Source organism: Azolla caroliniana, unplaced genomic scaffold (assembly GCF_043228905.1).
Source record: "Azolla caroliniana isolate FFs.n. ecotype wild unplaced genomic scaffold, voAzoCaro1.0.p SCAF_17, whole genome shotgun sequence".
NCBI classification, from domain to species: domain Eukaryota; kingdom Viridiplantae; phylum Streptophyta; class Polypodiopsida; order Salviniales; family Salviniaceae; genus Azolla; species Azolla caroliniana.
The window spans coordinates 635892-780070 of NW_028230452.1; the positions used below are offsets into that span (position 1 = coordinate 635892).

The 144179-nt window shown below is 36.9% G+C and overlaps 10 protein-coding genes and 1 non-coding gene across 13 annotated transcripts; 5 read left to right on the forward strand and 6 right to left on the reverse strand.

Annotated features, from left to right (window-relative positions):
• Positions 1–872: 872 nt before the first annotated feature.
• On the reverse strand, positions 873–95152 carry PKL (chromatin remodeling factor CHD3 (PICKLE)). Its single transcript, XM_087333023.1, has 33 exons — positions 95137–95152; positions 14382–14769; positions 12384–12506; positions 12125–12277; positions 11603–11740; positions 11368–11516; positions 11100–11273; positions 10169–10410; positions 9975–10070; positions 9734–9873; positions 9427–9654; positions 9190–9297; positions 9057–9107; positions 8879–8978; positions 8634–8776; positions 8435–8538; positions 8173–8311; positions 7526–7695; positions 7344–7410; positions 6442–6567; positions 6251–6360; positions 6070–6148; positions 5293–5481; positions 4531–4690; positions 4322–4436; positions 3589–3663; positions 3449–3510; positions 3289–3365; positions 3067–3194; positions 2625–2982; positions 2138–2258; positions 1774–1847; positions 873–1688 (listed from the first exon to the last, which is right to left on the reverse strand). The coding sequence occupies exons 2-33, from the start codon at positions 14427–14429 to the stop codon at positions 1209–1211; spliced, it is 4527 nt and encodes a 1508-aa protein (XP_087189149.1). The 5' UTR covers positions 14430–14769; positions 95137–95152; the 3' UTR covers positions 873–1208.
• Positions 20227–24821, reverse strand: LOC147852624 (putative ADP-ribosylation factor GTPase-activating protein AGD8). Its single transcript, XM_087333332.1, has 7 exons — positions 24485–24821; positions 23587–23705; positions 22685–23129; positions 22282–22533; positions 21832–21957; positions 21624–21737; positions 20227–20574 (listed from the first exon to the last, which is right to left on the reverse strand). The coding sequence occupies exons 1-7, from the start codon at positions 24551–24553 to the stop codon at positions 20467–20469; spliced, it is 1233 nt and encodes a 410-aa protein (XP_087189458.1). The 5' UTR covers positions 24554–24821; the 3' UTR covers positions 20227–20466.
• On the forward strand, positions 34654–36759 carry LOC147852625 (pentatricopeptide repeat-containing protein At3g57430, chloroplastic-like). The gene has a single exon (XM_087333269.1). The coding sequence runs from the start codon at positions 34654–34656 to the stop codon at positions 36757–36759; it is 2106 nt and encodes a 701-aa protein (XP_087189395.1).
• Positions 39442–45777, forward strand: SUA (suppressor of abi3-5). 2 transcript variants are annotated; one of them, XM_087333330.1, is made up of 15 exons: positions 39442–39531; positions 40537–40699; positions 40931–40974; positions 41099–41927; positions 42001–42072; positions 42151–42243; positions 42316–42395; positions 42930–43065; positions 43154–43333; positions 43427–43495; positions 43576–43746; positions 43830–43989; positions 44077–44895; positions 44986–45182; positions 45375–45777. In XM_087333330.1, exons 2-15 carry the CDS (start codon positions 40640–40642, stop codon positions 45558–45560), a joined length of 3096 nt encoding a protein of 1031 aa, XP_087189456.1. In that variant the 5' UTR covers positions 39442–39531; positions 40537–40639; the 3' UTR covers positions 45561–45777. The 2 variants fall into 2 exon arrangements, with proteins under 2 accessions (XP_087189456.1, XP_087189457.1); XM_087333331.1 differs by lacking the exon at positions 39442–39531 and having other exon boundaries at positions 40543–40697.
• On the forward strand, positions 59786–59857 carry TRNAG-UCC (transfer RNA glycine (anticodon UCC)). The gene has a single exon. It is a non-coding gene; the product is annotated as a tRNA-Gly (tRNA).
• Positions 62858–83188, forward strand: CTC1 (conserved telomere maintenance component 1). Of its 2 annotated transcripts, XM_087333054.1 has the most exons (21): positions 62858–63079; positions 63613–64201; positions 64538–64987; positions 65057–65127; positions 65423–65541; positions 66384–66458; positions 66539–66629; positions 71115–71177; positions 71282–71359; positions 71877–72059; positions 72212–72316; positions 75647–75955; positions 76037–76375; positions 76455–76571; positions 79663–80013; positions 80088–80179; positions 80263–80479; positions 81047–81161; positions 81903–82207; positions 82292–82687; positions 82874–83188. In XM_087333054.1, the coding sequence occupies exons 1-20, from the start codon at positions 62915–62917 to the stop codon at positions 82463–82465; spliced, it is 4008 nt and encodes a 1335-aa protein (XP_087189180.1). In that variant the 5' UTR covers positions 62858–62914; the 3' UTR covers positions 82466–82687; positions 82874–83188. The 2 variants fall into 2 exon arrangements, with proteins under 2 accessions (XP_087189180.1, XP_087189179.1); XM_087333053.1 differs by having other exon boundaries at positions 64538–65127; positions 66551–66629.
• On the reverse strand, positions 85459–90437 carry VIP3 (Transducin/WD40 repeat-like superfamily protein). Its single transcript, XM_087333646.1, has 2 exons — positions 90047–90437; positions 85459–86226 (listed from the first exon to the last, which is right to left on the reverse strand). Exons 1-2 carry the CDS (start codon positions 90398–90400, stop codon positions 85597–85599), a joined length of 984 nt encoding a protein of 327 aa, XP_087189772.1. The 5' UTR covers positions 90401–90437; the 3' UTR covers positions 85459–85596.
• On the reverse strand, positions 91906–97867 carry LOC147852630 (uncharacterized). The gene is made up of 8 exons (XM_087333024.1): positions 97443–97867; positions 96514–96574; positions 96173–96423; positions 94068–94269; positions 93745–93873; positions 93279–93376; positions 92940–93049; positions 91906–92603 (listed from the first exon to the last, which is right to left on the reverse strand). Exons 1-8 carry the CDS (start codon positions 97800–97802, stop codon positions 92537–92539), a joined length of 1278 nt encoding a protein of 425 aa, XP_087189150.1. The 5' UTR covers positions 97803–97867; the 3' UTR covers positions 91906–92536.
• Positions 97868–104258: 6391 nt separating this feature from the next.
• Positions 104259–106627, reverse strand: LOC147852631 (uncharacterized). Its single transcript, XM_087333643.1, has 2 exons — positions 106461–106627; positions 104259–106228 (listed from the first exon to the last, which is right to left on the reverse strand). Exons 1-2 carry the CDS (start codon positions 106506–106508, stop codon positions 104390–104392), a joined length of 1887 nt encoding a protein of 628 aa, XP_087189769.1. The 5' UTR covers positions 106509–106627; the 3' UTR covers positions 104259–104389.
• A 14762-nt stretch (positions 106628–121389) lies between these two features.
• On the reverse strand, positions 121390–124797 carry LOC147852632 (uncharacterized). The gene is made up of 5 exons (XM_087333573.1): positions 124660–124797; positions 123349–123541; positions 122584–122790; positions 122188–122385; positions 121390–121914 (listed from the first exon to the last, which is right to left on the reverse strand). The coding sequence occupies exons 1-5, from the start codon at positions 124740–124742 to the stop codon at positions 121786–121788; spliced, it is 810 nt and encodes a 269-aa protein (XP_087189699.1). The 5' UTR covers positions 124743–124797; the 3' UTR covers positions 121390–121785.
• Positions 124798–129782: 4985 nt separating this feature from the next.
• Positions 129783–132563, forward strand: LOC147852633 (uncharacterized). The gene is made up of 5 exons (XM_087333710.1): positions 129783–129939; positions 130031–130099; positions 130634–130782; positions 131746–131856; positions 132116–132563. Exons 1-5 carry the CDS (start codon positions 129846–129848, stop codon positions 132341–132343), a joined length of 651 nt encoding a protein of 216 aa, XP_087189836.1. The 5' UTR covers positions 129783–129845; the 3' UTR covers positions 132344–132563.
• Positions 132564–144179: the final 11616 nt, after the last annotated feature.

Genomic DNA, 144179 nt, shown 5'->3' on the forward strand with positions numbered 1-144179 from the left:
ATGTTGCACAACCAACTTTTGTGCTAATAAGTCCATACGTATTGAACAATACATGAAGGAAATTCCTATCCATAAAAATCTCTTTGTCCATCTGTGAATGTCTCTTTATTACCTTCCAATTATGCTTTCTATTTTATATCAAAATTTTCCTCTTCTTCACTGAAATTTGAAGGCATCTTTATATTATGTACTTGTACACATCTTCTTGCTGTACACAAGCCTCTTCCACAACATCCAACCATATACCTCTTTGTCAAAATAAAGTAAAGAAAAATGGAATCACTTTTCATAAGCAGGTAAACGTAACAAAATCATATAAGACATTTAAAACCCAAGAATATGTAGATGTATTCACCTTGATTCTAAATCCAAATGTACGAACCCAAGTGAAGTAGTTGTTCCACAAGTGAAGGTTGAATTGTAACCAAGGCGTGTAGAAGTTTCCACCTTGTGAGAACTCCGTGGGGCAATTAACAAAGCACATGTTTTGCATATCTAGAATGTATCCTACATTCCTCCTACTTCAGATTTTTCATGACGCTAGCCTGGATTCATTATTCTTTCTTTCTGACATAAAATCAGGAATTGCGTACAGCAGGTATTGATTTGTGCATACCGCTGATGTTAATGACAAATCATTTACAATGCAAAACTCTCTTAATTTGCACATCTCAAAACTCAAACAGGATGCTATGTTGTTCATTCACCAGCAGTATATGTTCATCTTTACTTTACAATGCTTAATTTACTCTTCAATGTCCATATTATCATTGCACAAAGTTACGAAACAAAATTTATTCAATTTCAGCATGCTTTCAAAACATACATTATCCATCATATAAACATAACCGCCTGTACAATACATATACTGATTGACACAGCAAAATCGGTACCTCTAATATTAGACTGAACAAGGGAAGGCTAACCTTCAAAAAGGTTGCTAATGAAATCTTGCAAGTTACAACAAAGCAGCAAATCTTTTTTGACAATGCTGAATCGGGGGTCAGGGAAGAAAGGTATACAAAGAGATGTTACCATCTCCATGGCTGGTAAGAGAAATACCCTATACATTCATTCATCTTGTGTAGACAGACCTTAAAAGATCCTTTGTTATACCTGGATCATTACAATAATTCGATGTAAATGAACGGCCACAATTTGTTTGACCTAACATCATTAATGAGGGAAGGAATGTACTTAACAAAACATTAGTCATCTAATACAACCACAGGCGATGTCCACCTTGAAGCACCACTGTTATTTTTTGCCCCTATTGTGGAATCTGGCCCCCCGTTGAAGCCCGCATTAGAGTTTGTCAAATTATTTGTATTCTCTTTCATACTATCCAAATTCGCATGTTGTCGATATGATGATTCATGTTTGTGTGAACTTGGGAATGTAGCTTGTGGACCCTCACCATCTGAATCCAGTTCTACTTCAATATCCTCGTCATTACCATCAGATAGGACATCCACATCCTCTCCAGTAATACAACCAAATATACTTGGATCAGCAATCCCCTTCTCAGATGATAACCCCGATGGATGCAAGGCTACTAATGCTTTTCGCATGTCGATACAAAGACCATCTATCTGCCTAGAGCTTTTCCTCAAGCGGACTCCTGCGGCTTTGTTCCCCATATATGTCTCACCTGCCTCTGCTTCATGCTCATTCACGACTTTGCATATCTGAAGGAAAGTTGTTGCATCACATCATATATTGTATCACATCCTATCATACTGCACATGAAGTATAGAAAACCAGGACGCATACCTCATTAAAGATTCGAGCAACCTCGAGACGCCTGGGTTCATTGTCATAAGCATGAGCAGATATTTCTTCTGGTGCTGGGAACAAAAAACGACTATGTCAGATCCTATTATTCTGATGTGAAAGTAGTCATTTGGATTGCTCTTCCTTCCAATGAATCAATTCATTGACACAAGTAGGGTGCTCCTATAATTATACCCATGTGAATTGGTTTGTAACAAACAAGAAAAAGTCTTTTAACTGCAGCTAATAACCCGTTGAAGAGCTTATTGATGTTGTAAATATCAATACAACCAATAATACCAAATTTATTTTAATTTCATCTAAACATGCAATTACTGAAAAAAAAAAAAAACATTTCGAATACCTAGAGGAAGGAGAGCAGGAGATTGATGCCGATGAATGTCCGTCTGTACATCATTCCCCACATCTTGGGCATCAGCAATGCTCCCATCCTCAACATTTTCCTCTTCTACTTTTTGCTCTTCCTACAACAAATTTAGCAAACTCCAATCATGCAAATAAAATTTTTAACTAGAAATACTTACCAATAAGATATACATCTGGCAAACATTTTATAATAATACATAAGGCATACAGAAGTTAATAATGTAGTCACCACACCTCCAACAGAAAATACAGATATACACCCACAAATACATAAAACATAATCTCTGGCATAACATAAGATCTTATATGTATCAATTTTTGAGAAGGAACCTTTCATTAAAAGGATGCTTAATTGTTGTGCAACCATATTAGTATCCTCCAAATACAGAAATAACACATGGATCATTACGGCTTCCATAAAGGATATTGGATGGTTTTGGAAATATATCAACTGTAATGCCTACCATTGCCTCCTGGTGATATTCAGCATTTAACGCCTTCTCCAGTAGCACTACCCGCTTCTTCACAAACTCAACCATTCTCTTATGTATCCGTTGATCCTCCAGTCTATCTGCAGTAGACGAGCCTATCCCTCCATCTTCTTGGCCACCTGCTTGCACTGAGCTTGTAACTAACACTTGCACAGTATCTTCTTCTTTAGGTATCAAGGGATTCTCATGTATAGGCCCCTTGGTTGGTGATCTGGAGCCATCCAGCACCAAACCACTTGTAGGATAAGGCAATTGCAACTCCTTACAAATGGCACTCTTTAGATCTAATTGACTGTCGTCTATTATCTCTTGCCAACGCCCATAGCCATGCCTGCATGAAAAAAGAAAGCCCAAAACAGATAAGAGAGTTGGACACTTTCAAAGGAAAGTAGGTTTACCTGACACAACATCATACTTGAGAATGGCTTGCAGAAGTTTCCAATCTTGTGCTTCTTTCCAAAATCGAACATTGGTCAATCCAGGAAGTCTCTTGTAGACATCATCGGAGAAAAGAGTAGTGGAACCCTCCTTGTAATCTTTTACCTGATCATAAAGTACTATCCATTAGATATCACTTCATTGTCACATTAAATGGTTACAAAGGCCAAAATCTGGGGCTTAGAAAACGTGAAAACACCTTATCTTGAATAAGATGCAATATTGCCAAACGAACAAGAACATCCTGAATACGAAGCCCCTCCTTTGGAACACCGTCTATTATACATAGAAGGATTCAAGTAAGACAACTTTCCCAATGTTAGCTAGACATGAGTGCAATAAGCAACCGTTAACAGAACCTGAGAATGTTGGGGAATCTGATATATCCTCTGCAATGTGTGTTAAGAAAAGAGTACCATACCTGATCAACAAAAAATTAATAAACATCCACCAAGGAGAACTAGAAGCATAAAGAAATAACAAAAGGCATGGGACAAACTCTTTGATTTCTTCTGCTGTCTTGGGTTTCATCCGAGGAAGAAATTCACTCCAGCTGAAATCACCGAGCCCAAACCTGAATACAAGAAAATATCATGATTTCTGAATCTTTAGTCTCACAACAATGATATATGCTTCATTTGATACTTTCTAACCTTCATATCATATTATTTAAGCTTTCCTTCAAATATATACAAACTACAATGGCAAGAATCCAAACAATATCTAAGCCTGAAGCATTGCTGCACAAAAGTGTTTAGCAAAATAGGTTTGCATGCCCGAGCAGGCCAAATAAAAATGCATCATGCAAGGAAAACGAATGGTGAAAGGCTTCTGCATCATAAGTGTGCATTTGTATATATGTGGGGCTGAAAGCAGTATCAAAAAGCAATATGCATATGGTTCCAATTTATCTTTTCCCTTGATACATGGACCTCTCCATTCTGGATCGACCTATCCGAGAGATCTTTCGAAGACAAAAGTTATAATATATCTAACTTGAGAATCTCACATGTGCCGAAAACCAGATTCCCTTGCCTCTTTTTATCTTATTTACCTTTATATTTACTGAGTAATATTTATTTTATTTTGATTTGTTGTTCTCAAAGACAACACAACACATAAGATGTAATCTCTTGTTTGGTCTTATAGGCCATTTTGGCGTCTTAAAAGACAGTAATATATCTTTCTTTCTTTCTTTGCTGCAAAAGCACAAATAAATTTAACACCATTACCTCATCAAGATTTGCACAAATGCTGCTCTCTGCTTTCGGTTGAAGCCTAAAATTTTCAGTGATTTTCCTTCACCCTGAATCAAAGGCGGTGGACCAGGTGGCTCTAACGTTTCCACTGGCACAGAAACTCAAATCATCATAATGTTCAGAATGATCTAATGAAATAAATCAATTAATTATTTTCTATGACCCAAATCACAAATTTATACCCTTAGGTTTCTTCTTCATTTTTCTTTCTGAACCATCCCCACTTTCTTTCATAGCAATGCCAGTTTCTATTCCAATAATATCTGCTCCAGCCTCCTCGTCTTCATCATCTGAACTAACACTTGCCATGCCAGCCAGGTCATCCTCTATCAATGGAACAACCTAAAATCAGAAGTCAGTTTCTGAGAGCCTGCAGAGAGAAACTGTTTCATACTACTATTTATTTTTTTTAAGATTCCAATAGTCAGAAAACGTAATTACTTTACAACTTTTCCGTAAGTGTGACATAGAAATGCCACATAAGAAAGATACCTATGCAATTGCAAGGACTCGTGACAGAAGAAACTGTTTCACACTACGAGTATTATTTTAGTAAGCTTCCAACAATATGAGGAACTAATTATTTCATGACTTTCCTTGAAGTGTGTGTAACTAGGAAATGCCACTGACATAATATACCAATGCAATAGAAAGGACTCATGACGGAAGAAACTGTTTCATTCTACCAGTATTATTTATTTAAGCGTCCAACAATCTGAAGTCCTAATTATTTAATGACTTTTCTAGAAGTGTGATTTTCTTAAAAGAAATTGATTGGCCTCAATAATAATAAGAATATCATCCAAAGGAAATGTAAGAACCTGGACGCGAGAGAGGAGTGTCAGAAATGCCAAATGCAGAAGATACCAATGTAATAGCAAGAAGTCATATAAACTGAAACCACAGTCAAATGCAATATACCAAATAAGCACCAAATAACAGACCTGTTTACGGGCTCGCTTCCCTTTACCAAGCTCAGCTGCTGCATCCCGTTGTTGCTGCTCTTCGTATCTTTGTTTCAAAAGTTCATCCCAATATTTAGCTTTGGCATCAGGATCCAAGTCTTCAGCATCTTTATCTCCTTCTGCCTGCTTCAATGTTTCTTCCTCACCTACATACTCAAAATTTGCTACCTGCACAGAATCTATAGAAATTAAAATACCATGGCACATATACCTAGTAACCCACACATACTTAGAACATATACCAAGCCAAATTTTCTTAGTAGAAATTTCTGTATTAACCAAACTGCAATTTATCTCCAATTTATCTGAAGTACAATTTATCTCCATAACAGGTCTGAGGTACTTAAGAGTGAAGTCAGTTCCTATAATAGCAGTAGGAGAATAGTAAATACCCACAAAGACAAAGACTAATATTAAAATATATAATGCTCAATATCATGTGCATACCCATTTACCCATTGAGATGTCTTGAATAATTGATCATGTTGTTATATATTATGAGCATGTGATGCTAACAGAAAATGTTTATTCCACCCATGCAAATACATACACTATAGTCATCCTTTGGTATACCAAGAAAAACAACACCATTGGACACAAGTATGTGCATAACATGCACTATGAATGGAGTTATCCCAGTCGACTTCCAAACATATCCTCCTATTGTTTCCAATTGGAGTTGGAGAATCGCTAAAAATGCATGTAGCAAATACCAATAAAAAGTACCACCCATCATATATATGCCAGATCAACTACCTTGAAAGCTTTGAGTAAGTCATTGTCTTCTTCATCTGGGGCCACTTCGTCATCACCAATTCGAGACCTATCAAGAAGCCTGCAGCATCAATCCAACAACTTCAGAGACCAGCAAAAACACTCTAAAGTCTTCTAGAAATCATCTTCTGTATCTAAACTATTCAGCTTGAAACAAATTAACCTGTCAATGGCAGCATCATCATAATGAATTTGTTGTGATTTCTTGTTCTCATCATTCTCATCTGCAAAGAGCTCCATTGCTCCATATCTTAAGATATCATCAAGCTCTTCCTAGACAATCAGATTTTTTCAACCTTAAACAACCTAAAAAAGGTGAAATCTGCATTATTTTCCAAAATAAATTCACATTACCTGATTCAGGACTTGCTGGTTTTTCAAACGGCCTACTACTAAATGCTCAAGCACCATTTTCTTTTTTGTCATCTGCATCATTCTCTCTTCAATAGACCCCCTTGTTACCAATCGGTAAATCATCACCTGCATGCGGCAATAAACATTTTGAGCTCCTATATGCAAAATATGACCATTTGTAGCAACTATTGGAGATTGCAAATTGTAATGTGGGCAGTACAGCAACAGAGTCCTTACTTGCAATGTCACAAAGGATATAATTACACATACCGTAATATAAGATTTATAAATGATACTGGCCCCAGGATAGGGAACTGATTCCCCCATTAAGGAAACACTTTCCAAATCATGTATTCTAGGCTAAAAGAGAACTCGATTCTAAGTATATTGCTGGGAAAAAAAGCTTCTGATGTACACAATAACATATATAATGCAAATGTATTGTACACCAATGGGGTTTTTTCACAACAGTGGTTTATATTAACGATCTTGTGAACTGATCCTTAGGTAGAACGAAAAGTATACAGTTGCTACCATGCAGGCAGGAGCGCGCATAAGAAAGCAATGCAGAGCTGTGTACTACCATTTACTATAACAAAAGTGGTTTATATTAACGATCTTGTGAACTGATCCTTAGGTAGAAAGAAAAGTATGCAGTTGTTACCATTCAGGCAGGAGCGTGCATAAGAAAGCAATGCAGAGCTGTGTACTACCACTTACTATAACAATATGTTGATGAGAACAATTTATTTCCTATGAAACTTTTATTTGCTCTACATAGAGTACAACTGAACGCAAAATATTTGCAGCCAGAAAGAAATAATGCATTGCAAAAGAATGCGGCATTCCACTTTTAATAAATAAATCATTTAACTAGCAAAATTGAATCATTAGAGCCCAACCTTATTTGTTTGTCCAAGTCGATGTGCTCGTGCCATTGCCTGAAGGTCAGCATGTGGATTCCAGTCGCTGCATGAAATAGCAAACTCAAAATATGTAAGTACAAATAATGATGCATGCTGCAAAGAAGAAACAAGCATAATGATACTGTGAGAAGCAGATAAAAGAATATCAAGTGGAAAACCTGTCATATATAATAACAGTGTCTGCAGTTGCCAAGTTAATCCCAAGGCCTCCAGCTCGTGTCGAAAGCAGAAAACAAAACCGTTTTGAGTTTGGGGCATTAAAACGGTCTATCCGAATTTGTCGCTCTGCTCCACTAATATTTCCATCAATACGCTCATAGCTCCATTTCTGCAATACATCAACTATGAATATGTTTCTAAATTACAACACATAAGTAATTCCACTGCCAAACTATTATGTATTACACTATAAGACGTATTCAATATTAAACCAAGAAGAAAGGCTGAAAGCTGTCAAAATGCAACTAAACATGCTATCTCAAAATCACGACTCATCAGTATAATGATCTTACTAATAAAAATATAGAAAGAACACCATATTTACATCCAAGGAATGCTCTAAAAATATGGGAACGATGTGAATGCACCAAAATTATAAAATCCACTTCCAGGATGAAGTTTTAGCTCTAATCAGCGCTGGCATTTGCATATTGCATGCAAGCCTTGCTTTATATGAAGATGATACTGACATTCTCTATGTGTCCAATTCAAGCCATCCAAAAAGTAACATGTGTTCCATCAAAAAAATTGTAGATCAAAGTGCAACAAGAAAATTTATGATTTATGGAAGGAAAAGAAAATGTACCTTTAGAACCAACCAATCTTCTAATATATCCAACATCATCTTGAATTGAGAATAAATAAGTACCCTGTGTCCTTCAGCCTTTAGCTTCACCATCATTTTATCTGTCAGTAAAAGCTTGCCAGAGGCTTCCAAAAGCTGCCTGTACAAAATCATTATGTGTACCATATTATTGTAACTTTACAGAGTCATGTGAATATACATGTGGAATAGCATCAGATTAGAACAATCTGTAAGTCAACTGACTGCAAGCAAGTAAACCAACCTGTAAGTATCTTTAGATTTTCTTGTCTCTTCCTCTACCCCTGGAAGCAAGTATGGATGTCCACATAGTTTGCGAAGTTCCATGACAACATTATTCAGAGAAATCTGACATAAAAGGATAAAGGAATGTAAAAATAAGCATTAGCCAAAAACAAAAACGTAAAAAACAGCGAAACAAAAAGCATGCTGTTCAGAATTACCTGTGGACCCCCCTTACGAGATAAGATTTGATAGTTTCTTGTGAGTATAGCTTTGTAATACTCTTTTTGAAGAGGACTAAGTTCTACTCGCAATATCAACTCCTTTTTCGGAGGCAAGTCCTTCATGACATCCTTCTTTACCCCTGTATCCACAGTGCCAGTTGAATTTTGTTAGGCTAGTATTGCTTGATTACCTATAACCTTCAACCAGCATCTTATAATCCATGAACAGTTGATGTACTCACTTCTCAAAAGATGAGGAGCCAGCATCTTATGCAACCGTCCAACTTGCTCTTCTTGGCTAAGGTCTTTGAACTGCTCTTGAAAATCCTCTAAATTTGAAAACTGACAGAAATACCTTATTAACAATTGTTACAATTGATGCATGATCCACCTTGACGTTGAGAATTAATTTTCACTAACCTTTCCATTATCAAGGAAGTGCATCAACATGAAAAGTTCATCCAAGTTATTCTGCAGGTTTAGAAGAAAGTAGGTATGAAAAAACTAAGATGCCGCACCATTGTTAGGAAATGACTTTGCATCATCAACACACCTGCAATGGAGTGCCGGTAAGTAGGACCCGGTGTCGAGTAGAGTACTGACGCAAAGTCTGAAAAAGCTTTGAATCTTTGTTTTTTAATCGATGCCCTTCATCAACTATCTGCAACAAAGCAACCAGAAGCAATAAACTAATTGATTCAACTAAATTAACAGAATACCTTCAAGGAAAAACGTCTGCTGCATTTAACAATGGAGAGGAAGAACTTCTATCGTGCTTCAAACATATTACCAGACATTCCCATTTGATTGCCTTCAAAATGGTGCTGTCTAGATTTATCATTTCATATGATGTTAGGAGGACATCAAACTTTATTCTTTCTTGTTTGCTTTGTTTGACGGGAATAGGCTTCTTTTTCTGTTTTTTCTTCTTCTGGGGTTTTTTCTCTTTATCTTTTGGGACATAAAACTCAAGCTCCCTTATAAGTGCTCGAGATTGAGATGATCCAACATACATAACCTGCAATAAAGCATGGCAGAATTGATACAGTTCCAAATAGACTAATGAGACTCTGGGAAATATATAGCCCAAAACTTACCACGTTTATATGGGGAGTCCAAGTTGAAAATTCACGTTCCCAATTCCGCAAGGTGGAGAGTGGGGCAACCACTAAATGAGGCGATGTGACACCATCTTCCATTAGAGAGGCTAAAAATGATATACTCTGAATTGTCTTTCCTGTTTGTAGGTGAATGGCAAACAGTTATAAAAGTTGGAGCAAATATGGAGTGATGTATTTGCTTTAACAGTGGCTTTAGATATATAAAGCAAACACATACCAAGACCCATTTCATCTGCAAGAATGACATGCTGGCCTTGCTGCCATGCAAAACGTAGGAAGTTCAACCCTTCCAGCTGATACGGATGCAGAACCCCTAAAATATTATCAAATATTGTGAGCAGCTTATGAAATAAAGAGAGTGGATTGAGTACAAATAATGGAGGACAGCGACTGCCTGAAAATGACACAAACCTCCAATCAAGCATTTTGGAGTTTCCTCAAATGCCTTGAATTCTTTACGCTTTTTCTGAACTTCCCGATCATTCCCAGGTCCCTTCCTCTTTTTTGGAGTGATGGCACGCCTTGATTTGAGTTTATCATACCTCTCTATCTGAACATCAAACATTGAGATGTCTTCCTCCACCTCCCAGGATGTGTCTTCATAGCCAAGTTCTTTCCATTTAACAAGGTATTCTCTTACGTTGCCAGTCTGCCTGCAATGCAGATACTCAGAAACCAAATTACAATATATGAAGGATTATTTGTATAGTTTATACATAGATCACAGAAACTAAACAAGATTTGCAATTAGTTGGCCTGTTGTCACAATTCAATTAAGCCAATGTCAAAGTTAGTAAAGTATGCCAGCCTATTGAGAGATGAATGTATCTGTCATGGAATGTACAAGAGAACCTAAATAACTGAAATTGAATGGATCTCAATTCCTGCATAACCCACTTGCAATCATTTCTCGTAAATGTATGCTTCCATATCCAATCTGTGATTGCAGGACTTCTCACTCTAAACAGGTAGCACCTATTTATGGGCAAACATGAGATCTGGAATATCAACGAGTAGAGAAGATCTGGAATATCAACGAGTAGAGAAGATCTGAAATGGCTGAAACTAGGTGCCACATTCAATACATAAGAGTAAGAGATAGAAGCTTGCTATGTATGCAATGTGATCCATACCAATGAGAATTTGAAGCAATAAAACACTGTTATGAGAAAATTTAGCAAGCCAATAGTTAGTTAGTAACTAGCAATCACAGCACACACGTTCTACTTGAAAGCAAAATTTCAATTTATGACTACCCAGATATTTCCCAAATGTGTCTACCAATCTATAAAACTTAAGAAAGTGGATGGAAACATTCAGATAAACATTTGCTTATGGTTACCTAGAATCCAGCACTTTCTCTACAGTTGTCCACTCTGGCCTGATTGGTGCCCAATCATCTTCCAGAGCATTATTCAAACCTTTTATAGATTCCAGTTGGCGACGAAAATTGTTCAATTTCATCTTTAGACCTGAATACATTTTCACAGCCCTTTCCAATTCCGCCTCAGAAACCCTGACAAACATCAGTTGCAATTTGATTTTTTCATGTATTGTCCTGCACACTCATACAAGGCATTCAGATTTGTTGGATTGAAAAGTCAGATTACCATGAGCAATGCAGATATGATCTTGATTTCCACTTCACGAGATATTGTTTGGTTAGTGACTCAGATGAGGTGTTTTCTTCCTTATCCATTTTCTCTGGTGGTCGCATTTGACAATCTAGGAATTTTTCTATTTCAGATAATGGATCAACCTTCAAGAAGAAATAGACAAAGGAAGGTGAATTTCATGATCTTATTACTTCATCATGATACCACATCTAAAAGGTATACAGCTTACACATTGTGGACAGCTCCACTTGCCCCTCAGAGCAATCTTCAAAGGTGGCCTTAAGCATCCAGGATGATATGCTTCAGAACAAGTGGTACAAAACATTAACTTTTCCCCTTCTCCACATATTGAGCAAGAATCTGCTTTCTGATATAGCAAGGACAATGTGTTACACTTGGTATCCAGTACTCTGTAGAAAAAAAACGTGAAAATACTACGATAAACTTCCTGTGAGCCTTTCTTATCCCTTCAAGGTTCCACTACTTTGAGATATTCTAGCGAATATACTTTTGTGGAGCGTATGGATGTACCGCTGATTTCAGCATGTACTCTTTGTTATCTACCTTTATGAATGTAGATGTTCTGTTTCTTTTTTGACAAGTCTTTAAGTATGTGTATCTATCGATAAATTTATTTATTTTTAGAATAAAAATTGATTTTGTCCCCACCTTTCCCTAATTTTCAGTGAGACATTTACTATATATTCATTTCCAGAATGGAAACATTTCATGGAACTTGTGCATATAGTACCTGTTTTTTCTTCTTTGTCTTGCTTGAAGATTGCTCAATGTCTCTTTCTTTTCCACCATCAGACTCCCAATCCATGTCCTCATCTGCATCTTCAGCATAAGAGGGTTTCCTAACTGGTCGTTGCCGAAGCCTTTCTGGCTTCTCACTAGGCTCCTGAGGAAATTTAAATATATGGCACAAACAAACAATGTCTTTGTAAAAGCACATAACATCACAATTTTATAATTTATCCTATCTCTGTAACTCTTGAATTTCTTACTTCTGTCGGTGACTCATCTTCGATATCATCAGCTTCCATCTCATCTTTATCCATGTCATCGTTGCTTATTGACCCACCTTCCACTGGGCTTTCCATATTACTGTTTGAATTCCCAGCCAAACCCTGTAGTGATCCAATTAATAAAAATCGTAATCTAGCCAAAACTATGGTATATTTATTGAGGCATAAAATCCCTTACATATATACTACATCAGAAGTTTCAACTCTAGAGTTAAAACCCCCCTAGTGCCCTCTCTCAACAGATTTTTAAGATGCAGAGCATTCCGTCAATTTTTCAATTTTTAATGTTTAATTGTTACTATTCTCTCTCCCTCACTTCAGAGACCTCTCCATTCTGGATCGACCCATGCTAATGATCTTTCAAAGACAAAAATTACAATATATCTGACTTGAGAATCTTACATGTACCGATAACAAGAATCTTTAGTCCTTTTTATCTTATTTTCTTTGTTTTACTTCGTAGCTTTTATATTGATGTATTGCTCTCAAAGACGAAACAATACTTAAGATGTAATCACTTGTTTGGTCTTATAGGCCATTTTGGCCTCTTAAAAGACGTTAATATATGTATGTATGTATGTATGTATGTATGTGTCTGTGTCTGTCTGTGTCTGTGTCTGTGTCTGTGTCTGTGTCTGTGTCTGTGTCTGTGTCTGTGTCTGTGTCTGTGTCTGTGTCTGTGTCTGTGTCTGTGTCTGTGTCTGTGTCTGTGTGTGTGTGTGTATGTGTATGTGTATGTGTATGTGTATGTGTATGTGTATGTGTATGTGTATGTGTATGTGTATGTGTATGTGTATGTGTTTCCCCACGTTTCACCTTGATAATGAGCATGAAATGTGGGGAAAGATTCTAAAAGAATGAAAAAAAATCCACAATCACAGGGATGAAATAAGAACTCTGATGAAAGTAAATATCCCTTTATACCATCTATTTTTACTTAAGTCTTATTTAAAACAGTTCAATGTTGTGCATGCAGAGAGGGTATATAAAATTACAAGAAAAATAATAATAAAAGAAAATATCTAATTCTACCTGATCTATGTTTACAGAAGGAATTACAAGAATGGCATGCATAATGAGGATATAGAGAGATGCATTTTGGGTACTTCAAAACCTCTGAATTCAGAGATCATATGAAGAGTGTGTGGACGAGTTATCTCTAAAGCATTGACAATAACCATCAAAAAAGGTGCAATGATAAAACCAAATTCTCTTTTGAATAACACTATTAGCTTGTCTTAGGTGGAAATGCTGGAGTAATCCAATGTAGAACCCTGGATTTCTCTTAAATTAGCATCATTGTGTTATCTAGGATGAAAACGCAATAGAAACAGCATGAGATACATGGGATTGAATGACAAAACGGTGTCTGAGACAAATGCATCACTTCATGGGGAGTAATACACATGCAGACAAAAAAAAGGAATATCAGACCAATTTAAGATGGAGCTACTACACAAACTACGTGAATTACATGTTTATGAAAAATAAAACCACAGCAAGAAAAAGATAATTGGAACCACAATTTCTCTTCAATTTAAGCAAAAAATGGGAGAAAGAAAATGTGATTGAGACCAATCTGGTAGGAAACTGCTCGTGTAAGAACAATATTCATGTGAAAAGAAATGAAATAGTGAACAATTACGAAATGGAAATACAGAATCTGTGATGTACACAGAATTCAACAACAAAAATGAGCAAAAAGAAAATGATTGAAGTAAAGACAAACAATATATCATCAATCTATTCTCTTGGAAAATCGATCATGGAAAGAAAGGGAATGTTGAGCAAATTTTCACAATAAAAATTAAAAAGAGGAAATATGCTACAAAATTTAGATCGACAAAAAGTACATCCAAATGCTACCAAGCTTCACTGCAACAACGATCATGTGTACAATATCACATTTACCAAAAATTAAGGATGAATTCATTTTTACAAAAAATACAAATTAGAATAAGCAGAAATGGGACATACCCCTGCATCTCCATCTGTCGAACGTTTTGATTCAGACATTGTTGACATATATTACCCTTTGATGAGAAGACCTTCCGAGCAAGAAGAAGAAGAAAAATAAGCAAGCTTCCAGTTTCTGGATATAAATGAATTCTGAGAGAAAGATTTCCCAATAAATCTTGTTCGAATTCAGGACCGATCCAGGGCTTAGAACCGACTTCCAGAAGAGAAGAAAGAAGCTCGGCAATGAGTAGAGAGGCTTAAATCTGGGATTAGGGTTTTGTGTTGGTCCGTTGGGTTCTTGGAGGAAAAACAGAGTGATGCGATGGATCCGACCGAGTACAGTAGAAGAAGAGGAAGAGTAGGATGAATCTCTCGATTCTCTCTCTCTCTCTCTCTCTCTCTCTCTCTCTCTGTCTGTCTTTTGTCTCTCTGACTGTGTGTGTGTGTTCTTCCGTCTGCTCAAAATAAAGAGTTCCCTCCTCTGCCCCTGCCCTGTCCTGTTCTCTTCTCTCTCCTTCTCTTCTCTTCTCTTCTCTCTCTTTCTCTCCTCACTTGCATACTTGGCCTGCCTTAGTAATAATATATGTATGTATGTACATATACATATATGTATGTATGTATATACATATACATATATGTATGTATATGTATAGCCACCACACATGCTATTACATACATACATACTCCTGTGTCTGGGTGTCTCTTTCTTTTTGCCATAATTTTTAGGGTTTTTTCCCTTTTATTTTCTACCCTTTTTCTAATTTCTCTTTATTTTCACCTTTTTCCCCTGCTGTATGTATTTTTTTTTCTGCTCTAATCATTTCACTAATTACATGGGTTCTCATTTTTCAACCATATCCTTTCATTTCTCAAGCACGGTTATATTTTGGATCTTTTAATCATTTTGCCGCGAATCGTATCTCTTATTGTTGTTTTTCTTGGCCTCTATCTATGATGTCCTAACCTTTGTTTAATCAAGTCTTGTTAATTGTGTTACTAACTAATCAGGGTTATTTTTACACCCATCATTGTCCTTTCGTTTTTTCGTCTTGTTAATCATGTTACCAATTAGATTCCATATATTCTCACGCTTGGATCAATTGTGTAGAACATCATATCCTTCGATTTCTTGAGTTTTGCTTGCTTATCATGTTTGTATTCGCATCAATGCAATAATACAGTAGTTGTATCCTTAACACGCTTTTTAAAGTGCACGATGATTGTTGTGTTATGACGTAATAAAATTGTGGTGATTCTAACGTAATTTGAAAGTTCGTGATCGATTTTGAAAACACGGTCAATATGATTGTTGAGTAAACAACCTACTTCTACTACAATAATTGTGATGTTGGGCTCAACATTTTGATCAATAAAATCATCAATTTTGACATTAACATGACAAAAAAGTGCTCAGTTGATAAATTATCGCAATTGTTAATGTGATTTGAACATGTATGTATCATTCATTCTTACTAGATGTGAGTTATTGAATTCACCTTCAAAAACAACATACATACATACATTTTACGAGATTATTTGTGCCACCAACAAACAACATTTAGGTAGTATTTTTGGCAGAAGCAATCGTACCAATTACCATCACTAGCATGCACATAAGCATGCCTTAAAGAGGTAAGGCCCCTCCATTATGTAAGATTCAATATGGTAGAGGTGAGACCCCCCATAAGGTAAGATTTGATACTATGGAAGACAATATCTCTCCATTAGTAGGATCATATACCTATATTTAATCACAAAACTCGAACATAAGCATGCTGGAAACAAGAGTACATCAACCCAAACGCTCACAAGTCAAGACTTATCAACTTGCTAGAGCTCTTCCCATGTGTCACGTGACATAGGAGAGAAGTAAACACAATCATACATTGGATGTGGAAAATGTGAATGTTCAATAGAGAGCAATTCTTCGTGTAGCCAAATATATAACAAAGCAAGCCTCCATAAGAACAAGTATATGTGTTGTTCTCATAACAAATATGTCACGACATTCGATTTTTAATAGATGTCCATTGGCCTCAATCTTCACTCATTGCGCAATAAAAAACTCGAGGATGGAATTGAATGCACATGGTTAGAATGACATATGCAAGTTGACTAATTTAGAACGCATAATATAAACGCACGGCACAACACTTGAGACATGGTTTGAATAACAATGTATGAATGCCAGAATGAAAGACATCCATGAAGATTGGATCCGATACGTACATGTGTTTGTACTAACCAATATTTAGAAATTTTTAAAGTGTAGAAATTATAACCATCATCATCATCATCCATGTTGACAATATTGCAAGTTCAAAAGCCCTCACACACATACAAGTATAAAAGAAAAACTTCCCAAACACCCAATATTGACTACTATTACCCATAAAGTACCGAGTGGCTTCCAAATTCCTACCCCAATGGATATTTGTAGATTTTACTAGTTGTGAAGAATGACAATGTCAAGCATAAATTTGAATGTTATTGTACATCCTCGTTTAATTATAATATTATAAAAGTTTATGTATAAGCGATACACTGCAACTAGTCATCAAAAGACTAATAAACATGTGGCACGTCCAAGACAAACAATCATGGAGAATGCACCATATAAAGAGCAACATGTGCAATGCAATCCCATAATTGACCACAATTCAAACATTCCAAAAAAACTAGTCATTGCGACAGTCCACAAAGAATGAATTAGTAATACATTTATGTCAATAATCATCTTGTTACAACTCAAATAAGGACACATTGGAGTTCTACGTTAGCCACATGTAGTCTCGTGATATGGGACGAGGGATTACATACCCCCTGGGTTATCAAATTTTTATGTATTGGTGGTTGTATTGTTATTACTTATTATATTGAAATGACATGTCGCATGGGCGTGACTAGCACCAATGTTGAGAACGAATGCCATTTGTATACATATTGTTTGCGTGTTAGTAATTACAAAGGACTTTATCAAGACAGTGGAACCACCAACCTTCGTGTGTCTAGATTAATTCTAATAATTTTTTTTCATGTACAACTCAAAGCTAACGTTATGTAGCTAACTTACATGAATTCATTCCCAAGGGTCGTCGTGTATCCACGCACATTCTTATTGGTACAAAAATGTTGATATGGAAGTGAAATGAACGGTATTAAACAATTTATATGTACTTTTGAGACTCAAACATGCGTGACAAAGCGCTCCACATAAACCACTCACTATTTTTAAGCACTTAATTCATGTAATCTTCTATGAAAGGCATATTAAAGATTGTACAACATATCCATTAAAAATGGAAGATAAATAGTATAATTTTCTATTTGATTCTCAAATCTCATAATAATAATCTATTAGCTTTACTAACATCTTGCAAGAGTAGAGGACAATCATAACTTTTAAATAAGCGACTATTGTAAGCTACCAATGAAAAGCTCTGTAATTCGTATAAGCAATTTTCATAACGAATATTTCTAATGCTTACATACTATACTAGTTTAAATCAACAATATGTTTCTCACACATTTTGTCAAACAAAAATCCATTTGTATTGTATTATTCTCTACTTATACACAACCTCATGTAAGACTAATATTGGTATTTTGAAATTATATGTCACACATCATATCATGCACACACATTGTTCAAAAATTCACAAACTAAGCTCGACACCCCTCTCATGATATTGTTCACCTGAATATCCATAGTAACAACATCATAATAGTCAACATGTAACATACACATCCAACTACTCTCACAAACTAAGCTTGAACCCTCGAAATTTGTCATGAGAATTTCCATAATAGCAAGAAGATTGTAATCAAGAGGTTACATTATACATACACATATGTCCACATATATGTACACACACATGTAGAATACAAACTACATGGGATTAATATAATTGATTTGCATTAATATTTATACTTATCCCAAAGGTCGACCTTTTTTCTAACAAAAATTGAGACAACTTGGAGATATTAAAGAGAATACACATTCTCAGTAATAAATCAAGTTAAGTATTTGTAATCATGTTCTTGACACATGAGTTATTTATCATCATTGAGGAATATTTACAACTATAAGAAAATATCATAAACAAAATTGAATGGATTGTATCACTTTCACACAACTTACCCAATTTTCATTTATTGTATAAATATACACCCTGATTCCATTTATCATATAAATTTCATTTATTGTTTATAGATATATTTCTTAGTATCCTAATGTTGTTTCTTTTGGCCATGAGCTGAAGGGCATACAAAATATTGGTTGTGAGAATCTGAGCATACACGTGACCATACATATATACATTTGATAATCACCTCTAAGATCAAGGTGTTGAAATTCCAAAGTATTACATTGTTGTTTGTTTGTAGCCGAGGGATAGTCATGACATAGATTGACATATTCGCATTCGTAAGGCCTCCCCCATGAATGCATACAAATACAAATACAAATAGATGTAAAAGTATTCGTTAAAAAAAAACAAGAAATAGATTGAGTAGTTTAGGAATAATTCTTTGGAAACAATGGTGTAGACAAGTCTTTTCCAATCAAACGATGCATCAAGCAATGTTATTGCAAGAGATATGGAGTGAAGTTGTAGCCACTCTAAAGAGCCAATATGATGGCCTCACAGGTGGATCCAAGGGAGTCAAAAGACAAGGATTAGCCTTCATCCAACAATGGTTGTCCTCTCCCTTTCTTGAGTCATGACTTAGAGGGCCTCCACATAAGATGCAACTATCGTGCCCCTACTGGGATTTGTATATAACATTCTCATCAGTAAATTTTATAATTAATGGAAAGAGTTTGTTTTTGGAAGAAGAAGAAGATGATGATGATGATGAGAGGCTTTTGCGTACGCAAAACCAAGCTATTGATTGAAATGATGAAGTTCATACGGATATAATTGATGAGCTTGAAGATATGGACGATGAAGATGATAGCGCATACTCTTAAATTTAGAAGTGTTACTTAGAAGTTAGAAATTAGAATATAATGGTTCTTAAACTCTTTAATTAAAACTTTTCTTATGTTGATGTGATTTTGAAGACCTTTCATATTTCTATTAATGAGTGATTGTTCTTTTTTCATTGAATTAATTTATCTTTATTTTGTAAATTTATTTTGCAAGATGAATGGTTTTATAATATTCTTGGGCCCATTTCTTATTCTGGAATATTGTGAATATCAAGCATGTGTTAATTATCACTATACATGTTTCAATTCTGTTCACATTAATTTCCCTTCTTGAGCCTATACATTCGTTCAATTTCTAAGGTCTAGTGAGGACCTTGTAAGAACTTCCATAGTCTTTTTAACTTACGTTGCTGGGGAGTTGATGAGAAAGAAAATTACTTTTTTGAGTAGTTTGTTAGTGGTCCCAAAACCCATCTATTCATGCATGTGTATTATAAGTTAGGAGCTCATGGGTCAATAGTGAAGATTTAGTATGAGTCTAACCCCTTTCCCACATTATTCACTGAGTTGTTTCTTATTCATAGTTCACAACTTAATTTTTTATGTTTGTTAAAACAAAATGGCTCACATGCTAGAGTTTGCCCCATAACAGTTAACATATTGTCGTGCAAAAATTGAGCTGCTTCATTTATCTTAATACCAGATGATGCAGTTGACTTGAGTTCTCTGAATTTGCATGCAAAAGTCCTTGCACGAAATGAGATGTTCCCACCTTTCCAAATCAAAACATCTAGTAGTACCCTTGGACCATATGGTATTTTGTGTACAACATAACAAAATTAGTTAGTAAATACATCCATCTATGCATAGATCTCGAACCATGATTATTGGCAAGAATTGATGTCTAATGATGTTTGTAGAGGTTGTGGGTGAAGTGCAAAAAATAGTAACAATACTTAATGCCAACTTGGGAAATTGTACAAAAGAATAATGAAGAGTACCCCATTTACAATAAAGAAATCTGTAGTATTACAATTACAAATCCATTCCTCCAAGGGGTTAAGAAAATGACTCTCTCAATCTCTCTCTGGGCATAGTTTATGTTTGGAAGTGAAGAATTAAATCATATACTAAGCAAAGAACTCACTGCTTGGTATTCAAACTTAAACCCTAACCCATTCTATCTTGTAAGTCTGAAATAAAGATTGATGCAAATGATGTGAGTTTTCTTCCTGTTTCACCAGCCATTTCTCTCAGGTTGATTATATCTTGCGATGCCTGCACATCAAATTATGTGGTTTAACAAGAGAGATTACAAATATAGTACATTGTGCAATACCTTTTACAAATATAGTACATTGTTCTCGAACATGGTTGAAGTCCATGAATTCGCTATGGTAGAAACTTTTCATATAAATTTTCTATCACAGAACATCTTCATATAATTTTCCTATAGTAGATCCTCTTCATATAAATTCTCTACAGTCAAACCTTTATTGTTCGTTCGAATCATTCTCTCTACTTGGATGATCTAACTCTGATAAGCAACCATATGACCCTGACAGTTGGCAGCTGCTGGGTTATGGGAGTGATTTCAAGAACAGGATGATTGCATGAATCATTTCATCGAGACTAGAGTTAGGAAAAATCAGGATCCTACAATCTATAAAGCTGTTGTTTTGAATATTTGGTGTAAGATGACTTCAGAGAATTCATGCGAGGTAAGGCAATATGAGTGGAATGCTAATATCAAATTTGCATCACCACCTCCGAGAATATATTATTTGATTTGAGAATCAAACATTTGGAGATTTTGATACCAATATGTGCGTACCTCATTGCTGGTTGGATTCCAACTATTATACTACAAGCATTGTCTGGAAAGGAATAATTAAGTCTTGAGTCATGAACCAAAAGGATCCTACGGGTACAATCTACAAGGTCAAAGATATAGATTCTCTACAAGAAGTAGAAGGTATTGCCTACTAGCTCTTCAGTCATTGCGGGTGGCCTAGATCAACTATATTGGAACAGACATCAGGATCACATCGGTAATCTTTAACACCTTATTTCTTGACAATCCAGGTATATGCTTGTCTGCATTCATCTGATATGTCAAGTCCAATCTGTCATCGTTACATATTTCAAACTATGGAGTGCACTTGTATTTCATGCTTAATCAGTGCATGTTCTGCTTGCTCATTCTTCACATATGTTTTGTCAAACTCCTGCTACAACACTTGCAATATATACACACAAATACTCAGAGTACATCAAATCACCATATTTAAATATAGCTACAATTTTTCATTAGAAATAATAGATACCTGAAGTGAAATTTTGCTCATCAATTCATTTGCAGTCACGTCAAAAGGTGTGCCATCGAAGTCTACATCCTCTCCGTTGTTGAAGTAATCAGAACTGGATATTGCGCTTGAATTCTAGAGGGGCACGTGTTGTGTTGTGAATACATACTAAACTATATGAAACAAGTCTGAAATTTAAACTTTGGACAGAACAAAAACAAAAACATACTGCGAACTTTTGGAGACGAGCTTTGCTATCTGGATCTTCAGCCTTGCTGTTATCACCAAAGAACTGAGAAGATGAGATAGCTTTTGCATTTGCAAACTTGGTGCGTGCTTCATTGCTCTCTTCCACCTGAAAACAAGACGGACCTTAAACATCCTCATACAATAAAGGTAAAAACTCTGAAATACCCTTGCTTTTTCATTATCCCTCAAATACCCTTGCTTTTTCATTATTCCCCAAATGACCTTCATCAACCTCTCAAAAGAGGGAAGGGAGGATCTGACCATATACTTGCTCAAGCATACGAGAGAGAGATAAAAGCAATAGAGTTAACCATGGATTGGGTCGACAAGAACCATTTGGATAGAAATAAGAAAAACTCGGATATTTCAAATTTTTTACCCTCATTAAAATGGTCGAGCTACTGAAAAAGGAATTTAGTCAAACCAGAACCTTTGCAGAACCATTGACAGGCTGCTTTTTGAGGCTAGACAAACCTCCAAACTCAGAAAAGAAATCTGTGGCCGTTGAAGGGGCTGAAATATGTCCATTGGAACCAGAAGTAGTGTTTACAGAGGTTGGAGAAAGCAAATCTTCAGTGTATGTAAAACGAGAGCCTTGAGGGGGCTGGATTGATCCATTACTTTGTGATACCACTTTGGGAGGGGATTCCAAGGGTTTCTGGTTATATAAATTCTCATTGGGCTACAATGCCATAAAGAACCAATTAGAACTTTAAGCTAGCTAAAATTGACAGCATATCATATATGCCACTTACAATATGCAAAAATAATAGTAATAACAACTGAGGGCTAGCTAAAATTAAAATAAAATGCAAGACATCGTGGAAACAAACCTTTGATGTGAGCTTCTTCACACCTAAAGAACCTGCCTTGGTCGCTGTAACCTTCTTGGCACCGAGCGAAACAGGCCTCCTGCCTGTATTACTAGAAGGATGAGAGGCTACTGGTATAGTGAGAACCTCTGGCTCAGGTTTGCCTTTATCTTGGCTTTCAGATTGTATTTGTTCAATAAAATCATCATTTGAAAGACTATCATGAGAAATTGTCATTGTAGACTGTATATTTTTGGGAGGATTAATATTCCCATTCATCCCTGATTGATAAACCTCTCTTGCAAGCAATTGACGATAAAGTTCAGCTGCTCTTGATGTATATTTAGCCTCAGACTTTCCTCCATCTGTCCATCCATGTTGCTTAAAAAATGTTAGAGCTCTCGCATTTCCACCATAGCTCATGGTTTTCAATTGATCTGGAGTCCAACTATCCAAGTTTGTGGATCTGGTTATTCACACACATGCAAGATAAAATTGAGGAAAAGAATGCCACATAACGTCACAATGTTTTAGAATAAACATGACTCTAGAACGAGAAAATTTCCAAGTAACATTCACTTTTTTCTTTATTTCCATAAATATTTTTGAGTGCTCATTAATTTCCCAAATGCTATTGACTGACGCCAAAAAAGTAAGTATATGTGCTATATTATCAATTATATAGTTAATTTAATAGGTTTTCCCAATCATTATACTATTTGAGAAATTATAAGGTCAATTCATTGGTTTTATCTCATTTATATGCGCTATCAAGAATCGTATAGCAACCACATTCTCTTTTTCTCTCTTTTGGGGACTAACCAAGAGCGTTTTGATCAATAGCAAAAAAGCAGGGCCATTTACAGAAATAAAGAATAACATGAGAGTATTTCGAAGTTTTCCCCTTCTACAAATTACATTACCTCACAAAGCTAATGTGGACACCAAGACTGCGATGAAAAGCAGAGCAATCGAGACAGATAAAAATCCCATAAGTAACCGAAGCCCAAGATGGATTCTTGGCAGTGCAGTCGAAACACACCTACAAGGAACATTGTTTTAGCAAATTTAGGAAACTGCACATACTTAAAGATGTGAAAGTAGATGAGGAAGAAACTAGACATCATGATTTCAAACCTAAAGTTACATGTAACAGATTTTCACCAAAAGCTTAAGCATAAAGTATGACTCTGGTTTGCATTCAACGAAAACTAATTTCGCAAGCTGGAAGATTACATGATCTGAATCTAAACTTACATGCAAGCTTTTCTGCAAAAGTGCTTAATGACATTGTCTAGCACACAAATTACAAGATATAAGGATAACATAAAAAATGTCAGCTGTATGGCATATTTCAGATTGGCATTCACAATGCCGAGAATTTGCAAGCAGCAAGATTAAATTATCTGGATCTTGCCCTAGAAATGACAACTCTTTTGCAAACGCTTTCTAGCTAATTTAGTATGATTCCACGAGACAGAATCATAAAAAGGGGGGAGAGAGAGAGAGAGAGAGAGAGAGATAATGAGTGTATTGACAACTGAGGATCGCATAATCGTACCAAAGAGAAGCTTTGCAATGTAGTAAACAAGATAGAACAAGAATGCCTTTAATGACAAAACCTCAGACGGAAGATTGTGTAATATAAGCAAAAAATAGCTTTACAATTCAGTTAATGAGATAGAGACAGAGAACCACTTCTCTTAGTTTAACCAAAACGTTGCAGACAGAAGGTCAGGTAAACATGGCAAAGAGAAGCACCGGGGAGAAAAGAGAGAGAGAGAGAGAGAGAGAGAGTGTGTGTGTGTGTGTGTGTACTACCTTGTTTTCAGCCTTGGTTTTTAGTTTTCTGAAGACCAGGTTCTTGTCTTGATATTCGTCCACGGCCATGGTATCAACTATGGCTCTGATTCTGGAGGGGGAGGTCGACGATAACGATGAGTGATGAAGAACAAGCAGATTTACGGAAGTAGCACAAGATCTGTTTCTTCTTTTTTCTTCTCGATGATATTATTTTGCAGAATGAGCAGATCTGTTTATGCTTCCCCTCCTTTCGTTCTTTTGTGCTTCTTCTTCTTCTTCTTCGTCCTCCCCCTTAATCTTCCATAACTTCGTTCTTTGATCTTCAGCTTCTTCTTCTTCTTAAACTTCAGCTTCTTCTTCTTCTTCTTCTTCTTCTTCTTCTTAATCTTCCATAACTTCGTTCTTTGATCTTCTTCTTCCTTCTTTTTAGGTCACTTCACTTCGTTACTTGCTTTCCTTCTTTTTAGGTCACTTCACTTCGTTACTTGCTTTCCTTCTACAGCGTCCTCCGCTACTACTACTGCTACTGCTACTGCAGCTGCTGTGTTAGGGTTACAGGAGCAGAAGGAAAGGGATGGATAGATGGAGTAAGAGAGCAGAAAGAAAGGCGACGGGCAGGGAAAATAAGAGGAATTACAAGGAATTACTGTCGGAATTGCTTTCTTCTGTTCGTTTCTTTCTTCTCTTTCTTTTGGACGAACGGATGGACGGATGGACGGGCAGGCTTTCTTCTCTTTCTTTTGGACGGACGGATGGACGGATGGACGGGCAGGCTTTCTTCTCTTTCTTTTGGACGGACGGACGGACGGGCAGGCTGACGGGCGGATTAGCCGGCCCCGATTGTCGAGGAAATAAAAGGGAAGAAAACCCGGGGCGATCAGCCTCCCTCCGTAAGACCCCAATGAGTGACGACCGCTTTCTTTGTACATACGACCATATATGTATATGTATATATATATATCCAGTAACATCTTATGCTATAGTTACTCGTAGTTATGAATGATTAACGAGTAGTCAAGTGGCACCCCCGCACATTGCACAACAATCTCTTCCATACACAGACACGGCATCCCTTGAACTCCATTGTTCGACGCACCCTTGTAAAACTCGTCCTTCCTTGTTCGTGATATGGGCTCCTTTTTTTTGGGGGGTGGGGGGGGGGGGGGGGTTACTCTCTTTTCCGATTCGATGGTTTCGTTTCACAATGTTACAAAAGCTCCCTTTGTCGCCATGGAGGTTGTTAGCATGTAGCACGTGCAAGTTCTCTTTAACTCAAAAACGCATCACAAACAAACCCATGCCACTACAATATGAGAATGAATGATTACTTAGAAATTTATGGCAAGTATGTATAATACAACTTCATAATATTGTAAAATGTATTCTAGATATAAAATACACTTTTTTCCAACGACTATGGAAAAAAACACAACATGTTGAGTTATCCAATTGAATCTATAAGCTCGAAGCAACATTGCAATCTTTCTATCAATGAACTTCAACACCACAAAATTTCCCCCATAAATCCATCCATGAGTTTTCTATGAAAAATCAATGGTACTCGATTGTCATTTTAAGATATCCCAGCACAAATGGATTCCTATGCATATGCACCGTATCCAACAAATGCAACTCAAGTTGGGTTATTTAGAACCTTATTAGCAAGAACAACACTAACATGGCTTTCACTGTTTGTTAATGAATGAGTCTTGTTTACTCAAAGATTTTGAAGGTCTAAGGAGTTTCAAATGAGGTTTGGAGATAAGGATAACGCAAAAAAGCATCAATCGACAAGATTTGAAGGTTGCAATAAGGAGATTGCATGCCTTTGGTTTGCACAATATATATTCACCTTCTAACGTGTAATATTCCCTAGGATAAAACGTCATTAATGGATCAAATTCACCACGAGCTATTGAACAATGTCAATGGAATTACTTATTAGATTTCACGAAGGTCCAAATTCATTATGAACGCCATTAATCAAGTATTATAATGTGACAATTGACTTCGTGAATGGGGCTTTGGGCATTAATAGCTGGTACATCCCGAATTAGAGTCCATCTATGTTTTTGTGACATCACCGCCGCCCCCAATACATTCATGAAATACAAATTCCTAACTTTATCCTTATGGATGGTCTGAGATTGACAGAGATCAAGATACATGTGGTAATCAATTCTCTACATCGACTAAAAAATCAAAGAAGTGCCAGTGATAAGTTTGATTGTAGTTATTTTACTAGTTTTAAAAATCTTAGTCCCCATTGTAGTTTTATGAATCATGGCCCATAAGATTTCAATGGTTTTCTCTATGAAGGTTCTGCATCAAGGGACAAAAAGAGGAAATATGTAAACCTTACCATCAATCAAGTATCAAGAGTTCAAATATGTTTTCAACAATGGGAAGGTTAGAACAATCCTAAGCATTATTTGTAGTATGCATACATTGCTTGTCATCTAAGAGTCTCCTGGTTTGCGTGAGCGGGACCACTAAACCTTCTTCAATTTCATATGGGCAATGAGTGGAAGGTTGTATTTCCACTCATCACATAGTGGACATTTTTAGGACATACAAATGCCTTTGGTCTCTCAACATGATACATGGTTTGTTTTTTTGTTTTTTTCTTAGACTCAAAACTTTTATGGCTAATCATTGTTTATTAATATTCGTGATTACACTAATTAATGTCCATGTGAATGAAGGAGGAGAATATATACATATATGTGATGTTTTCTACATGGTTATCTTTTCTACTTTTAAAGCACGTGGTTTGCCCATGTTCCACACTTTCATTTCACAACTATGCTTATTTTCCCACTTATTAGAATGTCAAATAAAGAAATATTACTACTAGCAACTCCCCAGAGTTTTTTATTCTTTTTCAAATAAGATAAAATCTCTAAAGCAATATTTCCCACCAATAAACTTGATGGGAAATTGGAATAATAAATCTTCTACTGCTCTCCCACTAAGGAACTTTATTGGTAAAATTTGGTTGCATATTCACAAATAAGTGCACATTGTAAAGGCGATCTCACCTCAACAACTTTTTTCATCATGAACTTTCATGGTTGCGTTGCTTGAATGATTTGCCTTTCGTAGCAATAGTGGGAAAACCACAATGTTCAAACAATAGTATACCTAGTGTTCAGGGAACCCAATCTTAATCAAACCCTTGTGATGTATGTATGTGTCCATTTAATGGATTCAAGGGGAAAATATGTAACGATTTGTCAGGATTGGAACCGGCCACAACCGGTTGCTCGTACGTATGTTTGGGTGCAAAAACAAAAATGACAGTGCACCAACAACAAGAAACAAAAAATTCAAAGACACAAAAAACACCAGATGTTTTACGTGGAAAACCCGAAAGGGAAAAACCATGGGGGTTCACAAACCCCAAGAAACAAATCACTATAAGATACTGAGAGGGGTACAAGGAGACTCAGTGGCAACAACCTCGAGCTCGTCTTCGTCTAATTGATGGCGACAAAGTTACTACTCTCACTCTTTCTCTCTCTCTCCACTATTGTCTAGTTATAGAGGCAACTACTCACTGCAACTTGATACAACTATAATGATTATCACCACTTATCCAACCACTTGCCCTAAGTCTATATATACACATACAACATTTATGGCTATTTACAAATACAGCCTCTGAATCGGCTATTAAATCGATTTTCGGTTTTTGATTTTGGCCTCGGCCGATGCCCAATGATTCCATCCTATTCGGTTCAAAAACTTCCCATCCAGAGGGACTTGTTTTCCCAACACAATTTTAGGTCTCATAGACGATCAAACATAATAATTACTTGTAGTCCACGATATTGTGGTTGCATTATTGTTCAAAAAGCACAATGTGGAAGGATTTGCCCCTGTGAAACAAACAAACAAATTTAGACATCATTGCAAGTTCTACTTAACACTTGCAGCTTATGGATTCATGAGCTCCAAATTTCACTAAAAATATAATTTGCACATCATTTGTAATCAAGTTGTTGCTTGTACGAGGTTGTTGCGAACATTCCAATGCATGCATTATGTGACAATGTAGATGCAAATAAATGACTAATGGTTGTTGATTTTCCCTATATATTCTTCATCATGTCTTTAGGAGGTGGAGATGTGTATTAGGTGAGGTGTATTGATTTTATGGATTGCGTATGTCCTTTTTTTTTGCAAGTTTGATATTTGTTAAGAACATACCCCACTCCCTCTCACTCTTATGAACATATTATATGAAATGTTTTTATTTGACTTACTAACATTTGCTTCAAAATCGACCTACTTGGGCAATTGACTGCAGGGTTTGTAGACTCAAGTCATAATCAATATTATCACAAAAGTAATATGCAAGAGTAACTATCGCTTCGGAATTTACCAGTTTGTCTTCAGAAAAGGGCTAGTTATAATCTGTAGGTGTCTCTTGGTCCACTACTTGTAAAAGTCACAAGATTGAGAGGATTCCACATTATTGATCAATAGCTTTCTAGAAGATTCCAATAGGTTTTTCAATTTCTATACATATGTGTGACATACCATAAATAGAATTGACATTTACAACAATGGTTCTAATTCATCGTTTTCCTAAAAAGTATTTAACAAGCAAGATCATTGACTACAAAGAAATGGTTGAAAAATGATTTAAAAACCTCCCCAAACTTCTAATATATAAGATCTTATTCGAGTCCAAGGTGAGTGCGTTGATAGAACTAACGTACCATGTTTTCAAAATCTATAAATATGCGGGACTTACCAAAAATAGGATTGACTTTTACAATAATGGTTCTCATTCATCATTTTCCCAAAAAGTATCTAACAAGCAAGATTTAAACAATAAGGTTGAAAAATGATTTAAAAATCTCGGCACACTCCTACGATAATGCTATTTTTTTCTTGTAAAAGTTGGGTGTAGGAGAGAATTAAGTTTGCATAACCTCAAAATAAAACATGTTTCTTAAGGTTGGAAATCACAATTTCATGTTTACCCATGGCAAGACAAGTTGGATCCGTCACAACAAGCCTTCGAGCTCGATTTCGTGAAGTAGTTATGATACTGGTTGATTGTACATATTTTGACGTTATGATTTATGTATTGATACATGAATGACATTTATAATTACTTATGAATAAAAAGGGGGTTTTGTTTTTAATGTTTACGTAGAATATAGATATCCCCATGTACAAGTAAATGATGACATGTCCAAATAAATCATATTTGGCAAAAACATAGAGGAGCAACTTCTCTTCCATCCTTGTTCCATCACCAACATTGTTGAATTCATGGTTGATAGATTGTTGTCAAAGAAAAATACCTCAAAGCCAATCCAATCTATGAAGAAGAAATCCATAATCCACATGGGTAGTTTGTTGTCTTGAGAATCAATGGGAAGGATATGAAAGACACGAGCGGGAATATAGGGATCTTGAAGTTTGAACAAGTGAAGATTGATTTGGGGTGGAATTGTCAATGGATGTTTGTGAGAATCAAGTGAGTAATTTGGCAAACTGTCGCGCTCGTGGTGTTTTTTCTCGTCTTAGATCGCATGCATGCACTTTTAATATATGTCTGTGTATTGATACATACAAGGTGCGTATTTCTAGTATCTTTTAGTTTGTAAGTGTGTCTAAGTACACGCTTTTGGTTTATTAAATGTGTGTGTATGTGTGCAAACTCATGTGTAATAGTGTATGTGCATGTTTATATTTGAGAATTATGTGTTCTGGAATGTGTAAATATGTACGTGTAAGTGTTTATGGATATGTGTGTGTGTGTGTGTGGATGTATGTAAGTGTCATGCGAAAAAATGTGTATCAAATTTCTCTCTTTTTTTCTTCGTAAAGGAATGTTTGTTATTAAAACAAGATCATAATACAACCCTTGCTATCTTCACTACTTCATAAATAGAGATAGTGCAAGGGAAACCCTCTCAAGTGTTGTAAAACTAGATGACATAAGTCCATCTCCTCTAGGGGACAACATCCCCAACAACATAGCTGTGAAGATTGTCAAATCAACTTCCCTTTCATCTTACGGAGTTGTTGTATTACAGAAAAAATTTATATATTTTCTGCACTCGGGAGGCCTCCAATTAAACAAATTCAAACATTGTTGCCAAGAAAGCCCCAATTGTTGGACCATAATAGATTATGAGCATTTAAATGGATGGGTATTATTAATAACATGCCACCACGAAGCTATAATTCTCATTTTCCCATGGTATATACCAACCTTTTCCACAAATTAACTAATTATTTCGGCCCAAGGTTGGGTACCTATGCACATACCTTTCAAAAGATTGAATCTTTGAGTTACCATATGATCTTCTAAATTTAGTAAAGCAGCTCCCCTAACTGTTTTGGGGTACATATATTGTTCCATGATACCCAACTCATATCAAGGTTTGTTTCCTTTTTCCATAGTATATATTTAAGTGAACGAGCTAAACGATCAAGTGATTTCTTTGTCCACAATAATAATGACAAAAAATACAAAATTATTGGAATCATTATAACTTGTACCACTTTGAGACGACTGCTAAAGTACCATGCTTGAGACTTCCAGTACATAAATGTGTCCAAAATGGTTCCCAATATCCAATTCAAACATTGTGATGATGAGATATCAACACCAATATGGTAACCTAAGTGTCGACACACATTCCTTGGATCTAATATTTGGCCACCCCATCCAAGATCAACCATATCACTCTTAGTGCATCTAATGAGCATCAACTTCCGCATATTTATATGTAATCCCGATGCCCATGTGAACACATTCCACACCTCCATGGCATTCGCTATATTATCAGGTGCCGCTTTTGAGAAATAAAAATGAATCATCAACCAATGCTTGGGATGTCAATTATTTCCCTGATGGTAAAGCTAATCCAACTATTTGCCCACAGGTTGCCAACTCATGCATCCTCACCATTGTTGGGTGTGTAGCAATTGCAAATAATAATGGACTCAATGGGCATCCTTGTCTAAGTGATATTTTCAATGGTATCGCCTTAGTAACTCCACCATTTAACATAACGTGTGATACTGCACCGAATCCCAACAACAACGATATTCAAGACATCCTTTCCCCAAAACCTATATGAGACATAAGTTGAGTAATAAAAGACCAACTTACATGATCATATGCCATCTCGATGTCTAGTTGTATCATTACAATTTGTTGTTTGGATTCCTTTGCATAATCCACTACCATTTGCACATTCAAAATATTATGCAGGATGTCCCTTCCCTCAATAAACCCATATTGCATTGGATCGACCACAAACAACAATACCTTTTGAAGTCTATTTGCAATTACTTTGGCAAAAATCTTATACATCCCACCCATTAATAATATCGGTCTCCATCGACCAAAAGACATAAGAGATACAACTTTTGGTATATGTTTGACAAGACCAACTTTCAATGAATCAGACATTTTACCAGAACTCCACACTTCTTGGAATATCAATGTTAGAGGAGAGGGCCTTTGAGTTATGGTACAAAGGCTTTAAAAAACTCATTCATAATGTCATCCCAACCCAAACTTTTATCAAGTGCAAGATGTGACAATACAAATTCCATCTCCTCCTCCAGTGCAATCATGACATGTTGCCCACCACTTGCCTTGATTGAGTTAAATAACATCGATCACGCTTGCGTTATGCCATCATTTAAAGTACATTCTTGCCCAAAAAGATTCATGAAATTTTTAACACAGTTATCAATAATCACTTATGGGTTTGTATTCAAAGTTCCATCAATCTCTACACTTGCCACCTTCATTCTAGCATGAGATGCATGCAACCCATGGTAAAACTTATGTGAATTACAATTGTGATCATGTACTACAAACCTACACCCATGATTGTTGATAACTACAAACCTAGAGCGATTATAGCTTGTCACAATGTCTCTTGAATATCCAACAACGCATCATCAAATGTATTTTTTACCAATAATGCATTATATTTGTCTAGAAAGTGTTGTAGTAAACTCATCATTTGTTTAGGATAGATGCTTGATAAATTCCAGAATATCATGTAAATCGTTGATTATTGGAAAGACAAATATCCCATGAAGAAACAATGTGGACGTTGACTTGTCTTGTAAACTCCCCCACCAATTGTTTAAATCTATCATGCCCAAGAAAAGATGAATTAAATCGCAATTGTTGTCTTTCTAATAAAGATAATAAAACCGTCCACATTTTGATGTGTCCATTCCAAAACTATCAGGAAGTGATCAGATGATCCAATCCCCCTATATACTTGCATAGTCAAAAACTCTAACAAAAATGTATCATCGAGCATAATATAAATGTGATCCAGTCTACTCCATGTTGATCCAATCCCCCTATACACTTGCATAGTCAAAAACTCTGGCAAAAATGTATCATCATGCATAATATAAATGCGATTGAAATGTATAACCAACATCATTTCCATTGATCCAAGTCCATGGAGCATACCTTAAGACATGCATCATAAACAAATCCCATACCTCTTGTTCGGGAGCATCCATCAAGCCATGCATCGAAGTAGATTGGCCCACCTCAGAACATTTATTAAAATCACCTAACAAAAAACCTGATCTTCTGTGACGTAAAACCTAATTTAAACATCTCCAAAGATCCATATGTTGTCTTGCAACATTCAATCCATAAATACCAACCACCGAAATATGTTTCCCATCATAATTAACTTCAACCACTAAGAATTGACCATTTACATCTCTTTGAACCATTGTTGATTGCAAACTATCCCTTATAATAAGCATTACACCTGAATAAGGCCCCCCATTGACTCCATTATAAAAAACATGACATTGCTTATGATGAAAAGAAGACCCAAACTTAGCATGTTCCTTATGTTCTACTACATATAATATATTCCATTGACTATTAAAAATACTTTTCCACATACCATACTGCTTGGATGGAGAACAAATTCCCCACACATTCCATGTGACTATCTTCATCACTCACTAATTATGTTGCTTCTTGGCCCGTTCATGTTCCCGTTGTGCCAATATCTTTGGTATATTACCGAAATAATCACTTAAGATTGCAAATGCATTTTGCACATATGTTCGATGAATATTGGTGGATACCATTGTACCCCATGAATTATTTATTTTCCAATTTTGTTTTTCTAATAGTAATTTGATTTTACCGTTCTTATCAAACCTAAGGTTGAAAGGTTTTGTCCCTTGATTAGATTGTTTATACTGTGACCCTTGCCACGGTTTTGACCTTCCTTTCAATTGATCATAATTATGTGCATGTGATGACCCCACAGGATTCCTAGAGGAACTACCCCTCTCTTGCCCATGATGTTCATACACTTTGTCTTTTTGGTTCCTTGAATGATTTACCTTAGAGGCAACCTTAATCCACCTCTCTCTCTCTCTCTCTCTCTCTATATATATATATATATATATATATTATATACAGATATATATACACGTGTTTGTTTGTGGTTGAATACACATTTTTCTTTGATAATTGGGGTGAGGTGGGTAGACTTTAGAAATCAAATTATATCTATTCGACGTTGAGCCTATCATCAAGTGAAGGGTTGGCAACGAGGAGGTTTGTTGTGAGCCTCCTCATCAATTTTAAAGAACAATGAATGGTGCATGGGTTGTTGTAGATGATGGCACATGGCATAAGGGTTGTTGCATGACGAGAAACAATCCAATTAGCATACGCTTAATCTAAGGCGTGAAACATCAAGAACCTCTAGGGATCAAACCATAGTCTCGGAGATTAAGATGAAATATCGCACATGAAGAATTGTAGGGATCACATGGTGATGTTAGCGATTAAATTGAATTGACACCAAAAGGTTAGATGGGATCATCCTCCCTCAAGGTTCGAGACAACAAAATTTGATGTCAAGATTTCAAGTAGCAAATTAATGGATAGGAGAGGAAGCTTTTTGTTGGTAGTGGTGACGCGAGTAATGCTCTAAGTTCTAACAATAGAACAAAAATTTGATGTGTCCTTCAGTCCTACGTTTTTGTATTGGATTGTTCGTGTCGAAGGCCGAGGCCGGCAAACGAGCCCATGGTAGTATAAATTATAATGACATTGTCTTCTTGTACGTGTGAAAGATTTAGCAGAGTTTCATTAATCAAGTGAAAATGGCCATGCCAATGGCTATGACGATGGTGAGATGACCAAGACTCTTACTAACCATCGCACCGATGGTTGCTACAGCCTTGGGTTCATCTTCGAACAGCTGAAGAATGCATTGAGAGATATATCGGTGGCGAAGGATGAAAAGCTGTCTGTATGGACAGAACACCAAAAGAAGAAGAAAGAAAGCAACAAGCTTCCATGCCATAAAAAACGAGAAGAAAGCTTCGTTGGGCTTGTAGCCTTACTAAAGGAGTGTGCAAAGAACAAAGATTTGCAGAGGGGTTATAGGGCTCATGCTGAGATTTCTAAGAGCGGTAAGTTTAAGAACAATCCATATATAGCCAATACTTTAATTAGCATGTATGCCAAATGTGGGGATATTAAGAAAGCAAAAGAAGTGCTTTTTAGTCATCCATCTAGAAATGTGGTGTCTTGGTCAGCCCTTATTGCTGGATATGCCCAAGAAGGATTATATTTAGAAGCTCTCCAATGTGTCGAGGAAATGGAATTAGAAGGTATTTCTCCGGATGAGATCACATTTACTTGCATTTTGAGAGCATGCGGAAATGCCAAAGCCATAGAGAAAGGAGAGAAGATCCATGAAGCGATAGTGAGAAGAGGTTTGCTCTTGCAGAAGAATGTTGTTCTCAGCACTGCTTTGGTCGATATGTATGGGAAATGTAGTACGTTTTCAAGAGCATGGGAAGTGATTGAAGAGCTTTTGGTTCGAAATGTTGTCACCTGGTCAGCACTTATATCTGGATATGTCCAACACGGACATGGTGAGAAAGCTTTGCATTGCTATGAACTAATGCAATTGGAAGGCATACATCCCAACTCGGTGACTTTCATTTGCGTATTACAAGCATGTGGTGGGATTCGTAGTATTGAGAAGGGGAAAGACATTCATAGGAAGATTGTCAGGGAAGGATGGATTGAGAAAGATGCCGTTCTTGGAACTGCGTTGGTTGATATGTATGTTAAATGTGGAGCTCTCTCAAAGGCTCGTCTTGTGCTTGAGAATCTTCCTTTTCGATCCATTGCCACTTGGTCAGCTATGATTGGAGGATATGCAAAACATGAACTAGGTGAAGATGCATTGGATTGTTTTGATAAAATGCAACTCGAGGGCAGTGATCCAAATGTAGTTACCTTTACTTGCGTAATAAAAGCTTGTGGAACTATAGGAGAAGTTGAAAAAGGTGAAAAAATACACAATGAGATTGTTAGAAAAGGTTACCTTGAAAACAATATTGTTTTGGGCACTGCTTTGGTGGATATGTATGCTAGATGTGGTTACATTGAAAAAGCGGCACAAGTGCACGATGAGCTTAGTGTCCGAGATATTGTATGTTGGAATACACTCATTGCTGCGTATGCTCAACAAGGAAAAGAGGAGGATGCATTGATATGTCTGAATAAGTTGCAACATGATGGCCTCTCTCCAGATGCAGTCACTTTAGCTTGCATCTTGAAAGCTTGTGGCCACATGGGAGCATCCGAGAAAGGTGCACAAATTCATGACAAGGTTATTAGACAAGAACTGCAGGGAAGAGAAGAAACTGCACTTACCACGGCTTTAGTGCATATGTACGCTAAATGTGGGGCAATTGAAAAAGCAAGGGAATTGCTAGATAGGCTTCATGTTAAGAATGTTTTCTTGTGGTCTTCGCTCATTTCTGGATATGCTCAACAAGGACAAGCTCAAGAAGCTTTGAGTTGTTTCAAACAGATGCAGTTCGAGGGATTTTTACCAAATTCAATTATATTTGGATGTGTGCTTAATGCATGTAGTCATTCAGGTCTAGTGGATGAGGGTGAAATGCATTTTACCGATATGAGGATGAAATATGGAATTGAACCCGACTTAGAGCATTATACATGTATGGTTGATTTATTTGGTCGAGCTGGCCGCTTTGATAAAGCAATGGCAATAATTGAGAAAATGCCATTGTATGATTATCGTCCAACATGGTCGGCTCTATTGAATGCTTGTCATCAATGGGGAAATGTGAGACTTGGGAGATTGGCCTTCAAGCATGCCATGCAAATAGATAGTGGGCATATTCCTGCTTATGTTTGTATGTCTAACATTTATGCAGCTTGTGGTATTAGGGATGGCATTGAAATGATTGGTTGAAGAGTGATATGGATGTGAAGGAAATAATTGCTCATTTGCATTTCGTCGAGGAGATAAATCACGCACAAAGTGATCATGTACATGCAACTGCTCACTAAAGCATACCTCAAAGCATACCTAGTAGCATTGCCAAAGTTCCATGTGATGCAAATGATTATTATTTGGTGATATGGATGTGAAGGAAAATAATCGCTCATTTGCATTTCGTCGAGGAGATAAAGCATGCACAAAGTGATCATGTACATGCAACTGCTCACTAAAGCATACCTCAAAGCATACCTAGTAGCATTGCCAAAGTTCCATGTGATGCAAATGATTATTATTTGGTGAATGTAATGATTTGGATGGAAGATCAATATTAAAATAACAAATATGCTTCTGCGTGTGCTTGTATTGGTGATATTTACGCATCGTCTATCCTTAAAAGTGACAGGGTGATGCTCCAAGCAAGCTTGGGCTTTGAGAATTGGAAAAGGCAAGCTACAGGTTGTATATACCTACAAGCTATAAATTGAAGCAGCTCAAAGTGATCATCATGTCTCTGCATTTTCCCATAAAAAGTATACCAGTAGCCATACTATTGGAAGTTGCTTTCACCCATGAGTCATGACATGCAATATTTATTGTTGCACCATTTCTTAGAGTGAAAATGAGAAAAGTATGGTAAGGAAATGCAAGAAACAGACGACCAGAATGTGTAAAATAGGAAGGAAATGTAAACTGATCAAATGCAAGTCCGATAAATTATCTGAAGGATATGATAAAGTTAAACGCAAGTTGAAACAAGGTGGCTTCACATAGCCTTCATTATGGTAGTTTGGGTGATTGAAATTGGGAAATAGACCTTTTGCTGCAAAGGTTTGGCAGTTGGTTGTGGACACGTGTTTCATCGATGATGAGTGATGGCCCTTAAAACCTAGAATTCAAGTTTTACCTCTCGGTTCAAAATTGGGACTAACAGAAAGTATGCTCAATGTAAGGTGCTCCACAATGTATGTATTGTTCTCACATGCAAAGAAAGTATCTTTTTGCCTTTCAAGTAGTATTTATAATTTTCCATGTTCATGGCTAATGCATTATCATAAATTGTATTGTTATGCATATTGCTAAATTTAATTTTGTTTTCTCAACTGTTGGTGCTCCATACCTTGAAAAAATTGATTAATAAGCATTTCTGGTTGTCAAACTTCTTCCAACAAATCTTGTTTCATGCTAACCCTTATCCCTTTAGAATAGATGCATTTTCCATCCAGAAATTCAATTACGTATTTTGCCATCAATGTCTACTTGATAAGCTGTATGACATATGCCTAGTGTGCAGAAGTCTTTCCATTTTGCTACTCGATCAATTCATCTTTACATTCAAATGTTCAAGCTAAAATTTCTTCAATTGAAGAACTTTCAATGTTTATCACTATGATGCACAATGGTATTCATGATAGATCTATCACCATTTTCACTAATGTTAGTTGATACTTGCGACAATTGCACAAATTTGTAATCTGATCTCTAAGCCACCTATCCTATTATAAGTTTAAAGGATTCACTGAAAATGTGTGATTGTAATTGCGTAATGGTAAACAAGGAGATCCACACCTTCGTAGGTTGTATTCATTGACATGGAATGAAAGCTTGAGCAAACACATGGTGAAGACGAAAATGTAATTATATTCAATGATCAACAAAATTCTATAAATTTTACATAGCAAAATGATTCTAATCGGTCCCATTGTGAAAGAGGAAAATTGATTGTTGTATTAGTATGTATGTGAATTCCAAAGAAGTCATTGTCTTTGAACTCATAAACAAATGAGAAACGAGATTGTGTAAGGTCGTGGATTAACACATTGGATCTTGAATCCAATGGATGCGTGTTCAAATGCCATCGTCAACATTGTGTAGAATGCATGAATTTTATGTGATGGTTTGCAATGTGTGTGTGTACAATCCACCAGTCCTTTAACATACATACAAATTTGGTGGTAAGTTATGTTTGCTATCACTGTAATATACATATTGAATACATGTGTGGGTGTGGGTATATATGCCATAATGGTTGTGGTGGTTGCTCAATGTGTTTATATATTGGTTGTGTACATTTTGTGGGTTGTGAAAGTTGTGTTGCCTAAGTGCAATCATCAATTGCAAGTGTCAAGCCTATCGCGAGGATTGAAATTGAGTTCATTCAACTTTATGACTAGGGAGAGAGATTGATCTTATTAACGCCTTCAATGCCAAATGCGAGGTGTGAGACCAAAGCGAAACATTTTGTCACGTGGTCCATGTGGAGATGGCAAGCGACCGACTCTCGATGTTAAAGACTTATTGGTACCGAATGTTGCGATCGAAGGAAGGGCATCTGCAATAGAGCGTGCCGATTCCTTAGAAGCCTCCGACCGTATTCAAGTTAGATAGAACATGCATGATGATGCTAAAGCTCCCAACACAACGATATGGGATGTGTACTGGGACATGCACAATTCGACGGTTTTGTTGTTCTTGGTACAACATGATGTATATGTAGTATGTACATATATGAATATGATAGATAGATGGAGAGAGAGAGAGAGAGAGAGAGAGAGGTAACTTTGGGATTAGGTCTGGTACCTCCTTTCCCCTGCTGCCCAATTTCTTTAAAACTACCATATACTACAATGTATCTCTCTATATACACATAATTTTGAGAGAGAGAGAGAGAGTATCAGGACAAATTCGCGGATCAGAACAGAACAGAACAGAACAGAACAGAACAGAGCAACCCCTTCCCTTCCTGTAAGTTCGTTTTTTGTTCGCCTATCTGCTTTTTGCTTCCGTTTTCGCAAGTCTTCTTTCCTCCTCCTCCTCCTCCTCCTTATCTTCTTCTTCTTTCCCTCTTACATCCATTAATACCCTTTGCAGAAATTAATGTTTCCCCCACCCCCCTTTCCTCCCTCTGGATCGTGTTTGTGATTTTGTAATGGTGTGATTATTCTGTAACCCTAAAATTTGTCCCTTTTCCTAGTTGAATTAGTTTTTCCTTTTCTCGCTGTAAAACGTGTTCCTTTTTTCTGCTTTAGCACCAGCCCCTAATTATCTTAAGAAACTATGAAGATCGTTTCCGGAACATTTCATCCGCCCAGGAATCTCTTTTAATATTCTAGTACTCTTTTGTTTTCTCGATCAATGTTTTACGTTAATTAACACTGCAATTTTCAAGACAAACGTATTCACAAGTCTGCCTAGTTTGGTTTTCATGCAAGAAATAGAAGGAACGCTTATATATGCTGTATGTCTTGCAAGAGGCCCTTTTAGATGTGGAATATATGTCCTTCAAGAGGCACTTAAATATATGATATTTGTCTTAGATGGGTTACTCTGTAATGGGATATATGTCTTACAACATGCATTTAAACTTCTGATGCATGTTATGTGTCTTACAGGGGGCCTTGAGATATGCAATATGTATTACAAAAGGCACTTAAGTGTGCACTTAGATAGGGGTACATGTCTTTACTATAGGCACTTAGGTATGGATCAAGTAATTTCTTGGATATAAGGTCGATCAAATATATCACTTAAAAACAAGTACACACTGAAACAAAAGGGATCATAATAGGCTTCCCAAATCTGTAGATTATGGTGCGAAAAGTTAAGTTTCATGGCTTTCTGATCTATCAAGATTGTCACTAGAAAACAAATGCCAATTGAATTGAAAGGTGATCAGAATCAGCTTCGTTAATTAGCATATTGAGATTATGATGTAATATTTTAGCTCTGTTTTTTGCTCGTAAATTTCAGGACAGAAGATCAGGCGTACTAATCAATCATTTGGGGACTGAGAGAATTGAACTGATCATCATAGATCACGGACAAAATAAACATCTAGAATCTGATTGGTGCAATGGATTCGGGGCGGTATAATATCCCACCACAAACACAACCAAGATGGGATGATAACAGTGTATGGCACATTCAAAAATCAGATGTGGTTTCATCCTTACTTATTTACAGGATGTTGATGCCTCTTGTTTCCATGTTTAATGGGTCATATATGATTCTACACATATACACATATCCTCTCATATATGGCAAAAACAAGAAACAAAAGCCAGGGTTATGGATATGGCATTTTACACACATGTCAGGCATGCTCACATATTGCTGACTACGCCTTCTTCTTTTGGATGCACAGGCGGCATTGGCGAGCTTTAATTCTTCAAGGGATCAAGAATTCAGGTATATGTTTTCTATTGAATGTAAGGTCCTGTTTTCAATCCTGTTTTCTATTGAATGTAAGGTGCTTCTGTGAAATTTGTCTCCTTCATGAGTATAAGCTTATCGTATTATGTTTTGTGAACAGAATCAATGGAGGTTATGGAGGCAGAGGATTCTCTGATGTCAAATATGCAGGGGAAGGATTTCCACTATCTCCACCCATGATGGGTTTGCTTCCACAAGCAAGGAAACCAGATAGAGATGCTGAATATGGTGTTGTGAGAAGACATGAAAAGGTCAGCTACGATCGTAACATCAGAGATGCTGACAAATTAAGAGATGCAGATTGTTTCGGGAATGTCGATCACTTCCGAGGCTTCAATAAATACTGTGATCATGATCGTTTTCATCATGATGATAGCTTTAGAGACTATGCTGGGAATGCAAAAGGTGTTTTTTCCGACAGATATGAAGCTGAGGAGTATGATCAAAGGACACAAGGACATACTCAAAACAGTAGGGAGTTAGGTAGAGAATATCCACGAAATGCAAGCCATGATGGAGACAGTAGTCAGAGGAAGCGTACGAGAATGCAAAAGTATATGGACGGTGACAGAGAAAGATATAGAAGTAGTGAGAGAGACAGGAGCTCTGAAAGAGATAGACATAGTGATTACTCAGGTTTGTCGTCACGGTCTTACTCTCGGTCTCGGTCTCGTTCACGTTCACGTTCATGTTCGCGATCTCGATCTCGTAGCTATGATGATCGGAACAGAAGGTCATACTCTCCTCGAAGGTCTCATTCATCTCAAGATTCTCAGTCCCCTTGGAGATCTCGCAGCCCAAGAAGGTCATATTCTCGTTCACGAAGAAGTCGTAGTCGGAGCAGGAGGGAAGGTAGCATTGGCGATACTCATTATGATTCTCGGAAGAGAGAACGAGATGAGAGGCGATACAGCGAACGGTCTCGAGCGGTATGCTTTGTCTGTTATTTGTTGTGTTATTGTTACATAAAGATATGTGTTACAATTCCTGTGCTTTATTCAGGCTCCCTCAGCAACACTTGTTGTGAGAGGATTATCTCAGAAAACAGGTGAAGATGACTTATACAGGGCACTGGTGAGCCACATATCCACTCAGTTTCTTTATTTTTGCAGCACTTGAGATCATATATGCTCATTCGTTTGTTTTTTGTAGGCTGAATGGGGCCCCTTAAGGCATGTTCGAGTAATTAAAGAACGGAACTCTGGAATTTCGCGAGGTTTTGCATTCATAGATTTTCCGTCTGTGGTGAGTGCATGGAACTCATAACACCAACACTATATATTTTGTGAAAACTGACTCATTTTATGCATTTACCAGGATTCTGCAAAAAAGATGATGGAAGTTTTGCATGAAGATGGCTTAGTTCTCGATGGGCGGCGTGTATATTTTGAATATAGGTTTACTTTCTTTACTTTCTTCACACAGGCTAAATCTTTTAAAGTTCAGTCTTCAGTTCTAAGCACAACATTTCCAGATGCTAGGAAGTGTTGTTGTATGTATGTACAGATACTGGCCTTGAGGCATTTGAGCGTGTGCTTTATGTAGGATAAAGTTTGGAAGTTCCATTCTAACCACAAATGCCCGTAGATATTGACCTAAATAACCTAGATAGTAGGAGGCTATGTGGCATGTTTATATAAACAGATACTGGAATTGATGGACAGCAGTGTGTATGTATTGTTTGTCTCTGTAACTTGGTAACTTGGAAGTCTTTGGATAGGTTCAACTTAACATGACATAGTCTCTGTAGGTTTGGATATGCAAGGAAGTTGTTAAACCTTTCATACAGTCTATGAAAAGGAGCCCCATAAAGACATGTATAGCCCTATTGAAATTTGGGCCATGGGTTTTGGAGAAGAGGTTATCATCTGCCAGTGAAGCTGCTGGGGTTGCAAGAATTGCTGATGGGAATTTGATTTTGTGAGTTACAGTAGCAAGCCCACTGGAGGTGTAGGAGCTTCTCAGGGATTTGCTCCCGGTGTCTCCAGACACGGTAGTTCAGCTGTTGATTGGATGTGTACAGACTGTGGTTGTGTAAACTTTGCACGCCGCACTTCATGTTTTCAGGTACTGTTCAACATCTCTCTATTCATACCGGTATGTGATTGTTATCATCGAATCCCTTCTTAACCTGTGTTATTTATTTATTCAATAGTGCAATGAATCACGGGCTGATGATGCACCGGCTGCCGATGTTGCCCTATCGATGACTGCTTCATCTGGGAGGAAAGGGTCTGAAGGAGGACCTACACATGTCCTAGTTATTCGCGGTCTTGATGAGCATGTGAATGAGGATACATTACACTGTGAATTCTCTAAGTATGCTCCCATCAAGGTAAGTTGCTACCTTTAGTATGTATTTAGCTGTTTTAATAATTTACTTTCTTAACATGGAAATTTGACTCACTTTATTCCAATTTATTTACAGGACTTACGGCTTGTTAGAGACAAGTTCACACACGTCTCTAGGGGTTTTGCATTTGTACATTTCTTTTCGGTATGCTTCAGTTTGGCACATATTTAAGCATTATGCAATGTTCTGGATATAAGGAGCTTTAACTTCTTGAAAAATTGCAGGTCCATGATGCAGCTAAGGTTTTGGAGGCTACAAATGGGATATCTCTAGAAAAGAATGGACAATTGCTAAGAGTTGCTTTTGCCAAGAGCATTCATGGGTCAAGTTCATCTGCATCCCAAGCTAGCAGTGTTGCTGCTGCTGCGATTGAAGCTGCCACATTTGCACAGCAAGTATGAAGCTGTAAACCATGTTGTGTGGGGGTTAGTTCTTGACGATATGCTGAATATGGTTGCCTTACTGCTGTGTCTTGCAGTATGATTCTACAGTTCGCTCTCAGAAAGAGCATCTGACAGCTGGTAATGGTAGTTCTGGGAAGGTTAAAGAAGGAGCCCCTCAATCAGGATATGTCTGGGATGAGGCATCGGGTTATTACTACGATGCTGCGTCAGGATTCTACTATGATCCTAATAGAGGTAAAACAAAAGCTTTTGGTGTATAATAGGATCTTGAAAAATGTTCTTTTTCAGTGCTTTACAAGCGTTTTACATTTACAATTGCAGCGTTGTTTTATGATGGAAACAATGCGCTCTGGTACTACTACAATCAAGAAACCCAGCAGTATGTTCCTTACGTTGATGCGGATTCCAATGCAGCAACGAAAGAAGTTGAAAATGCGGCTGATGAATCAGCAACAAAAGAAGGTGAAGCTAGTGCTGTAGAAACTACTGGTGAAGAGAAAAAACCCTCTTTGGCAGAGGCTGTCCAGGCTGCTGCGATGGCTGCACAAGCTGCTGCCAAGCGAGATAAAGAAAGACTGAAAGAAAAAGAAAGGGAGACACGACAAGCATTGAAGGGCTCACTCCAAGCTAGCAAGAAGAAACTCCTCAATCTTTGGAAGTTAAGGCAAAATGAAGGACAAGGTAGTCCTGCTGGATCTGTCATTGCTTCGACAACAAATTTAGTTGTCTCACATGATCACCAACTGCATGAGAGCTTTTCACAAAGTGCAACTGCAGCTTTATCTGGCCAGGTCATTAAGAAGCCTGAACCAAAGGAACTTGGTGGAAGTTCTAGTATGGTTGATACAAAAGCTGTTGAAGAAAGCTATCGTTCTGACACCCATGGAGGTGCAAAGCAAGTGAATGATATAGGGATAACTACCCAATCATCTACTATAGAAGCAACTTCTGGAGGTATTGCGCCATTCAAGACAGATGTATCAGCAGTGGTGGGTAGCACACCCTCAGGGGCTAAGAGAAGGTTCACTGAATCCCCTCAACCAGTGTATCGAGATAGAGCTGCGGAACGAAGAAACCTTTATGGCTCTTCATCATCTACACCTCTCGATGCACTATTAGAAATGGAAAACAAGGATAAAGGTAAAACAAAAAGAGGCATCTTGGTTATCTTCATGCGAGGCTAGTCATTTCTAGTTTTTGTCTTCTAAGATGGGCAGTATTTGGATACAGGTTCTGGAGGCAGGGGATGGGATATGGATATGCCATTCCCACCAGGTGTAGGAATGAAGGGTTCAGGTTCTGCTGCTGGGTCTGTGTCTGGAGGTCCGGAACTGCAAGCTTATGAAGTAATAACTGCCAACACAGCCATTGACGAGAGGAATGTGGGCAACCGCATGCTTCGGAATATGGGCTGGCAAGAAGGATCGGTAAGTATCCGCATATCTCTCTATCTATATACACACTTGATACCTATTCCCAACTTTAGAGACATACCTAGAGATATAGAGATGTACGAAGGGACATGTCTATCCACAGAATATGCTGTGACATAGATCATAGACAGCACATATATTCAGACATACAAATATGATGGTATACTCCTCGTTCTTGATTCTTAGGGGCTTGGAAAGGATGGGAGTGGAATAGTAGAGCCAGTTCAAGCTCAATCTGGCGATGTGAGGGCAGGCCTTGGTAGTCAAGCGCAGCAACGCAAAGTGGATGCAAGGTTTGAAACTCAGCCTGGAGACAGCTATCGTGTTGTGATCCAGAAAAAAGCTCTTGCAAGGTTTCACGACATTATGTAGTGACTGTTCATTTTTTTGCGTACATGAATGATGGAAATAGAAAATGTACTCCAAAGAGGATATGTTTATATATAGCAGTGCAGCTCCCATTCATTTGATTTAATTCGAGTGGTCAATTAGTTATTTCAACTGTGTGCTTTTGTGGATTGTTTTGGCGGCCTTCTTAGTACAATCATTGTAAAATTTAATTGAAATAGATGCATCAAAATATTTTTCATTTTTATCGATGTTCGAACCATTGTGCAAACACTAAAATCTTTAGTAGAGAGTGAAATATCTATATGTTTAGTACACAGTTTTGGGGAACATGAAGTTTGTGCATACACTTCTGGGTAGGGTAGGTGCTTGCTTGATATGTGACTAGGAAAGTGATCACATTGTTAATGAAGAGTTGCATTTATCACTCAAACCTGGGTGGAATGATTGGATTTTGTTTAAAATCATGTTTACATTGAATCTTCATCGACACTAGCATAATTGGCAATCAATCCATAATCACATTTGGTCATAGTTGTCCACAACAAGTGGTGATGGGAGATGAGGGATTAGGTTAGATCATTTTATTAGAGGCCAATATTGACCCATGGGACCTACGTGCTAAAATTTTCTTGATGTGTCTCCTTCCTAAGTATGGTGTTTGCAAGTCTTATGCATCATGGGTTTACGTTTGTATGTGTGTGTGATTGGGAGAGCCTTCCTACAAGTAACATTTGCGTGGGTTGAATGAACACAATGTAGGCCCTTGATGAATGGATAGTGTTGTGTTTGATAGATTTGCGTAGGGGGAGTTGGGTCCTGATTCTCAATGAAACCTTTGACCTTCTCCTTTGTTTGGGTTGGTTTGACCATATGCCATAGTCTATGGTCTAATGTGCAATTTCACACCATTCAGTATTGATTGAGTGTATTTGATTGAATGTGGACAATAAAACATAATTCATGACTTGGTTATGGTTAGCTTGGGAGGGTGTGATCTTGAGGTTTAATCCATAGTCTTCATCTGTATCATATTTCCAATCATTATTTGGTTGGCATATGAGTTATCATACTTTGAAGTTCGTATTCATGAATTGACTCTCCATCAGAGAGGGGCCTATTACCCTATTCATGTTGCCTTTTAAGTATAGGATTTAGTGACTTTTTAGTTTCTTCTTGATCATTGAATTTTGGCCTTAGAAGATGTTAATATATCTTTCTTTCTCCCTCATTAGCTAAGCTAGAATGCTCTCCTTCTTTCCTTACCATATATTATAGCATATTTATTAGAGCTATGTTATTGTCATACATTGTCCTTCCCATGCCTTCCAACATCACATTTGCATTGGTACCAAAGGGACAAGTCTAGAGACAAGGAAAAGTGGGGCAAGAGACAAAAAGAGGTAAGAAAAAGGTGATTAAGAGAAAATAGCCATAAAACTTAATTAACCTAGTGAAAATGAGGAACCACAAGGACTAAAATATTGTTGATGAACCATAATCTCTCTTAGCTAGACTTGTGGCCACAAGAGCTTACAAAAACCCAACACAAGATTCCAATCAGAAGAATCAATGTAATTGTCTTCAATTTCGAAACATATGTAAAATGGCATTGATTGAATCACTGTAACTCTCTTCCAGTTGGAAAATACACAAGAACACTCACATGATGTCAACCTTTGCCTCTTCATGTTGAACCTAAAGGAATGTTGCCAATTATTACTCTCTAAATCAACACCTTCGTTTGAAAGACAATTAAGAATGTCAACTACATTGCAACGTTTTCCACCACCCTTGATCAGACTTGCCTATATTCCACTCCTTTTATGCTTTAGATGAGAATCCATGAAAGTGATGGTACATAATGATGATACAACATATTAGTGCTTATCATCGACCATCTTGTACCACTCTTCAAACACCAATCCAACCAAGGTTGATGATTTGTCTTCACGTGCAAACTTCCTTGTAAGAATGTAATACTTTGCAAAATCTACCAATTAAAACCATAGATTGATGGAATACATAAAAATCTTTTAGCATCATCAAACTCTTAACAACTTCTTTCTCTCTGTCTCTGCCTCTCTAACACAACTACCCTAAGGTTGAGGAACACATTGTTATAAACCCTCAGGCAAGATACCTATGCAATTATTTTTGTCGTTGCATTGTGAAAGAATGGATAATGGTTTACATCTTAGCACATAAAATATTGTAGTGTTTAGAATTGAGATAACTTGTTCAATGTGAGAACTAATGTCCATATTAAAAAGGAATTTATTTCTTGAGAATCGTTGTCGTGAAGCAATTGCTTCATGATATAAAAACAAATCACATATTATATAAAGTAACATTTGTGAGACTCAAACCTATAACCTTGGTTATGAAGCATTGAGTATAAACAGTGAAGATAAGCTCTTCTAAAAGTAGACACTTTCATCATAATTATTATCTATATATCCCATACACATTGTCTCATATGAGCAACATAGTTGTCATGCACCACACATAGTACATGTGTGCCAAGTGGCAATCACACATCACATGCACTCTCACATACATCACATGCATTCGAACACCTATATAAGGACATTCGAACACCTATATAAGGAGAAGGAACAGAAGGTATCAATCAATCAATAAGAGAAATAAATAAATAAATTCTTATGTTTTGAATTAAAGCATATAGTTATCATAAACTCTTTGCATCTTGAATCACACACTATCTCCGTCTCTTATCTATGTTCATTTGTCTACCTTTTTGTTACGAACTCTCCTCATCCATAAACCCAATGGTTTGACACACCAATCACAAGCTCTACGATGTCGTGACTACATTTTCCATGTCCAATAGATTAAAAGTTGTTAAAGAGGAGAGATGTGATCAAATTTTACTGATTTCCAAACAACCGAATACAGGTTCTTGATGTCCATCAAATGAGTTGGAAAGAGTATCTTCATATGCACATATTGGGCATTCCCAACGCATTCAATCTTTTGGTGTTACTCCCATCTCTGGATGCTAACATTTACAATCTTTGTATGGTTTGATGAATTCTTGGAAGATTGTGTGTGTGTGTGTGTGGATTGACAAAGAGGGAGGGAGGGAGATTCTTAGGAAGGAGACACGTATCGAGGACACGTGTATACTCTGGTCCCATAGGTCAAAATTGGCCTCTTTACTAACGATAAAAATTCTAATTCTAGTAATGTACTATTCAAATTTCTACTAGATCATCAAGTTATATATAAAACAATATCATGACATTAATGTCATCCACCATGGTGCAACGGTTGGACTAGAGTTTTCAACTAGATCGTATTAAAGTAAAGTGTTAGAAAATGTGATAATGGATACATTATTTATTGAATATGTTTGAATATGTATATATATATACATAGTTTATCATTTGTGTGAACGAAGGGGGAAATATTGTCAATAGTTTCACATTCAAAGACAAATTGAGAATTGAAATTTGTTCTTTTTTCCATTTAGTTTGTATGTCGGAGGGTTGGGGTTGAAGGCTTCCAATAAAATATGCAAAACCAAGATTGATTGGCTTCCAAGAAGACGTCAATGCACTCGACCATCTTGAGATGTCAAATATCGTATTTGAAATTTTGTACACAATGTAGGAAATCAAGCTAAAATAAACTATTCAATTTTGCTTCACAACATTTATGGTATTAGGATTGGATCAAAAGGATACAATCAATATTATGGTTTTCTATACATATGATGAAGGAACTACCAACCACTGTAGTATGCAAAGGAGATTTCTCAAATAGCGCACAACCAAGGGGTTTGTGTAGATAGTAGAAGCATATTGAGTATACATATTCCTAGTAATAGTATAAATAATAATGTGTGCATTAAGTATCTATGTGTATGTATGTCTATCTATCCATATGTATGTGCTTTTTAATGTATATATTTTCGTATGTGTTTTTTTATGGATTTGATTATAGTTGAAGTTCAAAAGTAAGTGGTATTTTATTAGCTCTCTACATTCATATTCATATTCCTTATTGCTTAAGCCATGCCCTCTTGTTTAAGCAAACATATACCAATACAAGTATGTAGATGGAACCATGAGTAGATGAGGGTAAATGTGTGATTGTATGTTGTGTAGATGTTTGTATTTGGGTTGGTGAGTATATATGTACATTATATGCTTAAGATATAGGCCTTGAATGAGCTTTTGTGGGTACATCTAGCATTGAAGCATAGGTAGCAATGATAGACACATAAATATGTAGTGATGTAAAGTCTATATCCAATGTCCACAAAAACAATCACTCTCTAGTCGTGTTAGCTCTGCCACTTGCATAAATGAAGCTCATATTATTTGGTTGCTTGAGTTCTAGTTTGAACATATTTACATCTCTCAACATAGTGTTCAAGAAAGTGCATCATTACATTGACATATATGCATTTGGATTGACATGTATGCACACATAATTACTCATTGTTCCAAGATATTAATTCGAAGTAAGTTTAGAGTTTACATGTTGAATGTTTGTACATGAAGCACACACATACATGTATGAGTAGGAAGATTGGGGGAAGTACATTGTGCGATTTAAACCATTGTGATTTGATTTATACCAATTTGGCTTACTACTAAATTACTAATGCAATACAACCCAACCTAAAATAATGAGTGACATATACCACACCTAGAATATAAACCAGTTATGAAATGATGGTGTATTAGGAAAATAACATGACCTGCAAAGCCCAAGAAGAGAGTTCCAAGAGAGTTTGGTGTGACATGTATCCAAGCTAGTTTAGTTTTAGGGGATGAAATTCGAAAAGGACTATGGGGTTTAAAAACTTTCTCAAAAGCATTGTTGTTAGCATATTGATGGATGTGCATGGAGTCACCCATTTGTCAACAATGTAGCATTGATTGTTCATTTACTAGGATGATCACATCAATGGATTAAAGAGGTCTATAATAACAATCAAGATTGCGAAATTGAGCATATAAGGTTGATGATCGGAGAGTGTCAAATCCTTTTGCAGACCAATGAAACTGTACTCTTGTAACATGGATTGTGCAACAGGCGAGCCTAAACATATGTTACATTGTGTTGACACTTCGTTGTCCTATCAATAGGTAGAGACCTACCATTGGATAGGAAAGAGGCGAATGGTTCAAACGGCGATTCCAAGGACACGTACATCCCAAGGACAAAGGATTTGTCTTCTAGATTACAAGCAATGTGAACTTCATGGATATGATTATCCACCCTTATATGTATAAAAGGGAACACACAAGGAATTCATTAAAGTTATGCCAATAATAAATGGAATAGATAAAGAATTATTGGTCCCAAACTCTAGAAATTGTACGTTGACATAATGTGGCTAACTTACTATAATCAATGGTGCCAAGTGGAAACTTTACATGGAAGTGATGAACTTTGATCATCACATAGGTGTGAGATGGTTTGAGTTAAGATGCGAGAGGCATCCTATTCATATGCTTTGCAAAATGTTGCGAGTGATGTGTTATCCTATCCCAAACGTATGGAGTTGATGTCATGGAAGGTAAACTATCTTCGAAGAGCTATATACCACGTAAGTTGTATTAATATCCAACGTTGACCCAAATTAGAACGGCATATAGCATGATATTTAGATACGAAAAAGAATCCAGAAAGAGCATGCTACAAGCCACTTTTCTGAGCAAATTACGACGATGTAGTTTTATAAGTTTTCCAAGAATCAAACATTGTCTCGAATTTCGAGAGGAGGCATTTCGTTTGCCAAAACTTACTTATGGACAAACCACAGCCTGCTTTTAGAGAGATCGATAGATATTATTACCTGTTGTCGAAGGTCAAAGCATGACCGATGGGCTGGAAGCAAAAACTACCATGTGTATGTTTGACACTCGTGGTTGAGAGAATACATATTCCAAGGCAAAGCACTGCAACAAAAGAAGACATATCTTTGTTTGTGACAAGCGGTAAGGTTATTGGGGTGGGCCCCCAGGGTAGACGAGAAGGGGTGTTGATGCACGAACTCCTCCCCTCCCAGACTGTCCAAATCCAAAGGACACACACAAAAGAAAGAAAACGGACCATGGAACTACTACTATTAGAGCTACATATGTTCATGGGGGATCATGGGCCATGGCAATGGTCATGACACATGACTCATGATGATGATGAAAAAAAGCCTCTCTCTCCACATGTACACACACACATGACACATACACACACAACCCCCAATTATTACAAGCAAGTTATAACGGTGACAAATAGATTGGGGGGGGCATTCAATAACCCCCCCCCCTGTCTCTCTCTCTCTCTCTCTAGACCCTCTCTATTTTCATATCTTCTCTCTAGACTCTCTCTATTTTCATATCCTCTCTCTAGACTCTCCAACCCCCCCCCCCTCCTCCTCCTCCTCCTTGTCTCTCTTTCACTTAGGGTTATCTATCATATTATTATTATTATTTACTATCATCATCATCATCATCATCATCATCATCATCATCATAGATCGATCGATAGATAGATAGATAGATTGATTGATTGATGGGTTACAGAGGAAAATCTGAAGACAGGGCAGGCAGTGTGTGTGTGTGTGTGTGATTGTGTTATATTATTAGCACAGCACACATCCTAGGCTCTAGCACAGCAATAACCACAACTAAAAAAGACCTCCACACTTTCATCCATTCAATTAACAACAATACCAATGAATGAATGAATGAAGAGAGAGAGAGAGAAACAGAGCATTATTCTAATTTCTTAGTATGTTACTATGTAGTAGTATTGTTTTATTGTTATTGCTTGCTACTTACTTACTTACTACTACTCTTCGCTTCCATTCTCTTAAATTATTTATTAGACAAGAAGGAAGAATCAATCAAAAGAGTGGCTCTTCTTCTTCTTCTTGCTTTATTATTATTATTATTATTAAAAGACACATCCATATCATTATATTACAACATCTTCTTCTTCTTCTTCTCCTACAATCTTAGTTAGGGCAACTTTCTTTCTCTTCTTTTTACTTATATAATTCTCTCTTTATGTCTAATTTGCCTCCCCTGTTCCTCTGAGAAACACTGCAGGGAGATAGAGAGAGATCGCTCTCTGTTCTTCTTACCATTGTTACTAATCCACTATTATATTTCCTCTCTAAAATTAACCTCATCTCTCTTCTCTGATCTTTTTGCCTTCCTTAATGCTCTCATCCATATAATATGTTGCTTGTATATACCATCGCCCTCTCCATCCATTCCCTTGCAGCTAGTTAAGGCTCCATTACAGAATTAAACATACATACACATTCTAAGTATGAGGTGGTTAGTAAGGAAAGCTTCCGATTCATCGCCATCGCCATCATCTAGTAGTAATACACTTGTTCTTATCCTTGAATTTTGCAAGTCCATCTTCTTGATCATCACAATCATAATCATCATAACCATATTAGTACACCAATCCTCAGGTAAAATGATCATGGACAATCTACATGCCATGGCGAATCGTACTGCTGCTGCTCATCATCATCATCATCATCATCATCATCATGTGAGGGACCCAAGTTATATAACAAGGCCATTACTAGTGAAGGATCATGATGTGGCTAATCACAATGTTAGATACAAATCCTCAGCAAATAGATTCCTACAGTTTCTACAGCTCCATGCCAATCTTACAAAATTCCCCACTAATTTCCATAGTACAAGGAAGCTGTTAGGGATTCCAACAAAACAAGGTAATTTCACAGGTCCATTATCCCCATCAACACAATTGGTAGCAGCTTCATCATTGGGCCCGGGCCCGGCATCGCAGCCCATATCATCCAGCACAAGATCAACTGTCCTTCACACCAACACCAAAAGGGGTAAGCACCACAAACCTTATAATCATGGTAATATGCAGCATGATAATTCATCCTCATCAGTCAACAATATCGACCCTCGATACGGCGTCGAGAAGCGGCTTGTCCCCACAGGTCCCAATCCTCTCCACAATTGAACATAACATAACAAAACAAAAAAGAAGCAGAGGCATGACCATGGATGTTATCGATCAATGATGGTCTAAATATTGATTGATCTAGTAAAAATGTTGAATTGATGTCATGTGTCACACCACACAAGAGTACTGAGTCGGTGGAAATGCTTAAATTCTTTTTGCCAGAAGGCTACAGTTTGAATATGCATGATAAGTGCACGCAAATTACACACCTACATACATGTTATGAGAGGAATCCAAAACCAAATCAATGAGAGACATAAGGCTTTAGTATCATTCAACCTTTTATGATCAATACATATACACATATATGTGTGTGTGTTCATATACATATATCCCATTTTCATCCTCAAAATGGGAGTTCTAACTAGTATACTTGATGAGCCAAAGTAGCACCATTTCTGTTAATATGAGGACTTGCCCCTTCAATTTTCACACTCTGTTTTTGGGATGGGTGTAAACTCCCTTTGTAACTACACTCAACTATGGGTTAAAGAAGTTATCTTATACAAGTAAAGGTTCCTCTCAAATTCATCATGTGATTATCACATAATAATTTATATTTAATCTGATTAGGCTATATAATTTGTTTCTAAAGCCTAATTGCCAACGAAGCTATTATGAGTCAATCCTCTTTCCTCCTTTTCTTTCTTCCTTTTCTTTCTTCCTTTCTTTGTGACATGTGTGTGTGGATGGGGATATTTTCTCCTCAACATTTCATGAATAAAAGGTTGAAGTTGAAGTCCCAGGTGATCACACTAACAATAAAACTATTGGAATTGTGATCGGACCAATGCTATTGAATTGGTATCCACAGCAATATATGATATTTTGAATGGTGATTTCATACCCCAGTCTTGGTCCCCATGGTTCTCCAGCATGCCTAAATTGTTAAGGTTAAGAGCATACCATGGTTGAGGCTCTGAGTTTAGCTTTTAAGTAATCATGGTTTGTGTATCCATAAGGCTATTGACATGCTAAGTATGTTACCCAACATTTTGGAGTCTCCAAGTCCATTGGATTTCATCTTCCTTTTCCTTCAAACTTTGGCTAGTTTGTATAATTGTAAATTAGCTTGTCAATGTGTTATATGGATTTCCAGGTCTTCATCGATAGGATTTGCGTCGTCATTTCTTCTGAATTTCACAATGTTAGTTCAATCATGATGTTTGGTTGCAATATGCTGTATTGCATGATATTGGAAAATGTGCATATATTTCTTAAAGGATATTATTATATGTTCGAAATGTATACATAAGTAAAGATTAGTGACTCTTCTCTGAAGCTGATATTTTAATTTAAGCAATATATTTAGTATATGATGCCAATTCCATTCTGAATAAATGCTATGAAAATCAACGTAATTGGATCAACATAATTGTTACTAAACTATTTAGAGGGAATGTACCCCTAAACCAGATAGGCATCAATGGGTTGAGCACTATATTGCTATCAAATTTGCAGTTTTTCAATAAATGCCCACAATATCAAAGCCAAGTGTATGTCGATGATATTGTTGGTTACAGTTTGTTTAGAATTAGATCATTTGAAAAAAATACGGTAACGAGTCTCGAGTTTTGTAACTAATAATGGTACACAATTTCTAACTTCTATAATCCTTGACAAGAAATATTGTAATGCATCGAAGAAGAAAGTTTTGTCTCTAGCCAAAGGAGATAATGCATATGACAAGTGAGTGCATGACACACTTTTTTCACTGACATACAATAAATGATCTTCATGAATAGTGTGTGAATTATCGTGGGTGTCTACTTTATGTATATCGGATGTGATTCAATACCTCACACCCTAGTACATTCTCCACTTTACTTGAGAAACTTCAAAACAATTTAAGTATATCCATAAGTACCCCTCTCAAGCATCTCCCGACAATGTCTCCTATGGGAAGTACATTCCTATGTACGTATCAACAACACTCTAATGATGATATTAAATCTAAGATAAATGTTTTCCCCAGATGCCATTGCTCGTAAGTCTCCTTGCCAATTGACATGAAAACACCTACGTGTAACGAAACCTTTAAATAAGCAATCCAAAACAAGTAATCAAAATGTTGATTTACCAATGTGTCATGAATTAGTCAGTCAATATTTATTAAGCATATTACTTCCTTTCTGTGTTTCTTAATCAAAGCCATCACTTACTCAGTGGCATACTACTTTAATCCAATGAATATTACGGATGTTTTACTTACTTGGCGTGGTATTTAATTAGCCTCCATATCTCTTGTTCAACTAATAACACATCATTTTAGTCGCATCAACATTATGATAGTCTGGAGTGCCATGTTTCTCAAATTGATTGTGATGTTTTCATCTTACTTAAGAGAAAAACCCCAATATCAAAACAAGATTGCATATGTTAAATTTATGACATACTTCCCTATAGATATTGATATGTAGTATTTCGAAGTTTTTTTAATCATCCACGAAATTCACTTAGGACTTGATATGATATCTTAAACATCGAATAGTATAAGAGGGTGTGGTGTGCATGCTAAAGATGTAGCATAGGATCAAAATAAGGTCTCCTACCGATTGGCCAATTCCTTCAAATGATGCGTTGATTGGGCAAGGCAATTATTCTTACAATGTCATACATACTCTTAATATGTTTATTTTTACTAATGATTATTTTTCAAATTGGTGATTAGCCCATCACAATTCACTGTTCAAATATATGATCATAATATTATTACATTCAAGACTTGCATCAAGTCATGCATATTTGAATATGGGTAGGCCAAGAGACATTTTTTCCTGGTGACAATTTCTTACAATAAAACCATCGATATATTTTGGCTCTTAGGGATTATCATTGGTGTTAGTACATACCGAAACACAATGATAAGATGGTTTTTGTTCGTTTGCTCTTAGAATATCATCTAGAATACCCACGTCAAATCGAAGTTATGATGTTAAAATGCAAATGTCTAAACAAAAAGAATTTGATGCCGTTCACTAGAAAACCGTGACGAAGCATAACATCAATATGTTAAGGATTGGACACATGCATGGGTAAAAACACAATATGAAATGAACTATGAAAATCTTACTTAATAACATAGTGATTGTTATGAAGGAATTGTGGTAGCATCTCATATTTTAAAAAATGGAGTTAGAAATGTAGGGTTAGGAGTTGTTTGATAGAGAAAACGCTTGTAACATGTGTATATTAACATGAATTAACTTTGTGAATGAAATCATTTCAAATATTATGTTTTTGTCTAATGCCAATAAAGTCGCTACTAGAGCATAATACAATATAATTATAGCACATATTGTCAAACTAAAAATGAAACCCCCTTCCCTATTTGTTTAAGATGAAAGGTGGTGGTCCACAACAATGAATAATAATACAATATCCTTTAAAATGTGTTCTAAACATGTGCCCCTTATTTGCTTTAGGTATGGCTAGAGCAAACATTGAAATGCATTATTCAACGAGTTATATATTCAATCACTAGCTTACTTTTCTTAACGTTGGCCCCACCTCCACCGTTTTAGCGTATAATCCCTTCTCAACTTTAGTTGCGACAATGTGAAAGCTTTGTTCTCGAATCTCTTTGAAATAGAATTACGAGGTTGATGGGACCAACAAACATCCCAATCACCCCAATAGCATGATTCATGAAACTTCTTAATCATTTGCATTGAAATATTTAATGAAATGCTTTAAACCACCATAGGTATATGGGCCAACATCATTGTAGTTAAACCATCTATTATCTTATCCAAATATGTAACTTTGGTTTAACCAATTTATGGTAGTATTGAATCTTGATTAGTGGCTTTCATTTCATAGGCCACCCAAAAAATCAAGAGTTTTGAACTAGTATTTCAGTATATCTTAGTTTGGGTAGCTATGAGGTACATTACATGCTTTGGTATTGCCAATACATGTAGAGTTCAATGGAAGACCCAAACGTCCAAACAAGTATCTCCTTTGCACTACTTTGAATTGTGCAAGGTTGATGATAGTGTTTTTTGTATAAGTAACCCTTTTAGCAAATGAATTTGCATTTATTATGGGTTCCAACTACCATGTTAATTATATCGAGTAATTTGAATTATTTGTTTGTCTTAGGTTACAACATGTACAATAGGTGTCTTAGTTATTGCTTGATGCACATACACTACCTGCAATGTATCAAACAATTTCTTGTAGCTTCAACCCTTCAAATTTTTATTGCAATAAATATCCCTACAAATAAGTTCTGGAGATTGTGAGGCAAAAAATTAATTCTACCAGTCAATCTCCTGTAGTTCCTAACATACAATTAATGTATCGTATCTTCCTTTACCATTTGATGTTCATCGATGACATACATGTGCATTTGCACATATTTGTACATTATAATCTAATATGCCGCATGTTCAACATTTGCATGCACCAACACATGCAATCACATGTACATTGTTGTCTCATGCTTTTTTTGTAAGGAGAATCATTGCATCAAAATCACGGAGATATGGTGCTTGCAAACATCAAAGATCAAATTTCAAAGCATATAAACTCTATATTATCACCCCATATCTTCGGTTTCTAGTGACAACGTTTATTGTTCCTCTTTCTCTTTATGAAAGCATGTCCCCCTCCTCGCCCCTCTTAAATGCTTCGCTCCTAAATAAGAGACTCAAAAAATACAAGTCAATAGACGCCATCATAACATTTAGAAGGCCGCATCAACGAATTATGTTAAAAATACAAGCATAAGGAAGACCGACAACATTCATCTTTGAAAAAAAAAACTTTAGTGTACATTGTACAACCATTTTTATTCATTGAATATTAATGATAAATCTAATGAAATATGTATGACATTAAAGCCCCCACATCAAATTTCATCCTATGTTCCAATTCCCAAATTTCATGAAACTTTGCCTCGTTTTTATCAAATCGTAGAAATTTGATTTCCTAATATTGATTTCCCCTATATGTATCATAAGATTAGTTTGATTTTGCACTTATTCAAACATTACAAAATTTTAAAAGATAAAACCATACATGCATAAATTGTGTTTAGGCAAGGAGGAAACTTGTGCATAAAATGTTTTCAATTGCCATTCGATGGGGGCAACACGAGCCTAATTGTCTGGAATTCGTGCCCTATATTAAAGCCATTTGTCAAAAGTTCAACTTTGGCATTGACCTGTTGAGAAAAACACATCTTCACAAATATACTCTTATATGGATCCATGCTCTTCTCTTACTTACCGTTTTTTTCCTTTGAAGAAAGGATTACTCAAATGTCCTTATTGTGAAACTCCCTTTATTAAAAAAGATTAGTACCAATTTGCTACTCCTCCATCGTCCTTCATGTGAAACTTCCCTCAATTGAAAAATATTTGTACCAATTTACACCTCCACTCTTGTCACCGACACCCACATCAAGCCTTTGTTTGTCAATTGTAATTTTTGATGGTTTGGCATCTCCACCTACCTATACCAATTTGGAATTATGATTTCTTTGAAAGGTTGAAACATCATAATTGTTTCCAACAAATGCGAATTGTTGAGATTGAAATGGATGTGAGCATGCCCTTACGAAATTGGACAATGATGGGCCCACATACGATAAAAGACTCAAAAATGTGGATTATATATCTTAATTTACATGAGCATGATATTGATCTTAGAACTTGGAATTTGATGCATGAGAACGAGGAAGTGCACTCACACTATTAATTAAAATTTGCACAGTCTACATCAATGTTATTTGACTATTTCAATTTTAGCTCATTGACATAGTGGCACAACGTTTCAAAAACATTGTGGCAACTAGAAGATAGGCCAAGAAATAAAGCCACAAATGTAAGGATACAATGCAAGTTCTATCACGCAACTTATGTCATGCTCTTTCCTTTGTTGTTTATGTCAATAGTTAACAATTCAATCGTAGATGTGGGGAAACTTACCCCGTTGTCAACGCAAACGTATGTTGACTCTATTTAATGTCATATTTTGCAATAGAATTTAAACATTTTCATCCACCTAAAGCACCTCCTGCAATCTCGAGTGAAACCTTCATCCAATGCCATTATTAGGGTTCAAAGGACCAAACCGAGGACATGGTTCATTGCTCCTATACATTTTGGATGGCCTTATAAAGGATGGAATATTTAGGTTGTGTTTGACAAAAACTTAGATGAATCTCTCGTCAAGCGGGTGTATTTAGCAAGAATTTATTTAATTGATTAAGCTATTTACAGACTTGTAATCATCGAGCGTTTGTAGTCCAACGGTTAGGATAATTGCCTTCCAAGCAATAGACCCGGGTTCGACTCCCGGCAGACGCAAATGTTTAATATTTCGGAGTATTTTTGACAAGCGTTAGTTCCCTTTGTTTAATTAATTTGGACATTTTAAAATTTATGCGAGCACTTGGTCTTCAGTTTCTCATATTAAAAAACAAATTGCAAACTATTATGCTTGTATAATGTATTCAAGATCCAGCATAATATATTTGTCATATTGTGCATTAAATATATGGGTTGTAAATGTGCAAAGTGGCCATTGAGTCTTAACAATGAAAACATTCATAATGTGAATAAGGAAGTGCCAGTGCAACCATGTGACGAGGTACATGTATGTACATGTATCCATACCATCAATTGTTGGTGATGAAAGCATGCATAATATGTATATGCAAGGGAGTGATAGTGCAATGATGTGATGTGATACATGTACATATACCCACACCCATAGTTTATTAGTGACAAAAACATTCATAATACGAATAAGGGAGTGCCAATGCAACCATGTCACTTTGGTACATGTCTATCAATGTGAAGCAAGAATGAGAAGTAAGAGTATGCATTGAAGTGGTGGGAATGCAATCTAAAGCCAACCTATTGGTACAGTCTATCGATTTTTGAATGAAATTATAAAAAGCACTTGTGTATCATTAATCGTTTTGCTATTTTTCGTATTAACTACTGAAGTGTGGAGTGATGGAATTGACTTACATCATACATTATTTGAGCCATGCTTCTCGCATTTCTTCAAATTAAGTATTGGGTTTGGCAGTGCTCATTAACCATCGAAGGCTAGTAGTGGGGTTTAGGAATGCCACATCTACTGTCATCACATGAATATACATGAAATATGTCAATGCAATGATTAATGATACCTTAACACATAAGGGCAATATATGTAACTGATTTTTTGTCGTAATTGCGAGTGAAAGAGTTGTGAGAATCTAACAAAGATACAATTTTTATATGAATGAATATGTTTACGGGCTCATACATGAATTGTTTCATGGTGAGGGCAAATCATTCCTCGTGTAACTACCTTGAAACATATGTTGTATAATTACTTGACTAAGTGCCACGTTCATTATGGTGATGGTTACAAACCATGGGTGTGTTACAACATAAAATGCTAAACTCATCTTTGAGTTGTAGTCTATCACCTTCCTTGCTCATAATTCATGTATTGAAGGTTATTCGTGATGTCAATTACTTTCATTGTTCTCGACTGTGCAATAATGGAGAGGGAGGGAGAGGACACAAAATTGATTGTAGAGTAAGCTTTAAGTTCCATTTTTAAATTTAGAACAAACATTTCTAGCTTACGTGAGAGGATCTATGGTATGGCATTAAAGCCCCACATCAAATTTCATCCTATGTTCCGATTCCCAAATTTCATGAAGCCTTGCCTTGTTTTTATCAAATCCTGGATTTTTTTTAAAGGTTTTCCTAATATTGATTTTCCCTATATGTGTCGTAAGATTAGTTTGTATTTTGCATTTATTCAAACCATTCATGCATAAATCGTGCTTTAGGGGAAACTTTTGCATAAAATATTTTAAACTACCATTCAATGGGGACAACACAAACCTAATTGTCTGGAATTCGTGCCCTACATTGAAGCCATTTGACAAAAGTTCAACTTTGGCATTGAAATATCACCTTGACACCAAAGCTTATTGTAAATGCAAAAATTGGGTCAAAACAAACCAAACTTTCATGAGAATGATGTCGTTACCAATAGTGTCGTTGATCAATGGCCAAACATGATACAATGATCACACTCTCATCGATGATATGGTATCAAATGGATGGCTACCTACGTTGCAAGGATCACACTCTTATCTATGACACGGTAAAAATTTAAAGTTCACAAAATATGTAAGAATGCTAGGTTAGACCACCTCTAATATAAGACAACGCACTCATGGTTGTTGTGGATGCTAGATTGGACTAACTTTACTAAACACGAATCATGCCACATGGATACCATATTGGACTACCTCTACCAAACGCCATGGAGGGCGCCAAGTCACCGAGACCATCTATACTAGACACCAAGACATGTGTGTGGATGCTATGTTGGACCACCTCTATTAGATAATAAACATGCCATATTGATGAGGAGTTGGATCACCACTATCAAACAAATAGAGAGACTAACTAGGGGACAAAAGTCTCATATGTGTAGCTGACGTTGATGCTTAGATGTTGAATTGAACCATCTATACTATACTACTAAGACATGTGCATAGATGTTAGGTTGAACCACCTCTATAAGATATTAGACATGCCATGCAAATAAAAGTTGAATCACCATAACTAGACAGTAGGGAGGTTAACTAGTGGACACAAAGATGGACCACATGTACCAAGGGTGGCACATACATACATGGTCCGCAAAGATGGTAGGGTTTAGGTTGGACCACATGTGTGGACAATAAAGTTGGGCTCCTTTGCCTAGACACAACATACATGTGGCGTCGTTGATGCGAGGTCCGACGAGCGCTACACATATGTTAAGACATTGCATGGGATGGTTGGATGTGGTCACTATCTGGCAGACATAAGAGCCATCATCATCACACACACATTTGGCGATGGACATACATACATACATACATCCAAGACATCATCATTAACAATCGGCAATGGTTCGGTTTGAGAGGGTCCAAACCGTTTAATTTTTTTGAAACTTGAACCAAACCAAACCGATAAACATTTTCTAAACCGTTAAACCATTAAACCGTAAAAACCGTGGTTTCGTGGTCCGGTTTCGGTTTTCAACATAGATCAAAATTTTATTTTTTAAAAATTTATAATATTTCATTTAAATTTTTTTTAAGATGTTCCTAAAATGTGAGAATAAGAAACCGTTAATAAAAACCTAAACTTGAACCGAGCCGAGCCATTGAAACCGTTAAACCGCGGTTTAGCGTGTTCGGGTCGGTTCAAACCGAACCATTGCCGATTGTTAATCATCATTAGAGATACACAAGTCGTCTTCTTTCCTTTTGTTATCTGCCTGCATCTTCTTCTTTCTTCGTTGCTTTTGGCGGGAAACGCAAGGCCCTCATCTCATCCGAAGAAGGAGACGCGGGGATGGAGACCATGATCACAGTGAGGGAGCTCCTGTGCCATCGCTCGCCTCTCTCTTCACACTCCTTCCACTGCCACTCTTCTCAGAAACAACCACCATCGTCAAAGTCGCCGGAAGGAGATTCAGTCGAAGAGCGCATTACTCGAAAACGAAAACGGCCAGACGTGGTAAGAAACTCCTTCTCTAAGTTTTTGTTTTTGTGCCGCTATCGTCTTTTGTTATGCCAGGAATCAATCCGAGTTCTTTTGCTAGGATTCGAACTCTAATTCGTGCTTAGAGTCCAATCCTATTTGTTTTGGTAAAAATAAGACGTGGACATTTTGTCTAGGAATCCAAACCTAAGATTTTCAACAGGGAATCAATCTCTAAAACATTCTGTTAGTGATTATATCCTATTTTTTCGTAGTAATGAAACCGGAAATGTCATTTCTAGCAAAATCAGATCGTAATTAAACCCCGATTTTGTTTGCTAGCTATCAATCCTTTGAGTTCTGTGCAAGGAATCATACTCGATAAGTTTCTGATTGGAATCAAACCATGAATTAAACCGTAAATAGAGTTCTGACCTTCAAATTTTCTGTGAGGAATCAAATGCAAATATTTTTACCTAGGATTCACGCTGAAAACGAAATCTGATAGGATGAGCTAACCCTAAAATTGTGTGCTAAGATAGTAAAATTATAACTTCATTGTTCTGCAGAATCAGCCATCGGCTTCAAAAGAAATTCTCCTGGATTTATTAAAGAATCCATCAGTGCTTGTTGGGCGAATCCAGCTATGGAACGCCAGTTCTCATTCTTCATCACAATGTTCATATTTGGATTGCCTGGCATTCTCCGATGATTCTGATACCATATGTTGCATTCTGCAAGCGATCAATCCTCAGTTTCTTGGAAAGCTCGTACAAATAAAGTCGTGGTCTTTTATTCCAAGAAGAGGAGAAAGAGGGAGAAAAGGAAAAGAAGGAAGAGAATGTAAAGATGGAGGAAGAGGTTGTTTAGAAATAAGATTATTTGAAGTAATAGATGAAATAGCTTCAGCTGAATGCTCAATTTATTTGAATCATGAATTGTCATCTTTGCCTAACTTTGTGATGGAAACTCCTCCCTTTAAGCAGAAAAAGAAAACAGGAAAAAATCGTATAGTTCTCACTGGATTTATTACATTCATCAGTCCTCCTTTCGCTATTCCCTGTGGTGAAATAAGAGGGAATGATACATTTTCTAGAGCGGAGACGTGTGGATTGACTGAATCTGATCAGCGCTACAAGAAGATGACTTTATCAAAAGGTAAAGTAGACCTTCATTTATCAAAAAGTTTAGATAGGTCAATCAACATATACCTTTGCATCATAGTTAAATTGGTTTGTAAATGTGTATCTGCAGCTTCCAAATTTGTAAGCTGATTCTGGAATTGTGCAAGTGTAAATAACACCGAACTCTAATTTCTTGTAGTACATTGCAAAAGATACTTTTAAAAGATCAGAATGATGTTATTAAGGATGTGAAAATTGCACTAAATTTGAGTATCTTTTTCAGACACTGTTGTAGATACTTAAAAAGATGGTATGATGATACCTAGGATGTACAAATGATTTTTTTTTTTTTTATCGACAATTGCTGCAGGCATTATAAAAGATCAGAACAACAATGATGATGATATTAAGGATGTGGGTGCATCAAAAGCATTAGATGCACCACTTCTTGGTTTCTTTGTAGGGTTAACTGCTTGTAATCCCACACTTAATTGTGTAACACCGAGGGAATGCATCCTAACCAACACAAACAGCACAAACCCTAAAACATTGATGGGATGTATATGCTATATTTACTTTTCGGGGTCACCAGCAGCTTGGCGCCCGATACTGTTGGCCTTATCTGGCAGATTTGTTTCTATCTCAGATTTGAGGAGAAAAATTCTCATGGCTGGAAGGAATCGGACAAAATATAGCACTTATGCAGCCACAAGAACTAGCATCGTTTCGTTGCTATCTATGGATTTATTTACAAATATGCAGGGATCTGACCATTGTGATTTCTTGCGGAAACATAACAACCAACAGAATGTGTATAAGGGTAAGCATTTGGCATCATACATTGGTGTAGTGACTGACATGTTCATAAGAGGAAGATTATTGGAGCTAGATGGTTGCATCTGGCTTCTCTTAATTCATCAGCCGCTGTCTCAAGTACATGGTCTACGAGTTGGTGCAACTGTAAGCAGCATTAAACACTTCTTTTTTAAAAATTAGTGTATGCTTCTATGTATTGTGTAAGGATGTATTGGGATGATTAGAATTGAGCTGCTCAAAAGCTGATCAGTTTTCATATCTGCATGGGTCTTTATTTTAAAGATTTTTTTATCAAATCTTCTATGGTCTTTATTTGTACCCTTTGAGGATATGTGGAAGAGATGTGCTATGTATATTGTAATGGTAGTAATGAAAGTTCATTAAATTTTAGAATGGTACAAAGTATCTTATTGAAATTTCAACAGTAAATCTGGTATAGGTTGCTGCCCATCATGTTCACTTTCTCAAATTGAAGAGCTCTTTCGAGTGTTCTCTCCTGCTGGCAACCTGTTCAGTATCTCATGTAGTGGTCACTCGTTTTTCTCCCTATAGAACTTTGTAAGATTCAACTATATTGCTTGTTTGTTTTTATTCAGTCAATGGATTGCGATTGAAACGTCAAAAATTTAGGAAGCTCTTTTAAAAGACATTGATATGAATCATGATAGGGCCCAATATGTTGGAGGGTGGCAGCTCCAGCCCTGCACTCTCTTTCATATTTATTATCTTTGTACTACATTCTCTCTTTTCTTAGATTCTTCTCTCTCTAGAATCTGCAACTCTTTAAATGCCTTCTCTCTCTAGAATCTGCAATGCTTTAAATGCCTTTTCTCTCTTCTACCTTTTCCAAGATATTCCTAGTTTTTTGTACCTGTTTGGTAGTACAAGAGTCACTTAACTACCAAACAGCCATTTCACCCACATTCCCCAATTTTGTATAAATAGGCTATACCAGCCTCTTTTGTATAAGTTTTCATTTTCTTTTTTGCTACTTAAAACAAGCTCTATTCCTTGGCTGTGTCTCTACTCTTTGCAACCATTTTTTCTGCTGCTGTCTAACAGCCTTCTCACAGCTTGGCTGTGCCTATTTTGTTTTAAGTCTTCCGCTGCTGCTATTAACAGCTTTTCTCACACAGTACTAGTTATGTTATTAAATACACAAATAACATTAGATAGTTAAGAGATAATGAAGATCCATTTAAAAAAATGAGAGTTATGTGCTAATGGGCTGAGAGAGAGAATAAATAGCAATTCATGAAGAGTTTAATGAAAAATATTGGAAGCTCTCAAAGAACTCTTGACTACATTAAAATAAAGGAATAACATAGATGGAACATCCTTAAAAGTATGGGACTCTCATCGTCGTGATTATATCTTTAGTCTTGAGGTCATTTTTTCAGATATGCTGGAAAATGGGACGTACAAAGTTGTCTTGGTCGCTTCATTGAGTCCTTATCCTTCCTATCAGCCTTCAGGTAGAACTTCTGGTCCTTGTTTTGAATTCTTTGTTTCTTCTTTATGAGTATCCAAGATGTTTGTCTAAAATATGCGGAAGTCAATTTTGTAGGGCATTGCAGATAATAACAAGCTTTAAATTGAAGTTTGAATGTTTCTACAATGAGAAAGAAATATTGGGATCAAAAAAGGTGTGTTCGATAATCATTGGTTTCATCCATCTTTATGTCTTCTGCCCTACAGATTCTAAATTTGTCATAGCAAATTCATGTAGAAGTGGGATTCTTTGCGCATGTTATATGTGGATATTGATTAGCAGAGTGAATTACCTCTAATTGAGGTGTGCAAACAGAAGGGGTAGAAATGCCATGGCAAAGTATTTGGAAGTGACAAATTGGTGATGGATGGGATCACCTCATCCACTGGAACTTTATCAGGCATTGGTGGAGACTGGGCATCCTTGGGGGCCAGGGTAGTAGCGTTGGGGCAAGCTTGGATAGTTCAACGCCTTTGGGTGGAATGAGAGCAGTTGCTGGATGGGCTTCTATGTGGCTGGGTCACTTTTATTCCCACCTGGACCCAGGTTGTTGAACCTCAGTAATTGTGTCCACATCCAACTTGTGGTAAGCCTGTTCAATGTCTTCCGTTATCGTGGATGTTCAAGTGGGCTTGTCATGATTTAGGTTGCTGCCAGTGCATTATGTCGCCCTTGAGAGTGGCCAGTCTTTAATGTAGATTGGCTGTCGGAGAGGAAGAGTGTGCATAGATCATGATATACGAGTGCTAGTAGCTTTGGAGTGCTTGACAATCACTCCTGATGAAGAGAGAGAAAAACATAGAGAAGAGAAAAGAAAGAGAAAGAAATGTTATATTATAACATTAGGAGAACAATACCAACTTCGTAGACTCCAACTAAAAACTCAACTACATAGAACTTTTTTCTTTCAATGACTCTAAACAAAAAATTGACTTCCCTTCTTCCCCCCTTCTACCAAGTCTCTTCTCACTTCTTGTAGACCTTCTATTCTTCCTCCTTCCTAATTGCTAAGAATACCCTCCTATTTATAGGTTTTTGGTCGCGTTATTCTTGCTTTTTTCTTTTCTTTTCTTTTAAATATCCTCGAGTTATGGAAGGCGTTTTTTTATATCACTATTTCTCCTCTGTCAGCCCAATTTTGTCATACAAGACTTTTTTGGAAAGCTCTTGTTGTTAACTTTTTTATGAATATTTTCTTTTGAAATTTGGATATCGGATGAAGAAGTTATGAACTTTTTTCTCTACCTAAAGCTTCATATCCACACCTTGCTTTTTTCTGCTTCTTTTTTTACTGCTTTTTTCTATATTTGAAAAACACATCTAACTTTATATCCCTTCTATTTCCTTCCTCCTTTAATGCTTGATCCTTTCATATTGCTCTTTATTCTTTAGACATTTTAGCATCCAATGTATTTGCAACAGTCTTTTCTTATGAACAAAAACTGATTTCACAACTCTCACCTGATTTGTCAATGAAAGTGTTTATGAAAATCCAGCCCTGGCATATGGTTTTAGAAAGAAGAAAGAGCTCTGGTCAAAGGGAAGATGTGTGTTTGGTGTGATGCACCTAGCGTCGACACAAGTTCCCTCTTGAGGAGTATAGCTGCTGTTGTACATGATTCCAGAACCTCTTGATTCAGACTGCGGTGCCCTGAAAAAGGTGATGCAACTATGTTGTGAATTGCAGCCATTGGGATCATAGTCCCGTGGAGTCTCTCCTTGGTATCATGAAGCACATGCATTTGAACCTGGAGCTTCTCTGAACATATATACTTTGAACAATGACCTTGTTCAATCCTTGATAAAACACAACCAGACAAAGAACCATCTTTCTTCTTAGCGATGAAGTCGGCTGCAGCAATAGGGGTCTTGAATGTTGGATAAATTCACTCTCCAAACTCTCATCAATATACCCTCAAAGAACCTTGAACTCGGATGGTGAAATTATAAATTGGCCCCTATGATGGCTTCTTCCCAGGTTGCAAATCAATAGGGCAATCACATGGGCGATGCTTCAGATCATGCTAGCCTTCCCTATATTGAAGACATTTGCAAATGCTGGAACCAATGCGTGGAGGCTGTTGTTTAACAAATGGAACTATGATATTGCTACGGGTTAAATCGTTTTAGGCAGTTGCATGAATGCTTCCAGAGGATTGTTAGAGATGTATGATCTTTTTGGCGTGTTGGCATGGACTTTGAGAAGAGTGTATGTAATTGGTTGGTCGGTGGATGTTATTTTGCTACAGTCATGGGACATAAGATGCGCTGTTGCTATCCATTGAGAAACTTTGTTGTGTTACCCTAGTGGTTGATGGCTATCTTCGACTATCACAATGGGTTTGGGCTACATATGTCGATGTGAACGACAGTTAACTATCCTGTTCTCCATGATCTATGAAAATATGCTTAAACTCACAACTTGCTATCTACGAGGTTTAGATTATTCTGTACTACCTTAGGACCTCTGATTGCCTTTCTACTAGTATCATGCTTTACCTTAAAACACTTTTGCATTAGAGACTTATATCCAAAGCAAAGGTACTCAAGATTAGTTGTATAGGGACATATTCTTGGTATGTTGAAATGTGAGAATGGTTCCAATAAAGTGGCATAGATATAAATGCACCACCCTCGTTCTGATATAGCTTGAATTGTCTATGCTTGAACTTGACCAAAGGGGAATAGATTTAAAGTGGTCCAAACTGATAGAATATCATAATTAGATAATGAAAGAATGCGGGTCAGACTCCTAGTGCCACTTATTTGGAAGATGGTTCATTATAAGTCTCTATTTTTACAATGTTGCAGGATGGATTTACCTGGAGGCCCTTTTTAGATACATTTCCCTCTTTTGTGCTGTGTAGTGTATGTGGGTCATGTCCCTAGTGCCGCTTGGTATGAAGATGGTTCATGATAAGTCCCGATGTTTACACTTGTTGCATTATTGGATATGCTTCCTGGCCCTATTTGGATACACTTCCTTCTTATGTGATATGTAGTGTTGTTGGTGAACTCATGATCTCTTCAGGTTAGCCAAAGATTGAGACACACAAATATGCACGCAAACTGGAGGAAAGATATGCCAATTGTGCCATTGGGATTTGGAATCATAAAAACACCGTGTTTGCCATCATCATAGGAATACGAGTGGTCCTTGGAACTCTTATTGCTAGAAATCAAGAGACAGATAAATCGTTAGACAATAGTATGGTCACAAAGCAACATCTAGAGCCAATAGTATGGTTAGACAATAGTATGGCCAAAGAACCCTCACAACCTTCCTTAGAGGATCGTTGCCTCTCTTGTCCTGTTATAAGCTTTGGCATTTGACCGCTATCTAAATCATGCTCAGGTGAAACGCTTAAGGTTGGTGCATTAGTTAGAAAGTTCCTCATTTTAATGAGTGGTGTATCTAGAGCCTTAACTATTCTAAAACCATGTGCTATAACCATGTACTATAGATTTCAAAGTACCTATGTAATTAAGGACCTCTTGGAAACATATGCCACAACTCCAATAGGTGACTTGTTGGATGGATAACATTCCCTTCGCTTGGCTCAGCTCCAATTTTTGGGCATCCTCTAACTGCTGGCACACCGTTTTCACATCATCCCTATTTCTAAAGAGACAATTGGGGCTGTTTTCATCCTGAACAAATGTTCACAAATCCCTTGTATTTGTCACATCCACTGCCTTCAGTAAGAGTATTACCCTATCCAATCCAAGAAGAGGTTGGTCAAGTACTGGGAGTTGTCCAAACCGTTTCTCAACTCCCTCAGCACTGCCATCACCATAATCTTCCTCCCTTCGCTTCAATCCCCTCGACAAAGTCGCACTAAGTCATACTTGTCGATGAACTCCTTGAGCAATGCCCACTTGAATGCTACCCAAGTGGTGTGGAGGATGTACAGTTCCGCAATCTGACTTTGTAAAGTCATTGGCTTTATTTGGCCAAAGCAACTGATGTTGCTTGCTTCACAAATACTTCTCTGTTTCCTTTTGTGATTGTATAACATGAGGAATTTGGGGATGTTTTGGTTGTCAAATCGATTGATCATATCAACGATCTTGTTGAATGCATTGCCCACACTTCAATGATCTCTTCAAACTTATGTGCCGCAACATTTTTCATTCTCAAGATTTCTGTTTGTTGAGCCACCAACACACCTTGTGGCCTCTTTTCCTTCAGGCTTACCAAATTTGTGTTGTGAAAACACGTGGGTATGTGGTGGTTGAGTTGGAACCATGGGGTTCTTAATTCTGAAGATGCAAGTCTTTAGAGCAAAACTCTTAGAGGACGTGATTGATTGTTCAATAAGGAGTATTCTCAGGTAAAGTACCGTAGAAAAAGGAGCAAGAGGTATAAAAACATTTCATGATATCTACTGTGCTCTAAGGCAATTTTGCTAATTCAGATACATTTATATTGTTGTTTGGTTGTCATTGATTTAATCTCTTGTTCAGTCTAAGTCTATTTTGGCTTCTTAAGTGACAGTATACTTGCCAAAGATCTTTATGTGGAAGGAGAAGCAATATGTGCAAAGATCCAATGAAGCTGGCTTATTGCTTTTAATTTCACTATAACTTGTTGCAACTCATGCTAGTATTAACTGTTCTTGATTATTTGGCTGATCAGAGCAGGGGTATTGCAGAAAATTATATCAGAAGCGTATTTAATTTTGATGCTTCCCAATTCCGTGTGAGTCCGATTTTAAAAAATAAATTAAATTGAGAGGCTGATAAATATTATCATTTCTTTTACCTTGCTTATTGTAAACTTATTCATTGTTTTTCTACTTGTAGGATGTCATCAGTGAATTCTTTTCTCACAGTGCATCGTGCTCGCTATCTGGATCTGATTGTGACCACTTCACATTGCAGGTGTTGGTCTTACCAAACAATAGGCTGTCTGCTTTAATCACTTGGGTTCAATATTTCATATTGTACAATTGAATGATGTCTTTATGTTAACTTTTGGTTTTTTTGTTATTCACCATTGCGAACAAGAAATATTTCATACCTTTGCAACTTTCTTGGTTTTATTGGGCTATTTTGAGTCCCTGATATATAATAAAGAGGTTTTGCTACGCATATACACCACACTTGTATCCACACATACACACACACCCACACCCACACCCACACCCACACCCACATATATGTATATTCTAAAATATGGAATGAAGGAAACCTGGAAGCCATTTAGATGATTATTTCTAAGTCTAGGATCCTTGTGAAACCTGGAAATGATCAATCCTACTTGTACTTGTCAGGCTGTTTTTAGTAAAGTGTTTTATGTGTTGCTGAAACAGTATTTTTAATGAAATTTCCATGTTCTTGTCAGCTTGTTTTTGCCAAAATACTTTATGCTTAGTTGAAGCCCTGTTTTTGCTGGCAGGTTCCTCCAATCGATAATTTTTGCAAACAGATTCATACTATGTGGCTTGACAAAAACTCATATGTATGGAAACAAGAAAAGGAAAGATTGGAAGGAAAGCACTCACCAGTGCTGCAGAACAGTTTTTTCAGGAGGGTGTTATCCAGCAACATGATTGGTGTTGCTTTAATTGGCTTTTTACAGGTCTATTTATAACCTTTTTCAATGCTAATTTGCATCGATTCATTTATTCTTGATTAATAAGTTATGCCCACTATTGTATATTTGATTATCAAATCAACATCCTTTTTAGGTCCCTATTTTTGCAACCTTCTTCGCATCTTCTGTCATTGCAGTTCTCTAAGGTTTCCGGAAGACTTCAATTGGTTGATGCAACAGGAGCAATAGATGTGGTTATTCCTGATCTAGAAACCTCAGAATGCTTTCAACAATTATGCCAGGTAAAAACTTAGTTATGTCCAGTTATGATATTGACACCTTGAGATTATTATGTTCTGTGTGGTGAATTATGTTGATTATAGAAAGCATACCTAGTGTAGTATACGTGCTGGTCACGTGAGAAAACTTTTATATATACCAGCTTAAAATTAAACTAAACAAGAACTAAGTTTCTTAGTGAGGCTCAATGCCTTTAAATGCAAAATTGAGAGTGAGTTTTGTAAACAGAAATAGTGGCAGGTTAAGAAAGTCAAATGAAATAAAGGCTGGAATAAAGTAAATATAGAGAGAGAAACTAGGAGAGTGAGATTGTGGAAGGGAGAGATTAATTCTGGGACTCACCCTCCATCACCGCCTCTCAACTCTAGAAGGTGCACCTACATTGAGTTAAGGAGCTGATCAATAGTGTCCCTAGGATGTGGCTTGGTAAAGGGGTCAACCCTATAGTTCTAGTGGAAGAATAGTTCAATCTGATGAAATGAGTAGCAACAAACCCATTAACAAAATATTGGCAAACTTTAATGTGTCTTGTTCTACCATAGAAGGAAAAATTCTGTCTAATGCACAAGCACTTTGTCTATCAATGAGAACTTAACAAGGAGTGGCTTTTGGAATTCTAAGATGGTCATGGATTTGTATTACCCAAAAGAGTTCACTATGGGAGAAAATGTCTCCTCATAGTCCACTCCTTCCACATAGGAGACCTGTTTTGCAACTAATCGAGCATTGTGTTCGTCCACTGTACCATCTACATGCTATTTGGTTTTGAATATGCATTTGAGACCAATGACTTGTCTTTTATGAGGACGTAAGACCAATTCCAATGTCTGATTCCTCTCAAGAGAATGAAGCTCTACCTCCATGGTTGCCTTCCATTCAGGAAGAGCAAGTTCTGTTGCTTTAGTAGGGTTATGTGTTTGTAGTGCATTACGTAGTACTGCAAAGTTGCATGCGTTCTGAGGCCATTGGGATTTATGAGCTCTTGTGAGTGGTGTAAATGACATGGCTGCATGTTGATGATCAACATCAGAAATATGTTTATAATGAAGTGTTTTCCATAGCCATGGGGGAAGTTGATGTGAAGGGCTATGTTCTTAGCAATAGGAGATAAGAATAGGGAAAGTTGACATAGAGGATGAGCTTTCAATAGTTGAAATAGAAGGAGGATGAAGGTTAGATGGCTGAAATAGAGGATGGAGTTGGAACCTCCACAACAAATTCTGGAATAGTTCTTTAGTTGTTAGGTGAATCTAAATGACAGTTTTAGTTTGAGAGTTCCATAATCGATGCCTTTGAATTGCTGCTATACTCAAGAAACTTGGATTTCTAGCTCAATCACTTCCAAGTTAGAGCTATCATAGTAGACACCATGTTTGGTAATATGAGAAACTGAGAGTGGTTTAGCTGAAAGGCAAGGTATATTTAATACACTCTGAATCATAGTTGGTTTTCGACTTGGTAAAAAACTCAAGAATACACTTCCATGCAGGAAGCCGTAAGACTTGGAATATCTCCAATAGATATTTGTGAGTTATGTGGCTGTATATCAGGCAAGATACAAGTGTGATGAGTCATATAACTTGTGCAACCGCTATCCATAATCCAATCATCAAGGAGGATGTGTTTTAGCTAGTCGTAGAGTAAGATTTAACACTGATGCCTAAGAATACTGTTTCTCTGGTTGTATGGTTAGTGTTGGGCATAGATGGGTGGAGTCCCAATAATCATCGAGGCATTATGCCAATTCCCTAAATGAAGTTATTCAAGGTTGGCACTTACATCATCAAAAGAACTTGCTGAACATGGAGATAATCATGTGTATCAAATGTGTCTTATACTGGGCAATCTTCCTACAAAGAGACGTGGGATGATCCATGTTATTTTGTTCACCTCACAACCTTATCTTGTATCACCCCTACAAATATATTCGAAGAGGGAGTAGTGGGAAGAAGGGAAATTGTGTCATAAAATGCCTTTAATCTTTCTCGGAGCTTGGTCATCAAGCGATGCACAATCTCTTCTTTGTTGCTCTTGCTTCATAAGGAAAGAAGTTGCATTTGAGAGAGACAAAATCTGTGATCTACTCCATAATTATAAGCATTAGAAACTTAGACATTGGCTCTCCAAAGCTAACATTTGAGACAAATTGGCTCTATGATACCTTTATTGGAATGCGTCTCACAACTCTTTAGCTATCTTGTCATCTTTGCCAATAAATTGACTATAGAGTTGAGGATTTCTGTTGTAGAACATGAAATCATAAGCATGACCATCTTTCCTGTCTCAAAGATAGATAGTTTGGTATCCCGAAAAGAGTCAATTGCAGGATCTGTGGGGGCTCATGATAAAACAATAGAATTAGTCTTAGGATTGGCAGCAAGGTCACCTATGCAATTACAAATGTAGATAGATGTTTCCATCAAGAGTAGATTGTTTGGGAAGTTGAACGGCGGAATATAGTGGCTGCGGAAGCCACGGAATTCCTCGTCTAAAGCTATAAACGAATTGTTGAAATTAGATGCAAGGGCTGCCTATTCCTACCTAAATTAAGTGGGACTATATATTACTGTTTGGTGAGCATTCTTTGTAGGATGGAAACTGATAAAAGGAAATAGAGGGTTGGCTGCAGAATGAAAACCGAGTTGAATGGGAGAAAACATTATGAGTGGAGGTTATAGAGACCTTACAACTCTCGTACCATGTGAGAAAACTGTTATGAACAATAGTAAGGTACCAAAGAGGCTAGCAGCAGTTTAAAAAAAACTAAACAAGAACCATATTTTGTAATAATGAGAGTGGGTTTGGCCACAAAAATGGGAGCTGCAATAAATATGCCTAGGAGCATAATGTGTATAGTACGTTTGATGAACATTACATCATAGGAAGAGCCTCAGGCTCTATTAAAAGGATATTGAGGCAAATATGCGCAGAAGAACTCTTGGTCAGCCTCTTGGTTGTATGCAAGAGTAGCCAGCATTGTGGAGTTTATGCACTCTGTGGGTGGCTTTGTAACTGAATCATGGGAGATGCACTTTGTGGGTGGCTTTGTAACTTAATCATGGGAGATGGTTTTGTATGTTTCTGGACTTTCCTTGTGAGTCTTTTTTCCTTTTTAGGAAAAAGTACAGAATACTTCAACTTGCTCCAGCTTCCATAGTTTAATGAGGTTGTCTTAGATTCAATAAATGAATCAACAGATGCATGTTTTCTGAAGCTCTAAAAGGACAATACGGCATATGTTTATGCATTTTGATTTTAGCTGTATTTTGATGGAAATGGATATGTAATCTTCATTAAAATGGATCTGATCTGTAATCTTTTGTACAATGCAGGTTACAATATATGATCTTATCATCGAAGGCTATGTGAAGCCATTGACTAATAGAAAATTTGCCACCAAGGACATTCCACTGTCTTGGCATAATATTCTCAAAGGAACCACAGGAAATATAGGAGTTTTTACGTTAATGTCATTCTACTTAATTTTTCGCATCAAAGAGGTGCACATTATGCAACATATGAAAAATATTAAGCTCAGTAAAGGCAGTAATGAGGGCAGACAGATAACAGACGATGATAAAAATTATGCGTGCAACTTTTATATGCTACTTGTCTTGCATAAATATCCATTGAGGATCAAGGTAAATTTTCTTGGCTTCTATGGGTCATTGTGTGCTGCAATAATTTTTGTTTACATTTCTGATAAGTTACTTTTTGTGAAGTCTTTTGAAAAATCAACAGATAAAACCAATATAAGCTTCTGTCTTGAGGCAGTCAGACTTCCTTATACTCTGTGCATGCTCCATCAGCTCAAAGGTAATGAAAAAATAGATGAATTTCAGGGCTCTTGTGTACTTTGCACCGCATCTAGATTATGCCAGACAAAACAAAGCTCCACAGTTCCTGGCATATTGAGGAGAGCAGTGGATCAGAAACAAAACTATGGAGTGTATGGCTATACACATCATCACGCTGTGCTTAGAAAAGGAATTATATGCAGTGAACCGAAAGTTGAAAGGGTACTACTTCAGTTCAGGAATAGGGATTTTGGATTTCATCAGGTATTCTATTTCACCTTATGGCAACAGACCAACTGTGAGGTTGTAAATATTGGTGTTAATACTTGATTTTTTTTTGTAGGGTATTAAGATTGGTCAATATTATCTCATGGAATGCTTACCACCTTGTGCGGTGGTAACAGTGGATACAGGCAACCGTTTTTTAAGCATGGTGGTTGAGTATACCTCTGATATTCAGGTATCCTCTGGCCACATGTGTTGCTCAATGTGTGCATAGCACCCCATTTTTGTAAAGGATAGAAATCCCGAAGGAAATGTTTAATTTGAACTCAAGTTGAGAAACAAGAGGGTTTATTTGTTAAGAAAATAAATTGATGAAATCAATCTAAGCTACTGCCTGGAGGCAATCAGACTTAAACTGTGTGCAAAGGCTAATGAAAAACTGTGTGCATGAACTTCAGGGTTCTTTTGTACTTCGCCTCATTTGTAAATTATGCCAGTCAAAACAAAGCATCAAAGTTCCTGGCATATTGTGGAGAGCAGTAGATCAGAAACAACAGTGTTGGGTGTATGGCTATACATATCATCACACTGCTGAGAAAAGGAAATATAGGTAGTGAACCAAAAGCCGAAAGGGTACTGTTATAGGATTTCATCAGGTATTCCATTTCACTTTATGGCAACGAACCAACATAGTTGAAGATGTAAGATTCACACGTAGCACGTGTTAGGAATATGTCTCTCCAATGGGAGAAGCCGACTGGTCGGATTGAGCCGACAGTAGAAGACAAGGGGAAGCCGACTAGTCGTGCCGATGTCGTGTGGTTTTTCACACACGATATGAAAACTAGTAAAACAATTATTTAAGATTAGCTTAATGTATTCGTATGGAAAGATAGATGTCTTCAAGAGTTTCATAACGTATTTTACTACGCATGAAACGGATAAACAAGTATCGAGTTATGTGAGTGTGAAGTTTGAAGAAAAAAAAGAAAAGACAAAACTGTGAGCTATCCCACATAGATAGGACAACATTGGAACCCAGGATATATAAGGGAAACCAAAACATATTCATTATATCAATGTGTGGAGCACACAATGTTCAAGGTGACTTGCGCTACACTGTGTGGTGTGCACGTTTCGGACGTACACGCGTGTGCACGGCCGTGTGCACGCTTCGGGCATACGCGCGTGTGCACGGCCGTGTGGACGTTTCTGGCGTACGCGTGTGCACGACCGTGTGGACACTTCGGGCGTACACGCGTATGCATTGGCGCGTGGACGTTTTCGGGCGTACGTGTGCACGGCCTCGTGGGATGCGTGTGTGCGGACGAGCGCGCGGATGCGTACATGGTGCGGTCAGGACGCGCGTGTGCGGATGTGTACACGGTGCGGTCGGGATGCGCGCGTGCGTGCGTGCATACACTACGCAGTTGGGACTTTTGCGCGCGGACGCGTCTACGGTTTGGTTGCGACGCACGTACGGATTGCGCATGGGCTAAACTTTATGGATGATTGGGTCATTCGGCTGAATTATACGGACGGTCGCATGCAACTAAAAGCCAAGGCCATGCAACTAAAAGTAAAAGGCATGCAACAAAAAATGGAAGCATGCAACTAAAAGTAGAGGCCATGTAACTAAAAGTGGACATGCAAAGTAACATTGGGAAAGAGGATCAACAAAGAGCTCGATATATGTTCCATTTTTTCCCTCTAGGTTTATTTTATTTTATTTTTTCTTTTCCTTCTTCTTTTCTCTCCCATTCCTTGGGGTAAGAGATCTCTCTCATATTGATATGGGACCACTCCTTACATGGTTGTTGACTCCTTCCTTCCAAGAATAATCTCTGATATTGATATCAGACCACTCCTTACATGGTTGTTGGCTCCTTCCTTTCAAGAATAATCTCTCATATTGATATCGGACCACTCCTTACATGGTTGTTGGTTCCTTCCTTTCAAGAATAATTGCTCATATTCATATTGGACCACTCCTTATATGGTTGTTGGCTCCTTTAAAAATTTTATCGCTCATTTTCATCTCCAACTCGTTGTAACAAGATTCTCGAATTATAAAAGAATATATTTTCTTATGCACTAAAGGAACGTTTTCTCTCGTCTACTCGTCTTATATGTGAATTTTGCTTGTGTTGTACGTGTTGCACTAAATCCTTCTATCCTTCTAGTCCAGAACCCCAGCGGTTCCACCTCGCGATCCGCCATAGCTGTGTGAGCTCAGACGCCAAGAGCCCTGCATGGCTGATACACTCTGTATAGAGAGAGTGTTGTATACTGTCTCCTTTGTATTCTCCCATGTATAGTGGATCTCTGTTCCTATGGTTTTTCCCATTTAGGATTTCCACGTAAAACTGTGTATTCTGTGCATTTGCGGTTTTCTGTTTCCGCCTATTGTGTATTGCACATTCGGTCTTCCTCACGAATCTTAGGTGATTGAACCCCATCTGCATGAGTATAGAGTTTCTGGTTTCTATACTCAATTGGCGAGTAACAGGGTTCTAAGTTCTAACCCGTACTTTCAATATCACAATTTGACACTCTGACCACTAACCTATACGTGTCCCCAAAGAGAAGAAGTGCTAACTTCCCATTCCTTCAGATTCAGAATGGGCCTACCCAATTTAGACACGTCCGTACCAGTTATCGGATTCAAACTGATAACCTGGAGCAGATTCAAAGTCTGTCATATCTTTTGGCTTCTTACCTGCCGCATATTCTCACTTGTGTAATTTAATAAATGTATTTGTTGTATTTACAGCTGGAATCATTTCTCTTGTAATGTTCAAAAATATCACTTGTCCCTTGCTTTCTAAACTGGAACGAGTTGCTGGTTACGAATTTACAGCTCATCCCATGGATCACTACTCTTGAGTCCTTTTTGGTGGCTTTGCATGACTTATGTCACTAACCTCCCACGCCAGATTTCAGGTGATTAAGCCCTCTGTAGATAAAATATGAGAAATCATAGAAATATGAAGAAAATGGTATATGGGAAGGACTAGATGCAAGAAGATCTGCGAAAATGGTATTTGGGAAGAACTCCCAATTACTTTGTTGTAACAATTCATAGATGTCTTTAATGAGAATGAGAATGTCTTATATCTCGGCCTTTTTAAAAGAGTTAGAGAATGAGAAGGAAGGTTTCCTTTATGTTCTTCTTCACTCTCTTTCTTCTCAATCATTGAGTTTTCAAGATGACAATATTCGGTAAGGATCATCTCTGTTCAAATATAATTGAAGTAAAGATTTATTTGAAACGAAATTGCGGTTCAAGGATTACTAATTTATCATGTCCCAATCACCTTCTGCAGGTGTCTCCCCTTGAAGCATCAGAGTTGCCATTGGTTGATATTATTTTAAAGGTTCCATTATCTCTTAAGCAGGGTTTTGATTCTATCCTAGAAGATGTGAGGAAAAATATTTCTCCAGTGTTATCTGTCAGTGAGGTACTCGAACGGAAGATATGTTACAGTGGAATTTATCATAGCACTGAAGAGCACATAGAGCAATCTAGACTTTTGAAGGGTTCTTTAATTTCCTTTATTGGTGTGATTGAAAGAATTGAACCATTTCCATTCATAAACGGTGGTTTTTCGACAAGTAATCATCATGAGAGCTTCTCCAAGATGCTTCTAGTGAGGGATGTAAATAGCTCATCATTGGTATGGGAATTTATCGTTAATGTCTGTTTTCATTTTGTTTTTAAATATGCATTGAGAATTCAATGTATATATAGGTAAAAGTCAAACTTGATCCTGATTATCATATTCTTCCTCCTGGATTTGGACCAACAGCAGTTGTGACACTGCATCGGGTTCTTTTGCAGCTGTAAGCTTTATTCCTTTAATCTCATTAAATAAAAAGCTCAGATTTGTAGTTCTCCAGCAAAAGTTTTTCTTCATTATTTGCAGATCTGCTGATGGAGAGATGATTCTCAATTGTATTTCATCTACATTAGTTGTAGTTGATAGCATTTCCTTGGACAGCTACATGGCACTAGATGGGACATTGATATTGCACAATGCTACTGCTCTTACACATAATGTGATGCAACAAGTGAATTCGATGAAGATTGATGCTATGTTCCGAAGTGATCATGTTCCCAATTTGCTTAAAATCCAATGCCAGGTAGGTTTTCTTCTAATTTGATGATAAAAATGAAAAATGCAGAATTCTGCTTTGCATTTCATACTTGACATACAAGTAATCACAAACTTGGCAAGCACTACTGAAATCTATTAACTCCAGCTGGTGAATAGATATGTTAAAGGAAAAAGCCTATATGAAGGGCCAGAGCATCAAATATTCCAGCTGCTGAAGAGACACACCATAGCCAATAACTAATGATGTAATTTCAAAAGCCTGTATGAAGGTTCACTGGTGATTGAAGACTTGTAGCAATGTTTGGGAATATTGGGTTAGATGTAAGCTGAAAACCCTAGAATGTGTGTAAACTCAGTTAGAGCTAACCTGAAAACTCTTAGATGTGTACAAACTTTGTATTTTGCGATATAATCAAAGGTACTGTAACACAAAACTGTTGAGGAGATGTCTCAGAAGTGAGATTTGGCATGAGTTACATATGTGCACAGTTTACCAACCAGATTAAACACCTTTAAAATCACTTAATGCATTTCTTGTAACTTTCCATGGTCAGATTTTTTTGTTCACTGACTTAAGTAACATGACTAGCAGATGGTGTCTGTGGAGTGGATTCTTTTTGAAAGGAACGAAGCTTTGGATTGTAAAGGAGAATACAGCACTGTTCAAAGCATAAATTATAGAGTTTCATATATGTTCTTTACTATAGGTTTGTTCAAATATCTTTGCTCTACCCTTTGTATCCCTTTCCTTTTTACTGTACGTGTTTGGTGCGCTACCTGATCTAATTTCTAATGACTAAAACTAATCAAAGAAGAGAGCATAATCATGCCCTACAGTAATATTGTTTTTGATTCAAGGGAAAATTCAAGTCCTTTCAGTTTCGCATTATTTTGCACCTTGTGTAAACAAAACATTAAATTGTTTAGATCTAGTGTGCACGAACAAGGCACTTATTCCCAAGGGTCCTTTTGCTATGCGTCTTTATGGGAAGCTATAAGATTTTAGTTAACATGTGTGGTTGCAAGATATTACTCATGACTGGTAGAAAATTTTCATCAAATGGACACTGTATCCAATAAACTCTATAAGATTTTAGCTAAGATGTGTCATTTGTTGAGATCATGTTGCAATATACTATCCATGACTTCTAGAAATATTCATTTAGCATAATGTGGTCACTCGAGCAGCTATCGCTGCTTTTTATGTTTCTGCAGGTTTTCTCATGTGGTCTTCTGTGTTTCACCAGGAGTGCATGCTGTCTTTTATGGTTTATCTCAGTGTTTCTATGGGCCATAGATGTTTTTAACATTATTTAGTGGCTGCTTCTACCATTTTCATGGTGTTTTCCTCTGCTGTTTTTAAGTGGGTTTAGATAATAACCCTGCTGTTAAGTGGTATTTGAACCAGGTGTATGCACTAATTAAAAGAGAGAAATGTGTCTTCACAGATGATGGCTCTGGTCTAATAAGATGTTGGGCAAAAGATGATGTGGCAGAAAACTTTCTAAACTTACCAGTACATATTGATCAGTCTCTCGAAAATATCATTTCATCTGAAGCCATGATCAATGCGAGACACTTGAATCTTCTCCTCAAGAAGTATGGCATGATCATGCTGCATTCTCTGGGTCATGCACATGACGTTTCCAACGACCGTATTATGTTTTATGATGGGAAAGATCGAACTTTAGACTTCGACGAACAGAAATTCTTGTATGCTCTTATTAGAAAAGCATGCCATGGAGTTTGTTTGGTGAGTTTTTCTATGTCCATCCTTTTTAACAGATCTCCAAATGGAACTCATAAATAATTTTAACTGAATATTCTGTTCATTCAGGAAATAATTGCTGAACATTCCGAACCAGAAACAACGCACAACTTTGGCCACATCGGTTGGAATAATTACACTGATTTACCTCACCTCCAGGCCATGAAAGTTAATACTCTGAATTATGAAAGTTATTTAAGTCTGCTATGTCAGGAACTTTCTGAAACCTTGAAACCTTCATAAGAATATTACTTAGGTTCTCACATAAAAGATGGTTTATGAATTTCTTATGAGCGGCTTACTGCTTCAATTCCATATAGTCGTATTGAGGAATGCAGCTTTGTGCTTAAAAGTGCCTCAGATGTGAAGGAAGCATGTCGTGTCATTGCATTTATGTGAACAATCCACTTGGGCTTGATACATTAGCAGCATTCAGCGCCATACTCTGAAGCTGATTCCTTTCAGGTAAGATTGAGCTGCTTATTGAGAGGTATTCGTTATTTTTCAAAAGAGAATAAAATTTTGTCATTTTGCATTGTTATAATGGATCATAATATAACGAGTTATTTCTCTTTATATAATCCCTCTCAATTTATGGTTATGCTTGATATCTTACCTTTTGGATAATTTGGAAATATTGGCCTCTTGCAGGCAGGTGATGATGCTTATAGGCTTCCGTGTGCTCATATATTGTTGACAATGGTTAGATCCTGTGACAAAACACTCCTCATGCACAAAAGACAAGATGCTGTCCGAATTGAATGCTATAGTTGAAGGTCAATGTTGCATATTTATGATGCTTTCCACCGGTGAAGGAAGATTTCATGTCTCACATAGGAACATCAAGTTTTAAGGAGCTTAATGAAAGATCAACAGCCACAACACTGTTCAACATTATGAGATGATAGAATTCTGTCATATTGAATGTGAAGGACTGGTCTATGCACAAAAGACAAGATGCTGTCCGAGTTGAATGTGAAGGACTGGTCTATGTGCAGGCTCTCAATTAATATATCTGAAACAGTCCCAAACCCATAAGATGAAGTGGACTGTCCCCAACGGTTTCACTTCATGCTGAACTGCAAGGCGGTTTCACTTCCCAATGGCATATAAACTGAAAAATCTTCTTTGGGGTGGACATGGATTGATCGGGTTCTGCTTTTCTGTCTTTATCTACACGAAGAATGGAGTGAGTCACAGGATTGTTTATAATAAGAAGGTATGGCGCTTTTCTTTACTCATAATAATTCAAAGCCTGAAACAATTCAAAGCTATACAAGATCTTCAGACATCACATACACGTCCTATAGATTTATGTTTATGTAATTCTTCATTGAATCTTCTCCCAGCATTCTTTAGAACTAGATATTTTGCTAACTTTTGCTGCCATCCAAAGTCATCATGAATTGGAAAGACATTATTTATACAGTCAAAGCTTCAACAGAATGGCGAGGACTGTAGGGATCTTATGGCAGCATGACAATATCCTTAATCATTAATAATTTATTTAAGAGAAATGTTGCCAGAAAAATATCAAGGTTTCACAAGATCTTCAGGATATCAAGCTTTTGTGAGGAGAAACGTATTTCATTATGGACATAATTTTTTGGAAACATATTTTATATTTCATATTTTATCACCACTTACAAGTGCTATGAACAGACTAAACAGACTTTTATTAAAGATATGGATGAATGAGAAACATACACGTAAATGGCATAAATGACATGTAGTCATGGATTTTGTGCGCAACTGAGAATTGAATAAAACCACATGGAATGCTGTAAACATAAAGCAGAAAGGGTTCCTTACAGTGGTGCTGGACGAGAAAGCTACTAGTAGCATAGGGCAGAATAGAAAGCAATACAAGCATAGCAATTGTACATATATTTTTTGATGGGAGCTCTTCATTCTAGAAAGTTCATGACTCAAATATCTTGAAATTGGCTTACCTATGCAATGAGGATGAGAATTATACTATGAATTCTAGAACATGTGCAGCTTGAGCACAACCCAAAGATGGGAGATTCCAGCAATAGTGTTGAATGCGTATTTTCTGCAAAATTCTGCAGAAAGAGCTTATACACTTAGAAAAAGTTTGAAAGTGTGCACATTGAGCGAAAAGAAAGGGATACAAGAACATGAGTCATTCATTCTTTTACTCCAACGCATTGGAAACTCTCCGCATAAAATGGAGTACAGCCAAATGAGTCATTCATTCTTTAAGTACTAATGCAGCTGCATTTATGCTATTTAGGGAAATTAGCAAGACTAAATTCCAAATATATGGAATTTATGAAAGACATTATAAAGGATGGTTACCGTATCCTCTTGATTAAGCGTCTACATGCCTAATTTTCCCCATACTAATGAATTTGTTTTGATGTTCTAATGAGATAGCTCCAATATCCATGGCTCACTTCTTCATTGTTGAAGGTGCTTGGTGTGTTTAATATGCAATTGAGCAATTGAACCACATCACTCAACATCTGTTTGTTTATATGCTATTTATCACTCACAATGACTCTGGGAATGAATTTTGGTAATTTGAGGCATCATTATATGTATAAAGCTTGAGATTACCATCCATAACCACATGTTCCATTCTTTCCTTGTTTTGCATTGCAGGACATTTTGATTCTACAAATTTTGGTTTAGTTTTGGTCAATGATGTACTTTGGTTAGTTAGCTATGTATAAGATCACATGCAATGTGGTTTCCTATGAACTTTTGTATACTTGTAAGTTGAAATAGTCAAAGATGGTAATTATTCTGCATTATTCAAAAGATGAAATAAAACATAAGATACTTGTAAGATGAAATTAGCTAAAAGGAAGCACATTAGACACAGAGAGCTTTACGCACCACACATCAAGCAATGGAAGAATATTTTACATTGGTCCAAGAAAAGCATCAGTAGCTTCTTACATCAATTCGAAGTTCAGGGGAAATGTCACAAGTGCAAAAACATAATCTTTGTTTTCTAACATTGTGTGAATGAACAAATTTTCACTAAACAAAACATGCAATATTTACAAAATAATATGGATTAAGTGTCTATTTAATATGGTCATATCCACATGATTTAAGTGCACAAAATAACATCACTACATCAAAATATTGTGGCAACTCGCAACACACATTCACACACATTTCTCATTCAGTAGGAAATTGGGCATATTGAAGGCTGAAATCAGATCACAACTCTTGCCATATAGATTAATCTTCTTGTCATCAGAAGAGAAAAAAGCATGGATAGATTAATGCTCTTGCTTCAGTATCTTTTTTCTGATTTGGTAGCAGTAAAAACAATTGACAAGTATATTGAGGAAGGGTAGAACTTGATTCTTTTAGCCAAACAAAAAGTAGTGGCCCTAAGAGAAATCATAAAGATTAATGCTTTTGTCATCAGAAACAGTGGCGAGCCGACCAGCCCTCACGCCCTCGCCTCCAGCAGGTCTGAAAGCTACACCCCAAACCTGATCTGTATGGTCCGTAATAGTCTGAACTGAAGATCTCATTGATAGGTCCCAGAGTCTAACTGTCCGGTCACTTGATCCTGTGGCTAAAGCTGAACCTTCAGGACTTGCATCAACACACAGAACCCAGCTACCATGCCCCGACATCGCGCAAACAATGCTGTTGTTCTTCGCATCATACATTCTCACATGCTTATCATCAGATACAGTGAAGAGAATCCCCGGGTCCACAGGAGAAAAAACTAAAGATCGTACAGGCATATTGTGACCTTCGAGATGATGTAAGAGTTTACCTCGTGTAGAATCGAAAATGGCTACAGTGCCATCCATTGTGCTACACGCGAGAAGCTTTCCATCGACACTGTATGCAACAGCGAGCACAAATTTTCCCGCCATCTTTTCTGACCCTTTCACAATGCTTGCATCATTTTTGAGAACTGAGAGGCTCACATCATTGCGCCAGGTCACCGTGTTCCACAGCTTCACTGAGGCGCTTCCTCCACCAGCTACTGCGAGAACTGAACCCTGTAAGAGAATGTACTATTTATGTCCTAGATATCACTTTTTTTGTGATTACCATCACTAATATGAAACATTAATATAGTTTGTCATTCGTTGAATCCCTCCTTGCTAATACTTGTAGAATTTCCTAGAATAACTTGAGCTCTATGAGATTTACAAGGGGAGATATAAAATAAAATCATTATAGTATTTGGCCGAGAAAAGGTTCAACTCATTTTTGTGGAATTTATGTTTGGATGCATACAAGAATACAAAAAAATAAACAAAGGGCTCCACACAATTTTAGGATACAATCAGAAACTTATAAATCCTAAACAAGAATGCAAGAACAAATCAGAAACTTATGAATCCTCCACACAATTTTAGGAGCTCCACACAATTTTGCAATGTGCTACAAAACACAGTACTTTACTCTCATTGCGAAATCTCATTCTTGAGACACAAAATGAAGAAGCATTTCTTTGAATTCACCAGCCATTTGTGAGATCAACCATGTAGACTAAATATACATGCAGTATCCAAGCAACATATGCACCAAGGGTATGAGACATACTATATAAGTGTGGGCGGGGAGACCTTATGTGAAACCCACTAAACCTTTCCAAAACCAAAACCTATGCCTTCACATACCATATGCTACATATAAAAATCCTAAGCTGAGTAAACCCTTCCAAAAAGCATAAAGTAAATCAGAAACCCATTAAACTCGTTCCTTTATGTAGCATTCAAAATCCCTAAACCAAGTAAACCCTTTTAAAACATATGCTAAATCAGAAAAGCCACTAAACCCAGTCTTCCACACATGGTAAAACAGAAAACCCTTCCTAAAGAATATGCTAAACCCTAACTCTGAAACCAGTTAACGTTTACTGGAACATATCCTAAACTCCAAACTAAGTAAATGGATTCCCTTCCTGAAACATATTTTTAAACCTCAACACAACTGTGTGTATTTCGCATACGAATGAGAGTGTACCTGACATATGTGTAACTTATGCGGAACTATAAACCCAAAGAATACATGAAATGTTTATGAATTATATATAATAAACCATAAATCAAAATGTGAGAATCAAAAGTGTTTGACATTTGAAAGTAACCTAAATGTGTACGTGTGATATGTGACAGTAACCTAGGTTGACATATTTGGAAAAGCCATATATGAAGGAAAAACGATCAATGACGTGTGTATTTTGTTACCAAACATGGAAGCTGTTGACTATAAGGAGATCATGAAAAGTGTGAATTTATTTCAAAAGGGCAAGGCTGCAAACACAATTTATTTATGGTCACAAATACTAAAATGGATTGGCCCGATGGCTAAAGAATCAATACACGCACTATTAGTCCAGGCAATAGCGACAAGTATTCCTTGTGATTAGCAAGATAGTTGGATCAAGACACTGTATAAGGGAGAAGATAGAAATCAGGTCACCAACTATCAAACTATCACGAAACGTTTACGGATTACTCTTGAGCATCAACTCAGAAAATAGGCAGGAGAACACAGCACGAGAGTCTGCGATAACCAGGTTTCTGACCAAAACTTACAATAGTGATTATGCTATTTGTCTGCATTTAGTACAACCATTGTAGGAGAGTCAGATTTTAGGACAACCATTGTACTGTTGTTTTGTAGATTACAAAAAAACTTTTAATAGAATCCTAGAGGCAAAGCAATCGGAATGAATGGAAAAACTGGGGGATACCAATATGCTTGAGAGAAAGAGCAGCCTATTTATACCAGCAAGTAGGAAGAAGCTTGAAGACAAACAACAGCCATTCAAGAGAGTTTATGAACACCCTGGAAGTGAAATAAGGATCTCACTATCACCTAGTCTATTTGGTTTATATACTGCCCAACTAGATGAGGTCATCCAAGAAGCCTTGGATATTTGACAGTATTGCTTCAGATTTATGCAGTTGATCTTGTACTTTTGGCAGGGAAAATAGAAGCCAGCACAGGCCAGTACTATGAATCTGATAACATGTGCCATTTGAGCACAACCCAAAGAGGGAATAAGGCGATAGTATTCGATGCATGCATAGTTCAAAGTCTGTTTTATGCAGTAAGACTTGGAGAGGAAGAATTCTATCAAGCTCATGGTGTAAAATAGAAAAAACACAAACCACTGAAGATCACAACCCCTTACTCTATAATGCTTTTCAAAACTGAAAGCCAATATATTTTTATTCCCTTTAAGAATTTACAACATATTGGAAGTAAAGACAATGCCCAAAGTCACCTGTAGAAGATGGCGTGGGACAATAAATGCTTAACACAGAGAAAACAAAAAGGACATTTCTTTCATCTGACTGGGATTTAAGATCTAATATCACAACGTGCACACAGAGAAAAGGAAAAACGCAGGTGAATATAAGCTCATGTTTTACTCAAGCCAAATCGGACGCCCTCAATACAAAACAATGAGTATTATTGCAACAAAATTATATTCAATATCTCAATATTGTGAACATTGCCGAGGGTGGATGGCTAATGTAATATGAACACCCATGCCCAGAGCAAGAGAGACATGCTCATACACATTGAACAAGGAAACCGTGGGTCGGCTGAATACTGAGTAGAAGAAAGAGGATATATGTCATATGCTGTCTGAACATACCAGAAATGGATGAAAATATCACTCTAGAATGCTGTGCATATGAGGGAATCAAGCATGATTTTTAAGAATTCCTACAAGGTTGGACCAGTTTTCAAAACTCCTAGTTGTAAATTATTGGCCGGTCACTTGACACCTGCAAATCAGGTTCGACAACTTTGACATTGGCCTAAGGAAAGAGGGGGAGACTCACAAAACAAGAGAGAAATCTCTATGAAATAGACATAAATACCAAATTCTAATATAAGTATCAAAGCAAAGGAACAAATTTTTAACTTCAGCTTAGTTTCTCTTTGTCTCTCACACTCTTTCGGAAAGCTTTGACTACTTCATTCATCAAAACTCAAACCGTACACTTTCATCTTAAATGTTTGACTTTAACTTTGTATGTATTGGCATGGTTGGTTTAGCCACAAAACTAGTTAATACACGTGATTTCAATATATGATTTCTTGTGTTAACACTTCCATCTTAAGTGTTTGTACATATGTATCAGCATGGTTGGTTTGGCCACATAACTAATTAAAAGATGTGCTTGAAATATATGATTTTTTGTGTTAACATATGTGTCTTACATAGGTTCAGTTTCATGCTAATCATTTTTTTGGTTAGTTTACAACAAGGGTAATACCTAGATTAGAGAGAATGTTCATAGTGTGAGCTAGTCTAATCTACTCCAATGATGTGATCAAGACTGATTGACATTCTCTCTCCCTCTGACTGGTCATCCAAAGGGTGTTACTCCACCTGATCCTCATTATAACAAACCGACCAACGAGGTATTTCCTAGCATAAGCTAAGGTAGAACCACCACATCTATATGAAGACTAAAGTAAAGCTATTTCTAGGTTCCATAGGTCATGTTTTTGGTCTCAGGAGGATGATAAAATATCCTCATCATCACGTCTGTCAAACCAGGTTAAACCTTAGACCTTAAACCAAGCAAACCCTCTGCAAGTCATATGCTTAACCCTTGACACAGTCAACCCTTTCTAAAGCATACCAAGCCTGTAAAAAACTTCCTTAAACATATGCTAACCCCATTAAAACCCTCCATGACACAGATGCACTTCTGCACCAAGCAGCACAATGTTCCATTTAAAAATCCAAAAACATAAGCAATAAAAAAACAAATAATGAGAATACAAATAATAAAGAAATAGTGAGAATCCCCCAAAAAAATATTGTTTCGAAGAACTCACAGTGGGGTGAAATTGCATGAGCCAAGCTTCGGATGGAGGGCTCTCCAGAACAGCCAAAGTAGCATTAGATTCCACATCAAAGATACGAACAAAGCTGTCCAGAGATGTAGAAGCAGCTATGGCACCTGAAGGATGGGCAGCAACAGAGACAACCCCCAGAGCGTGACCAGAGAACGTGCTTTCTTCTTGTAATTCATCCTTACTGTTGATATCCCCATTCCATAGCTTCACACTCTCATCGATGGATCCTGTCAGAAGAAAAGCTCTGCGATTCTCTGTGGGGGGGACCCACGTCACTGCCCATATGGAGTCGTTGTGGGCGTTGCTCACTGTCTTCAGATTCGCTAACTTCATAGCTCTCAACCCAAAATGACTGTCGCTCGCTGTCTGTCTCTCTGTTACTCCTACGTCTCTGTTTCCTGATTTGTCTATTCTAAATTCTAATGATTATAACCCCCCCCCCCTCCCAAAAGGTTTTGCTTTCCTTTATTTCTCCAAATGCCCCTGGACACTACCTACTTTCCTTATATTTCCCAAATTGCCCCTACCTTTCTATGCTTTTGTTTGCCCCATTTCCTCTCTCCTCAATGCCAACTTCGAGTTGGTCATTAGCTATGATATATATATACCCTTGGCTTGGCTTGTTGCTTTTACTTGTGTGGCATGAAAACCCACAAAATCTTGAAACAAATCCCATGTTTGATCCTTGCCATGCGCTAGGCCCCATCCTACGCACTTCAATCTTTCATGGACATTAGACTCTCTCTCTCTCTCTCTCTCTCTCTCTCTCTCTCTCTCTCTCTCTCTCTCTCTCGTAATTAGCTTACCATAGTCGTAAGTCACTTACACTATTAACACTACATCTTGGATTTGAAACCCAATTTTCTCACCTCTCTATTACTCCATACATATCCTCTTAACTCTCTCTCTCTGCTCATGGTATTTTATACAACCTAATATCATTTAAAACCTTGGGTTGTTTAATCTTATCTATAGAGACATATTTTCATGTACAAAGTGATATGGTCTTGCTTTTCTCTTAGTTGTCTAGATTGATTTATAAATCCATGTTTTTAGGAGGAAAGTGACATCTAATGTGTCAAATGATCTCAAAACTAAAAATACCAAGAATTCATGTAAGAAATACAATTAAAATCTATTGCTTAAGGCATGAACCAACAAACTTTTGCTCTTTCGATGCCAATGCTTTAATGTCTCAAGGATGTTGGCTAGATTCAATGCTGCAAATGTCATAATTTCTGGTTTGATATATACATGCAATTCTCTCAAATTGAACCTCTACATGTAAAAATGCCAAAATGTATCAATCCACATCTTACTACCTCCATTAGAGTTAGCTTTCAAGAGGCTTAATACATCTTAAAATTTGCACACAAGTTGGGTGTTGGGTAGCATCATGGCATCACCACCCAAGTATGAAGACATGCAAACCCAGTCAAGGATGAATGTCACTTCGTGTGCACTACATGTAAGGCAATTCACAAGACAAATGATGACTTAGAAGACAAACATGATAAATTTAGTGACATTGTTTTCACACAGGCTTCGTTATTTTAGAATCATTTAATAATAACTAGACTTTGACCGTTAATATACAGTACAGAAAATAAATTACAACTCATGCTTTTAAAAAATGATACTCATGATTCCAATTGAACAGCCTGTAAAAAAAATGCAAAGATGAAAAATATGCCCAAGGACTCACTGATAAGTTCATTTCCCCTCTTCAAGCAAAAACAATCAAACAGAGGCTTGAAATTGGAAATGGATCCCATGTCGCAGTAGACTACTATTTTAATCAAATCAAAGATGTGTTCTCTCAATTGATTTTCTGGCACTGAGATTATGTTATGGCAACCATTTATTTATGAAATATTTGATGTTTGATGTTTCCGTTTCTGAAATTTATAATGAGATGTAACAATTAGTATCTTGAGATTACATTTGACCATTTTGGAAAGACGATAATTTCCATATATTTTAAGGATTATCGATGTACTTGCGGGTACCAAAGGCATCATTTTGAAAAGATGATACTTTCCATATAATTTACAGATTATCAATGTAGTTATGGGTATCAAAAAGCATGAAGACACTTGCCTTTCACCATATATGCTTGCTCTACATATCAATCTTCAAACCATGGGAAGAATACATATAAAACGTGAGTTCAACAATTTGACTGAGAAAAAACAAAATGAGCTTTACAACTTAGCTTAATACCTTTCCCAATGTTTAACAAATTTTTCCTTCAATTATTTAGTACAGTTTCATGGTGAGAAAAATTGATCCAATTAGGGTGTGTCAGGAAAGGGAGGAATCACCTTCAGTTTGAATTACTGGTGGTTGTTACAAAAGAACCTAGGAAGTATTTCTGGTTGTGCTTTCAACAACATCCCTGGTTCAAGCCCTGTCTATTAATGATGTAAATTATATACAAATCTAGCACTTGACAGGGGAAAACATTGCTCATCTCCTATCTGACTTTTTGTCGCTGCTTCTTGATCTTTCCTCTACCTCTTTTCTCTTTTGTTGTCTGCAGAACATCATATGCTTAAACCATCATGTCTTTAAAACTTGGCAATTTATTAAAAGGAAAGCTTTTTAGTGCCAACTTACATTAGACCCTAAAATCTTTATTTCAATAGCTATTATAACATGAAATGCTACTATTTTTGAAAGGCATCTTATGAAGTTTTTTCGCCTACTTTTTTTTACTTGAAAATTTGATGCCTATTTTTCAGCAATAAACTGGTAACGATAAAATAAATTTAAAGGTTTTCCTTGTTTAATGTTTTTAAAGAAAAAGTCCATGCTACATTGTTCAGTATACTTTCAAAGTAATGAGCTTCTCTGTGAAGAAGACACTTACATAAACGAGGCATAATTGCCTCCCGCATTGGCAGCTAGCAATGCAGTATGAGCTCCCATGGCAGGTTTGCCAACAGGTGGAAGAGGTGGACCTTTTGCATCTGAATCAACCTGAAAGAGATACATATAAAATCAACATAAGGACGTATTATATGATGAATCATCATAGGACCTCTATATTAAGAATTTTCATAAGGGAAAATAGATAGAATCACAGTAAGAACAATATATAAAATCAGCATACCAATAAATATCTAGAATCATTATAAGCACGCATATAGAATCATCATAAGAACAAATACAATATGCTTCACTATAACACTCTTCTCATTCTATAAACCTTGTCCCATTTGCTCTTTTTATTTGACCTCCCAGAATCTGATTTTACCACTGTCTCAGATGAAGGAGCTATTACTTGAGATGCTGCAGTAGCTATCCCTGAAACACAAATACAAATAAGTAATTTTAAGGAAATCCATGCATGCAAAAACTAAGTAAATTTTGCTATATGAACATTCAAACCAAGGGGAAATTTTTGCGGCTACATATTTCCAAACAGTTATTTTCCAAGGATTTTGAAAACATTAAGCTAAATATAATGAATTTTTTGAGAGGTTGGCCCAACCCAATTTGCTAACCTTTCAAGGTTTCATGACTTGTCCGACCCATTTATTGAAAGATAGTCCCACCTGATTTGCTACACTCTCAAGGTTTCATGACTTGTCCCAATTTTTTGCTAGATAGTCCCACTCATTTATATTTAGTCATCCTATAAGGTTCGCTATATTTTATCCTGATGAACCCACCTTTCTGCCCAGTAGAAATAGGTAATGTTGGGATTTGCGCAGTTTGTACCCCTCCATGGACAAAATCAACCCGTTGGCTTTGTTTCTTGGCTTGCTCCTTCCTTTCTAGCTCACGCTTGAAATCTGATGCTGTTGAACAGCAGAAAATGTTTAATTAAAAAAATTTTAAACTTCATAAACTACACGATATTGGAACTAATATTTTGATTTTTTGTTCCAAGGTTGCTTACAAGCTGTCATGGTTCATCCATATCATAGAGTTAAAAATGAGAGAATCTCTATTTTACAAACCTGATGGAACAATTTCAAATAGGGTGACTGACCTAGTGCATCATAAAAATCACTGGGATCATAACCATGTGGATCAAATATCTCCTTCTTGAAACAGCTTCCTATTTGATCTATCTCCTGATACTTTACAGCCCGCTGCAAGAAGTCTGGATTTCGATAACCTTTCGATTTACGTAATTCTTCATTGAAGCTTCTCCCAGCATTCTTTAAAACTAGATATTTTGCAAATTTTTGCTGCCACCCAATGTCATCATGAATTAGAAAGAGAAACATTATTGCTGTTACCCAATGTCATTATGAATCTATCAAAACAACTGGAACATGCCTATAATGAGGACAATGGTAGCTTAAACAGCACAATGCTATGAATTCTAGAGCATGTGCCACTTGAGCACAACCCACAGATGGGAGATTGCAGCAATAGTATCCAATGCATGTGTGCTGAATCTCTGACCATGGAACTGAGGTTTCAAGAGGCAATATCTCAGCAAGCTCATATAATTAAATGAAGAATACAAACAAACAGAGTTTTATGCCCTTGAAACATGTTACACATCGATATTGAAACTACGCACAATGCCCCAAAATTCTCTCCCCAAGGTGAGACAGGAAATTGGATGCTTCAATCAAGCTGGATCCAGGACATCTGGAAATAGTGTGCAAGATGGCATACAGAAAAACATTGGGATGTGCATGTAGAGGGAAAAAAATACACACGAGAACATGACTCATTCTTTTACTCCGATGCATTGGAAGCCTCCACGTGAAATGGAGACAGTGGAACATAAAGCCATGTTTTAGTACTATTACAGTTGCATTAATACTCAATATAGGGAAAATTACAAGGGTGACTGGCTCATGATAACACTCACATCCAGAGACATGCTCACACGAGATATTCTCCATCACAAGGAAGTGCATATGCTCCTACACATTAAAAATAGAAACTGGCAGTCAGCTAAATTTTGGGCAGAGAAAGAGGATAAGAGATCCATCATCGAATATGATTTTCAATCAGGAATTCTCACAAGGTAGGGCTAGCTTTCAAGAACTCCAAAGAAGGATGAAACCATTGCTGATGATACTAGGCATTCTGTCTACTCGTCTGCTCAAACATCTTATAACCTCATGGAAGATCAAGTCAATGAAATTCAGCAAATAGTTTCGTTTTTCATTTCAGTTTTTATATTTTCTTTTTCTTCTTCTATTTGTGATTTCCCATCATAAGGCTGGGAGCAATACTTTGTAATGTTTGCTGGACCCGTTGATAATGGGAGTGGATACACAATCATCATCAATCTAAAACGCATACTCCACCAGATAATATGAACCAATCATATCATGGAGAGTGTGTTCCCTATAGCCAACAACTCAACTATTCCATATAGCTATGCGACAATTTGGTACATCACAAACTAGTATTGCCATAATCCACAATATTTTAAGAACACCTTGCCCAACCCATATTGGCGCCGAGCTAGATGTAGGTAGCATTTTGCAAGACACTGATCTCTATAAGACGCTTTGCTCCAATCATTATTCTTTTACAATTATCATAGTCTCTAATAGCAGAAACGGAGACTTTAAGCTCATCTCTTTGATATTGCTCAAAGGCCTTTGTCGGTTCACCATCCATTGAGGCATTTAGGTGGATAATACCATTGATTTGACAAAGCATTCATATGCAGTAACTGTGAGTCTGTAGTCATTCATTATATCTTCAAATTCGTACAAACGCACCATCTCCTCCAGAAAAAAACCTAAAAATTGCATGTGTTCATAACAAGATTAACAAGTACTAACTTCTATGGCACAGCCATCACGTGCATGTACATCTGACACCAGATGCCAATGAATACCTCTTTGGTTTTTCCAAACCTTTTATTGAAAGTATGTTGCTTTCAGGTAGGATAACACCTGCTCTGAATGCATTTTAAAGTAAAAACATGCATAAAAACTAATACACAACGATTCATTACAGAGCTGTGAATACCAATGTTAGGATGGAATGAGTCTCTAAACCAGAGAGATCTCTTCTAATGTCCCTGCATGGACAAATCCCATTTTTTACTACCAAGAGAATGATGAAAACATCTTTGCTTATGGGTAATTGGGCTAAAAAAGTGGGTCAACATACCTGCAATTCATTGGAACACTTTTCTGTTGACGGAGGAGGAAGAAAATCTGCCAAAGGATCTGGTTCTGATGTTACATTTTTGTCTGCATCTTCTATGGCACTCATCTCTATATTTACAATCTCTAAAGTTGCTGATACAGCAGTTTGATTGGTGTCGGTAGGCAATTTCGAATCGTCAACCTCATCATCTAATCGACCATTCCAAGGTGTTGAGATGAGCCCTCCTGGTGAAGTTGTTCCTTGAACGAACCCTAATTTGCAATGATCAATTGTAAATGAGAATAAGATATTTATTGCACCATGTCCTTTTTTGTGATAAAAATTATGCATCAAGTACACACCATTGCTAATATGAACAGCCATTCCAAATACAGCTCTTCCTGTATTCGTGTTCTCTCCTTCCTAATAACATCACAGTGAACCGTAAGGTTCATGAAACATCAATCAACAAATTATTGCAAAATTTTCATCAATCAATAAAAACAAAATCTAAATCCAGAAGTACAGCATGGGTGTTACCCTTAAAACTTCAAAAAAACCATCCTCATTCCGATAACACCAATATGTTTCCAAAGGAACTATAGCTTCTTATGTGTCAACAAACAGACATTATGGAACATATGAGAAAAGCAGTACATTTTAAACTTCAAAAACCTTCACTCTGGTTAATACCAGTTAAGCTTAGCTAAAAATAGTTCAACAAAATAATGCAGACTCTTGACGCTATATTCAAATGCATAAGAAATACATTGCCATTGCAGTTGCACTCCAAGAGCTCCTATCTCTAGTGACAATTTAATATTAGCTAAAGATAATCATGCACAGCATGAAACAACAAAATATACAAAAATTTCTATATGACAATAAATGCATAAGAATAATATTGGTATTATCCTTACACTAGAAAACAACACTCCAATCTCAGCTACCATTTAAACTTCAATTTGAAATAATCCAACCCACGAAATTTACACACTCTTCATACCACATTCAAATGTATAAGAAAAAGCATTAATGCAGCACTTTAAGCATAGTTCAAAAATTACCCTAGAATATTTGTCAAGATACATTCAAGTGCATCAGGAAATCATTGCTATTACTCACAAAAACAACAAAACCCTATCCCCAGCTACCATTCAAATCTTTAGTTCCTAATGATACAACAGAACATATGTAAATTTCTATAAAATCCTCTCGGAGAAACAGTTGTAGAATTTCAATATCTATAAGAAACGCGAGAAAAGAAACAAGGCTATGATAACGTGCATACCTCATCTGCAACCTCATCATGAGCGTAATCAACGATGATTCCATGAGAACCGTTCCCTAAAATAATATCTTCAGAAGATCGAACCGTTTCCAACATACTCTGCGTTTCGGAAACGGCAGAGACGGCTATGGTCTGAGATTCGACTATCTCTGCGTCTTGTTTTCCTACCTCATCTTCATCTTTTCCTTCGTGAACCTCTTTTCCTTCTTCTTCGTCCCCTCTTACTTGCGTTAGTTTCTCTTCCTTCTCCTCTTCTTCCTGCTCATCTATATCTTCTTCATCTTCGTCTTCTTCCTCTGTTTCTTCATCGTTGTACAGAGAAAGCAGAGCGATCCCTTCTGCTTTCCTCTTGCCCGCCATGACTGGAACAGGAGAATCGTTTTCTGCGTCCGTCTGTCTCTCGGTGCGTTGCGTGTGTTGTGTTGTGATCTCGTCTTGTTTTAGCTATGGAATTACAGAGTAGAAATGGCTCTCTAGTTATACATATTTACAGAGTTAGGCCTTACCTTTGCTTCCTTCCAAAAATCGATGGATTTGATCATGATAATATTGACAAAGGCCATGTCCTGGGTTCGAATCTCACTGACTGCACTTAGCTTACTTGATTCATGATCTTCTCCGGAATGTAAAGAGTGACACAACCACTTTACTGATCAAATTACAGGCGGTTTGGATAAGCTATTCATGTTTCGACAAAGGTCTTGGGTTCGAGGCAAACAAGAGTTGTCTATTGAAAAGGATGTGAAATGAAGAACATTAGTATTTCTTAGCTTCAAATGAATGTACTTCAATAGGTTCAACAAGGGAGTAAAAGCAACAAGTTTGTTATGATGTGAAGCATCCGTTGATTTCTTGTAGATAGAGGACATGTGGAGTGAGGGATTTAATCCCTAGTAAATATATTTCTACGGACAAGATAGAGTGGATTCAACCATTATGGAATAATACATTTCTAGAAGACGCCAATAGGTTTTTCAAATCTATAAATAAGCGAGATAAAAAAAAAGAATTGACTCTTATGGTTCTAATTCATCAAATTTTCTAGAAAGCATTGCTCAAGCAAGATTTTGATAAACTATGAATAGAAATTTGATTTTAAATTCAAACTGGTATTAGACTTTTGTGATAACAACTTATTTAAATTCAAATTGTTGATTGGTGTTTCGTTCCAAGCAATAACTCTTTTTCCAAGCAATAACTCTTTTATGGATTGTCTTCATTCTCATATTGTATAAATAGAAAGTTGTTTCATTAAGATACATCTAGGTTATCTTGTCATGGAAGTGAGAGTGATCCTCCATCCTAAAAATTAGATCAAAGAACTAAAACATTCATTAACATCATGTACGGGGGAATAGTTGCGCCAACCCCTCATATTGAACCCACTATTTACGTCAAAAGAGGAGGTAATGTTAGGGAAGAGAACTAGGTTGAATTGGGCCGACTTTGATAAAGGTGAAGCTGAGTCAATGGGGAATTGACTGACTTTTTCTTCTTCGGTGATGGAAAACAAAACCCATGTTTGTAGTACAATTTGGGGAGGGAACATTATGTATGCAGAAATGGATAGAGTCTTTACGATATCTTCCTTTCATCCTTCTCAAACTAGTCTATTTTGGTATGGTATGTTTTCATCCCTACATGTCTTGTTGGGGGTTAGGGGCTATAAAAACCCTCATGAATGCCTTTACTTCGATGTTTTGCCTTTTGGACGATTTCATTATCTCTTTGTGGAAGACGGAATTGCAACTCAAGGGAACATGTTGCCTATTAGTATATTGTGGAAGAAAGATAAAAAATGGATGTTGAATCCACATCCAAATGATATAAACAATCTTTCTGAATTATGGTCTATGAGAATAAGCCCATTGATCGCCTTTTGTGGGATCTTGGTGAGTGGAAATGGCAAATCATATTAACACAAGGAATGTTAGGTAAGCAAATCCCATTTTTTCAGTATTCGGTAAAAATGGGTAGAGAAATGCTAAAAGGGGGGGTTGTTGCGCCAGTAGCTTGTAAATTTTGGAGATATGGTAATGTAATAAACTCTTGGTTGAATGCTTATTGGAAATGGTTATGGGCCATGCAAATTCCTAAAAACATTGTGTTATTTCGATGGTTGTTGACACATTATGGCATTCATGTGAAGTCATGGATGCGGGGGCATTGCCATGATTTAATATGTGATAGTTGTGGTTCTTCCATTGAATCGGTTTACCATGTTTTATGGATATGTCCTATTGCCAGAACAGATTGGAAAAGAATGTTGAGAATGTTGTATCCTATTTATGGTAAGCAGGTGTACGCATGGGGTTTTGTGAGATAGGGAAGATTGGCTAAAGAAATTCAGAACTATGAAAAGGAGTTCATTGATTTTCTTCTCTCTGATGGAAGACATGTATTGGAGGTCTCTTATACTACAACAATCCGTTGTTTAGAAGAGGACAGGGTCTGGTCTACGATATCTTCTTTAGTAGTTTGGGTATTGTGGAAGGCTAGATGTAAATGTGTATTTCAAAAAGTTAAACAGAATGCGATTGAGTTAGTCAAAGAGATATGGTTAATGCTCTTACATACTTTAAGAGGTCAATATGAAGCAATAACTGGTGAGCTCGAAGTTGTGATTAGTAAACAACAACAGTTTCGAGAAATTTGGAAAAAGGCAGAGGTCTTCACCTATTTTGGAGAGAGAATAAAGTGGAGATATGCTCCACCAAGATAGCTTTTCCACCCCCTGTCTTGGAACAACCCTACATGAAGGATTTTATTTATTTATTTAACTACAACATAGTTTCCATTACCAATGCAATAAGCAAATACAAGCCTATAATGATATAATTTAGTGGCAGGTAAGATATCCCACATTATGTCCTAATTGAAACCAACCTCCACCTATGGAAGGAACAACCATTACGGGGGTACATTTTGTCATTCCATTTTGTCATTTCTCTCTACAAAAACTAACAAATCATTCCATTTGCCTTCAAAGGATTGTTGTTTCAAAAAAATCATATCTTCATTACCCGTGAAGGAGTCATATTGACCTTTTAGAATTGAGATAAGCATCGACCAAATTTCCTTCACACAATGAATAGGATTTTGCTTTATTTGCTAAAACAAATTTTGACATCGACCTATCCAAATATTCCATAGAACCATCGATGATATCGTAGCCCATACTGTGGCATCCACATTCAACCGACTTGGGCTTGAGTATGGTATGTCCTTAACTTACCTTCCCCTAGTTTGAAGGGTAAACAATATATTTTCCTTTTCATAATTATGTTTATCCACATTTACATCCATCCAAAAGACATTTCCCCATGTAATCACATTAGGTCCATATGCAACATATCAATGAAACGCAACATACATTTCCAAACAGAACATGCAGCCATACAGTTCCATAAGGCATGTTGCATTGATTCCAAGCGAAGCCCACACAAAGAGCAAGTTTTGGTTCCCTCTCCCCTATGCATCCATTCCAAGACAGGAAGTGCACAGTGGACACACAACCATCTAAATGTAATGATTTTGCGAGGAATCTGTAGAGCCCACAACCATTTCCAAAATACCAATATTGAATGCATAGGCATATTATTATTTAACCATACCTTAGCTGCAGCCGGCATAACTAGACTCCTCCTTCGTTGGAATTCCCTACCTAATTTTACAGAGTAGTCAAAGAAAGAAACCATCTCCTACATGAGGGCTTTTGATACTTGACATGCTGGTTGATGTGGATATGAGGGTTGTAATATATTGTATGAATTCGTTGTAGCCTTTCGGCATCTTTCCATTAATTCCAAGGTGAATCTTCATTTTTTTTTAAACATTCATTAGCAACTACAATATTGTAGGTTTCTTTATCTTTACCGAACTTGTAAATTGTGTTAGCATACTCATTTTCAATAGTTTCTTTGATCTAATTAAAAGGTACTAAAGAACAATGCATATCGTTGAGTATTGGAGGAGCACTCAACATTACTACAAAGATCGTTTCATGAAAAAGTACATGGGTCAATGTATAGTGATGTCAAAATGCTTCATTGTGCTTGCAAAGCAACATAGAAAAGAAGTATGATATACCCTCTTTGGGGACTCCATAACCATTTGATAGATGATGGAGAAGCAACAATTCCAAATTTTGCTCGAGCTTCGTACGTATAGGAAATTAACCCTTACATTAGCATGCGATATGCAACAACAAGCACACTTTACTAACTTCTTCCATAGTTATTTGCCTCCACCAATGACATGCCAAGGTGTCATCATAAAGCAAGTAGAGGAACACCAACAACAAAGGAAACAATTAGTACTAGGATATAAGACACATGGGCCATACCATCACCAATTATGTAGATAGTTCTCTCCATGTTAATCCACATGGTGACACCCAAATGCACTTGTTAAATAAACAATAAATAATAAAACAAATAAACTATTATAAATATTAAAAGATATGGCGCCTCATTTAAAAGACAACTGAAGATACATCGTGTCTCATCAGAAAGATACAGTTGGCAACTACTTGTTGCATCATTATACATTTTGTTGAATTGAATGGAACCAACACTCTAAATTGATACAAAATATTGTCATATATTCTATTCTTATACTCCTACAAAAGTCATGTCATTGCTAATCTCATAAATATAAGCCATTCACTTCATACTTGTAAACCATCTCAAAAAATCATTTCACCTCGTGCATTTGATAATGATTGTAGCGCTTTAGAAAAGTTAGAGCTTTTATTTTTGTTTTAGTATGAATTACTTGAATTCACCCATACTTGTAATCATGATTTGTTACATAGGCCAGTTTTAGCCTCTACTAAAAGTTAGTATATCCATCTCTCTCTCTCTCTCTCTCTCTCTCTCTCTCTCTCTCTCTCTTTACGTGGTTAGAGAGCTCAAATTCTTACAATGGTCTCAAGCCTGCACCTACATCATATTCTCTTTCCCTTGGATATTAATACCTATTTATCTTCAACTAAACGACCAAATGTAATAAGATTAATTAAAAGAATCTAACTTCGTCCTCAATCATTGTCCCATATATCATATTTCTACTCTCCCATGAACATTGATAACCAACTAAAAACCATAAAATTTAGAAAACCTAACTTCAATCCTAGCCATTTGCTCCACCCCATTTGATGGATGTTAATAGCATGCATGCATGTGTGTCCATATGTTTGTATTAAAATTGCATTTTGGTAAGCCACGTTTTCATATTCCTATGCACCTAAGTAGAAAAGGATACTAACTCGTTACTACAATACAATGCTCAGGGATCGGGGCACATGACCATTGGTTTCCACCAAACAACCCTATCAACTCCGCTACATCTATATGCTCTCGTTGTTTGGATATTGGCATGCCCTTAGAGTATGGAGTACAATTATATGAGCAAGTTAGATTCTAGCTAAAAACTGGCAATGGATTCTCGTAATACTTTTTAAATAAGTTGGGGGTTAATCATGAATGTTCACTATCTCTTGCACACTAAATGAAGTAACTAAATGAATGTCATGAATGTCATGCTAACTAAATGAAGTCTTGTTTTATGGAGTAGAAATGTGGGTGGCACTACCCACATTCTGAATGCATGGAATGAGATTGAGAAGTTTCAAAATATGTTTTTAAGGAGATAGTTGAAGTTGAATCCACCACTACTTACTAGGTTATGCACTTTGAAGTAGTTATTTGACCTAAACGATATTGCCACTATAAAGAGTACATAGATACATTACAAGAATTGACATCACATATTGCTTAGAATGATGGATGTGAGCTACGAACGAATCATAAGACCAAAATTCTCTCAACTAGTTCGATAGTTCACATCAAAAAATGGTTCTAAAGCTAGGATGTGGAAGATCTCTTCGAGCTTCTAAACAATGCTATGCACTTTGTGGTTATTAAGACAAGGTTAAATGAACCACCAATGAATAAGTGGGAAGGAATATGCTTAAAGGACACAACCAGAATATTATATTGCAAATGTCCACCTTGAATGTATAAGGAAAGATTGCATATTGGTAGTATTTGAACTTATCTCATTGGATGTCAATTAGGACCTACAAGCCCAAAGTGAAACATCATTACATCAAATATGTGTGCATTGGCAAGTTAGTATTGATGTTTAAATTGCAGAAAATAATATTTGCAACATCTCGTACAAAATTGTTAGAATATCACGCAATGCTTGGTTATAGACATGTCATTTTAGTATTACAAGTCTTTTAAAAACGACAGTTCTTTGGAAAACATGACTTATAATTTATCTTTCACACTTTACCTTTTACTCGAGAATTAAATATGCTTCTTTTTTCTATAAGAATGCACACCCGTGTCTCTGTCTCAATCAACTCAATATCTCTCTCACACACATACACAAAAGAACTTTGTTGGAGTTTATGAGCAACTTTCTTTTATAGTTAGAGACTATACGGTTGAAGAAGCTTTGGAGTATGTGTTGAGATTATCTTAGTACTTCAAAGTTCGAATAATGAGAAGTACCAAAGTAACATTTGGGCACTATTCCCATTACATTGAAATGTACTTCAAAATCTATCAAACTGTAGTTTGTTGAGTAGTCTACAAACATTTCTGTGTCTATGATAGACAAACTTTATGTGTATTGTTTTTCCGTTTGAATTGTAAGGGCATCAAAAGGTTACCCTTTTCTTTTCTCTTAGGCACATGGTAAAAATGAGTTAGAACAAACATTGTGTGCAAAATATCAAATGCAATTGGCATTGAATCACCTCCACATATGCATAATATAGTCATGAGAAAAAAAAAGGGGGAGCCATTTTTTTCATTTGTTTATTTAATCTTTATGAGTAAATGAGTAATGTACAAGTAAAGTATGTAGAAAGCTCCTAAGGAAAGCAAAAAAGCAAAAGGCAAAAGCAAAGTACTCATCAAAGAGAAAGTAAGTTATGTGACAAAGAGAGGTTGGGGATGAGGGTTATTGTTGTCAGGGGTCCAAGGGCCACGGTGTTGGCTTTTGAACCAATGGTCTTCTTCTTCATTAACTACCTCATTTCCATAGCTTATCTTAAATTCTTTTAATGCCCCTAATACTACTCTAAGGTTGTCTTCTTGTCCACTCTCCATGGATTGGCACACATTGCCCTTGGCAACCCCCCCATGTGCCAATGTCCCCCCCACCCCCATACCATAGCTATGCAAGCTCCTGGCTTTCCTGTAGAGAGCACCCTCTCTCTCTTCCCTCTCTTGCTCGCTGATGGCAGCTAAGAGCTTCGTATATGCTTTATGTATAAGCTTCGAGAGCCTTATGGATGAAGCTTTCGCTTCGTCTTTCACAACCGCCATGTCCCTCGAGTACCCGTCAAGTTGTAGGCAGTTGTCGAGGAAAAGGGCGGATTTGTCGGGGCTATGCTTGAGGGAGAGCAAGAGATAGGCCTTCTCCACATCGTCCATCCCACAATGTTGGGGCATATCTAGCACCATCCGAGCATCGAGATCAGTGCACGATCCCAACCTCCTCCTCGTGGCGATAATCTTGCTATTGATATACTCGAGACCTGATGAGATATTGTCAATATTGTCAATGTCGGTGGAGGACGATGCGGACGAGTAACATGAAGACGAAGACGAAAATGAAGAAGAAGAAGAAGAAGCTGATGACGATGACGATGACGATGACGAGTAGGAGGTGTTATTGTTGTTATGCATTGCCTCCCATTGTGAGGCTTCGAAAACCATCTTAAGTTGTTGGAGGTCGAGCAAACATTCGGTGAAGTTCTTCACCATCTCTTGCAAGGATGCTCGCACGCTAAGCGCCTTGGTGGACCTAGGGTTCAAAGCGAGGTTCCGGTTGCAATCGGCCAACGCGTCCACGACTTTGCCCATGGCTTGGTACCCGATGGCCCGGTGGAGATAGCAATCGGCGAGGAACCACGGGGGGACGCCCTTCTTACCCTCCACGATCTTGGACAAGTGGCGGATCGATTCGGCGTAAAGCCCCGATTCGAGGGCTACAAGCGCGGCCGAGCGGCGTCGTAAGAGGAGCTTGATGTGGGTGATCATGTCATTGACAAGGTTAATTCCATTGGGATATTGGGATGTGGGGTTATGCCGTGACGAGTTGTGATGATCCGATGGGCAATTGAAATCGTCGTCACGGATTCCATTGCTATAGCGCCGAGATGCATCGGATGCGGACCTCTTTCCGCTTTGTAGCAGGATTGTGGCTTCCTCCATCATGCCTAAATGGTAGCAAGCTTGGCCAAGGATCAAATATCTCCATTCCATCCCATTACTGTTATTATGACTGCCACTATACCTACTACTACCACCAATCCTACCACTGCTACTAAGATTATTATACCTGTTACTGCTGTGACAGCTTTCTTGACTAGAATTAGTACTGCTATTAGTGGAGGGATTTCTTCTAAATATGTAGGCCAAAGGCTTCATGCCAACTATTCTAAGCTTCTTCTTGGTACCTTTTTGATGATCGGTTGCTAGGGAAGCACTAGATGCATTCACAATGGTGTGGTTGTTATTACGTCGCTGATCAATCAAAGATGGTGAGCTGTGCAGAGTTGGGAGGTATTCGTGGAGAAGATCGACAATGTCTTTGAAGCGGTTGAGTGAGAGGAGAGCTCTGGATTTGAGCTCAAGGCCTGCTTCATTGGAAGGATAGAGCTGTAGAGCTAAAGCTATGGGTCCCAACAGGGCTTCCTCGGTTTCTTCACGGTTTCCTGATGCAAGAAGCCTTTGGGCATGCCTGAGGTGATGTCGAGCCATCTGCACAAAACAATCAGAGAGGTGGGGAGAAATGCAAGTAAATCAGTGGTCACGTTTGGTGCAGATATATGGAAATTAAACAGAGATTCAGCAATCCGTTCAGAAATTGAACCTAAGCAGGAAGAAGGAGAGGAAATCTGTAAATAGGATGAAGTCTCAAATCAGGACTAATGTAGGAGGAAGATATCAGGACTAATGTAGAGGGGATTGATGTACATATGTATATATATACCTGAGATTTGCTGAAGTAGCAATGGCGTCTGAGGGGGGAGGTAGGCATGGCGAGAAGGAGGCGCTGCTTTTCTCTGAGTGAGTTTTTTTGTGATGTATCTTCTCCTTAAAGAAGAAGAAGAAGAAGAAGAAGAAGAAGGAGAAGGAGAAGAAGAAGACCCAGAAGAAGAAGAAGAAGTGTGTGTATACAGTATGATCTTTCTTCCTTTTATTTCTTTAAAATGATTTAAATAGTTTTGGTTTCCGATTTAAGTCTGGGGGTTTTCTTTTCTTTTCCCTCGAATTCTCTTCACATATTTTCTCCCCCTTTTTTCCTTTTCATTAATTTTTAAGCAAATTTTCTGCTTCCTCTGATTTTCTTTATGTATTTTGTTTTGAAAATCGTCCACTTCTCCTCACACACACACATATGTCCATTTTCCATTTTCCATTTTTTATTTCCTTTTTAACAGCAATTTTCCTACACGCATTTGTTTCGATTAATTTGGCGAATTTAAATATTTATTTATTTGAACTCCCACACATACATACATATGTATGTATGTGTCTTCTCGAATAATGAAATGAATAAATTCCCGATTACAAAATTAAACGCCTCCTTCCTCTCTCGTTCTTTTTTTCTTGTGTCATTGTTTTGGTCTTGTTTGTGTCTGTAGGAAGAAGAAGAAGCAGCAGAAATTAATGTGGGAATTAGTTTTGGGAAATAAAGAAGAAGGAAATTAATGTGTGAAATAAATTGAGAAGAAGGAAAAAAAAAGGAGGAAAGGGAAGGGGGGGGGGGGGGGGGGGGGGCAAGCAATCACCATCGAGCAGGAAATTAAAATAAATGCACCTCCCCCCCCCCCCCCAATCTCCTCTTATCAAAAATAAAATAAAAGAATGAATGAAGAAGAAGTAAAAAAAACATTCCAAGAGAGCAGGCAAGAAAGAAAGCGAAGGAAAATGAAATTCCATGGAAATGTTCGTTCGTTCGTTCGTTCGTTGGCTCCAAAGAAAAAAGAAGGAAGGAAAGATTGAATTTAGAAGAAGGCGACAGGCTACAGCAGCGTTTTCCAGGCCCGGCAGGGCCAATGGCAGGCCGCCACGTCAGCGTTGGCCCTCTTGCGTTCAGACAAGAAGGTGGTGGTGGGGAGGGGGGGGCCCAACGACACACGCCCAGTCATCATCTGGATCTCGCTTCCACGTCACCATGCCTTCTGGCCTCCCTCACCTCCACGTCAGCACCCCATGCCACGTCGCCCTTTGCCACGTGTCCCCTATCCCCCCCCCCCCCCTCTTAGGGCTTGGTTTCACACTGCACCATGGACCAATCATTATTCCTTCCGACCCATGCACATTCACACACACGCTTCGGACTAATTCTCGCATGCCGACTTTGTCATGGCCCCTCTCGTAGACCACCACGGGCAGTTCCTGAAAATTGCATCCCCCCCCCCTTCCATTGGTTACCAAGTATCCATACCAGGTCATTGAGAAACTGCTTGTGAATGTGGGGTGGACAAGAAATTGTCTACGTTGTTGAGATTGGTGAAATAACTATCCGTACCAACGTCATTCAGGCCGGCCAAACCTCGTAAGGAGCAGAAAATGAAACAAATTAATTAGCTTCGTTGGACGAACTCATATCCCCCCTAGTAAATGGCTTTAACTTGGCTTTAAACTACCTCTTGGGCATCCGAGTTTTGTCCACCCAAAACTATTTATCCAATTCAATCTCTGTCAAAGCCCTCTTTAAATCTTTTCTTTCCCAATTTGTTTGTGGACTCTGAATATTTAAGCCCCCTCTTTTAAGTACGGGCTTAAAAGAGGATTTCCAAGTTGGTTCTAAGAGAGCATAAAAAAGCGGACATGTTAACACCAATACAAAATATAAAACATGACAATGTTGGCACTAGAGTATATACGTTGTAAAATGAAGGTGGTTTCAAATTTATTAAATTGCATAAACCAAAGAGGTTCCTAACACCTAAAGCCCCAAGTGTTTAGATGGTTGTGCCAAATTGAGACCCATGGAATTACTTGCAATTTGTGCATGAGAGATGCCCTGAGAAGTCAATGATTGTATGATGAAAGAAATCACTCATCTATATTTTCATAGTAGGATATTATGATCAAGGACAATGCTAGTAGGACAAGACTTTTGCATGACTCCCAATAAGATTAACCTTCATCCCTTTCTTAGTGTCTCCTTGCTAAAATTTGATGCATTGACATCCTCAAAGTCGCCCTCTATTGGGATCACGTTGTAAATCCTCAACCATTTATAGATGCTTAAAAGGATCAAGGCTTATTGTTTTTGTGGCACTTGCATTATCAAAAGTATTCATATGGTTGCATAATGACCAATGTAATATTATACATGTCATCCTCCAACAGTTGGTCATTATACAAATTTCATTGTATTATGTATAATGACCAATGGTTGGAGACAATTTGCCTTCCATTGATTGTTCATCTAGAATTGTAGGAAGAATATGCAAGTTCCACTGCTAATATTTCATGTAGGCATGTTCACATTACCATAGTATATGGTTTCAAAACCAGGTATGTCGTAAGATCTTACCACCCATGGAAAATATTGATAATACCCTCTCTATCAATATCTTGCAAGTTTCTCTCTCTCTCTCTCTCTCTCTACATACATACATACATATACATATACATATACATATATATATGTATATATATATATATATATATATACTAACCTTATAAAAATGTAATGACATTAGATTGAATTCATTAACCAAATATGTTGATCTACATACATAGATACACACCAAGAGTTACATCAACGAGGGAAGGTGGCACTACTTGCATGGGGAAATACCTACCTTGTAACTGTATGAATAGAATGGTTAATTGTATGGTTATAATTGATGTTATTGCATGGTTACATGCATCCAAACCCATCTTTTAAGAATTAGGGTCCTCGTGAAACATATAATTCAAGTACAAAACATTGAATGCATGCAATGTTTTCTTCCACATCCATTATGTGCATGAATGTTATTAGTAGTTTTGCTCACTTATTTTGAGTCATATACCACAAATTCAATCTTATTGTCATTATTCTCTCAAACTCCATTCAACTTATGTCACTAATTGCAAGGAAGCAATTATCCCCTTCAAAATCCACGAGGTGCATATCAACACGATTGTTAAATCTATTAGTTATGGTTAAAATTGATATCATCACATCATTACATGCATATGCCAATGTTTCTTATGGAAGATTTATTTTAAGCATGGGAACATTGACTAGATAAACATAACATTCTTTGGAAATGTACTTGGATTCTTGACAAATCGGGCGCATGATTGGGAATTCACATTGAATATTGCCTCCTATATTCTCGATTGCCAATTCATCAAATGAAACTTGGTGAAGACCATGTCACAAAAAGACACATTCAAACTTCAATCTATGCTATTCAACAAAGTTGAGAAGTAAACCTTTATTAAAATATTCATGTCAAGGTCATTCGAATTTTCCAACCATAGTGAATGACAAGAAAAAGCCTTGGTGTCACGATTCATGATGCCAAGCTTAGAAATGGTGTAGAATTTTATGATCTAGTAAATGAAAGAGATTTCCACACCATCTTGGAAGGTGCTCATGTTGTCATTTCAAGTTTCACATTCAATCATTCACACAAACTAGCATGCTTTTCAACTTTATTCTTTATGCACTTCATAACATTTGCATGCCCACAATAGATCATGATTCATGATAGAGGAGCCATTGGAAACCTATGCAGTTTACAAATATAAGAACAAGCGAACAAGATAGGCGCTTGAAAAAGACTTCACCTTTGAATATTGGAAAATTGAATCGGATTCACATTCTCAACACATGGTACCATAAGGAGAATGACACAAAAACCAATGCATCACAATAAGATCATTCATGTATGGTCTTTGGATACCCACTATTTTTTAGCTAAAAAAAGTATATCCATGGTTGAAAAGCTTGAATGTCTTGGCAATAAAATAAAATAAAATAAATGACACCATTGGCTACTATTCAATTGTCAATTCCAGTGTGGCATGTTAAAGTACGAGGGTGATTCTAGAGTTTAATCTCTCATTCAAATCACCCAAAGTATGGTAGTTACAAGAAACATCGTGGCCTTTAACTCTTCGAAACCAACCCGATTGTGATGTGTATATGTAATTGGCATAATGAATTCAATGTGGTAATTCCTTTTTCAACACAACAGTCAATATCATAAAGTCTATGCTATGGTTCACTTTCGATATCAAGTCTAACAAACTCATTGAATGCTTCGAGTTTCAATTTGTTAGCGAAAAGGATAATTAGCATAACACTTCTAAGTTATGAAAAAACACAGATAAAGAACTCATTTACATGAGAGAGGCAAAGTTAATGGAATAACCTTATCACTTTATCTTGATTCGTTCTTAAAAAACTCAAATTGTAAACATTGTAATTAGTGAAAAAAAGAACATATCATCATTTTCAAGTAGAATCCTTACTTAAATCCAAGAGTTCAGCTTCTTAAGCATAAGGGAGGTCACGAGCTATATAATCATACTTATACTTGTTCATTTTAAAATGGACAAGGATTCCCTTCATTGATCTCAATGATTTGAGTGCATCAATAAACACCAAAATTGAAAGTTGCCACTTGATGGATCACCACATCCTCTAATTGTTAAGTTCATTTTGTTACGGTATAAACTGCCTTCTTTTATGCACACCTTGTGAATAATCATGCAATAACTAATGCAAGTAATCAAGCCTCACAATGCAACTGACTTGTATATGTTTCATCTCATCAATAATCCACAACCATTGACACACAAATATTGAAAATATCACTGTTGAGTTATGCGAGTATCTTTTCGAAAGGGAAGGAATGCCACTTGAAGCTCAACATATTGCTTTGAATATTGAAACAATTCATTTGTGCCATGTTTATTATTAAAACTTCTCTTTTAAGGCTAACTTGCAATGATTGTGTATTGAATAATGTGCAAAATTGATCTTCATACAATGGCATAGAAGGTGCAACTTCGACCCTCGAAACTTGAGCATGTGAATTATCAATCAACTACAAGTTACAAGTTACAACCTGACACATTCATTTAATATACGAATGTTTTGTTTGATGCTTCAATGCTTAAAATGCAATATTAATATGTTTTCATACAATGGCATAGAAGGTGCAACTTCAACTCTCAAAACTTGAGCATGTGAATTATCAATAAACTACGAGTTAACAACCTGACACATCCATTCAATATATGAATGTTTTGCTTGATGCTCCAATGTTTAAAATGCAATATTAATATGTTTGAGGTGTAGCTTTTGGTGATCTGCACATGTACACCAATTTCATGGAAAATACCTCTAATCAACCATCCAAAACGAAACTTCATGAAAATATACTTTTGCAATTCCTACTAAAAATTGTTGGAGCTACTCTATTGAAGCATCTCCACATTGACCAATCTAGCCATGCTTAGGGATAGAGGGTGAAGAGATTCATTTTAGAGTTGTATCATAATTTCATAAATAACTTAAGTCGCAAACTACTTTCATAAGTTTTTTTTTTTTCCAAAAAAGCTTTCATAAGTATTAGTTGTATAATGAAAGTAATTGTGACAGTGCATAGATCCCTCCCCTCACATGAACCTTTGGACATGCCATAAGAAATTTGACAATGAATAATGGACATACATTTAGATGTTATTTTATGCTTTGTTTGGACTCAATCATGCAACAATTCCTTAGCACCACCTTAGAAGTTTAAGCACTATTTATGGTGACATCTCAAATTAGAGTTCAAGTTGTGAGAATTCTTATTTCAATTTGTATTTTTTTTTCCTTAATTAAAAGCTACTAAGCATTGACATGTAGAGAGATCACACATGTGTTCTCGTATCCCAAATACTATTGCATACTTTTTTCAATCATGACTTGATGAGAAATATTTGTATTGTTGTCCACATACCCTTAAGTAATTGTTGAGAGACAAGCTCAACATGGGCTGAATTGGCTGAAGAAGAAGACCGCTGAATCGGTTGAAGACCGATCGAACAGGGCTGAATCGGCTGAAGAAGCTGAGAGCCGAATCGAATAGAGTTCGATTCGGATGAAATCCGAAAGGCCGTTAGGGGCCTATATTCCTATTATTGTAAATAGGAATATTATAGACTGTTAGTGTCAGACTCACTTAATGAGCATTCAAGTATTTGTCAGTACTTGTGTTAGCCCACTCATTAGGGCTTGTATATAAAGAGTGCTCACTGAGCACGTTGTATGTACAGAGTGTTGATTATTGTTGAATACAAGTGTCGTTGTCTGGTGTCTCTGCCTCATTGTGTATCCATTCTTTGTGTTTACATAACTGTCGAGTTTCCGAATAACAGACTGTGTACTCTGTGTCTTTCGCTTACGCTTCTACACACATATTCTTTTATAGTAATACCTTCTAATCTTGGGTGGATATATGCAGTTATGCATTATCTTTAGACTTCAAGGTTAGAAGTCATTGGAGCTTTGAGTCGTTTGGTTGTTATTCATGAAAATATGAAATGTTTTAGTACATGAAATTACCATATCATTCTTGAAGTTGACATGGAAGTGGCCATGGATTGGCCATTACCCTATAAATTTGCTCTCTCCATAATAAAAAGGGACAATAAACATGGTCATTCAAACTTCCATTTATATGCTCACACGTTATATGATTATTTGATTTGGCAAATTTTATTTTGTTTTTTATCGTTATACCATCACTCAATACTCTACCTATATATCATGCTCTTGTGAACAACTAACTTGTGCATATTTTGTTGGTGCACATCAATGCCAGAATACGTTTTGATTGTGCTCAATAGTAGGGGGTGGTTGAGAAGTTCACATAATTTTGCTCTTAATGTTGGGGCAATCCACTCCTACATTTAGTGATGACTACATAGAGAGTGGTTTTCTTGAAGCTAGTTCTTTCCGAAACTTGTTGACTATTTATTGATGTTGTTTCCCATAGCATGGTTTTGAGAATATGCTAGTAGATTATACTCTCAACATATATGGAGCCATGAAGGGACACATTCCACCTTTCCTTTGCTCCTAGCTTTCAGATATCAATCAAGATGTCTACATTGTGAACATTAAATGATACATCTACAACCCCACTGCAATCCCCTTGCTCCACACCCTCTTTGCCTTTCTCACAAAATGAGGCCCTTAACGCGTGTTTGTCCTCAACATCTATTCACAATATCACATCAATTCCTACAACCGGAGTTATTTGTTGCTTTTTCTCGAGCTTAACTGCTCTCTTTAGTGTTCATTTACGTAGGATAGTAGGAGTTTCAATCCTCATTCATTTTTTTCAATAAGATCTTAGTATTTTCCTTGATTTCCCTTATTCCTAATTACATATTTTCTATCTCTTGGTCCCCCTTATCACACATGCTTACTAAATTTTCTACCTAAGGTCGGTTCCATGACTAGGTATACCCAATTTAATTTGGGTTCCTTTCAATACCCAACTTGGCTTGGGCTCCTACGAGTCTCACAATATAACATACACTCATCACTCATCATGCTACCTTGCCGGCATTTTTTTTACCCAAGAAGACTTCCATGTATATCCACCCAATGAGATATGGGGCCCTTTCAACATGCACATGCCTGACCCAACTTGAACTTGGGCACTGGGTGGTAAACCACACAATATCATTTTTTAATCATTTGAAATTAACATAATCTCCACATCACACAATATATCATCATTTCCAATGGAGGTTAGTTTCCTCAAGTAGCTTCATCCAACTTTGTATGAATCAAGGGAATTTGGTGTCGTCAAGCAAGGCAAGCTCATTGCCTTTGGTTCACTGAAAGGCACATATGCATTACAAATTTAGACATTTCTGACAATTTTTTCTTTAGAAAACATATCCTTCCATTAGTTTAAAAAACCATATCAGCTTCAAAATACAAAATGATGGAAAGGAGATGATTATCCTTCCCCAACCCGTCTTGTGTAAGACAATAGCTAGCCATGATTCCTTCTTTTGATAGACTTGATTGAACACTTCCTCAATAGTTGAAACATACCATGAATTTGCATATGTTCAAACCAAATCAATCTTCCTCATCATGTTCATATTCAGCATATCCAGATACCACCTTTGGGTCATCGATCACATGCATCCAATATACCCCCACATTTACAATGACCAAGCATCCTCTATTTTCCATATTCAACGTAAAACTCAATCAAAGCATTATGGTATAGAGGTCATTTTGTATGCCTCGATCCATGATTCCAACATGTATGAACATACTGTCATGTAAAGCCATGTGATCAACACCCACTTTAAGGGATCTCAGCCCTTCGACCAATTTATATGCATATGATAACCTTCCACATGTTGCATGCAATCAACAGTGCTTTCTGACACTTTCTTTCCTTATTCCTTTTATTATTATATTTCATTTCATTTATTTTCATTCTCTTGAGCATTTGTCTAGCCTTGCGTTGGACCTAGAAAATGTTTTACTATCCTCACCTTCCTAATTATTTTATTCTATCACTATATGAGAAGCCTTATCCCTTTGTGATATCTAATATCTATGTTGACTTTTTCCTAGTGATCTTCCACAAATTTTGAATTATTCCTTGCACCCTAGCTGCGTCTACTAACACCATCACTTAGATGGTAACAAGTCCTTTGAATGCCTTGAAAGCCTCTATCTCACCTAAAATGCCTCGTTTTGCAAGTATTCCTTGAAGGAATTTGTCCTATTGGGCGTTTTGAGCTTGCATCTAGGTCTTGAAAACTTGTTGGATCTTGTTCCTCCTATTTGCATTTCATGGAATGCTCTGACTCCTACTTTTACCTTGTGTTTTAGGTTCCTTCCCCAATTGCATGGGTTTTATTCATGGTTCATCAACATATATTCATGGGTCATTGATTCTTGATATATTCAGATAATTTTGATGAAAGAGCTCATCTCTTTAACTTAAACTTCATTTTTAAGGTGGACACTAAGAGAACTAAGATGTTAAGGAGTGCACATGTTCCCCTCACTTGAATCTTAATAGCCTCCGTTCAACATCTAGTTTGTTGCTAGAGGGGTTGTTAGCACATATGGCATCCCCTCTTCTTCTTAAGTATTGGGACAATTTTGATCAAGGAGCTTTTTAACTTGGTCTCATATGAATAGAACTTCATCTTCAAGGGAGAGAATAAGAGACTCAAGGGGTTTTAGAGTCCCTTGTTTGAATCTTAATATCCTCTCATCATGTCTTGAATTTTCTTGTGCTAAAAAGATTGATTTGGAGCACATGTGCTAATTTTTTATAGTTAAGGGAACAATTGAGCACCTCAATCCATGAAGTATGCATGTAGTCTCACAATATTTTATAACCGCATGAGTGTCAAAAACTTTATAACTTGACAACAAACTTTACAAGAGAATATAATTTAAGCTCGACAACCTACACACCCACACAAACTTGCAATACTCCACAACTTGTTGGTTGTGACAAAAGCACACTTCAAACAACAATATTTGTCTTAGATTTAACACATAATAATCGTTACAAATCACACGCTTAATGAGTATGCACTCATGCTTACTTGTGTAAGATTGTTCTGCCAACTAGCTTGCTTTTGACCTCTTGCTAATGTCCTTTCTTTCTCTCGCTTTTAAATATGGTCCACAAGCACCTCACTTATGTAATTGATGCAATGGTGAGTTCTAACACACCTACTACAATTTGTGTGCCTTTCATACTTAATCCAAGCAATTGCATATTGCTAGTCCAGATATCTTTAGAGATAGTCCCAAAAGCAAACCCCCAATCGGTACTCTCCAAATGAAGACTTTTGCTAAAAATGGCAATTTAGAATGCAATTGCATGTCAAAGATCTACCACCATCTATAGTTAGACTTCGAACCCTCCATTCTTGCTCCACCTTAGATAATAGCCATCGAAGGAACTCAATGAAATAATGGTATACATGATTAGTAGTCACTTGTAAAAATGATTGCTCTTAGGTTTGTATAGGTAAAAAGAACCTTGCATCAATGTTATATGTTGTAGTTGTTGCTAAATAAACCAATAATTGGGCACAACACATAATAATTATTGCACTTCAACAAACTCCAAAATCTTTTGAGATCGAGCCTCAACTACATGTCCCACCTCTTTGACGCCCAAACAAAACAAACAATTAAACTGAGAGCACAATCGCTACATTCTAGGCCAACATAATAATCAAGAATACATGATTAAATCTTTTGCAAATAATTACAATGCTCTCTTATTGATGTGATGTCCATACAAATAAGGAGATAACAAAATGTTGAACACATGAAGTACGAAGAATTTTAAATGGAACACTTCCATTAAGTAATTGCTATCACAATTCGTAAATCATTATCTTCCCATGTGACATTATACCCTCATTCTCATTGAAATATTGGGCAATAGGTTTGAGTTTGAACAGAAGTCTTGCAATAATGAAAGTCTACAAGCTCTTTTATGCCTAGATAAGTCAAATATTACCGCTCCCCCAAGCGTTTAGGGTTTGCCAGATGTTTTCTCGTGATCCATGTGATTACCATCTTATCCCTCTTTCTCCACAACGAATATCGAAGAGGTCACAAAACGTAACACAAAGTCTTCTTTGTCCATGGTAACAATGACAAGTAATACAATATCATGAGTTCTATAATACATTGTACAACTTTAAGGCGAAATGGTCAAGATTGTGACTTTCTCCTTCTCCCACCCATCCCCCCTCTCTCTCTTCATGTCTTTTTCGAATATTGCACATGTTCATTCCTAAAGTTAATTCAATAGTATCTATTTGTATGTTTGTGACCTTTTGAATTATCTATGACCAAATTATCCAAATGGAATATCATACAATTTAATAAACATTTTATCCTTCAATCCTACTCAATATCCAACTTTATAATCTCTCTTTCTTTGATCATGTTGCCCCCCCTCGACTGACGTTAATATATCATCATCATCTTCTTAGTGTATCTTCCCTTTTTAATAAAAAATGATCAAATCCACACCTTTGGATCCCCTTGTTTCCTTTTATGAATCTTATCCTTAAATTACATCTTCTAGGCCACCAATGAAGACAAATTTCCGTTGTTTGTAGGGTCATGGTAACTAAACACTAATTACAATTCATTTGTTTATTATTATTCAAGAGTATCTTTCTCGTGAGCATTGACAATTTACCTCTGTAATTTGACCACTTTTAAGTTCTCATATAATTATATAACATATTGTCTGAGATTTCTCCTCCTCTTAACTTTGAAGCAAACTTAATTTTACTATGCACAAAAGTTACTATAGATTGTTTAATGGTAAGTAAAAAAACAATGCACACTTTACAAACCTTCAGAAAATTCGTGTGAATGGAAGGCAGAAGATTTGCAACAACTTTTTAGTTGTTTTGTGTGTCACGAGTTTTTAAAGCTTATCAACAATATGGCATTCATGTTGTGAGAAATGTGAAGTACTAAATGTGCCATCCTTTTCCAATATCAAAATATTCAACAAATGTCATGTTTTCGTTTCGAGTACGTCTTCTAGGTAGACAAAAACAACTATAATGTATTCTAAAACATGTCTTCTATTTTATGGGTTCATAAGCTCCAATGTATTACAACACTCATTTGGTAACTTTTTGGTATCTCATGAGTATATTTGTTGTAGTGTAAAAGAGAAGAAGTGTGAGTGGTTATTGCTCCTTGACATAAAATAGTTGTTCGAAATTGTCTACATCAGCTCCTTGAAATAAAACAATTGTTGGATTGTCCATATATATAAATATGAGCATATCATTGCTAATGATCACACTAGATCCAAGGTACGCACATGAATCCCAAGTTCAACTTCAAGTTATGGTCCTCTATACATATTTGATCTCCAAAATTTACCAAACTTTGGCTTGTTTATGAAAGAGAGAGACACATGTGTGCACATACACAAAGCTTTTGTCTCTATATATACATTTTCAAGTACATGAACATGATGTTCTTATTACATGCATGAAAGTATATAAATATGTGCTCTATGTTAAAAGGTTCTTAGTACTTACCTCAAAAATATTTTATCATGGTTTTTTTGGTTTCCCTTAGTTAGGCCTAAGCTAAAAATGAGGGAAAATTGGATTAATGTGCTAGGACATCTCCAATGAGGACACATTATTTATATCAAAGTTCCCAAATGCTTTGATATACTTCTATTACAATGTAGCGTGTTTATTATATTTTATGTTGTTGTTCTTCTAATAATGGAGTATGCCTTATGTAATTCAAGTCAAGTACTTTCATGAAATTTGCATTGGTTTGAGTTGTAAGCTATAGGATTTTTGGAGGGCCTTGAGACACATCCATACTACATACGTAAAAGCTCTTTCTTATCAAAGAACACAAGGTAAAGAAACATTTGGGACCAAGCATTCCCATCAATACCATAAGTATTCACAAATATGAGGCCATAAACAAGTCTTGGTTGTTTTTTGCATCTATATAACATGCATATCCTATTGAGAACAAGTGTGCCAATCAAATCTTTACATGTATGCCATTTACATATCTACCCCATGCATCTTTGACTTCCAAAAAGAACATTATTGACTCTTCCCCAACAATTGACACATTGAAATGCGGATATGATGGGAAGAGTGATGGACCTGTTAGAAAGTGTCCTCACCTTTCGCATTTGTCTATTTGATAAGCTTAAATAACTAAGAGCATCACTAACAACTCAAGACACTTTTCACCAATGAAAACACAAAAGCGACTATTAAGTGCTTGATTAAGGAATCATTTGACACAATCCAATGCAATGGCATTAAAGGCTAAAAGAGTTGTGCATGTGGGCTCTTGCTTAATAAACCTATGTATGTTGAGGTTAGGAACTTTATAGTATCAACAAACTTCCACAATTAGTGGGGTTCTACTAGAATGGCATAACTACAAATAATGTAGATAAGCAAATCAATTTTTTATAACTTTTGATGCATCCACATTCTCCTATAAGACCTTGCTTCCTTAGAATCATTTGCCATAAAAAACCATAAAAATGTATGGAACGTAACCGTGTTTCAAAGGAACTTGATAAGGCAATTCAACTTATTATTGCATTTATTTTATCCAATAAGTAAATTGTAGAATTCTTTTTCATTTTGAACAATGTTCAAGAGTTCCAAATCCTCCCCAATAATAATTTCTTGACAAATATCCAACAAATTATATGTACTTTCAATTGTGTTTTCTTAATACCATTTTAATTCTTATGTAGTCTCCATAGTGGGGGTTGTGGTGCATTAAGTTAGTCTCAAACATCAAATAGTTCCAAACATGATTGGGATTTACCAAACAACCTAGTCCCAATCCCAACATGTTAGGCCCTATATAAAGAGATGGAACTAGGAGGAAGAGGCATTGTTTGTTATTTCCCAAAACTTGGGACCTCTTTGTAACATTTGAGTTGTATAATATAAAAGCTCATTTTGAGTCTCCGTCTTGTGCTCCTAGTTTTTCTTTTAACCTAACAATATTTTAAGGGCGTAACACTTGGTATCATAACACAAATCGTGATCAGAGTAGGACATGCCTAAGAAGGGACGGTCAACAACTTCTTTATAGAGAGAAGCAAATTAGGATATAACCTAGTCGACGACAATTTTAAGGAACCAAATGAAGAAAGCAACACTCCCCAAGATGGCGGGGTTACCAAAATGGAAGAGTCAAAGAGGAAGAATTGGAGTTTAGAAGCTACAAGCTTGTTCCCCGCATGGACTACTCGGGAATGCAAGAGTCCCTAGTACTCAACAAATATATTTGCGACACAGAAAGCTATTTGGAGCTCTATCGTGTGCGACCAAGAGCATGGGAGGATGTAATAAATTGATTCCTATTTGAAGACGCCTATAAATCATACTTGTTGGTAGAGGAAAAGAGCCCCTCGAGGATTGGGAGGAGTTTAAGCAGAGAATGCCAGACTACTTCATGCCACCAAATGAGCCATATAAATTACAAGATGAACGGAGATAATTGAAACAAGAATCCAGGAAACTCAAGGAGTATATTATTAAATATTGAAGAATAATGTTACAAATTATTAACATGCACAAATTTGACACGTTGCATGGGTTTTTTTATGGTTTACGACCTTTAGTATGAAGGGACGTCGAGGAACCTAGAATATGTGAACCTAAACCTTGACTTCAAAATTACCTTCCAGATTTTTCTAATCCCCAATACTTCTTCTAAAAGCTTCTAATCAAGTCCTTACTCTCATGTCATCCACTGTGGCTACAAATCCCTTAGCACCTTGTTTATGACACCCCAAGCCTCATCTTATGATTCCCAACTAAATCATCTCCAATCTCAATTCTCATTTCATAAACTACTTATATTCTAGCTCCTTTATGGAGCATTGTCTTGTGTTGAGGATCTAATACCATTATCATAAGCAAATATTATTATGACACTTATTTAAGCTTGGCCCTATTGGAAGTTGAGTGTTGAGGTAATCTAATGTTCAAGGACAACCCACTTCACCAAATCTTGAGTCTAGTTCATACAAATAGGTTCAATAAGTTCACTCAACAAAGATGATGTACTTATTCTCCTTGTGATAAACCTTGACCATTTGCACCAAAGCCAATGTAGTTATTGAATGTCCATGTATATCAAACAATTTGCCTTTTTGTTCTTAAATTGGTAAACATATTTGTTGCACGCCTTCAAGATCAATATTTGAATTGATAGTGGAAAGGACGTTTCAGAACATGCAAAATGGGCATATAAGGCATTTTATCAAAGTGATTCAGATAAATAGAAAGCATTAAGGAAATAGACAATAACAAACTATATTAAGGATCATTGCTCAAACAATAAAAAATAAACAAAGGAAATAGAGTGACTCCATTTCTTTAAGATATTATTACAAAGTTAAGCATAGTTTTGCATTGTGGCCTTGTGGCTTCATAATACATATCCAAGCTCTAGACAAGTGAACTCAATGTTTCACAATTTCAACGAGGCCTAATATGCATATATGAACATGCTTGCGTCTCAATATTGTCCCAATAGCAAATGAATCCATAAATAAATAACTTCCATCAGCGTGACATGACCCAATTTCAAATTCAAATAATCAAACTTTGTTTGATTTATGATCTTACGCAATATAAACAAAGCAAATGTATCAAATTTCATCTTCAGATTGATGCTTAAAAAAGCATACACAGATCGAGTGGAAAAATGTCATGCTGGGAGTTTGTGAAGCATTCCAAATCTATAGCAATAGCTTGAAGTAGAACTCGTGGTTCTTCCAACAACCATCTTCCTTGTATCTCTCATATAGATTCACATTACCATCATTGTAAACGGAAAAAATGATCATACTTCGTGTACCATAAGCACCCTGCAAAAATTCACAACATAACATGTCCTAAGCTAATGGTAATATCTGGTGTCTTAGGCAATTTTACAAAAATCTAGTTATATTTGTTTTAATTTGTTCTCCAAGATGAGACTTCATTTTACCGTGTAACCTTTAGTTCGATCTCGAACGCTATTTTAGCTTCTCAAAAGACGATAATATACAAGCCTTTCTTTCTCCATTTTGTTTAAAGAACAGGCAAGAAAAGAGAATAATATCAAGATTGGTAAAAATATTGTGATTAGAGTTAAGTACCATGGTTCCAATGGTATCGACACAAATAGAACTTAGCTTGTGCTCCCACTCCATGGATTGCCCCGTTTTAGGTAAATATGCTGCATTAGCTTTCATATCGTCCATGAGTAATTCTTCAATGACTCTTTCCTTTGGTATATTACAAGAATCACCTGCATCTTCAAGAAGATGTTCCATTATGGCCCTACCCCTTGATACCTGACAGATGCAAAGAAGAAAAACATATAATAAGATGTTCCATTATGTCCCAAAAATTGTTAGGGATGTTGTAGAAAAAACAACCCAGCAAGTTATGGGTGTTTCCATATTATTTTTGTCCAATTATAGGAAATCCTTGAAGCTTCAAAAGAAGAACAAACATGCTTGCTACAGACTACTTTATAGATTTGAACTGACCTTGGGCCATGGTGTATTTAGTAACCCATTACAGAGCACGTGAAATCCAGGCTGAACTATGTGTGGTTTAATTGGATCTTCTTTCGGACGATTTGAAACATATGCCATTTCACCTCGGTGCAGGTCTACAACAATGAGATTAAATCCATTGTATTTGTGTCCTGATTTCGAAACCTCCTCTAAATACTCCAATGGCGCCTTTGTGCTCTAAAATTTCCATTACAAAAACTTCATTTTTTAGTTTTTTTCCTTCAATTTCCATGATTAAAAATTTACAGAGTAAATTAAATCAAGGGAAAATTACCTAGGCTCATACTTGTCAGATATTAACAAATCGTTTCCCTTTCTCTTTAAAATTAGTGAAATATGTTCAAAGTTAAGGCCAACAAATTATAAAATGCTCTCTAATTTTAAAATGGGTATGCACTGATTAGGAGGAAAAAAAAGTTGAATCTACCAATTACACTTCGAACCAGAATGTGGGTTCACACTAACTAGGAAAAACTCGGAAGTATAAGACTAATTAAGTGAGACTGTGGACTCTAAATTTATCATGTACCCTATGTTGTTATCTTCAGCACATGCTTAATTGTAATTCGTATCCTTCACCAAAGCATTTGTCTCTAATACCTGAAACATGTACAGGATATTTATATAAAACAAATCCCCACATAAACAACACCTATAATAGTATTACAGTAGATCATAACTCTGAACCCCGAAATGATATCCCCAACGACCTCAAATCCTAAAACTCAAAACCACCTTCAAGAAAGATACAATGAGCTCTCCTCTGCTGGATGGATTATCTAATTCAATAGTGTCGCGGAAAGTTGTAACAAGTGCAATTCGTCCACCATTGGTGCACCCGAACCATGTGCCGCCTTTCGTCAGATCTTTCCCTGCCAATATATTATCCTTCTCCTCCTCATACCACCAATGCACAGGCAGTGTTGGCCTGCATACATAGACGATAACAAAAAAATACTATCAAATGATCAATCAAGTGAAGCATAAAGCATTATATGCTAAGAAAATTTGAAAATCTATGTGTGCACATTGAGGTACAAGTACAAAGACAAACCATCCCAGATACACATACACATACACATACACACATCCCATATACATACACATACAAATGCAAATATTAACATATGGAAGTTTCCAACTTCATGACAAAATGAATCCACCCCCTACCCATGATTAAAGAGGACAAAGAAGACTTGTACTTAATCATTTCTGCGAGAAAGGCAAAGAGCAGAAAAAGAAAACAACGTATAAGCATCAGTCTAAGAAAACAAGAAAGCAAAGCTGAGTTGTTTTCAAACGTATAAACATCAGTCTAAGAAAAAAGAAGAAAGCAAAGCTGAATTGTTTTCCCATATATAGCAAGTGAACATCATCTTTCTTTATATTTTGCAAGCATATCTAGCAAAAAGTCCATTTATACTTATTTTGTAAGAGTATGTAAATCCATACAATCAACATATTTCATAAAATGGATCAAATTGAGCTTGTTGTTGAATGTTTTATCATTTGACACAGCTATTCCAACTATGTTACACTATCAGCACATAACATACATTAATGATTTTAAGGTTTCCAAGGGGTTGACATGACCATCTCAACCATGGTAAGCTACATGATTATAAACACACAATCTAATGACTGTATGGTCCCCAAGCAGTTAACATAGGCACTCAAGCCATGGTAAGCTATCCGGCTATCAACACAAGGCCATGGGTTTAAATTCTTATACTTTTGCACATCTTTGTCATATCACATGTCACTTCTCTCTTACTCTATATGCACATTGGTTGTATCGAACTAATGACCTCATTGGCCCCTCCGAACAGTTGATACAGTAGACATATCATATACTGTCATATTTTAGTTTCTCTCTTTCATCTCTTTTGCAAGATCTATCATTCTCTTTCATCTCTCTCACACACTCTCTCTCTTTGATCACAGAAATATTGGGTGTAGAGAGATGATTCAAGTTCATGTTTTTTTAGATTAATCTCGTTCTTTGAAGCAGAGAAGTCAAACCAGGATGTGTTTGGTTCTTTTTACCTGGAGAGAACTTCATCTCGATTGAGAGCGAGATAGAATGGGTAAACAGGATGAGACTGCCACAACATGAAAGCAATACACATGATCTCTGTTCCTCCTCTGTTCCTACTACCACATGTGAGGGCACATGGCTATGCATAATATGTCTGTAAGACTGTATGTATGTATGTATGTGTATAGTTACCTCCATCAGAAAATGCGTTATATATACATACATATACATAAGTATAATAAGAACTATGTATGTATTTGTATACATAATTAGATGCTCAATGCGATGAAATCTCAAAATAGCGTCCAATAATCCAATAACTTTGCTTAATGACATCGATAAAATAGTAGCAAAGACTATAGCCAATAGAATGCGATTGTTGCTTCCCTCGATTATACACGATACACAATCGGGATTGCATCGGCTCAACATCACAAACAATCCCTTGCTATAATATTGTTAGATTTTGAGAAAGCATACGATAAAGTAGATTGGAACTTTCTGGAGGCAGTTCTCTTAAGATTAGGGTTTCCAAGTGCATGGATAAAAGGTGTATGCATTATATAGACATGCTTCTAGCTCGGTTCTAGCTCGGTTCTATTTTCTGGAGGCTATGGTACATTATTTCCAAATTCCAGATCTGTTAGACAAGGTTGTCCATTAGCACCTTTTCTGTTCATTTTATTTGGGGAAGCTCTATCATCTTTTATCATATCTTTGATGACGGCCATACAAGCAATAACCTTACCTATTGCAAACTCGACAGTTCTTGTTGTTGAGTTTGTGGATGACACTGCTCTTTATATTCATGGAGATGTTATTAATCTTGATCAGGTACAGAATGCTTTGTAGATATTTTCAGATGCTACTGGAGCCTCTCTAATTGAAATAAATATGTAGGCATTTGGGTTAGTGATGAACCGCGTCCAACGTGGTATCCAGGCTCTGCATTCTGCTGGCTTAATCATGGGGAGCCACTCGTTACTTAGAATGTCTTGTTGGTATAGATTTACCATCTAAAGTGATGTTATCACTATTGTTGTTATGAATCAAGCGTAAGCTAGTATATTGGGACTCTCAATACATATCCTTTGCAAGTCGGGTTGTGATTGCAAATTCGGTGTTGTTGGCCTCAATGTGGTTTATCGCACTTGTTGATTGTTCTCTAGGTCGGCTATCATGAAAGTTCAAAGCCTCATACGGAACTTCCTCTAGGGTGGAAAAATGGGTCTCGTGCAGTGACCAAGGTGGCATGGGATATTTTGATTAGGCCCAAAAGCCAAGGAGGGTTGGCTTTAATAGACCCCTTGATGCAATCTCGAGCTCTCCTAACAAAGTTTGTAGTCAAAGGATTGTTACTAGGGACAGAGACTTGGAAGGGTATGTTGCTTAATCAGTTGATGCAATTAACTCCCTGATTGCCTTCTTCAAAATGGATGTTCTTAACAGATGTACAGACACCGAGATGGAATCTAACATCCAATAGATTTCTCCTAGGAATCATCAAAACATGGGATGTAATCAAGATTTTCTTACACAAACAAATGCTTAACATGTGGGATGGTTGGAGGAATCAATCGCTTTTGGCCAATTCTCGCATGTGGGATTTTGTTGGAAATGTATTGGGCCTTCAAACTCGTCTTACTTGGGGAAAACTTGATAACGGGCCAGTAGCATCAATGAGATCCTGGATTCATTTTCTGTAGATGCCAGAAGTGGATCGACTTAAGCAGTTACACTCGGTATTTGGGGCGAAGACAATGCCATAAGATATTTTAGCAGCTTTCTCGTAGGCCTCGGCGCGACTTCAAGCAATGTAGGAGCAATATATGGTTTGGTTTCCTTACAAATGGTATGATACTTTTTGTTAAAGGAATTTCTGCAGACGGATGTATTTTTTATTTCCATATTCAACAGGACAATAAATTGTAGCCTTATACACCCTTAGATAATTTACTACAGAACCTGCTCGTTGTTCTAGTTAGGGTAATTGCCATGGTAAGAAATGACTACTGGATCCACAACTGTCAATAGCTCATTTGTGGGATATGCTCTAGTTATATGCACAACAATCAATTAGTAGGCTAATGTGGGACCTAGGGGTATGGTTTTGGACTAGTACCATGATGGATCCATTGCAGAAAGTTCCATTCTTTCTGTACATTGTGAAATTTGGCAGAACCTTGCTCATGTCAAAGAATATTCCAGCTCCTACTGCTCAAAAACATTGGAATAAGTGGGGTGTTTCAAGCATTCATGTGAAGGCTTGTTGGAAATGGATTTGGTCTTTTAGGGAACCAACCAAATATATTCTCTTCAGGTGGCCTTTACAACATGCATCACTACTAGTAGGCCAGTCATTGAAAGGAGATGTGGCAACTGTTCTTGGACAATGTTGTTATTGTGGTGACATGTAGGAAACTACCAAACATGCTCTCTGGTCTTGCTCACTAGCCCAACAAGTATGGAATAAAGTTCTTTCTTTATTCCTAACAATTAATGCAAGATGCCTCTTCGCCTGGGGATCAACAGTATGGAGGGGTCTCCATTCCAGTTTCTTGTTGTATGAGGCAAATGATGCTCTAGAGGATATGAAAGTCATCAACGGGCATCTAATTTTTGTCTCCCCTTTTCAACAACCACACAAGCAAATGCGTGCAACCCATGTATGGAAAACTATAGGAGAGCTTATGGAAGTATCGTTTACATTATGGATCTTATGGAAGTATCGTTGTAAAAGACAATATGGTTCCATAATTCCTCTTCTCTCAGATATATTGCTGGAACTATAGGAGAGCTTATTAGCGATAGTGCATGGGCAATATGACAATATGTCAGGCTCTTCGGAGGTTGTTCTTAAGAAAAGGAAAAAAATACTGTAGTTATGGGGGAAGCCTCTATCATGGTCTCCTCTCAAGGACCGATTTGGAAATATCATCTGATTCACCCCTGGTCCTTGCCTTGACCATCTCTTTTGTATATAACACTCTTTGATTTTACATTATATAGCCTTTCAACGCTTTTCTTAATACTAATGAAGGAAATCATTTGGAAAAAAAATCTCAATACGTAGTTTAATGGAAATTTGATTCTTGTACTCATACGAGGCATGGCCTGCTTATGATCATTTTGCTATTTCGTAAGGATATGTATGATGATTTTTTGGCAAGTGTTTATAAACTTGCTTGTTTTGCTTTGGTAACTATAAATTTGGGGGAAGTAAAGGTTCTCTTTGATTAGCAAACCAAAGTTTTGGATGCTTTTGTTATTTCAAAGACATAGTGCATGTTCACACTATGGACAAGAGGAGAGGAGGAGAAAAATGTGTTGGTTCAATTAGAAATCTTGTGTTTCAGAACACGCGTCCAAACGAAAGCACCAAGAAGATTCCTCCTTTTTTTACATTGGAGTTCGCCATTACATGTTATCTTAAGCACACAAAAGATCATACGTTTTAGGGAGAATTAGAACTTATGACCTGCTTAATCATGTGCTACATCCATTTCAATTCAATATCATTCCATGTTCCACTCTTGTACTTCATGTTTATAACAGAAGTTTCCTTTTCCAAGTAAATATTATTTTTTACTTCGGGCGGAATCCTCTTTTTCATCTAGTTTGTCCAAAAAACTTATCAAGCTTTTCTTGTAACTATGAATTCCTCTAGCAAACAAAATAATATGTGTGTGCCTTCTCAAATCTTCAGGGTCTCACAATCAATTTCATGGCACTACAAGAGAATGTGAGGTTTCTTTGAAGACTTTGTGATATGCGAATGTTGAGTATGCACAACCATATGAGGAGCTATCATCATGGGTTTAGCAATGAGAAGTAGTTTTGATTAACTTTGTGACAACAAACTTCGGGAGTATAAAATTCTCCAAATCATTCCAAGATAAGTCTCCAACAAAGTTAAAATAGTACAATCACAATTCTGAGTTTTCTGGACCAAGTTTTTACTCAAATGCATCCTACTTTTTACGTTTCACAAAGATTTGAGATAACTTACGGCAGTTATTAATAGATTAATATGATGTAATGACCATTATTGTTCAAGCAATGTTCGACTCATGTATACATGTCATGCCAAAGGTTAAAGTAGACTTATGTCCTTGACCACTTAGTATCATTTTCAAAATTTGTTCCATTTGATGGATATCAAGGCAATTTTGTAATTTGTTGTTGGGGAGCATCGGCTAACATTGAGAAGCAATTACGTGAAGCAAAAATAGTTCGTTTTCATATTGTGGACATTTGAGGCACGTAACGGTGAATTGCCCCCACCAACCAAGAAGACAATTGTCATAGGTCCCTAGATAACATCAAAGTAATCATGCCATTATTTATCTTGAGATTTCCAAGACATACGTTCAAGTTCCTTAGTATTCATTGTAAGCACTATTTGGGCTATCATCTACAAAGTGACAACCAAACCAAAAATATAAACAAGATGTTATAGTTGTATCTTTGTTTTTTCATCATAGGTCAACCTATTACGTTTATGGAGTTTTCTTACAACAATTCAATACATTCCTTAGATGGAACATACTCAATTCTCTTCAAACATAGGTCATTATCCTTGCTAGACCTCTCAAAGAATCTAGATTTCAAGGATCGTCTAATTAAACTCTAAGAGCTTTGAATCAAAGCTTTTCATGGTTCGTTGTGGATCATAGTTGACTTGATTGAGACCATCATCAGGCCATCCGATAAGGTAGATTATCAAAGTCTTGGTCCGTTTGTAATCTCGAGCCATATCAATGGTATTGCATGTTGTTTGGATGGTCACTTTCGAAGCTTTATTTATGATTCCAACTCTATTTCGGATTCATCTCCAACTCAGCTTACTGATGGTCACGAAAGTGAGGTTTTGGACTGCAGATTTGCACGCAACCAAACTACATTCATTACATGTGTGGATTGGTTGGATTAAAAGCCTAGAGATGGACCTTGGAAAACAGGCCGAAAATCTTTCGCAGAATCAGAACATAACAAAAGCTATAGAGATGCGCCCCCCCCCCCCCCCCCCCCCCCCGCAAAAGCTATAGAGAGAGCAATGGGATCATATATTCATAAATTGCCCAAATTTACATTGGACAAACCTCTCAGTTTTATTGAGATGATTATTACCTCTCCTTAGGTTTATCTACCTCTACATGATCTTCCGAAACAGAGCCAGAGTATAGATCAATCAATGGCTATGGCTTCTCTGTCGAGCTTCTCTTCTGTTTGCTTTTCAAAACAAACCCTAATCTCAACCACAGCCCATAGTGATTTGCAATTCAGAGGTGGAAGACTGTAACCCTCCTACTTCACCATTCCGCACAAAGTGACTTCTTATATTTTGTTCTTGTCTACTTTTCTTGTTTTTCATTTCAGGTAATCGTGGCGTTTTCCTCAATTCTCGTCTTCAACCTCGACCTGTAATTTGCAGAGCTTCTGACAATGGTAAACCCTAAACAATAAGGAACCTTAACCATAATCCTAATCATTAAAATCTTAACCATAAACCCAAACTTTAACCCTAAATCAAGAAAGGTTGCAATTCCAAGTTTTTTTTCTTTCTTTCTAAATGCTAAAAAATAAAGGTTATCATCAATATGAACCATTAACCCTAAACCTAAATCTAAACCTAAACTAAGGGATGTTATAAGTATGAGTTTTTCGTTTTCAAAAGATTAAATTATAGTTAAAATACATACAGGTAAATACTACTATCTTTCAGAATGCCAAAAAATTATGGTTATCCGTAATCTGAACTATAAATCCTAAACGTAAACCTAAGTAAGAGAGGTTGTATATATGAGTTTGTTCTTTTCGAAAGATGAAATTGTTGTTAAAATATGTATAGGTGAATCCAAAACCTTAAACTTTGATATGAACCTTAAGATTCACCCCTCAACAATAAGAGAATGCAATGTAGAGAGAGTTATGTATGCATCTAGGTTAAGTTTTTGTTTCTTTTTTATGTTTTCACTTAAGATATCGAGAAGGCAAGGAAGATTCAAACTAATGCCACACAACTTCTTGCTCAACTACTGAAGGCCGACAATGCTGAGCTCTTTGCACGTGAAAATGCCCAATCTCTAACCCAGGAATTCTTTGTGATTGCATCGACATATCTGTCCATGGTATTATGACTCTATTCCTTCAGAGTAAATGAAATGTTTTTACAATTGGTACAAGAGAATGTGAGAGCTCTATATTCATTCTTTTATTGTGGATTGGAACTTCTATGTACCTAGGATACGGGAATTATTCCGTAGCTCAAAGGCATTGGCCCCTAGGTTGTGCAATGGCACCTGCATGTACATTACCTTTAGAAAGGGAGAATTGCCTTTAGGATGAAATAGGAATGTACCTGAACAAAAACAAACAACATTTGCATTTGTCCTTCGGAATATTCCCTTGGTTTAGACAATATGAAAATCAAGTTTATGCATCAATCGACAATCACCCAAAAGATGAGAATTTTGAAGGATTTGAATGTTACCTATGTCTCGAAATTGTATTTCAATATTGTTATCATTGTTTGCCCATACAATATATTTATGCGTGTTTGACATCCCTGAAAATAATTGCATTTGTCATGATGGTTTTCTCTTGTTTCCATTTTCTTTTCTATTCTGTACATTTCTGCCTTTTTTTGAGTAGTCTCAATTGACTTAATGCTTCAATCCTTTCAGCACTTTTTCATCCAACATTCCATCTGTTGCTTGGATATAAGTAAATAATAAAGACACATATATGTATATGTGATATAATGAGCAGATGCATATCCAGCCAAAGATAGATCCATTATTAGCTCATGGATGGTCACTTGGTTAGCTGCAATCTGGATACAGATATGTCATTTTTCGCCTATTAAAAATGAACCGACATATTTGCCAAATTTCATCCCTGCATTTTCATCTTTGTATCCGTGATACATTAATATTTTGTTTTCTCCGCTTATCATCTAAAAACTGATGATCTGATATTTCGTTGATTTTTCAATGTATAATTATCTTCATCTCCTGATTCCAAAGCTAGTGAATCATCATTGTTATATTGTAGAGTTGCCCGTAATGTCTTGTTATTTCATGGTTAGGAAGGCTAAAAAGGAAGGAAATCCTGAAGTAGTGAACCAACTTGAAACCACACTGAAGATAGCGATGCGGGAGAGGGAGAAGACTCTTCGACCTGAGATCCAATTGCTGAACCAGGTTTGTTGCTTTTCAATCTTTAAAGTAACATTTGAGGAAAACAATTGATGGGTAGCTAGTATTATTGTGATTATCAAAACATCCAATCATAAAGCAATCACAAGGCTCCCGTTTTTTATAGTAGCAGTGAATTTTGTTCTACAGAGGGTATTCTCATAAATTTTAAAACAATAGGGTGTATTTTTGGGGCCCCTAGTATATGTATATGTAGTATTAGGCAATGTATATATTATGCTTTGCTATTGGTGATTTGGCATAGCTTTTGAGAGACCAAGGAGCTGCAGAACGTGCAAGAACAATGGATACATTTTCAGAACATGTGAAACTCGATGGTTACTTCTTCCAAATCTTGAATCGGATGACACTAGATGTTGAGAAACAACCCACAAGCCGGAGCAACCCTGATCAGGTGAAGCTTTTGTCTCAGCTTCGAGCTATTGACAAAGAAGCTCGAAACTTCTCGAAACAATCTACTACAAGGGATTAACAAAAATAAAAGAAAAAAAGTATTATCTACTTTTTTCTTTTCTTTGGCACAATTTTGTTTTTTTATTCTTGTAATATGATTATTATTTTTACTTTGTCTTTCATCTTATGTTTTGGTATTGGATCTACGATATGCTTATGATAGATCTAGAATAAGCCGTTGACTTCTTTTTATGGGGTTTTAATAGAATCTCTATAAACATTTTCTTTTCTTTGGCACACTTTTGTTTTTTTATTTATGTAATATGATTGTTATTTTTACTGTCATTTCATCTTATGTTTTGGCATTGGGCCTATGATACACTCATGATAGATCTGGAATAAGCCCTTGACTTCTTTTTATGGGGTTTAAAAGAATCTCTATAAATCTTATAGTTTGTTATAGAGATAGGCTAACCATTTGTTCAAGAAGATTTCTTGTTTGAAATCTTGTTTGTTATGTAATAAAAGCTCTTGGAGCGACTGCTCAAGATGGACTGAGCTGAGGAAAGAGCTGTTATAATTACCCATCTTGCCCCACACTCTTAGGAATCTGTTTTGTTGAACCAGAATTACATTTCTTTGGTAGTGCCATAGGGAATATTTTCCCCTTAAGGTTAAAGTTTATGATTGCTTCCTGATTGGGCTAGTTGTATTATTATGCCGAATAAGCTTTTGATGTCTTAACTTTACTCTTGAATTGTTTCACCTCTATTGGCGTTGATGCTCCATTCCATATATTTTGTTGTTGATCAATCATTTTTGTTAGTTCTTTTCTGCACCTCTGCTATAGTATAATTAAAAACTCTTTTGTTTCTCAACCCATGTGCCTGTTCTTTAGTGGTGCTATTTAAGTGAAACAAAAGAACAGGCATGAAAGAGAACTAGGAGATGAGTTAAAAGGACTATTTAAGTGCCAATTCTTGATATTGGTTTCCCAAACTTTTTGAATTTGGTTGAGTTAACTTATCTTTTAGATCCTAACATATTAGAAAATTCAAGAACCTCACTAGCCTCTGTACTATGCCCTAGAACCCTAGAATTGTACATTCTAGTTGGTTGATGTATTGAAGAGATACACCTTCAAGAGGATAGTTTGATTACCTTTCTTAGGTTTATTTGGCTAGTATGAGCCTCAAAGCGTGTTTCATATTAGCATATGTTCTAGGAAAAAAACTTTTATGAAATGAATTGTTTCAAATTGGAGAACGTTGCTCAAAGGCGAGATGTCAAGGTGTTTGTGGCTATGGCCTTCAAGAAATTCTACACATAAGCCACTAGGTAGCCTATATTGGCCTCCATGACACCTACCCTTGACAATAGATGTGCCATGGATAATGACAAACACACCCACATTGACAATAATAACAACAATCATAATGCCAACAAACCAATCCAAATAGCTCTCCCTTCCTCACCCATAGAGCCCCAAAACAAATAAGAGAGAGATTCAACCCTAGTTGGACTCTCCCCTCTTTAACTACCCCTCTTTGCTACCACTCCTTTGCATTCCTGCACATAAATATACCCACCCACCCCATATGTATAACTTTCTCTTCCTCACCATATAGCTACAAAACAAATACGTTGTAGGTTAAACCTGAGTTGAACTATATCCTCTAGCTTCATTCCTAACGCCACCATCACTCCTTTGCATTCCCTTGCTCCCGCCTACACACCACCCTCTAGGTTATATTCCTCATCAACTATACCCTCCCTTCTATCTACACCACCCACACAAGCCAACTTCATTCCTCTTGCTCTCATTATGATCACTCGTAGGTTCCTTACTAGTGTCACAATGATGGTGATAACCTTAACAACATTAGTCATACTTCGATGTGTTGTCAAAGTACAACTTCAACCAGGAATCGAATATCAATTTTGATGAGTGGTCATGATGATGGACATCATAATCCAAATTTGAAGAGTGTACAACATTTCAATGAGCTAACTAACTTTGACGAATAGTTGAAGCTCAAGCTTGATGTCTCATTTAGAAATTCCAACTTTAATGCATGCTCGTAGTCTTAACTTTGACGAGTCAATGAAATTTGAGGAGCTACAAAAACATTTCCACAAGACACCTAAACCTTGTTGAATTGAAGCCACATTGAGCTTGGTTTGATGAGAAGTATCTCCTAGTTTTGAACCACCATGATTTTGCGTCACTATTTGCATATAACTACATAATTTTGTAAAACATTTGGTGAACCGTATGTGAAATAGGAGAAAGGATTGATGGTCCAACAAAAGGAAAGTTATGCACAAGATCTTGGTTAAAGACTCGATACTAACGAGCAAGACAATAAAGTTGGTGTGGGGGTAGGCCATTGAGAAAAGCATTGTGACAAATGGTTAAATTGAGGCGAAAGAATGTGATCAAGTTCCTTGAGATCTATAATAACTGATGTAGAAAAGAAATGAGGGTATACGAGAGTCAAGCAATATTGTGTGCTTCAATTGTGTGGTGTAACAACAACTCTTTGAACTCGAATTGAAGATTTAAAGGTCGCCTGTAGTTCTTGAGTGGATTTTGAGCAAGTGTTATTTTGGGGGTTCATCACCAATGATGCCACTTAAATGGTTCAAGAAGACATCATTCATTAGTTAGAGGTAGAAGTTGGAAGCAAAATGACCGTGATGAGAGTCCTTGGTGAGTTTGAATGAAGGCTTGAACAATATTTGACATTGAACCAAGATTCTCCTTGAACTACACTATCATTTTACTCAAAGCAATTAATTTGAAAGATAAAACTCAATCTAAAACCTACCTTGAGGATAAAGATAATTTGAGTGGGCTTATGATGAATTGGGCCATAGTCAAGAGGGCATGCCTTCATCTAGAAATGAGAATAACAATGCTTGGCATCATCGATTTAGGTCAAATCAAGAGAATTGTGAAAATGGAGATCGAGCCTAGTGGCCACAAGGAGCCATAAAAGATAAAAGTTGTCAATTCTTTCTACAAGGGGTTGGTTAAAGAGATAAAAGATCAAAGGGTTGTATTTGTTGGTTGGTTGGGTTATCCCAAGTCACCACATGAGTTTGTTTGTTGACGGGCATGTTGGGGGTAAAACTATTGATGTTTTGGCAAAAATGATGCAAGATATCACGTCGCAACAACGGGAGCATGGGAACCCACCCCATTATTCATCCCTCGGGACCATCACAATTATATTTTTCCTTATAAATCCATCAATGACCAATTATATTTGACCATCAACTCTTGACACAAATTCCCATCTGTTAGCGAATTCATTTCTTCCTTTTTAAACATGGAATCCTATAAGGACTTTGTTGCTTGTAATGTTTAGTTTTTCTTTCCCAAAAAAGAATATACTCCTTTAGTTAAAATATACACAAACTCGATCCCTTTCTCGGGAAGGCCAAGCCAAGACTATCCTATCCTACACAAGAGATCTTGCTTATTTATCTTAAACTTTCACATATGGCTCTAGCCATCCTTTCATGCACATCACCTACATTCACTATCCCACATGCCATGTCTTTCACGCCCCTCGTTCATCTAATGGGAGGGGGGAACAACCATTTGGGTACTTCATACTTCCATAGTATATCCATTCCATTTGTTGCGGCCATCGGTGTAGCACACCATCGCTTTCGAAAATTCAACCTCATTAGTTCTGCAACATCATTAGTACCATCAATCCGCTCATATTGAGCTCTTAGTGTAGTTATTAATGTGTGCTAGATTAGCTTAATCGATTTAGCTGGGGGGCATTTGTGTGTTGAAAATGACAGGAATTGCATGCTCCAATGAACACCGCTCGGCCACAACCGAGTCTAAGATCAAACGCAGAAAACGGGAATGAATACACACGACACAAAGGAGAGAAGAGTACACAAGATGTTAACGTGGAAAACCCAAACTAGGGAAAAACCACGGCAGCCCACAGACTGCAAACTATCACTATATCAGAATGTACAATAATAGAGCACCGAGGCAACCACCTCGAGCTTGCTATCTTCGCCACAGGCGGTGGTTACAACAGAGGCAACGACCTCTTCTTCTCTCTCTCTCTCTCTCTCTCTCTCTCTCTGTACACTATTACGCGCTCTAATCTTGCGCCAACAAGAATAACAACCATGCTATATAATAAGTTTGCCCTAAGTCATATTTATACTAATATGACTTTTCGGCTATTTACAAATATAGCCCAGATGGACTCTCAGAAGACATATTTACGAAGATGTCCCTTCATCCGGTGAGCGCTCCTCACCGGGCCTGCATCATCCGGATCTTGTCGGGCACTCGTCATCCGGTTCTCACCGGGTCTTCCGTAGCTGGGTACTCTTCATCCGGTTCTCACCGGGTCTGCCGTAGTTGGGTACTCTTCATCCGGTTCTCATCGGGTCTTCCGTAGCTGGGTACTCCTCATCCGGTTCTCACCGGGTTTGCCGTAGCCGGGTACTCTTCATCCGGTTTCGGCCTCGGCCTAGTTTGCTCATCAACACTGTTCTTCTCACTTCCCATCCGGAGGGACCTGTCTCCCAACAGAAAATACCTTGGTACACCTTGTTGTCCATATATACCATATAGTAATGGGGGCAAGCAACATCCAAAAATCTCCAAGTTTTTGATTCTGTGCACAAGTTGTAGGTACCCTGTTGTCAGTGATTAGCCGCACAATGCCATTCTCCCTCTGTACTTAGCATCGCATGTGCCATCGTATTTTGCCACATCATCCTCCAGACAAATCCAGCAAGCATGTCCCTAGTTGAGTGTGAACGAACTAGAGGCATGACAAAGCAAACGTAGTGCCCTTCCCCATACAACCACTACCTCGCAACATTCCCATAGACAATGGGAAATGCCTTCTATTTGTCCACAGGCAATACATCTAGGGTCTACATTGGGGCCTTTACCCCATGTCCCTACCGACAAGGCTCTATCTGCAATAAGCCATAAACACATCATTATCTTGCGGTCATATCTGTCATGCCATATCATTTTCCAGAATTTATCCAATCTCATTTCACTAATGCCCTCTTGTATCCAAAATTTCCTTGCTGCAATCTTGTCGTGTTCTTGTTCTAGAATAATTTGCCTCCCAATCTTCGTGTTATACCTGAAAAATTGAACCAACTTTTCCCCATCAGTTCGTCGTTGAGTTCTCCAACAATCCCATGATAACTTATCCAAATGCCCTTGTATAGGCCAACACACTGTTGCTAGTGTGATATCCGTTGGTTTAGGGTCAATAATCATATTCTTGCCATTTTTTGCGATTAGCCTGATCGGCTTTTCTCTTTGAAAGGCTGGTTGCTCAACTCTTACCATTCCGCGCTCTAGTTTGTAGTAAAATAACTCATTTGATTCTACTTTCATTCCCTTAATCCCAATTAAACAGTTCTCAGCATTTATAAGTTCTGTCCATGCAATTTAAGAGGTTACTTCCTCTTCCACGGTATTCCTGTAGCATGCAATGGCATTTGTAATTCTCTTGAGCATGCCTTTACCCCTGCTTATTCTCCATATTCTAGCCTTTTGAGTGCCCACCTCATTGGACAAAAACCTCTCCCACTCCAATAATGCATTCCCTTGGGCATTGATTAACTCAGCCCATTTGAAACTTGCTTTTTGGCCTATCATCAGCCCATCCATATCTCTAATCAATATGGGTTCCATACAATTGGCATGTACATCCGCGCATATGCATCATTTCTCCACCTACATGTGATCCCCTTTCTGATTTCTTGCCATGCTTTCATAATTCCAATAGCACAACGACTCTGCATACTTCCCCAATATTTGGGTCTCATTTCTGGCACAAAGCCCCAAAATGGGTTGCTTGGCCAGCGTCCACTTTGTCTCCACAACCACATCTTCCATCTACGTCGCCATAGGACTTTCCAAGGTGCCTCAGTACACTCCTGACCACTAGTTTGCCTAGCTAGGCCTTCATTTGCACCATAGGATCTATCAATCCCACCCCCCCTTTCACTTTTCCTTTTTATAAGCGTGGTCCAAGTAACCTTTGCACATGCATGTTTTTCCTCCGTGCCCCCCCATAAGAAATTTCTGATAATCCTTTTTATCAATTTCATTGACTTGGGCATGATTATCCAGCATGCAGTAGTATGCCAAATAGCGGCCATTAGAATCTGATTTGCAATCACAATATTGCCCACAAAGGATAGCTTTCTTGCATTCCACCATATTAACTTCGCTTTTATTTTGTCCACTAGTAGATTGTAATGTTCTATTCGATCAATGTCCATACCAATTTTGAAGCCCAAGTATCTAGTAGCTTCTCCTTTCCTCAACCATCTAAAATTGGGGCCGGGGACCCAATTTAACATGGGCTTATTACTGATCCAAATGCCCACAGATTTATTCCAATTTATTTTAGCATATGATCCCCTACAAAACTCATCAATTGCATTTTGCAATCTGCCCAAGTTGTGTGCATCACCTTTGATATAGGTCATTGTGTCATCAACATATGCTGTATCAAGCACCATACCTTCATCATCGGGCAAGGTAAGGCCTTGTATTTGCCAAGATCGATCAGCAATTTGATAATGCCAAGATCTATCAGCATGTGCCGTATCAAGCACCATACCTTCATCATCGGGCATGTTAAGGCCTTGTATTTGCCAAGATCTATCAACAATTTGATAATGCAAAGCTTCTACTGCAATGATACAGTATAAGTACGGGGCCAATGGGCATCCTTGGCGTATCGAACGTAGCATCTTAAAGCTCTTCCCCATACTTCCAACCATTAACACCTGGTTGGATGCACCTCTGTAAAAGGCACTCATTCCAAGGATCCATTGTTGTTCAAAGCCTAGGGCGGCCTTCTAGGAAATCCCATGAAATCCTGTCATATGCTTTTTCGAAGTCGAGTAGTATTACTGCTAGGTCCACTTCTTGCTCCTTCGCCCATGCTGAGTATTCCCATAATGTTATCACATTGTCAACAATGCTCCGGTTTTCCAGGAAGCCAATTTGCGTTGTATGTATAATGTCCCCAAGATTACTTACTACTTTGGCCATTATCTTATATGCATTGGTGAGAATCGTCAATGGTTGCCAATTATCAAGCGTTGTTAGGTCTGCCATAATGTATTGCATCCCTGCCAGCATGTCGTCCTTAATTAGATCCCAATATTGGATGTAAAAGTATATAGGAAGTCCATCATTCCTGCACATCTTTGTTTGCTCATATCCCCAATAGCATCCCACAATTCATGCATACCTATAGGGGTATTTAGTCGGTCCATCATTTGAGTTGTAACTTTCCTTGGTATCCTATTTATTATGTTTCTGAAGGCAACCTGATTAATCAGTTCATCATTGCATACACTTAGTAGTTGAGTAATAATAATAGCTTGTGGCTATTTCAAGCATTTCCTTTTTGCATGTGGTCATTGTGCCATCTATCTTTTTTAAGCATGAAGGATGAATCCCGGATCCTTTGCATTTAACAGCTTCAAAAAATCCTTTAGTAACCCGATCTCCTACCCTCATCCAGCTTGCTGCCTTACTTCGATAGGCATAGGTACTCCTAAGTTTTTGGTACATCTCTAATTTGCTTTTGGCCTCCTCTAGTTGCGGATCGTTGGTTTGTCCTATATTTTGGCCTTGGGAAATAAGGAACCACATAGCAGAGAAGAAGCACTTGGATGTTTGGAACAACAAATGGATGTTCATGTAGACTCATCATATGGTACCACAATAGGGATGAAAATGAAAAGACAATGGAAAGATGCCTTGATTTGAAGTTCGGGCAAGGCGAATGAACAAAGCATATGCTACATAAATGTGAAATTTAGGAAGCTTCCTAAATTGTTCACGTAATTCATGGTATACATCCTTGAAATGCTGACACAATTGAAAGAGGAAAATCACCAATATAGGATATTAGCTACCATATTGGAAGCGGAAAATGCATTGGCCGGGCCTCAGAAGGTGCAGGTTATATGAATCTTTGCTTGCTAACTTGGAATATTCAAGGAATTAGTGGCACCCAATTCCAAATGAAAAAGAATGTATCGGCTGCTGAAATCTAGCGTTGCACTGAGGCAGTGGTGCATGATATTATCTTGGTGCAGGAGCACCATCTAGATGAGGATAAGATCGATAAAATTGGAAGCATTTGCCTTGGGAACTGGACCAATACATGGTCAACAGTTATGGGGGATAGGCAGATTCAAGGGGGAGTACTTATAACTATGAAAGTTAAGTTTATTGTTGATTGTACAGGCAGGGGGAGTTTAATAGAGGGTCGTGCTGTCTACATAAGGATAAAACATAGTTGTGGGCACTTGGGCATACTGAACATATATGCCCCAAATTCAGCTGCTGAAAGACAAGAATTCTGGTTGCAATTAATGGCCAAGAAGCCAGATGCTGAGTTGTGGATCATTGGAGGAGACTTTAATATGGTGGAGCATCCAGAAGATAGAAGAGGCAATGCAAATGGCACGGTGTAGGGGGCGGAGAAGTATGCATGGGATAAGTTTTGTTTAGCATATAATGTGATAGACTATTGGAATGCACCTAACTTTCAAATGCAAAAAGAAAAACCTCTTCGATACTCTAGAGTAGGAGGAAGTGTGCATGGGCGGACAATGTCCAAGTTGAATAGATGGTATTTGGACCCTCGACTCATGGATAGGAAAGACAAATGCATTATTTGTCCGGGTACAATGTTCTCTGATCATGCCCCAGTTCTGTTGCACATACAAGAAAACAATCAATGCAAGCCACATAATGTGAAGGTGTGCAAGGAATTGGTTATGGATACTAAATGGACCTATGATATACGGAAAATATGGTCTAATATCAAATAGAGGTACCTTGACCCTGCTCATAGGCTGGCTAGGAAACTTGAGGCATGTGCAGGTTTTTTTCAACATAAAGTGATTGAAACTAGAAAAGAGATAAGGGAGAAAATGCAGAGAATGCAATGGTCACTCGCTTCTATGAAACGACTAAGAGAATTATACCCACATAATGTAATGTTTAGTTTTTGCCATAAACAAGCCATGTTTTGCAAGCAATGAATGGTAAGTTAACCTATCCACATATTTTCTTACCCGTTGTGGCTTACGTGACTCAATCACTGTAGTTGGGTTCCCACAATATTATATGAATATCAGTGTCATTTTTTCATGCTCAATTGATCCAATAATCATGATAGCATACCTCAAAGTTAGATATCTTGATAATTTGTTTCTTTTATGTCGGTTTTTCTGTTCAATTGATCAAATCATCTTGGAAGCATACCTCAAAGTTAGGTGTCTCATTATTTCGCTTGTTTTTGTTTGCTCATCCATTGACAAAAATCATCGAGCAACAATTATTTTAGTCATATGAAAAAAGTCATCAAAATAATGAGAGTCGAAAGGATTTCCTATGTTAAAAAGGAACATCTTCGTATCATATCACATATTTATTTTCCCTATTACATAATTATTATCTTTGAGCTTCATACTTCGCACGTAATTTTAAAAAATCTTGTGTATTGGATTATGACATTTTTAACTCTTCAACTATGAAATTATCTATTTAATTTTTTATTGAAAAAATTATTCTTGACAGTATTTCAATATTTGAAAACAAACCATATTCAAAAATCCTGTAGAGATGAAAACAATTTCAAAATGAAAGGTTAATTCTTTTTCTTGTTCAACATTTTGAATTGATTCAATTTGTTTAGTTTGAATTTTTGAATTTTTTAAAATAATTTCTTTTGTGTTCGAAGATTATCAATTTTTACTATCGAAAATTCAAAGTTGTTTTTGTTTTGTTCAAATACGATTATATGATTCTAGAATCTATTTGAATTTTCAATTGTTGGAAAGAATAAGTTTTAGAGATATCAATTGTTGGGCCTTCAAGATTCAAAAACAAAATATACATGCTTCTAACTTTAACCTTGATTGATGCCGTAGTAGTGAAATGTAAAGGTTGCAAGTTCCAAACTTTTTATCGTGCATGTTTTATGATGTTTCACACTTTAAACTTGGAACCTTAGAACCTGATGTATTAAATGATTGTAAACTTATAATTGTAAACTTTTTCCATTGACATCCAATCCAATATTGTACGCCCATCATGATTGAGGGTTTCTAACTTCTATTCAACAATTTAGGGTTCCCAATTGTGAATTTTATATCTAGCTCAAAAGGAAAAACACCCATTAATTCTCAAAAAGAAGTTAGAAAACATCATATCAAAAGTGATTACTTAAAGTAATACCTTGTTAGAAATCTACCTTGCCAAGAATGTTGTCAATGAACGTAAGATCAAACTCCAATGAAAATAAGATTTGAATCTATGAAGACATTAAAGTTGCAAGGCACAACTCTTACTTATACTCCATCAGCAACATAAATGTGTAAATGATATTGTTTATGTCTAAATGTTCTTAATGTTTTGTTGTTTCACCTAATTGTATGGAAAATGTGTCCAATTGTAAGATGAAATGTATGAATCGAGGCTAAAACTTTCCAATGAATTGGAAGTTAATATGATGAGTGTCAATTCTTTACTATTAATAATAGTGGAGTGGACCTTTGTACCATATTCTACTAAGAGAAATTTGTAAGAATTGGTTTGGGTTTAACAAACAAAAAAAAAAAACCTTTTAAGTTGAGTATAACATCCTAAGTTGATTTGAGAGGAAACACTTGTTAGCGTTTAGATTCCACTAAGAGAATACACCTAGAATCCCCATTGTGTGTGTGCGAGGGGGAGAGAGATTGATTTGATTATCATTTTCGGAGGTTAAATATAACCTATGAGACCAAGAGTATAAAGTTTTCATGTAATAAACGAGGAAACGAGTAGCAGCTCTTGATGGTCAAATACTCTATTAATGAATGTCACAATTGAGTGTATACTGTGGTTGAGAAATTTGTGCAAAGAGTGCGTTGGGTCAAAGACGCATGGAGATAGAGTAGGAGGGATATTATGAGTATTAGTATTGGTAAATATGTTATAAGTATTGTAATTAATAGTATGTGAAAGTATTTTTGCACACCTTGTATATATCTCTTAGGTTTCATGATGGCACGTTATTGCAAAAATCAGGCATTTATACATCCAAATATCCAATGTCACCTAAAATGGGATTTAAGGCAATGCTTTCGTAGTGTGTGATAGCACATAAGATGATCTTGTTCTTTTGCTTGATTTTTCCAGTGGAAAATGTGTCCATAAACCGTATTCCGAACAGTATACATTGGGCACTAGACATCCTAATGCATGTATCTAGAAGTCAATAAAGTACTTTGTGTATCTGGAATTGAAGTGAATGCAAATGACCATATTCTACCAATAGAAATGCAAGTGTATCTTATGAGATTTTGTACACTTTTTAACATAAGGTGTTACTTGATTGAAAGTCCATGAGTTCATTTAGGTATTGACATATCTACCGAATCCTCTCTCATGATTAAGGTTGCAACTATTCAAAGGACTATTGTGATGTAGAAGGAAAAGATCCGTGAAAGAATCTAAAAGGACTATTGTGCTCCAATTCCACGAGATTGAGTAATTAAATGAACCCATAAGTAAAATGAGGAAGTTACAATAATACGAAAACTTCATCATATCCTCCATTTCTTTTGAATGCATGGAATAAATACTAAACTCAAAGACAACCTTTATAGCTCTTATATTTCATAAGATATGTGATCATCAAGCATATATAAATATGTAGAGACATAAGGGGGGGGGGGGGGGAGGAATTTTGTTAATCAACCCAAAATACATGAATGGGGGCCATGTTTTATTCACGACGGAGTTGTTTGTATTCATCTTAAGGAACACCTAATGCTAGATATTCTAAAGGTTGATATGAATAATGGAATATGCA

Bases quoted from the DNA above. Each gene is read 5' to 3' on its own strand.
- PKL (XM_087333023.1), bottom strand. From the start codon at position 14,429: ATGTCAACAATGTCTGAATCAAAACGTTCGACAGATGGAGATGCAGGG. The intron at 9,655-9,733 runs GTAAGTTTTGGG...GCTTTATTGCAG, and splicing joins GGACTCCCCATATAAACGTG to GTTATGTATGTTGGATCATC. The intron at 1,848-2,137 runs GTATTCGAAATG...TTTTGTTCCCAG, and splicing joins TCCTGCTCTCCTTCCTCTAG to CACCAGAAGAAATATCTGCT.
- LOC147852624 (XM_087333332.1), bottom strand. From the start codon at position 24,553: ATGGCCGTGGACGAATATCAAGACAAGAACCTGGTCTTCAGAAAACTA. The intron at 21,958-22,281 runs GTTCTGGTTTGA...TCTTGTTTTCAG, and splicing joins CTGTCAATGGTTCTGCAAAG to GTGGAAGAGAGCAATGAAGC. The intron at 20,575-21,623 runs GTATCTATTATT...TTTGATGTGCAG, and splicing joins TGAGCAAAATTTCACTTCAG to GCATCGCAAGATATAATCAA.
- LOC147852625 (XM_087333269.1), top strand. From the start codon at position 34,654: ATGACCAAGACTCTTACTAACCATCGCACCGATGGTTGCTACAGCCTT.
- SUA (XM_087333330.1), top strand. From the start codon at position 40,640: ATGGATTCGGGGCGGTATAATATCCCACCACAAACACAACCAAGATGG. The intron at 40,700-40,930 runs GTATGGCACATT...TTGGATGCACAG, and splicing joins CAAGATGGGATGATAACAGT to GCGGCATTGGCGAGCTTTAA. The intron at 42,073-42,150 runs GTGAGCCACATA...TGTTTTTTGTAG, and splicing joins ATGACTTATACAGGGCACTG to GCTGAATGGGGCCCCTTAAG.
- CTC1 (XM_087333053.1), top strand. From the start codon at position 62,915: ATGGAGACCATGATCACAGTGAGGGAGCTCCTGTGCCATCGCTCGCCT. The intron at 63,080-63,612 runs GTAAGAAACTCC...ATTGTTCTGCAG, and splicing joins AACGAAAACGGCCAGACGTG to AATCAGCCATCGGCTTCAAA. The intron at 72,060-72,211 runs GTCTATTTATAA...CTGTCATTGCAG, and splicing joins CTTTAATTGGCTTTTTACAG to TTCTCTAAGGTTTCCGGAAG.
- VIP3 (XM_087333646.1), bottom strand. From the start codon at position 90,400: ATGAAGTTAGCGAATCTGAAGACAGTGAGCAACGCCCACAACGACTCC. The intron at 86,227-90,046 runs GTGAGTTCTTCG...ATTCTCTTACAG, and splicing joins TCATGCAATTTCACCCCACT to GGTTCAGTTCTCGCAGTAGC.
- LOC147852630 (XM_087333024.1), bottom strand. From the start codon at position 97,802: ATGGCGGGCAAGAGGAAAGCAGAAGGGATCGCTCTGCTTTCTCTGTAC. The intron at 93,377-93,744 runs GTGGGTTCATCA...TTTGTGTTTCAG, and splicing joins TATTTCTACTGGGCAGAAAG to GGATAGCTACTGCAGCATCT. The intron at 92,604-92,939 runs GTAAGTGTCTTC...GATGTTCTGCAG, and splicing joins GGCAATTATGCCTCGTTTAT to ACAACAAAAGAGAAAAGAGG.
- LOC147852631 (XM_087333643.1), bottom strand. From the start codon at position 106,508: ATGCCTACCTCCCCCCTCAGACGCCATTGCTACTTCAGCAAATCTCAG. The intron at 106,229-106,460 runs GTATATATATAC...TGTTTTGTGCAG, and splicing joins GCTACTTCAGCAAATCTCAG to ATGGCTCGACATCACCTCAG.
- LOC147852632 (XM_087333573.1), bottom strand. From the start codon at position 124,742: ATGTGTATTGCTTTCATGTTGTGGCAGTCTCATCCTGTTTACCCATTC. The intron at 122,386-122,583 runs GTCAGTTCAAAT...TGCATCTGTCAG, and splicing joins TAAATACACCATGGCCCAAG to GTATCAAGGGGTAGGGCCAT. The intron at 121,915-122,187 runs GTACTTAACTCT...GAATTTTTGCAG, and splicing joins TCGATACCATTGGAACCATG to GGTGCTTATGGTACACGAAG.
- LOC147852633 (XM_087333710.1), top strand. From the start codon at position 129,846: ATGGCTATGGCTTCTCTGTCGAGCTTCTCTTCTGTTTGCTTTTCAAAA. The intron at 129,940-130,030 runs GTGGAAGACTGT...TTTTCATTTCAG, and splicing joins TAGTGATTTGCAATTCAGAG to GTAATCGTGGCGTTTTCCTC. The intron at 131,857-132,115 runs GTTTGTTGCTTT...GATTTGGCATAG, and splicing joins AGATCCAATTGCTGAACCAG to CTTTTGAGAGACCAAGGAGC.